The sequence below is a fragment of the Dama dama genome, chromosome 18, assembly GCF_033118175.1.
Source record: "Dama dama isolate Ldn47 chromosome 18, ASM3311817v1, whole genome shotgun sequence".
Lineage (NCBI taxonomy): Eukaryota > Metazoa > Chordata > Mammalia > Artiodactyla > Cervidae > Dama > Dama dama.
In genome coordinates, this window is record NC_083698.1 from 63,366,367 (window position 1) to 63,510,545 (window position 144,179).

The 144,179-nt window shown below is 43.1% G+C and overlaps 1 protein-coding gene across 1 annotated transcript; it reads right to left on the reverse strand.

Annotated features, from left to right (window-relative positions):
- Nucleotides 1-3,117: 3,117 nt before the first annotated feature.
- Nucleotides 3,118-79,907, reverse strand: WIPF3 (WAS/WASL interacting protein family member 3). The gene is made up of 9 exons (XM_061165451.1): nt 79,712-79,907; nt 57,678-57,836; nt 27,197-27,329; nt 22,840-22,971; nt 19,262-19,996; nt 15,331-15,480; nt 14,294-14,395; nt 5,343-5,419; nt 3,118-3,328 (listed from the first exon to the last, which is right to left on the reverse strand). The coding sequence occupies exons 2-9, from the start codon at nt 57,777-57,779 to the stop codon at nt 3,305-3,307; spliced, it is 1,455 nt and encodes a 484-aa protein (XP_061021434.1). The 5' UTR covers nt 57,780-57,836; nt 79,712-79,907; the 3' UTR covers nt 3,118-3,304.
- Nucleotides 79,908-144,179: the final 64,272 nt, after the last annotated feature.

The following is a 144,179-nucleotide window of genomic DNA, read 5'->3' on the forward strand; positions in this document are numbered from 1 at the left end:
CACCTACCTCCACAGTCAATGGTTAAAGTTCATCATCCATTTTGTCAGTTATCTTGGGCCATTGCTTTTCTTCTCCAGTCAGATGGGCCCTTTTGGTCATGTGAGAGCTTATCTGTGCCTCTACTAATAAAGACAGCAGATAAAACAAGTCAGGTCCTTAACTAATTCAGATGCAAAGTGTGTAGCAGCTAACTTTGAAATTAGTTTCTAGATGAGATTTATTTCAGGAGCATCTATGAATTGTAATTACTGCTGTCTCCTTGTTATCCAGCAGCAGAGCTAGGGATCTGAGCAGCTCAGTGAACATCTGAATGGAATGCGTGAGACACAGCCAGTGAGAGCTGAGTGTGAGACTGAATGTGTAATAAGCAAACTGCTTGTACCCTGCAGTGTGTGTGTCTGTGCAAACTGATACCTGGGTCTGCTGTGACCTGAGGGTTAAAGGCTTGCCCAGGTGTTATGTTACTCCATCTTCACCGCTACACACTTAAGGACATATTTATGCCCCTATATTACAGATGAGGAAACTGAGGCATAGATTGATTAAACTTGTTACTTCCTGAACTTGTAAGATGCAGAATCAAGATTCAGATCCATGTTTTCCCTGAAGCCAACATACCTATCAGGTAAACCTTATCTCCCCTGTACCAGGTTCCAAAGAGGGCACCTGAAGACACTATAATGCAGACCGTGATGAAGCTGCTCCACACAGGAGATTTTTTAAGGCATCTGCTAAGCTGAGGGGGTGGTGCTAAGTACACTTCAAGTTGAAAGCTGCTCCATTTCAACACAAGTTAGCAGAGTTTGTAAGCATGTTTGATATTAATAAAAGTGAATAAGTATAGTGTTATCTACTTGTTACAAAATACATTTGAATTTTTCCCTTGCTTGGTTTTCTCAAATACCTATTTAATTAGCTACAAAAGTCAGGAAAACATTCTGTAGTTTAGTTTAGCTGTAGTTTAGCTCCAAAGAGAAAGGCCCCATTTCTAACACAGAATGTTACAGCAAGTGCTGGGTCCTGTGTCAGTATCCTGTGTGAGCCCTTCTAATCCTTAAAGATGGTTGGCTTAGATTGGTGCTGGTGACCTTCAGTCGGCTTTAACAAGTAAACAACTGGAAGCATTCCCACTTATTAAAGTTTATTAATAAAAGAAATGAATCTGCAGAGGGAAGATCAATAAATATAAAATGCATGGGAAACACTGGGAGAGTCACAGACCACAGCGCTGGGGAGATTACTCAAGGATGGGAGGAGCACTCTGTTTGAGTTTGTGGTCCAGAGGTGAAGTATTTGTCCTGCCGCAAGAGTTCAAAGGGCAGGAATTCAGTGCTGGGTCTGGAGTAGAGATGTGATGCTAGATTCCTGAGATTTTTCCCTAATTGCAATTTTTGGTTTCTGCACGTTTCTTCCCTCTGACCTTGAATAGTTTTATTTTGAATTTCTATCCCAGTGGTACAGAACATCAGTGTGTAAACACCTCATCGGGGCAGGCAGTCTACTCCGAAGGTGGAATGGTTTTGGTCTAGCGCCTTCTTAATCATGATTGTTAAAAAACCCTTGTAATTATTTTGTACAACTGAGAGAGAGGTGGAGTGGATAGTGTTATATAAAAAAAGTTCTGACCTTTTGGAAACCTTGCAGAACCAGTAAGACAGATCAGCTATACGCACAGCTGATGACCTGCAAAAGCTTCTTTTTCATTGATTTAGCTGTTACAGTTTGGCGTGATTTATTCCCCAGGGAAGGGAACTTGACATTGCTCAGTGGCTTCTGTTGGGAATGAGAAAGTACGCAATGATGATGGACACCACGTCAGGGTCAGTCTCCATTCCAGACAGGAGGTGGTGGATGCAGTCACATGTTTGCCAAAACCCCACTAACGGTCTGCCTTCTGTGCGTGGCATGTTCTGGGCATTACATCCTCAAGGTGTGAGAGCATGAGTGGGCTGTTTCAAAGGAAACATTTTTCACTGTTTTCTTTCCACCTCTCCTGGATTTCCTTTAATCTGCAGCTATTTTGAGCACAGATGAGGGGTCAGTTTGCTTCTTTCTATTTTTCTCTCCAGTCACAGCTTTCCCTCCAAGGATGAGGTCAGGCAGCAAGCAAAAACACACTTTCGTTCCCTTGCCAGCCCCAGGAAGAGGGCATGAGAGGAGCGGCCACAGGTCACGGCCAGTCCTGACCCATCCACATTCAGGGCTAGCTGAGCTCCTGCACTTCTCCCCTCCAGAGGGGTGCTGCCACAGGGACTGGGGAACTCTCAGACCAGCTCAGAAGGGCGCTAAGGTGTGCCTGATGGGTGGATCCAGGTTCCCTAAGGGTGGGCGGGGGACACGGGATTTGAGGCAGGTATTTCAGAATATGTTTTAGTCTATACTTTTTCATGTCATGCTTTCTATGATAAACCCTGCACTCGGCGGGGGGGGGGGGGGGGGGCGGGGGGGAGGAAAAAGAAAAGCTCTCTGAGACAAAATTAATGATGACTTATGCAGGTTTCTAATTTGCAGGGAACATACTGAAATCTCCTTCAGCTCACCTCACCCTGGCTGCCAGGATGAGGGCTCAGAGGGACAGGAAGGACCATTGCAGAAACATGCGCACGAGGGGCAGTGTAAACAGTAAGAGCGTTGGCTACTTGCAGGACTGTTCAGTTACACAAGGGGCCCTGTGGTCAGCCTTGGAGGGACTGAGGCCACTCTTGCTTTTGATCTGTGTTATATTTACATGAGGCAGCAAAAGAATCCTTGTACTGCAGGACGGGAGCGGGACGTGGCGTCTCGTCCACCGGGGGCCGTGTGGCGACATCTGTGTGAGGGACACGCTACTCTCGGGGAGCCGCGTCGTTCATAAGGCATTACCTGGTTTGATTTTGCAGTTTGTGTGATGAGACTAGAAAAATCATGCCAATAAAAAGCCGTTGTGGATACTATGACTTTGGGAAGCTAAGGAATCTTCTAAAAACTGTTCCGAGTCTAGGGAGGGCCAGCCTGCAGACATATTTACAGTCATGGAATGGACACTATGCGGTGGGACAACGCTGTCACCTGTGCCAAGGTGCACTTTAAGAAATGGAGAAATAATGTCTGTGTGTTTTAAATTATTCAGATAATAGTCAACTATAATACTGATTTAAAGCCTGTGCAAAACACGTATTTACAATAAATAAACGCTCCATTCAGAGCCCGTGTGTCAGCTGAACTACGACTTGAGAGTGGTGAGGCCTGAGGTCCTCCTGGGGATGCCCACCCTGCCATGTGGACTTCCAGATGGCCCACGGGACGCTGGCTTCATCCGTCTTCTCACCGGAGCGTCTTAAGGGCTAACTGTGGAAAGACAACAGTGTTACCAGGTGGGGTCAAAGGTCAACGAACCATCCCCAGGGCTGGCTATCCCTCATGCCTGCAAAGTTGCCAGGGTCTGATGGTTCCATCATGTGCAAGGTGCTGGTCTTCACCCAGCGGGTCATGGGTGGAGAAGGAATGAAGTGTAGCTTGTTTCAGGTGGGGACCGAATGTCATAAAAAACGTTTTAGGGACCAAGTACCAGCAGACCACTTGACAGCAAGCTCAAGAAAAGCTAAGAACTTGTCGCGATCTCAAGACAAGGCAATGAAAGAGAGAAAGGACCCTGGGCTTTCAGATTTCCAGTTTAGGGCTCCCAGCCTTGCATGGATCAAGGGCTCTGGCCCATAAAAGAAGAACACCCCCGGGGCACTGTTCACCATGTCTGAAACCCAGTGATTTCTCTGGTCAATTTCTTTTTGCCTCACTGGAGTGAAAAATGAATTAACATGGTGTCCACCTAGACATAAAGATCTTCTTGACTATGGGATGCCCAAGATAGACTACAGTCCATCCTTGACTAGACTTTATGGGCTCAGGGGATTCAGATGTGTGCCTGCCATGAGGTTAGGGACCGGACAGTATGGAATGTTCCATCATGCTTATAACATCTGAAGGTGAGGGTGACTCCTGTCCTGGCAACTCTGACGTGCCAGGGAAAGAGGCAGTGAGGTCCAGTGGAAGGAGCACTGGACAAGGAGTCAGAGGTCTGTAAGTGTGACCTCAGGTGAGTTCCTTAACCCCTCAGAGCTCGGTTTTTTCATATGGAGAAAAGGCATTAAAGATAAATCTCTCCAGCTTATATCACAGAGTTGCTAAAAAGGATCCAATGAAATAGCATATGTAAGTTCTCTAAACTATAAAAAGTTGTATAATGTAGGGACTATTATTTTGATTATTACCATATTTTTCTGATCACGGGAGTAATGCATTTATTGTAGAAAATTCAGAAATTGCATAAATGCACTAATAAGTCAAATTCAGTCATAAGCTGGCAGAGTGAATGCCTGTTAACAACTTTGTGTATATTCTTCCTATCTTTTTTTTTTTTCCTCTGTATATATCCTTCTTCTCTGAACTACAATCATACACCCACCCAGTTTTAAACCTACAATCATCCGAGAATGTTTATTACAGTTCTCAAAATTGGATCAGCGGTGGTTGGAAGGGGAGGAGGGAGCTTGTCCTCCTTCAAGGAACCTTCACCTCCCCCAGCTTCCAGGAACCTAGTTCATTCCTTCTCACATCCTTTTCCTTCAGGGTCCAACCTAACCTGTGGGTCCTGCCCTTTTGCCATATAGTTTTGAAACTGGAGGCAAGGAGGGGAGAGAATCCCTGTTTTCAAAGAAACAAAGGGCCTTTAAAGATGAGACCCTGTCCTGTGCCCTGAGAAACGTCATCTCCGCCCAGGTTAGAAAACACACTGTGTTCAAGTTGCCTTGTGCGAGCATGAGGGTGTTTCTTCAAAGCCTGTCTTACACGGGCAGCTCTCTGCTCCCCCCTCCCCCCAGCTTTCCCCTAGCCACCAGCACTTGAATTTTGAGGCTAAATTGGTCAAGTTAAATGACAATGTTGATGGTGGAAACCCGCGCCCCCACCCCCCGGGGGGTGGTGGTGGTAAGAAACCAGGTACTCTATAGATGACAGAGGATACTGAATTATGTTTTATGCATGTTTCAGAGTTTTTCTCTCAGGCTTCTCAGACCAGGGTAATGAGGGAAGAATGATGGCAGTGAACGGGGTGATGGTTGCAGAGGGATTCCCAGGGGCCCCACTTGCCAAAGCAGCTCCTGATGATTCCAGAGAAGCCCTCTTTCACTCAAGTTTTGAAATTACGAGCATTTCACCCCAGCTGGAAACACAGGTGCCTGTGTGGCTTCTTCCCCCAGGTAAAACATGAAGCTATTCATGTGCAGGGGAAAGCAAACCTCAACAACTGTGTGCTTCTTGAGGAGGCTTCCCGGTTTTACACTCAGGGACCAGAGAGCTCTGTTACCTGAGCGTTTCTGCCTTTGATGTCATCAGAGCTCTGCCCGCCCGCCTCGGCGTGGAGCCAGGGACCAGGTGTGTGGCCTGAAAGACACAGGAACCATCTCGCCATCTGTTGGCCGCGGGCCGGCTGTGCGCTTCACAGTCTGGCTGCGCCGGCACCCAGGGCAGAGGCGCAGGAACCCAGGGTAACGTGAGCCCGTCAACCCAAACCCCCCGGGCTCCTGGCCCTAGACTGTGTTTCCACCCACTGCTTCTCTGTCACAGACCATGGATACATGGTCCACCGTGCTGAAGGAGAAGAAGTTATGAAGGACTCTCATCTAAATGCAGGTGAGCCTCTCAGCTCTGAACACCCCACCTGCTACAGACTCGCTCGTGCGTCCTGACTCCAAATGAGCTGGCGCTGTGCTAGCGATGTTTAAAAAAGGAGTAAAAAGTATGTGCTGACACAGCTCAGGCCCTGCCTGTGAGGATCCAGCTCATTCTCTACAACATGCTAGGTTTAAATATTACACAAGTTATATATATATGAACATATATTCTCATAATTAAGAATTTAAATTTGAATTTGCCCTTCTCTCTAATCCCAATTATTTATCCCAGAGTCACCTCTGCTAAAAGTTTGGCGTTTATCCCTCCAGCTTGGTTTTTCTTTTTGGCATTTACTTACACAGATATGTATGTATATAGGCAGATATGTGGTTTGGTTGATCTAGCCAAGTTTTAAATCCATATTCCCAGGAACTCCAGAACTTTTTCTGTGAGCCAGGTAATCCGAATGGTGTCCCTGTGTCTCATTCTCTGCTGCATTTGGTACAAGACTTTCCTGTCTACTTCTATCACAGTCTAGGAATTAAATATCCATGTCCCAAAGCCCTTAAAACAATTCATGCTGCTGTGCAACTTACAAATTAACATGAAAAGCAGAAATACCCATCACAGATTATGATAGTAAAAAATACTGATAATAACCTGTATTCAAAAATAGTGTTTAGGAAATCTAGGGTTTGTTATCATAAGATGGAGCACCAAACAGCCATCTGAGTGTCTACAAAGGCTCAAATAATTTGGGTTGATGTTTGAAATGTAGGAGAAAAAAGCAGGCTAGAAATCGTATAAATAGCAACACCTCAACTATTTAAAGGGCTTCCCTGATAGCTCAGTTGGTAAAGAATATGCCTGCAGTTCTGGAGACCCTGGTTCAATCCCTGGGTTGGGAAGATCCCCTGAAGAAGGGAAATGCTACCCACTCCAGTATTCTGGCCTGGAGAATTCCATGGACTGTACAGTCCATGAGGTTGCAAAGAGTCAGACACAGCTGAGCGACTTTCACTTTCTTTCAACTATTTAAAAATCTATTTAAAAATGTAAATAATATACTGAATTGATTCCTTTTGGATTTATTGCTCTTTAAAAATCTCTTAAAAACACTTTTCAAGTTTTCTACAAAATGAACATTTAAATCATCTTAAGAATCTGTTATGGTACGATATAGTTTTTTAAATGAACTACCACATAGAAGGGTCTCTACAACTAAGAAAACATTAATCCAATGGGCCCTGTAATTTTCATTACAAGACTTTTAAAATGAACGAATGCATCTGTTCTAGGATAAAGATTTTTGGGGGGCAAATGGCATAGGAAGCACTAGATTTTTAGCCAAATATGCATGGTCAGCTGCTGCAGTCGTGTCCAGCTCTTTGGGAACCCACGGACCAGGCTCTTCTGTCCACAGGAATTTTCCTAGCAAGAATACTGGAGTGGGTATATACTCCTCCAGGGTATCCTCTCGACCCAGGGATTGAACATGTGCCTCCTGTGTCTCCTGTATTGCAGGCAGATTCTTTACTGCTGAGCCTGCAGGGAAGCCCCTGTAAAAAGTAGAGACACTGATATGCTGAATTCCATGCAGCAGTATGGCCCTGAAACTACTGTTCTTAGACTTGCTCCAGTCTGCTACAGAAAAGCCTTCCTTTAGACCAAGGTTTCTTAACTTGGCTCTACTGACATTTGGAGCTGGATAATTCTTTGTTTGGGGGGTATTGGCTCTACTGACATTTGGAGCTGGATAATTCTTTTTTGGGGGGTGCTGCCTGTAGGTTGTAGGTGATCTCACAGCCTTCTTAGTCGCTACCCACTAGACACCAACAGTACATCCTCCACGCCCCAGAGACCATTTGTGTCAACAAAACAATGTCTCCAGACTGTGCCAAATGTCCCCTGGGAGGCAAAATCCCCTCTTCAAGAACAACTGGGCAACGAAACAAGCTTCTCCATAGGTAAACAGTGCCCACTAGTTTTTATAAATATGATGGGAAACAGCAGCAGAGCTAAAGGATAACCAATTTCTTCATAAAACAGAAAAGAAAACTCTACATCTTGTAAAAGAAATTTCACTGTTGCTAGAAAAGGGTGGCTGAGAGTGGCCAGGGTTACCTAAGATTCTTTTAATTCAAATATCTCCTTGGGGGGTGGCATCTCAAATATTTCCTTATGAGATGCCACTAGGATCTCTTAGAATTCAACAAACTTGAGCCCTTCTGCCTGAAATAGTCCTTCACATGGGCTGTTTTCCTACAGGAAAGTATTTCAGATTCACTAAAATACTGGCTTTCAAACTTTTGGTACCACAATGTGCAGTAAGAGAGACTTTTTCCATTTCTATCCAATCACATGTGTCTGCTGCACACAGAACAGCCTGAGTGACCATTGTTGCTGCCTCCTGGTAACCAGATGACACCTCTTTTTCCAGTTATTAACACGGCTGTGTGTCTGGAGCTGGTGACTACAGAGCAGCTGACTATGAAAGACTTCTCTGAACAGCGGGGCTTAAACAAGAAAGTCTACTCCTGGGTGGAAGGAGCAGTGGCCTGAGGGCCATGCTGGCTTCCAACTTTATTTTTTGTCATTTGTAAATCAGGCCAGCCTTATACCTTTCCCCAGACACAGAGATATTTTCATGTGTTAAAAAAAAGTTTTGTTCTGTAGCCAACCAGCACGAGGCTGAATACTGCAGGGCTTGGAAAGTATCCAGAAAGGATTTACAAACTTGGCTGGCCATCAAAGCTGGGTCTCTTGGAGGGTCTCCCAGAATGCCTCCCAGTCTTGGAGTGCAATTCCAGAGGCTGGGTGAAGAGAAAACAGACTCCTTGGAGAGGCAGATCTAACTGTCAGCTCTGGGCCAACTCGATCTCTCTGAGGTAGGGTCCACATGGCATCAGGTGGAAAGTAGCAGTTATGGCGCAGAGAATCACATTGTGTATCTGAAACAAATGCGATGCTGCATGTACTAGCCTCGTGTGCAGAGAAGGAATACTGATTGGACCATGACACAAGAGGCAGATGGTTACATGCAATCAAAAGCACAACTCTTTGTGACTGGAAACGTTCCACTGGCAACGCTAGCCAACTCTTTGCAACTCCATGGACTGTAGCCCGCCAGGCTCCTCTGTCCATGGGATTCTCCGGGCAAGAGTACTAGAGTGGGATCTCTAGGGGATCTTCCTGACTGAATGTGGGTCTCCTGTACTGCAGGCAGATTCTTTACTGGCTGAGCCACTGGGGAAGCCTGTCTGTATGACACAGGTGTTAAATGGAATGGTAGTTTCCCTTCCTATCTCAAAGCAGCTCAACAAATATGAAGTGAGATGCAAAACAGAAGAGGATGCTCTTTTTAGATGATTCCAGTGCAGCCTGTGAGGATGAATACATGGGATGGGCCAGAGATAGGGTGCCCTCAGATGTATTTCCCAGGGGCCTGTATGTTCTGTGACCTGTATGTTGTATGATTACTTAGAGGAGGGTTAGCCAAAATAAGTGGGTTTCCCTGGGAGTAGTTGTTTTTCTATCTTTTAAAAACAAGAAAAAGATGCTGTTAAAAATATATTTATCCAGAAAGATGTTGGTTTGAACTCTAAAAAGCAACCTGGAGTCATCATTTTCCCTTTTGAATACAGAGCCACTGAGTCTGTAGCTTCCTTTCTAATGTCAGGTGCATCCTTTCCTCTCAAGTGAGCTGAGGGCACATGCGGGGGGTTCTCCCTAGGCCTCTGCATGGAGACCCCTCACCTGAGAAGGCACGGAACCCACCCTTGGTTTGGTTCTATGCTGTTCCGGTATGTCAGGCAGCCCACCCGTGTCAAGAAGCAGCCTCAGGCTCTCCTAGATGATGTGGAACAAAGAACCACACCTTGAGCCCTGGTTTTGCCACCAGCTGTGACCATGAGCAGGTCACCCTACTTCTGCTTGGTTCCTTCTGCTCACCTGGAAGGAACTGGGCCGGAAAACTTCACAAGGCTTCCCTTGCTCTAAGGCTGGAAGCCTCTCATAGCCTCTGACTAAGGACATGATGCATTTCACTGGACATGATAATTCTAGTATCTGCCAGAGCTAAGCCTTAGAAACTGCACATCTGGCCTCTCCTCTCCTCCTTGGCTGTCTCTGCCACAGGTGACGTTGGTCTGAGGGACCCACCACCCCACCTAGAGAACTTACAGAGTCACCCTACACACCACAGGGCCTCACTTCCCTCCTCGGGCACTCAGCCCAGGGGTGGGCTTAATCATCAACACTCCCCCCATAATTTGGAATTTTAAAATTAGTTTTAATGATTTTTAAAAGTAATGTATATTTATTTTAGAACACTTGGACAAAATAGTGAAGCATGAGGAAAATAAAAATCACCCAACATTCTGGGACTAAGGGATAACCAGTCCTAACACTGTAGTGGATGTATTTCTAGCTTCTTCTCTTTTCTTTCTTTCTTCCACTTCTCCCTCTCCACATAAGTTCATGAAATTTCTTTTTAAAATTAATTTAGGTTTTCTTAAAAGTTTTTGTTTTGATGTGGACTATGTTTTAAAGCCTTCATTGAATTTGTGACAGTACTGCTTCTGTTGTTTATATTCTGGTTTGGGTTTTTTTTGTTTTTTTTTGGTGTGAGGCCTGTGGGATCTTAGCTCACTGACCAGGGATCAAACCTGCACTCCCTGCATTGGAAGGTGAATTCTTAACCACTGGATCACCAGGGAAGCCCCTAGGTTTTACTTAATGTAATTTTAGTATACTGGGTTGTTTTGTTTTTCTTCTCAAGGTTGCATTGACATTTTCCCATGTCACTAAATATTCAATAGCACTACTATAATAGATGCAGAACATTCCACCCGGTGGCTCTGCCCTAATTTATTTCACCTCGTTGCTGGAAATTGGTGTTGTTTTCAAATTTCTTCTGTAAATGGTTCAGCAATATATTAAAATATATGTGTGTGGATTTTTTAATTGATTAATTCAACAAGTATTTCTCGAGTGTGAGTGCCTGGCCCTCGTGGCTCAGTGGTAAAGAACTCCCCCGCCAATGCAAGAGATGTGGGTCCGATCCCTGGGTCAGGAAGATCCCCTGGAGAAGGAAATGGCAACCCACTCCAATATTATTGCCTGGAAAATCCCATGGACAAAGAAGCCTGGTGGGCTACAGTCGATGGGGTTGCAAAGAGTCAGACAAGACTTAGCGACTAAACAAAAATAAGTGCCTGCCCCCATGCTGGGAGCTGACAATAGAGCAGTGAATAAAAATCGATATTATCCTAGCCCTCCAGAGCCTTACATTGTACTTGGGAGACAGACAGGAGACAGGTAAATATATAACATGTCAGGAGGTGATGCATGCTTTGAAGAGATGATAAGGCAGCATAAAGAGAATGCAGGAAGGGCTGCTATTTTATCTGCAGTGATCATCAGGGAAGACCACATGAAGGGATGTGGTCACCAGTAATAATCAGGCATGGCTAAGACAAACACACTAGGCCAGAGGTCCTTACTACCTAACCGCCCTCCGTAAAAGCTGAAAGAAATACCTTGGCACAGGCATTGTCTTCTGATTCTCTTAGTATTGGGACATCTAATTCTTTGATTTTATGGTGTGAACCACATCTAGTTGTTAGTTACTAAGTGTCTGGTGGAGAAGTTTCTCTGCTAATGGATATAATGGTAGACAGTTTTACTCTATAAAGTAAATGTATTTTAGAAAATGAGTTGGGCCACAGTGAGATACAGCTTCATACCCATAAAGATGGTTACAAACAAAACAAAATACCAAGACCAGAAAATAACAAGTGTGGGTGACGATGTGGAGAAACTGAAACTTTATGTATGCTAATAGGAACATAAAAGGAAAAACAGTATGATAGTTCCTCAAAAAATTAAAAATAGAATTACCACGTCATCCAATTCCATTTCTGAGTATATACACCAAAGAACTGAAAGCAAGGTTTCAAAGAATTATTGGTACACTTGTGTACATAGCAGCATTGTTCACAACAGCCAAAAGATGAAAGTAACCCAAGTGTCTATTGATAGATAAACAGATAAACAAAATGTGATATATACATACAATGCAATATTATTCAGTCTGAAAAAGGAAGGAAATTGTGACATGTTACAGCATGGATGAACCTTGAGGACATTATGCTAAATGAAATAAGCCACTCTCAAAAAGTCAAATATAGCATGATTCTACTTATATGAGGTGCCAAAAGTAGTCAAACTCATAGAACCAGAGAACCAGAAAGTACAACAGTGGTTGCCAAGGACCTAGAGGAGGGGAGAATGGGGAATTGTTTAATGGGTATAGAGTTTCAGTTTTGCAAGATGAAAAGAGCTCTGGAAATTGGTTGTACAACAGTGTAAATGCATTTCACACTACTGGACTGTATACACAAAAATGGTTAGGATGGTAGATTTCATGTTATCTATTTTTTAAACCACAATTAAACGTAAAGAAAAAAGGAGTTGGGATGCAGTCAATCAGCCACTTTCCCAGTGAACTGACCATGATGAGGACAGTCTGGCTGGGAACACCAGAGTGAAATTTTATATTTCAGTGTCTGTCTGTACTCTCTTCCTTCACCAACACGTGACTCTCTCAAGGATAGGTCAAGGGAATCGTTTATCTAAATCTCTCTAGTGCTAAGGGCCTTAATAAGTATCTGTCCATATGATGATGACTTCACCCTTACTATTGTCATTAAAGTTAATGAGTATTTGTGAGCTATGCATTTTTCCAAAGATTCCCAAATCTTTGATAGGGTTTTGCACATTCTTTTTATTGTGGTAAAATACACATAATATAAAATTTTCCATTAACAACATTAACAGTCACTCCCCATTCTCTATACCCTCCTGCCCTTGGCAACTGCTAAATCCACTTTCTGTGTCTTTGGATTTGTCTATTTTAGGTATTTCGTATCAGTGGAATCCCACAATATGTGGCCTTTATGTCTGCTTCTTTCACTTAGCATAATGTTATCAGGGTTCATCCATGTAGTAGCATGTATCATTGCTTCATTCCTTCTTACTGTCCAATAATATTTCACTGCATGGCTCCACCACATTTGGTTTATCTATTTACCGTTTGATGGGCATTCAGGTACTTTTAACCTTTTGGCTATTGTGAATAGTTATGAATATCTGTCAGATATCTTGTTTGAACACCTGCTTTCAATTCTTTGGAGTGGAATTGCTAGGTCACATGGTAATTCTATTTAGTGGATTGAAGAACCTAATGCATTTTAAAAAACTGGACAAAGTCATCTACTAAAGAAAGAAACGGCTCATACTTGCAGTGTGGAGACATGGAGGACAGCCCTGAAAGCACTAAGCCTGAGGGTGTTTGTGTGCTGTGCGTCAGAAGGACAGAGAGAAAGCAGGCAAGCAGGCGGAGACAGAGCTCCAGAAATGTCACAAAAGAGCAGGGAAATAGCCTCATCTGATGGAACCAAAGTCATCTCCCAGACCATGAAGACCTCTAATCTGGGGTTACAGGTCAATGGCAGAAATACAAGAGGAAAACGGTAAGAAGAAATGTAATCAGATAAGCATGAACTGTATCAGGCTCACACTCACATAATTAACAAGGTTCTCTTCGCAGCTCCCAGGAATGGCAGGGACACGCTCGTTTAATTGTGCTAGGAGGCTCCTAGCATTTTTTAATGCTAGGAGTATTTAATGCTCACCAATGCCACATCAATCCCAAAGCATATCTTCTTTTTGAAATGGCAAATGCCCTTTCTGGTCTGTAAGATATCCATTCATGAGTAGGTTGGGTTTATATTTTAACTACTACTACTTCTTGATCACCAGGAGATTATTCTGGTGTGGGCATTGATTTGAACATTTCTCTGAAAGGAGAGGATCACAGCACAGACTGCCACCTGTCTACCCTGGTGAGCTGTGTGGGGTAAAGCTTTTCTTCTATTCTCCGGGATAAGACTAGTTACCATGGGCTCCAAATGTAGCCAACTTGGATTAGAATTTACTAGAGTCTGAAGGTTGAAGAACTACACAGCACTTCCTGAGAAAGGCTATGTAACAGAAAGATTTTTAAAACTCTTCTTTTGCAGTAATTTAGGGCATAGATTAGCAAAATACAGCCAGCAGACCAAATGCAGCCAGTGCCTGCCTTCCCAAATAAAGTTTTTACTGGCAGACAGCAATGCCCATTTCTTTATGTGTTGTCTATGGCTGCTTTCATGTCAAAACATCAGAGCTGAATTGTTGTGATAGTGACCAGATGGTCAGCAGAACCTCAGACATGTCCTCTCTGGCCCTTTAAAGAAAATATTTGCTAATCCCTTGCTTAGGATAAGGCTCTGATGACCTGCAAAGCTAGTTCCCACTCTTGACCTTACCCCTCAGCCTCAGACCTGAGTACTCCCTGCTCAACCTGGCCCAGGTCACCTCTACCTTGCCGCCCTACAGGCACGTCCGCTTGCCCTGACTGATAACCTTGTCTCTGCCTGAAACCAGCTCCTTTCCTGCTCCTTCTTCTTGGTGCCACATCATCCACCCAGGCCCAGGTAGATACTCAGAGTTCCTTTGTATAGCCTGTGGCCCATTAGTGCACACAAGCACCTTCTGGAGGGCCAGGGAAAACCAGGAGTCTTAGCGCGGGGTACTCACTTCTGGGGATCTTGCTGGGGTAAATCTTCTGGCATGCTTTATACTCATCCGGAGGAGGAAAATCTTCCATGGAGTGGAACGTGAATTTAGATTCAAAGTCATCTGCACACAAGGGAAATCACAAAATCACTCCCATTACTATGATGATCCGAGTTTTAATAATTTCCAGGAGCAAACAGGTTTCCCTGCTCAGTGCAAGGTTTTAATGGCAGGGCTGTTCCCTTCTAAGACATCCATTCACCTCTTAACTTTTACTATTACTACTTATCTGGGACAAGCGGGAATCGGGACAAGTGAAGTCACAGACTCTCCCCATCATCCACCCAACTTCCTTCAACCAATGTCTTAAGGAAGCTTCCAAAGGGAGCAGAAGTGCCACAGGCCTATCCAGGGCCCAGAGTCAGAGGTGGGGAACCTGGCAGCAACCAAGTCCCTGTGGCCTGCGGTCCTTCCTGTGCTCCTGAGGAGGACTCTAGGTGAGGTGGGAGGGCTGGACAGAGCAGGAGTCCTCAGCCTGGCTGGTGGGAAGGAGCCCAGCCTGTGTCTAGTTGGGGACCAGGGCTTCCCAAAGCAAACGAGTTCTGCCATGAGCCCCGATGGCAAGAGGAGCAGGGTCCTGTGGCTCTTTTATGAGTTGAGTCCCTGCTTTGTGATCTAGGTTTTGGGTGTGACAGTAGCTCAGCCCACAAAGGGGTCCAAAGATTTTTGGTCACACCTGACCCCAGAGGACTTTCCTTCCTAGTTCCACAGCTTTACCTTAATTGTTCCTCTGCTGGTGGACCTTCCATCCATCCTCGCACCTTGTGCAAATCAGTCTATCAGGCTTACGTCTGATTTCTCCATGGAGACAGGTGTGTGCACGTGCATGTGCGTGCACGCGCACACACACACACACATAGAACTTAAGTGCTGGTTTTCTTCTCTCTCTGTAGTCTCAATCAGAAGGTTGGGGAGTAGATTCTGGAACCCTTCCCCCATAAAGCCTCAAAAGAAACTCTATTTAACACAACCTGTAGGCTGTTCTTCACCCTACTCACCAATGATGTTCAGGTTTCCATTCCGCAGCTGACCTCCAGGCTGCTGGGTCGGGGTCCAGGCTGGGGCCTGCTGGCTCCTGCTGGAAAGCTCAGTGGTGGGTGACCTCGCAGGGGGTGCTGGGGGTGGGTTGAGTTTTCCCCCACCGGTTCCTGGCAGAGAAGATGATGGTGTATTCAGATACAGGACTTTCAGATAGAAGATGCTAGGATGGTAGATGCTATAACCTTCTGGGAGAGGTGAGGTATTGAGATCTTTGGGTGTAAGATGATAAATGATGAAAAGGCAGCCTCTTGAGCCAACCTTCTTGGGACTGAAGCCCAGTCCTCCTGCTGGAGTGATAACACCACCTCTTTGTGCCTCAGTTTCCTCATCCATAAAATGGGAATAATAATATATATACACATTCTTGGGCTTCCCTGGTAGCTCAGATGGTAAAGAATCCACCTGCAATGTAGGAGACCCAGGTTCGATTCCTGGGTTGGCAAGATCTGCTGGAGAAAGGATAGGCTACCCACTCCAGTGTTCTTGGACTTCCTTGGTGGCTCAGCTGATAAAGAATCCACCTGCAATGTGGGAGACCTGGGTTCAATCCCTGGGTTGGGAAGATCCCCTGGTGAAGGGAAAGGCTACTCACTTCAGTATTCTGGCCTGGATTCCATGGACTGTATTAAGCGAGTTGATTCGAGTTGATTTAACTAAAGTGGCATGTAGTAGGGGCTCAATGAATATTAGCTGCTATGACAGTATCAACCCTTGTCATCAGATGGTACAGCCCAAAGAAGTGAAGATACTGCACGATCCTATGCAAGGGAAGGACCCTCTACAGGTGAGGCTCGGGGTGGGGCTGGGTGAGCAGGCTGTCGGGGGCTTGCTCCTTCCCCTGTGTTTCTGCTCACACTGATTCTCCTGCACTTTAGTCCTATGTTTCTCCTTCCAGTGAATTTAAAACCTAGCTGGCCCCCAGGGCCCAACTCAAATCCCATCTACCTCATCAGTTCTTCCCTGATGATTTTCTTTGCCAAGACTTCTTCGCATGACTCATTTGGCAGTTAATAACCTGCTGCCTTGGCACATCAACTCGGTACTCCACTCTTCACTTTGCTCTTGACGTGATGACAACTGCACCATTAGTATCTGTGTCAAGATGTTCACAAGTACAACCTCCTACTCTTCCCTGTGGTTGGCCTGAAGCAGAAATCGCCCTCATGTTGTTCATGGAAAGCCAAGTTTCACGTCCAAAATCAGAGTGGAAGAGGCCAGACAAGCGCCCATTCCTGGAGTCAGATTTGCAGCTCTGGGGCCTGTGCAGGCCCAGCGCGGAAGCTGGCCTCCCCACGGCCGTCAGCGCACCCCACCCCTCAGCTCCGCCCTCGGCCTTTCCCTTTCTCAGTCTCCCTCCTCCTCCTTGCTGGTCTTCCCTTCCTCTGTACCAGGATCCACTAGGATTTACTTGTTCCCACAAGGGGACTAAAGAGGATAAGGGGCTGTGGACCCCTCTTCTGTGTGAGGACCTGCCTCTCCACTTGGTCAGAGAGAAGGAAGTCAGGCCGCTGAGCCCCTAGCTACCCCTCTCCCCAGGCAAAGCACTCCAGGCGTACTTCCTCACTTGGAGTGGAACAATCCATTGTAAAAGGTGTTACTGTCACTATTTCCATTTGTCAAATTAAAAAAAGCAAGGTTCAAGGACATTAAAAACAGAAGTGGGTGGGAAGGCAGGATTTGAACTGAACTCAGATCTCTCTGAATCTAAAGCACTGATTTTTTTTCACCCCATCTTAAACATTTAGGAATCATGAGCCTCAGAAGGGGCTCACTAATACTAATGCTGGACATTATGATCAGTCAGTTGAGAAGAGAATGATTAAAATCTTATCTCTTGTGATCAAAAGCCTTAAAAATATCCTTGCTTTTTGTACCAGGCACTCCCTTTCAGGGACTTATCCTTTTAAAAAAATTTTTTAAATATAGACTACAATTGCTATAAATGTATCTCCTGCAATATTATTTGTTAAAAAAAATTATTTGTAATAAAAAATCAACTTAAATATCTAACACTAGAAATATGGTACATATCAATTATATTAATATACTTACAGATATATTTTAACAATTTCACAAATATCAAATTACATCAAAATTGCTTTTAATATTATATTAAATGAAAACAGAATAGAAAATAGTATATACAAAATCGTATTAACCATGTAAATATGTAGGTATGTTAAGAAAAAAAAAGAAACACATCCAAATATGACAGTTTTTACTTCTGGGTGATGTTATGGGTGATTTCATTTTTTTCTATTTGCTCTACAATGAACTTGTATTATTTTTAATTCAAGGATATATATTTAAGAAACTTTCTGCATCAAGAGATGTTCTGCAGATTCAAAAATACAGAGAACAAACTGGTGGTTACTAGTAGGGAGGGGTGGGGGCAGGGCAAGATAGGGGAAGGGGATTAAGAGGTACACACTGCAAGGTATAAAATAAATAAGACACAAGGATGTAATGTACAGCTCAGGGAACATAGCCAATATCTCATAGTAACTTTAAATGAAGTATTCTCTATAAAAATATAGAATCACTATGCTGTATACCTGGAACTAATATAACATTGTAAATCAATTATACTTCAATTAATAAAAAGAATGTCTTCTCAAAAAAATTTTTTTTCTGAAAAATCAAGGAATATGAGCCTGTGTGTATAATTATGGATATATGTTGGCCTATGTGTGTGGATATGGGCTTTGATGAGTGTGTGCATATATTTATGAGAGAGAGAGAGAGAGAGAGAGAGAGAGAGAGAGAGAGAGAGAGAGAGAGAGAGAGAGAGTGTGTGTGTGTGTGTGTGTGTGTGTGTGTGTGTGTGTGTGTGGTGGAGGGTGCTTACCCTATGGCTCAGCGGTAAAGAATCTGCCTGCAATGCAGGAGCTGCGAGAGACATGAGTTCAATCCCTGGGTCGGGAAGATCCTCTGGAGGAGGGCATGGCAATCCACTCCAGTATTCTTGCCTAGAGAATTCCCATGCACAGAGGAGCCTGGTGGGCTATAGTGTTGCAAAGACTCAGCATGCGTGCGTGTGAGTGTGTGTGCGCCCGTGTGTGTGTGTGCATGTGTGTGTGTGTGAATGTGTAGTGTGCTTTCCATTTAGAAGCACACCAAAGGTGACTGAAGGCTAATCACTTCATGGAAATCATAGTCATGGAGCATGTATGTTCAGTCCAGATCATCTCTGCTGGAAACATGAAGGGATTATTTTTTAAAGTTTGGCTGAAAATATGGACCCTCAGTTTTCCTGAGTCAGCTGGAGAACCTGCCAAAGATATGGCAGAATACTAAACTAATCTATCCAGGATCAATGAAAATCCTGGCTGGGAGCCAGACTATAATAACTCAGACAAAAATTACACCAGAGAGCTGGTTCTGGAAACAATTGCACTTATAGCTGTCCCACCCTGGGGAATGGTGATAGTAAAAACAAATAGACTTTTCTAGATCTCACTGTTCTGACAACTGCATGAGGGGAGAATTATTGCTATGCCCATTTCACAGATGAAAAGGAAGCACAAAGAGGCTGAGGAACAGCCCTGGGTCACGCAGCTAGTCACGGCAAGGTGATTAAGGCCAGAATCCCTAGCTTGTGGTCTGCACCATCTTGGACAAGTCTTCCGGCCTCCCTCACCCCAGTTTCCTGTCTCTAACCTTAATACCTCAGCATAAAGTCACATAAAACAAGTTTTTCTTGTGCTCCACAGGGCAATGAACAGGTCTGATCTAAAACAAAATTCAGAGTTAAGACGTCCTGAGGTTTTCCCATGTGGGCCACAGGTGCAGGCCTCTGGGGGTTTCCCTAGCACCTCCAGAGCTGCTGCCAACGGTCAAAAAAAATTATCCTCCGACACGACCACCCTGGAGAACAGCAGTGCTTACCGGGGCCTCGGCCCGGCCTCTTCTTCTGCAGGAACGGCTGAGATCCCGGAGGGGCGGGCGGCGCCGGCAAGGCCTGCCCGCTGGGCTTGGGTGGCTGGGCCTGGAAGCTAGGGGACTTGGGGGGCAGCGGGGGTGGGACTTCACAGCTGCTGTTAGCACTTGGCAAAGGGGGCGCAGGCAAAGAGGATCTGGGGGTGCATGAGGCGTAAAGGGGGGGTGGAGGAGGCGGGGGCGGCGGGGCGGGAGGCTCCCGCACATCTTGGGCCGGGCTGGCAGCATCCGCGTTGAGCCCGGGGTGCCCACAGGGAGGGAGGAGCGGGAGCGGGGGCGGGATGGGCGGTAGGTGCAAGGGGGCTAGCTGAGGCTTCGCTGCCTTGTCACTGGGACCCAAGGCCGGGGGCGGCGGGGGCGGCGGGGGCGGCGGGGGCGGCGTGCAGAGCAGAGGCGGTGGAACCACCGGGGGGCTCCCTTTGGTCGGTGGGCCGGGTGGGGACACCAGCGGAGCTTTGACGGGGGAGGACGGGGGCAGGGGCGGGGGCGGGGGCGGCGGGGGCGGCGTGGGGGGAGGTGGGGCGGGCATGCTGGGGCGAGGAGGGACCGCCCTGGCCGCGCCGTGCCCCTCAGAGGCGTTGCCTAGCCTGGGAGACGCTGGGGGGTTGAACGGGCCGCTGAGAATCTTGGTGGGAAGCCGTGGGGAAGGCGCTCGGGAGCCAGGGCCCTGGCCCGCCTTGCCACCTGGAAGTGAAAGAATTCTGGGTTAGCTCAGCGGGCAGAACTGGGAGAAACCGCAGGGCGTGCGCCGTCGTGAGGGGCTCTGTCCAGCACGACCTCAGGGAACCGCATGGTGCGCCTTCTCTTCCCGAGTGGCCACTGGAGGCTGCAGGTGTAGCAGCTGTCACACAAGAGGGCCGCGCAAGGGCCTTGCCTGAAGAAACACACTGTCCTCCGGTGAGATGAGCCCGGCTCCAGCTGCCAGACTGCTGTGTGGCACCAGCTCCGTGTCCTAGCCCACCTCCACCCTCTGACCAGGATGTGGGGCTGCCCTGACCTCCTTCACCCTCTCTCCTCTCAAGGCCACCCTCACACTCATCCTGTTATTCTCTAGGCCAGTCAGCCCGCATCTGCGGGTGTACCAACCAGAAGCTCCTGACGGAGGTTTTTCTCACTCCAGCATTTCGTGAACATGGACTTTGTTTCTGTATTGAGAGGAGGAGATTCAAGATTCCCTGAATATACTAGGTGATTGGAAAGTCAGTGGCAATACACCCTGCCTTGGGGATCCAGGTCCAATGACCTTGAACCTCCTAGTTACATGCCATCTGGAAACTCAAAGATCCCTTTCCCAAGGGCTTTTGCCCATTTCTAAGCGGCTTGCTGTCTCCTGATCTCCTGGCTTTCTTACCCTGTAGATCCTTCACCACATCAACCCCAACTTGAAATCCAGTGCCTCTTAAATCCAATGCCAATAGCAACAACAACTTGCTCACAGTAAGCATTTGTGTTTGGTGGATGTCATGGAAGACTCGGGTGGAGGGTGCTCCCAGGTTGGGGCCTCCTCACTCTTTGCACACCCTTTCACCCTACTTGCCACTTCTCACCCTTTTTTGCCTATGTCATTCCAAAGAGAAAAAAGTCCCTCTCCTTGTTTAATGCACAAAAGTTCTGCACTTAAATATGTCCTTGGAGTATCACTCTCCACTTAGGAGGCATATTAAGACATTTCTTCCAAATAAATATACGGCTTTCCCTAAAAGGAATTTTTGGGAATATAATTCTCCTATTCCAGCACCTGTATATTTTATAATCTCCATGAAAATATTTGGAAACCACTAGAAAACATGTTTGCTTCTCACACCTCCAGCTTCCTGGTGCTACAGAATAGGAAACACAGGTTTCATGTCAAATTATAATGCCAGCAGCTGTTGGTGGTTGTGAGCTTTTCAGTTCCTGAGTCACCAGTATGTTTACTGAACCAGGTGCTAAAAGTATTTGGTGCCAAAAGTCAGGCCAGTCATGGAAGGGCATGGAAGAGGTGACTCTGGGGCTGAAACCAAGTGAGCAGGATCACAGTAACTGGCTTTCCAAATGGATGACCCTACTCTGGCTATGATGCGACAGCTACCTGGACACATGACTCATGACACGAGTCTCAACTGTGGAATGCTCTTCTGGAGGCAGGGGGGAGCTGTCAGTATTCCTCTGCTGAAATTTTCTTTTAGATGGCTGTGGAAGAAAGAAGATCTTTGCACATATGCATCCACCCTGGCAGACTTGGTTCCACCAGGGTGCTAAGGCAAGCATTGCCAGAATGGCTGACTGTCCATGACCAGGAGCAGGAGGCCCCCACCTGGCCTTTTCGGGGTCAGGATCTACCACCTGCGATTCCAGCGTGAGGCATTTTCTATGAGGTCCAGGGTAGGTGTCAGCCTCAGAGATTCCTGCCTCCAAGTGCTCCAGCCTGTTTTCAGTAGTCCACGGGGATGAAGATGGAGGACCTAGGCAGCTCTCCAGACAAGGCAAGGCCTCCCTCTGTACCCACTGGCCAGATGACTTTAAAGAGGTAACAAGTTTGAGTAGCAGAATCAATCCCTGAATAACTAATCTTAAGTTTTTAAGTGTCTGAGAGCACCATGTATCTGAGATTCCAAAACCCTTAATGTGGGTCAGTTAAAGTACATGAGCTTCTACTTACTAAATGGCCAACCTAATGAGAGATGGGCAAACCCGTTTGTATCATCATGTGAGCAGCAGAAGCAAGGATAGCACAAATCCTTGCCCAGCTTATGTGCGTGCCCATTCTGGGATGAAGCAGAGAGCTGAGCAGTGTGATTTCAAGAGGAGACCCACAGGAGTCAGAGTCAGCTCTGGCGAGGAAACCAGGCAGCAGAGAGGGCTCCGAGAGTGAGCACCAAGGGAAGGTTTTCCTTCATCACATGAATGCAAGCTCTAGAAATCCAACTAGAAACACAAGAGCAGACCATGAAGTGGTAGCGAAAGGCCAGTTCGAGAGCATCAAGGGGGCTTTGTTGACATGAAAGGAATTAGCTTTTGAGCCTGGATGTTTATCAAAAGATGAAATATGTCTTTCTCCTTCCATTTGTGTATGTTTCCAGGAGACCTCGTATTGCATGGAAGTCTCATTACACGTTCTATACAAGCCAGTGATGTTTAGGGTTTGTTACATAGCAACACCTAACAGACATGATGCTAGAGACCCATCACAACTCACCACTGCCAGTGAGTCCACAGTGATGTCACGAAGACCTTCTACTGTGATTTACATCCATACTTTGCAGTGTGGGCCACAATCACACCATTGCTAAACACTCCACACTATGGCAACTCCTTCTTCAGTGATTACAATGGGATGATTTAAAGAGGATGAGGATTTCAAAGATCCCTTAGAAACAAGTCTGTGTTTTGAAAACTTCCAGTATTTATGCTTCCAAAGAGGTGATCTCCTACGACATGACTATTCACTCTAAACATGGCACTTATGGGCAGGTGAGGACTGCCCTGTTGGTTCTGCAAGGCAAGGAGATAAGAGTCAAAGGTAGCCAATTTGAACTCTTCCTTACCTGCTGCATCCCTCTGGCCTGCCGGTCGTAAAACTGGAAAGCCACCAGCAAACAGATCTCCCAGGGCTGGAGGTGTGCTCCCACCTCGAGAATTTGCAGGACCTCCTCCCTCTTTGTTGGTTCCTTTAGAACCTGTAGAGAGAAGAGGCAAGTAGATGTGGACCTGTAAGCAGAGCTGAGCGGCCAGCTCTCACCCTAGCCATGGTCTAACACTGCCCTTGGCAGCCTTCCCTTCTCCCCCCACCAGTGTTACCCTTCTCCTACTCAACCTCTTTCTCAAGAGCCCCTGCCTTGTGCCCCGGCCTGTCTGCTACCCTCTCCAGGCTACTAAAGACCCATCAGTAGTAACCACTCTGAAAAAGGATCAAAACAAAAGCATCTCTACACTGCCATTTAGTAGGCATGTGTGTGCACACTCAGTCTGTGGACTCTAACTGTAGCCCGCCAGGCTCCTCTGCCATGGGCTTTTTTCAGGCAAGAATATTGGAGTGGGTTGCCATTTCCTCTTCCAGGCAATCTTCCCAACCCAGGGACTGAACCTGCGTCTCCGGCACTAGCAGGCAGATTCTTTACCACTGAGCCACCTGGGAAGACCATTTAGTAGATGTCATCTTTTAAATTAGAAAACCCAAACACTGTAGGTAAAGAGCTGACCCCATTTTCACTTGACTGTTGTGGGAGGACTAGACGAAGAAAACCCAAAGATTTAATTTAGGCAATAATTTTAACTTCTGGTCCACAGAGCCAGGACCAGGATTTGCAAGCAGGAAGTAAAGGTCTGCAGTGATTTCTTCTTTGGTGTTTTCATTGTCTGTCTCCCCAGCTCCCACTCCCTGGGCCTAGTGCTCTTCCCTGCACCACTTTTTTTTTTTTCCTATGAAAAAGAAAGCTCATGAGCTCGTGAGAGATGTCACTAATTCCAGCCTTCCAGGTGTGTGTGATTAGCAACTACATAAAATGAGAAGACATTGAGCTTACAAGAATTTTTGGCAGACAGTGTTCACAGCCTGAAGCTAATATGCACAGAGAAATCAGGGCACAGTGCCTACTGGTGGAGGAATGTGGCCAGATTATTCCTAGTATTAACATTAAACATTACTTCTTCACTAGAATGATAAAGAAATGAGTGTCCCAATAAAATGAATTGATCTGTTAACTTGTTTGTTGTTGTTCAGTCACTAAGTCATGTCCAATTCTTTGTGATCCCATGGACTGCAGCATGCCAGGCTCCTCTGTCCTCCACTGGCTCCCAGAGTTTGCTCAAATTCATGTCCACTGAGTCAGGCTTAACTAATTAGATGGTGGGTCGAGCCAGAACTAATTTTTATTGTAACCAATGCTGAAAATGTTTCTTAAAATAATTTTCCTCTTCATGCACATTAACATATATAATTATAGATATTAGATACAATTATATTTTAGGACAATCTTTGAGAATTACCATCATGTATCATTGCAAAATATATGGAGCCATAATAATACCTTATATTTAAATATATTTCTTTTTTTACTTTTGTTTTCTTTTTTTAATATTTTAATTGGCAGCTAATTACTTTACAATATTGTACTGGTTTGTGCCATACTTTGTATATACTGGGCTTCCCTTGTGGCTCAGCTGGTAAAGAATCTGCTTGCAATGTGGAAGACCTGGGTTCGATCCCTGGGTTGGGAAGATCCCCTTGAGAAGGGAAAGGCTACCCACTCCAGTATTCAGGCCTAGAGAATTCCATGGAGTCCATGGGGTCACAAAGAGTTGGACATAACTGAGTGACTTTCATGTTCACTTTCTTTCACTGTATAGATTATTTCAGCCTTCAACAATCTTGACCAAAAAAGAGCAGGTATCATTATCTCCCCCCATTTTGCAGATGAGCAAACTGAGTCTCAGAGAGGTTCCCTGATGTGCAGAGTGGCAGAATCAGAACTCAACATGGGTCATCTGATGGCAGGAACAAGGCTCCTTTTACTCCATCATACTCTAGAAGACATAGAAACTTACAGTCATGTGATCCTGGGAGAGAATTCGGCAGAAATATTTTTCCTTATGGAAAATAAAATCTTTGCATTTGTTAGGGTTGAGACTTGAATTTTTTGCTCATTCAATTTGAGGATTATGTTGACACAGCATAAGTGATCTTTAAATGTTACTTCACAATGGATAAATACATTGTGGAACATCCATGCGATCAAATCTTCAGTTCAGTTCAGTTCAGTTGCTCAGTCATGTCTGACTCTTTGCGACTCCATGGACTATAGCACGCCAGGCCTCCCTGTCCATCACCAACTCCTGGAGCTTGCTCAAATTCATGTCCATTGAGTCAGTGATGCCATCCAACCATCTCATCCTCTGTTGTCCCCTTCTCCTCCTACCTTCAATCTTTCCCAGCATCAGGGTCTTTTCCAGTGAGTCAGTTCTTCTCATCAGGTGACCAAGGTATCAGAGTTTCAGCTTCAGCATCAGTCCTTCCAATGAATATTCAGTGTTGATTTCCTTTAGGATTGACTGGTTTGATTACCATGCAGTCCAAGGGACTCTCAAGAGTCTTCTCCAATACCACAGTTCAAAAGCGTCAATTCTTCAGTGCTCAGACTTCTTTATGGTCCAGCGCTCACATCCATACATGACTACTGGGGAAACCATAGCTTTGACTATATAGACCTTTGCTGGCAAAGTAATGTCTCTGCTTTTTAATATGCTGTCTAGGATGGTCATAGTGTTTTTTCCAAGGAGTAAGCATCTTTTAATTTCATGGCTGCAGTCACCATCTGCAGTGATTTTGGAGCCCAAGAAAATAGTCTCTCACTATTTCCATTGTTTCCCCGTCTATTTGCCATGAAGTGATGGGACCGGGTGCCATGATCTTCGTTTTTTGAATGTTGGGTTTTAAGCCAGTTTTTTCACTCTCCTCTTTCATTTTCAACAAGAGGCTCTTTAGTTCCTCTTCACTTTCTGCCATAAGGGTGGTGACTTCTGCATATTGGAGAAGGCAATGGCACCCCACTCCATACTTTTGCCTGGAAAATCCCATGGACGGAGGAGCCTGGTGGGCTGCAGTCCATGGGGTGGCTAAGAGTCAGACACAACGGAGCAACTTCACTTTCACTTTTCACTTTCATGCATTGGAGAAGGAAATGGCAACCCACTCCAGTGTTCTTGCCTGGTGAATCCCAGGGACGGGGAACCTGGTGGGCTGCCGTCTATGGGGTCACACAGAGTCGGACACGGCTGAAGCAACTTAGCAACAGCAGCAGCATCTGCCTATCTGAGGTTATTGATATTCCTCCTGGCAATCTTGATTCTAGTTTGTGCTTCATCCTGCCCAGCATTTCACATGATACACTCTGCATAGAAGTTAAATAAGCAGAGTGACAATATACAGCTTTGACATACTCCTTTCCCAATTTGGAAACAGTCCATTGTTCCATGTCCGGTTCTAAGTGTTGTTTCTTAACCTGCACACAGATTTCTCAGGAGGCTGGTAAGGTGGTCTGGAATTCCCATCTCTTTAAGAATTTTCCACAGTTTGTTGTGATCTAGTCACAGTCAAAGGCTTTGGCATAGTTGATAAAGCAGAAGTAGATGTTTTTCTGGAATTCTCTTGCTTTTTCTGTGATCCAACAGATGTAGGCAATTTGATCTCTGGTTCCTCTGCCTTTTCTAAATCCAGCTTAAACACCTGGAACTTCTTGGTTCACCTACTGTTGAAGCCTCGCTTGGAGAATTTTCAGCATTACTTTGCTAGCATGTAAGAGTGCAATTGTGCAGTAGTTTGAACATTCTTTGGCACTGCCTTTCTTTGGGATTGGAATGAAAGCTGACCTTTTCCATTCCTGTGGCCACTGCTGAGTTTTCCAAATTTGCTGCCATATTGAGTGCAGCACTTTAACAGCATCATCTTTTAGGATTTGAAATAGCTCAACTGGAATTCCATCACCTCCACCAGCTAATGGGTATAGGTTTCCTATTGGTGTGATGGAAATGGTCTCGAACTAGACAGGGTGATGGTTGCAACAACAATGAAATATATAAATGCCACTGAATTGGACACTTTAAAAATGGTCAAAATGGTGAGTTTTATATTGTGTGTATTTTAAAACAATTAAAATAATTACTTTACCATGAAGTTTCATTTTAAAGCATTTGAAAGTTGATGGTAGATATGCTAAACATCATCCGCAGACCCGGAAAGGTAGCTCTGATTCTCTCACCCATGTAGACTGTACACTGAGCAGGTTTGAGATGGCCAGATGTGTGTCCTGATTAGCACTTGTGGCCCTGTCCTGAGCAAGCCAGGAGTGTCTGGCTGAGCCTCACATGGCCTGCCCTTGGCTCTTAGCAGGCCGGATGCTCACTTACCCTCAATCTGCGGGGCACTGCGGTCATTGATCTGTGTGACTTTTCGGAGGCGAGTCCCTTGCTGGATATCAGCCAACAGTGCACTCCGACCTTTGGGATCTGCCTTTCTCAAGCTGGAAGCATCTGCACTTACCTGTAAGGGAATACGAGGGATTTAATTATAATTACATATAACATTTGCAGGTAAGCCATATGTCCTGTCTGAGGTGAGTTTCCCCTCCCATACTTTTCTGCCCTCCCTGTTTGCTCTCCCCTGCATCACTCTCACCAGTGCAGTCATCTAGGGGTCACAGGTCTTGCGGGAGGCTTAACTCCTGCCCTGCTCACATCCTTCTCCCTGGGGACCCAGAACAGATTCTTTCGTGAGCTGAAACTCCCATAATCTTAAAGAGCCCTAATTCATGGCCCCTTTTCCTCCTCATAGGTGAGCCCCATCCACTTATCTGAGCTTCTGGCTGTGTGTTTCTGACTCTGGCTCTCAGGTTCTGAATAATTGCCCTGCCCGGTGTCCCCAGGTCCCCTCCTGGACCAAATTCAGAAAGAAAGAAGTGCAGGAGACGGCAATGAAAGTTCAGTGATTGCTTTCTTCTCCGTGTCTGAGTGTGTTACTTTAATTCTCACAAAACCTTGTGAGTTTCAAGTGAGTTTACCCTCATCTTACAGGTGAGAAAGGACCATGAAATCTCTTCCCGGTCACAGGGCTAGGTCCTAACCCAGATCTGCTGAATTCCAAAGGCCACGTGCTTCTTATTTTGAAGCACTACAGAGATCAAGGGCATGGTGCTGTAGTTAGGGCAAGTATTCTCTGGACTACGAAAATGCTTTGTAAACATGTTCACGAGAATAACCTCTGCCAGTAACACTGAGGTCCTCTGTTTCACTTCCACTAGAGCTTGTGCTGATACAGTGGGGTTTCCATGGGCTGTCAGAACCAGGGAACAGCAGAAAGAACACACAGAGGTTGGTGGCAAATAAGGGAGGGTGGGTCACACTAGAAGACATAGCCAGGAGGACCCTCTACAGCTAGAAGGTTTATGTTACATGACCTAAGATCTGGCTAAACATTTCTCAAGGTGAGAAATACTTTCTAGCGCCTGTTGTATGGGAATACCATGTCTTTGGTTTTCAGCTTAAACATCACTTTGGAGGTCTTTTCTGGCCCCTAACCTAAATAAGGCTACCCAGGGTTCTCTCTTAGGGCACCATATTCCTTTTATCCCCTGCAAGTTTGCCACAGTGTATGCATTTATACTCGCCATTCCTTGTGGAAAATTTCCAATTGTGGTTATGAGCTGCACATTCACCACCCCCACAAGACACTCTTAGGAAAGAGATCTTGTCCATTTTGTTCACTAATACCTCTCCAGAGAGTAAAACTTGGCCCTAGATAGGCTCAAAAACTGTTTGCTGGATGAATGAATGAATGAGTATGAATGAACTAAACCCAGGATGCATAACACACTGGTCTTGCTCTCAAGGGCATAAGCAGGTACCAGGGAGACAGTACACTCATGCACAGCATATGACTGAGTGTCCACGTGAGTCGCACAGAGAGGAAGACTCCAAGAGTTCAGAAAGGATATATTTATCAGGCTCAGCAGGCTTTGAGGAAGACAGGAGACCTTAGATGGTCCTTGAGGGACAGACAGAACTTATACGAGCTCTTGCAATAGCCGTTTTCTCCACATGGCCATTTGCCAAAAAGAACCACCAGAGACTCTCCAGTGTCACAGACTGGAAATGAAGGCAATTGTGGTTTTAGTTAAAAGGTGCTGAGTCCACATTTTCACCAGCTGACTCCATGGCCCAGGTGATGCATCTTACACAGGCTTTGAAGGACACAGCTTCAAAGTCAGTTTCTTGTTGCCTGAAAACATGCTTTTGACCTCTTGAGAAGGGCTCACTGATGATGGTCAACAACTGAGCTATGAGCCAGAGGTCCCAATCCTAATGATATACATTTTTTATGAATATATGTACAAATGCACATGTACAGCAGGATATTTCCCACACAAGGCAATCTTTAAACCCTTTCTCTATAAACCATTAGCCCATAAGTCATTTTAAACTTCAAAATTTTAAGATTTATAAAGTTTACTCTTGTATTTAGAAACAATTAGTAACAGGAATAAAAGGCAAACAGAAATATCATGACCCTAGCCAAGAGAAGTATGAACATTTTTTTTAAAATCTAGCATTACAGTTGCAGGATTAGGGGGTGAAAGTATTTTGTAATTTCTTCCTAGTTATGAGATAAACAACACAATGAATTGCATTCTTCTGTTAAAAGAAGCAACTGGAACCATATCTCTAACAATTCCTGGGTGGGGGTGTGGGTGTTCATCTTACCATCTTTAAATGCCATTTTTAAATTGATTACCCAAATGCACCCCCCATTCCTTGACCTCGCCCATCCTAAGCTTTAAAGGTGAGTGCCATGAAGAACATGGTACATCTTGGGAATATGATTTTGGGGGGACTGTACTAGGTCTTAATTGCTTCTCAGGCTTTCCTCTAGTTGCAGAGAGTGGGGGCTACTCTCTAGTTGTGGTGTGCAGGCTTCTCATTGCAGTGGCTTCCCTTGTTAAAGAGCAGGGGCTCTAGGGCTTGTGGGCTTCAGTAGTTGCAGCATGTGAGCTCAGTAGTTGCGGCTCCTGGGCTCTAGAGCACAAGTTCAATATTTGTGGCACAGTTGATCTACAGGCATGTGGGATCTTCCTGGATCAGGGATTGAACCTGTGTTTCCTGAATTGGCAGGTGGATTCCCCACCACTGAGCTGGCCACCAGGGAAGCCCTGGAATAATGATGTGAAATTGTGTTTCTACTGAGCACAAGCCTCAGTACATTCTTGTCAATTCCACATGATAGACTTGTTGATAAACATCTTCCAAATCAGCTGGAGGGTATGGCAGGTCCCATCATGTTTCAGCATCCTTCTGTGTGTGTATGTGTGTGTGTATGTGCTCAGTCGTGTCCGACTCTGTGACCCCATGGACTGTAGCCCACAGGCTCCTCTGTCCATGGGATTCTCCAGGCAAGAATACTGGAGTGGGTTGCCATTTCCTCCTCCAGGGGATCTTCCTGATCCAGGGATCCAACTCACGTCTCCTGGGCCTCCTGCATTGGCAGGTGAATTCTTTACCACTAGTGCCACCTGCGAAGCCCCACATTCTTCTTTGCTGCCTTTTTTCCCTGTGCCACTGTCTGCCAACAAAGATCCATTTAGTCAAAGCTATGGTTTTCCCAGTAGTCATGTATGGATGTAAGAGTTGGACTATAAAAAAAGCTGAGCACCAAAGAATTGATGCTTTTGAACTGTGGTGAGGGAGAAGACTCTTTGAGAGTCCCTTGAACTGCAAGGAGATCCAACCAGTCCATCCTAAAGGAAATCAGTCCTGGATATTCATTGGAAGGACTGATGCTGAAGCTGAAACTCCAAATTGGCCACCTGATGCGAAGAACTGACTCACTGGAAAAGACCCTGATGCTGGGAAAGATTGAAGGCGGAAGGAGAAGGGGACGACAGAGGATGAGATGGTTGGATGGCATCACTAGCTCAATGGACATGGGTTTGAGTAAACTCTGGGAGGTGGTGATGGACAGGGAGGCCTGGCGTGCTGCAGTCCATGGGGTCGCAAAGACATGACTGAGAGACTGAAAGGAACTGAACTGACTGTCTGCCCTGATGATCCTCCACTAGAGGGCACTCCCTCACCTGGTATTAGTAAAGTTATCCTCAGTCTTTTGTGAGGTAGGAGAGAGGGAATAACTTCATAGCTAAGGGGACCACAGCTCAATTGGTTTTGTACAAAAGGGCATCTAAGGACATATTCATCTGCACATTGAAGACCATATTTTGCCGTGGTGGGTGTTTCTACTCCACCTTCAATATTTATTAACAGTTCATTTATAACTTGCTTTCTTAAAAATCAAGCCTAAGAGGTCTGGTTACTGTGGTTACTGGATACAGAAATAAAAGTGATTACTGGATACAGAAATAGGAAAGAGAAGATTTTCATATATTCACTGGGTCTTTTACTCTATGTAAATCCCGCTTATTGGTAACTTCACTAAAAAATTGAGTGAGAGAGTCACTCCTGAAAACTTTTTCTATGGCAAATATATCCACCCAACAGGCTTGCCTGCCCCCGCTACGTACAAAACAAGGAACTGAACTATCATTCCAATGTTTGCTCCTGTTCTTTCTTAACATTGTTATTGAGTGTGACAATTTGTGAGTTCCACACAAAGCTTTTGTCGACTCAGTTTTTCTAAAGCAAGCTTACCATGGAATAGCCCAGGTCCTAAAAAGATGCAAAGTGGTAGAAGAGTAATGCAAATTAGACCATGGCCCTTCCAAATACAGGCTGAAAAACTGAAGTAATCCAGGAAGATTAGAACAGCACTAAGTGGGCCAAGGACAATGAGGTGTCTGTCCTCCTGTCTTGATAAATTATAAGAGCTTTTGCATATCATTTGTCATTCCAGCAAATGAGTTGATCAGGGTTCAGTATAGTTTGAGAGAGGAGGATGGCGGTCCAGCCCAAATAGAATGAAATGCATGTTGACCTGCTACTTGTGACCCTGCTGCCCTATGTCATTACTACATCTATTTGATTGATATCGGTTTCTGTCAGAAACACTAATCAAAATTGAGCAGGTTGTTTGTCTCAAAGATGATCTTAACCCAATCAATGCAGTATGATTCCAGCCTTGCAGTCTCCTAAAGGTGACTTCTCCAGTGGGGCTGTTAAACTCAAATTAGCACTCAGCCTTCCAGTGCACAGCTTGTTTCTCCCCAGCTCTCAGCCGCCCCCTGCCACAGGGATCAGTAGCCTGCGTACTTGCATTTTTTCACTAAATCTGAATTCCAAGAACAGCCAGAACTGGCATTCGTTTCCTCCTGCTGCTACCGTCTTTATGTAGAAGAGAGAGCCTGGGATCCAACAGAGACACAGGAAATAATTTCAGAGAACGTGAACTCTCCCCTGTCAGGCCTGACACAATGTTCCCTGCACCCCGAATGTGCACAAGGCAGGCTGTTACATAATGAGGCATTTTGAGATCTAACAGTTTTCTTATTTTCAGAAGTTCAAATACTGTATACAATTAAAAATGGACTTCCTATCCTCCTTTTTTATTTATTTATTTATTTTTCCATTTATTTTTATTAGTTGGAGGCTAATTACTTTACAATATTGTAGTGGTTTTTGCCATACATTGACATGAATCAGCCATGGATTTACATGTGTTCCCCATCCCGATCCTCCCTCCCGCCTCCCTCTCCATCCCATCCCTCTGGCTACCCTCCTTTTTTATAAGCTTCGTTTCTTAAACAACTGTCTGCAGACCCAGGACTGTTACCTGGAGTACAGAGCTGCTTCCCACAGCATCACATCCTTATCAGGAGGTGCAGCAGAGTTTGGACCCATTCATTGTGGCTATAGGTGATAGGGGAGTCTGGAACTATTCTCTACGTCCCCAAGAAACTCCATTTGTCAAAGTCATCTCATCCAGGGGCATCAATTTGGTCACCATATGCTGGCAGCTATCTCCATGCCCAAGAACCTGGAGGCCATCTCAGACCCTTCTCGCTTCCTCATTCTCAAAAGCCACTGCATCACAAACTCCTGGTGACTTCTCCTTGGTGATGACTCTAGAAACTGGCTCCTTTTCTCCACTGATGCTGACTTAATGCAGACCACCAGTATTAATGCAGGCACTTCCAGATTCCCTCAGCTGGTCTTCCTGCCTCCTGCCTTGCCCTCCTCTACACAGCCACCTGAGTGGTCTGTATAAGGGACATGTAATTTACCATGTCCATAAAAACTTTTGCTGGCTCCCCACTGCCCTCAGGATCAAGTTCAAATCCCTTCACATTGCACAAGGCCCAACCAAGTGACCAGCCCCAACCTTTCCTTCCATGCTGGAGCTCACCTCTGGACCTTAGCTTGAGCTAATCTCTCTGCTCTTTTCACACTTGTCTCTTGGCTATTTTCCAGGAAGCCTCCTGATCCTGGAAGGCCAGATAAAGAGCTCTGTTTTGTTCCTAGAACAACATGCTTACCCTTAGCAGTGCTCCTGCCAGGTCAGGTGACTCTGCTCAAAACCTGCAAGGGTTTTCCATTTCCCTTGGAGTAAAAAAAGTCAAAGTCCTCATTAATATCACCCACTGGGCTTGACTGCATTTCATATGCTGTTTACCTGCAAATGCCAACATTTTCCTACCCACACTGGTGTTATAAAGCAGTTCCACTGTATGGCAATCCCTCCCTATCTACGAACTATACTTCCAAGCCTGTGTTCAAGCTTCTGCCTCTTATGGGAATGCTCCCATTGTCCCAGCACTCTGTGCCTGCCCCAACTTTTACTTCTCCCTTAAGTGAAAAGTGAAAGTGTTAGTTACTGAGTCGTGTCTGACTCATTGTGACCCATGAACTGTAGCTCACCATGCTCCTCTGTCCATGGCATTCTCCAGGCAAGAATATTGGAGTGGTAGCCATGCCCTTCTCCAGGGGATCTTCCTGACCCAGGGATGGAACCCTCGTCTCCTGCACTGCAGGCAGATTATTTACTGTCTGAGCCACAGGGAAGCCCAATTGGCCCCACATCAAAAACTGTTTCCTTTACAAGATCTTTTATTCAAAACCTCTTCAGCTAGTCTTTTCCTTATAAGATCCACACCCCCTCCAAAGCACATCATTTGTAATTCTTGCCAAATACTATAGCTTTTATATTATGCATTGTTTTTCCTCTTATTTTTTGAGTGGAAACTCTTAGCATGCAGAAAATAAGTGTTCCTCTTTTAGTACCAGCATATCCAATTAAAAAAAAAAAAAACTGAGAGCAAATTATCAGTATTTTGTTGAAATGAACTCTGTATAAACTTTAAGCCCCTGGGTTTTTAATTTTTTTTATTTTTTTATTAGTTGGAGGCTAATTACTTCACAACATTTCAGTGGGTTTTGTCATACATTGACATGAATTAGCCATGGAGTTACACGTATTCCCCATCCAGATCCCCCCTCCCACCTCCCTCTCCACCCGATTCCTCTGGGTCTTCCCAGTGCACCAGGCCCGAGCACTTGTCTCATGCATCCCACCTGGGCTGGTGATCTGTTTCACCATAGATAGTATACATGCTGTTCTTTCGAAACATCCCACCCTCACCTTCTCCCACAGAGTTCAAAAGTCTGTTCTGTACTTCTGTGTCTCTTTTTCCGTTTTGCATATAGGGTTATCATTACCGTCTTTCTAAATTCCATATATATGTGTTAGTATGCTGTAATGTTCTTTATCTTTCTGGCTTACTTCACTCTGTATAATGGGCTCTAGTTTCATCCATCTCATTAGAACTGATTCAAATGAATTCTTTTTAATGGCTGAGTAATATTCCATTGTGTATATGTACCACAGCTTCCTTATCCATTCGTCTGCTGATGGGCATCTAGGTTGCTTCCATGTCCTGACTATTATAAACAGTGCTGCGATGAACATTGGGGTGCACGTGTCTCTTTCAGATCTGGTTTCCTCAGTGTGTATGCCCAGAAGTGGGGTTGCTGGGTCATATGGCAGTTCTACTTCCAGTTTTTTAAGAAATCTCCACACTGTTTTCCATAGTAAGCCCCTGGGTTTTTGACATTTGTCTGCTCCAACAAAACATGCAGGTATGGTAAGAGAAGTCACTGCCTTTGAGGTTATGAGTTATGCCTTTGAGGTTAAGGATAAAGGTTTCATACCTTTATCCTTTGGTCACTTTGTCCCAAGAAATGGGGATTCATTCAGCACCATTCTCTCTTATTTGATGATGCCGATATTCCCTGGCTTTTAAGACTAAAATTTAAATTATGAGAAAGCCTGATTTTAAAACCTATGGTGGAAGAACAACCTTGTAAACTCAAAAAAGAGCCCAGCATTGGTTGTCTAGGGCCTGACACTAGGAATTGCTAAGAAATACATAATACCTAGTTGGAACAATGTCTCAAAAACTGGTTGAGGTTTCATATCTTCTATTTACTTTAGTCAAAAATTATTACCAAAAAGAAACATGTTCCCATCCCAGCAGATTAATTTGCAAGCTAGTGAGATAATGATGTTGTTGTTCAGTCACTCGGTTGCATTTGATTCTTTGCAAACCCATGGACTGCAGCACGCCAGGCTTTCCTGTCATTCCCTATCTCCTGGAATTTGCTCAAACTCATGTCCATTGGGTCGGTGATGCCATCCAACCATCTCATCCTGTGTCATCCCCTTCTCCTCCTGCCTTCAGTCTTTCCCAGTATCAGGGTCTTTTCCAATGAGTCGGTTCTTCATATCAGGTAGCCAAAGAAATAACACTATTGTGGGCAATTCCAGCTCATCCCTCCCAGCACTTCAGTCTCTGTTAAAGGTTTTCTCCCATTCCTCAAAGCTTTAAACCTGTGACTCCTTCCTCTCTTTCATTTGAAATAATCAGTTTCCACTGAGATCCAGTTCCTACCCTTTACTATGCACACAGAAGTGACTTTGCAGTCTGGGTAAAGAAACTGCAGCATGCAAAGGGTGACAGCAACAGCAATAACTCAAAGAAAATGGGAAGGCATATGTGTGCTGGGCACCATTCCAAGTACTGTGCTGTGCTTAGTCACTCAGTCGTGTCCGACTCTTTGAGACCCCATGGACTGTAGCCTGCCAGGCTCCTCGTTCATGGGATACTCCAGGCAAGAATACTGGAGTGGGCTGCCATGCCCTCCTCCAGGGGATTTTTCCCAACCCAGGGATCAAACTCAAGTCTCCCACATTGCAGGTAGATTCTTCACTGTCTGAGCCACCAGGGAAACCCAAGAATACTGGAGTGGGTAGCCTATCTCTTCTCCAGGGGATCTTCCCAACCCAGAAATTGAACCCGGGTCTCTCCTGCATTGCACGTAGATTCTTTACCAGCTGAGCTACTAGGGAAGTCCTCCAAGTACTGTAGGTATATTAATTCATTTACAGGGCATTTGGACAATCCCATAATGGAGGTACTAGTTATGAGTATTATATCCAGTTTACAGATGAGGCTCGGAGAGGAAGCAGGCTATCTGCCACTAGTAAGAGGAGAGCTGAGAGGTGAGCCCAGGCAAGTCAGGGTCTCTCATCCACCATGCTGCGTCTTAGTAATGACATCACTCAGGAAAATTGTGAAGGGTGAACACCCAGGAGACACATGGAAAGCCTGCAGCTGGGTGGGGGCAGTGGGCCCCCTGCCTTCTGGCTGGGGACCACAGCAGATGTTGCGTCAAACAGAGTGTGACAGCCAGAGTAGAAAGCAAGGGGCAGGGAAGGGCATCAGAAAGAAAAGGAAGGGAGGAGGGAGAGAAAAGAGAGGGGCTGGGGCCCAAGGAGCTAAGTGCCAGGCCTTTGCCAGGGCCAGAAAGGACAGCCAAGGCCGAATGATGGAGCCTGAGAACAGTCTGATTACTGCATTAAACGTGATCCAGCAGCCGTCTTGGCAGGGGGAGGGCGGAGAGCACTTAAAATGGAAACTGCTTAGGGTAACTCTACGCTGTGAGGCTGATACCCTCCGCTGCAAAGAGCCTGTACCTGAAACTCCCTCTTCAGGTAACACAGAAGCCTGTGTGGGCCAACCCTGCTGGTCCACCTCTTTCTTTCCCAGTGTAGGCCCCCTACTCTCCTTTCGTACCTTCCTGCTGGTTGCAGGGGAAAATGCAGGGTTTTCAGCACATGGCCTCCCTTATTGACTCCGAAATAAAGATTATGAGCACTGAGTACAGTCCATGCTTCAACCTTCTACCCCACACATTCTACATCCCACCCACCTGGCCCAGTTCTCCGTCCCCTGTATTGGTCACGTACTTGGTATCTCAAGTTCAAGACTTGTGCACTCCCTCTGGATGATATGTCCCTTTCTTCCAACTCTGTCAGTCAAAATCACATTCATCTTGGGACTTCCCTGGTGCTGCAGTAGATAAGAATCTGCCTGTCAATGCAGGGGATGGTTTGATCCCTGGTCCAGGAAGATTCCACATGCCACGGAGTAGCTAAGCCCATGCATCACAACTACTGAAGCCTGAGTGCCTAGAGCCTGTGCTCTGTAACAAGAGAAGCCACTGCAATCAGAGGGCTGATCACCACAACGAAGAGTAACCCCCACTCATCACAACTAGAAAAAGCCCATGCAAAGCAACAAAGACCCAGCACAGCCAAAAAATATATAAAATGAATAAATTAATTAAAAGGGAAGGCTTTCTTTTAAAAAAATCACTTTCATCTATCTTTCAAGGCATAGCTGCTTCTAGAGACGCCTAAATTAAACCAAGTCAGAACTAATTCTTGCATTTACCTACTGTATAATAGCCATACATTTTAGAAGTTTAACCCAGATATGCAAATATTGGCTGAGGTTCCCTGAGCCCTGGAGATCTAGAGGAGACTGGCTCAGAGCCATTCTTGAAGCCCTTGGGACTCTCAAAGCCTCCCAAGGAGTTCTACAGTTTCAAGGCCATGTATGCCTCATGGGCACGCTTGCTTCCAGATTCCAGGCAGCAACTCTGCATTGAGCACTGGACACCCCTGGGCCTCATATGGTCGCTCATCATTCCAATACAGGAGGATTCACTGGCTCAGAATCCCCCACTCAAATCAGTGTTCTGGTTCCTCTCTCTCACTGTCTTCTTAACTGTATCTTCGCTCTGCTCAGCCTCTTAGAACAAAGCAAATTCTTCTCCTTGTTTTGTGTAGTGCTGTTTAGTCACTCTAGTCATTCTTATTCAGCTTCATTCCTGCCCTCAAGTTCCACACCCCATCCCACCTCTTTATAGACTATAAAGATATGTCTCCAAAGACAGGTCTCTCCTTAAGAAAAATTCTGATGCCAGTTGCTGAGATCATATGTTTCATATCATTTAAAAAAATATTTATTCATTTGGCTGTGCTGGGTCTTAGTTGCAACATGTGAACTCTTAGTTATGGCATGCGGGATCTAGTTCCCTGGCCAGGGATTGAACCCAGGCCCCCTGCATCAGGAGCTCCGAGTCTTAGCCACTGAACCATCAGGGAAGTCCCATGTTTCACATGTTGATGTGCTTCTGTCCTACCCATCTAAGTCCCTTTCGGCAGAAATTACATCTTAATCAACCCTGCCGGGGTTCAGCACAATGCCTTGTATGATAAACACTCCCCCAAATTCTCTAAAATAAAATTTGTTATTTAATCTGAAAATGCAGTGTGAATTTAAAATAAAACACCTATTTTTGCCGTGAGAATCACAAAAGGGGCCTGCCAGGGCACCCAAGTGTGACTCATACAATATACTCATTAATGACACTCCTTGTATATTTTTAATAAAATGGGGCCACTTCAAACCCTCCCTTAAAAATACTGTAGCATCTGTTTCACTGAATGCCAGCAATTCTTGAGGAGAACGGAAATAGACAGAAGGTCATGACAGCTGCAATGAATCAAGAGGAAATGTAGACTTTCATTGTTCTTAATAATCATCAAAACATCTTTAGGACAATTATGACAGGGAAAGAATTCTGCTTAAATGGATCAGGCCCATCATCTGAGGAAGTGAATTATAACAGAATAAAGTAGGGGGCTATTTTTAGTTCACTTCGTTCAACTGCATTTTGGTCTTACATCTCCTAAAATTAGGCCTGTGGATTGAGGTTCTATGTAATCAGAGTAGTGCAACCATTGCTTTTGTGAACTGAGATATCTTCCTGTCTACTGTCCTTCCTTTGCACTGATGGATTGCTGCCTGCTTAGCATCCCAGTGAAGTCAACTCCTCGCCCTAAGGAAGAGGCTCCAGTCCTGCTTAGGGAAAGGCCATTGAAAGACCCCCAGGCTACTGGTAGCAGAGATAGCAACTGTTCTTCTTCCAGGCTGAAGTCTGTTCAGATGATGAAGCATCTGGAAGTCACAAGACTCTTTCAGGCATAGAGTATCAATAGGATCAACAAACATGAACTGCCTTTAGATGCACTTAATAGATGTGCCAGCTACTTCTCTGATCTCTAGGACATTTTATTCCATTTTAAGAACCAATAATACTTGTACTGGCAGAAAATATGACTACATTATATGAATGTAAGACAGTAAAAAATTAATACATAAATTATTTTTAATTTGGAGTAGGAAATGGCAACCCACTCCAGTATTCTTGCTTGGAGAAATCCATGGACAGGCTATAGTCCATGGATTTGCAAAGAGTCAGACATGACTGAGCGACTAACACACATTTTTAATTACAGTTTTAAAATTCCACTAGTCTTTAGTACTTATGCTGTTCATTTTGAGTAACAACATTATCAGAGGGATGGTTTTAAAGACAAGGAACCTTTAATAAAACACAGAGTTTAAACCTTGATGAAAAATCTTATGTTGAAAGAGGAGGAGGCTGAGCTTCTGTAGGGGCAGGAAGGACAAGGGAATTCTCTGTATTTTCTGTGAACCTAAAACCACTTAAAAAAAACAGCCTATTAAAAAATCAAGTCACGGCCTCCCCTGGTGGCTCAGTGGTAAAGAATCTTCCTGCTAATACAGGAGACATGGGTTCAATCCCTGGTTCAGGAAGATGCCACATGCTGGGAAGCAACACAGAGCCTGTGTCCCACAACTACTGAGCCTGTGCCCTAGCGCCTGGGAGCCGCAACTACTGAGCCCATGTGCCGCAATTACTGAAGCCTGCAAGGCCTGGAGTCAACAAGAGCAGCTACGGCAATGAGAAGCCTGCACACCGCAACTAGAGAGTAGCCCCCTCTTACCGCAGCTAGAGAATAGCACACGCAACGGTGAAGGCACAGCACAGCAAAAAGTGAAAGACCCACACACAAAGAGAAAAAACCAAGCCGCATGAATACACACACAGACACACTCTGGTGCTTATACAGAAATATTCTAAAGAAAATCGTAATATTAAAGCAATCTAGTCATCAAAGTCATAGGCTGGAGGGGGTCAGGGAATAGTGGATAATCCAGATGACACCAATGGTCAATAGGAATGAGAGACTTGAAAGGTGGGTTTTATCATTGAATTGGTGGATGCCTGTACAGAGCTTTTTGATTTGTTTAACAAATGAATTAGATACCTCATAAATCAGAAGAAAAAAATCTTAGAACCCAAGTACTGTGGGAAGGGTTTAAAAAAACGTCAGTGAAAGCAGAATTTTGAACAATGGCTGTGTCAACTTTTTGTGGAATGAGGTAGAACATGATGAAATAAGAATCAAGAAGAAGAAATTCATTTATGTTTTTCTCAAATAATGGGGGAAAATGGTGTCACAATTCTTTTTAAAACAGAAACAACTTGATTTAGCTTCTGAAATGCTGGGTTATGAGGAAGTGAAGTTTAATTGCACTCTGTCATGGAGCAAGGACAAGGGTGAAGCAAGGGAGGCTCCCAGGATGCAAAACTGAGGGGTGTGGAAGTACCTGGAGTGAGTGCCTGGGCATCGCCTGCGCTGTTTTCCACTCTGATGAGAAAGGCAGCTATTTTAACCCAATCTCTTAATGATTATGGTCTGTTATCACTCAGTTCTGGTTAACCTACACTCTTTTGTCCTTGCTGCAGTGAAACAAATTACTTTGTGTTCTTATCTTTTCATGTGTTTTATCTGAAGGTAGAGACCAAAGGACTCTACTGATTTGGGGGATCTCACAGCCTAGCACAATGATCTGCAAAAAACAAAAACACATCCCAGACAGAGTAATTTATGCCTACTGACTGGTAGATTTTTTTTTTTTTTTTTTACCGGTAGATTTTAAGATTTACTAATGAAATGTAACTAAAGTTAAAAAAAAAAAAAAAGCATTTCTCAAACTTATAACACTGACTATGAGATTCTTACATGGTATGAATCCCACTTCATCTATCTTCTGTCCAAGGGGACAAACCCATTTTCTATTAAGAGCTGGCAGGGCTTACCCTGGGTCTACCCATCCACTCCAGCCATAACTGAGCCCCATTATTCCAGCAAGAATCAGTAACAACAAGGTCCCAAGAAGGGAGTCAACAGCTGCTGTGTGGCCTTCGAACAGAGCGATTTGCTTTATGATGGTTGAAATACAGTCCTATAATGGATTGCTAAAACAATCTAAAGCGGTAAGGGCTAGATACCACTCTCCATATAAGCTTCTACAAATAGAAGTTATCTGCTCATTGATTCTGAAATGCATTACTCCTGCAGTCCACTCAGCAGTTTAATGTCATTAGGTGCAAAGGTCTTTAAACAAGGTCTTAGAAGCAGAAGGCCCCTGCTAATCAGAAATTTTGCATTTTCTAAATAGTAGACAAAACAAGACAAAACAGAAAAAGTTAGAACAAAATTGACCAAAAATAAGCGCAAAACCTTGGGGGAAAGGATGTGCCTACACCGCATGGAGTGAAGATGCAAGATGCAGCCCTCTGTCTGGGGAGGGCTGACTCAGAAACTATATTTGCCCTAAATGACCTTTCCTCCTAGCATGGTGGAGGAGCGGAGAGGATAGAGGTTGGGCGTCCCTGAGCTGAGGGAGCCAGTGAGCAGTTTCTGTCCCTTCCTATTAACACAAACCATGTGTACTTGTTTCCTGGGGCTGCCATAACAAAGAACCACAGCCCGGGCAACTTAAACAATAGAAATTTACTTTCTCACAGTCCTGGAGGCTAGAATTCAAGGTCAAGGTGTGGGCAGGCTTGATTTCTTCTGCTTGCAGATGAGCATGTCCTCCTGTATCTTCACGTGGTCTCCCCATGTTTGTGTCTGTGTCCTAACCTCTTCTTACAAAGACATCATGTTGGATTAAGACCACCTTAATCACCTTTTTAACCTTGCATGCATGCCTGCTAAGTTGCTTCAGTCATGTCCGACTCTTTGTGACTGTATGGACTGTAGCCCGCCAGGCTCCCCTGTCCATGGGAGTCTCCAGGCAAGAATACTGGAAGAATCCCTTCTCCAGAGGATCTTCCCCACCCAGGGATCGAACTTGGGTCTCCTGCATTGGTAGGCGGGTTCTTTACCACTAGCGCCACCTGAGAAGCCCACCCATCAGTCACATGTGAGTTTGGAGGGGGACACAATTCAGCCCATAACATGTTGGGTATGACTTGATGTCGAGGCTGTTTAATCATCAACCACTTCCTACTACTGAGTGTCTCTGACATTTACCAAAAAGAACTTTGTAAGTGTGAACGAGCAACACAGCTTAGTTGCTTCATCTGCTTCGAGGTCTTCTGCACATCTTAGAGGGCCTGAGCTTGTTTGTAAAACAGGACACCGGATTTACCCTGACTCATGATAACAGTGTGACAAGGTCAAACAGGTATTAAAATTAGCCCACTTGTTGTCACACAGTATTATCTATAATGAAACATTCATACTGATAATTATTGGTAAATGTTAATAATGCACATGGGAATGCCACACTGCATATTTTAGCTTCTAATTTCATCTCACTGAGGACCAAAGAACTGAGCCACAGCTGAGAATTCTTTTGAGGGCCTCAAAATAGTGTTCTATAAATACAGAGAAATTTCTGGGAAAAGCACATCTCTGGTGCAACCTTGAAAATTCCTCTTATGTAGATGTCACCACCAGCAGGTGGCCTGGCTGTTTAATATGAGCTTTGGTGTCACCAGCAAGCACCAGAGAGGGTGCACTCTCATTCACGGAACATGAATTTCTGAAGCAGCGCCCAAGCCCAGGCATCACACAGGCACTGATTATTCCATGAGGGAATAAACAGGGCAAGGCTGGCATGTTTTCTCTCCAGGAGGCAGCCCAATTTCCCACACACTCTCCACAGTTTTCTTCCTTCCACTACCTCGCTTCCTACTCCCATGCCAGAGCTTCCGGGAATCACCTTCTAAATAAACTACTTGAGACCCAAACCTTTGTCTCCAAGTCTGCTTTTAGGGAAACCTCAAATTAGACTGTGATCTTCTCTTTCTCACAGAGGGTATGGAAAGAGTGACTCCACGGGAAGGTGTTCATTCAACTGTCAACCTGTTTGCAGTAGTATGTTAGAGGATCACTGTTTTGGATAATAATACACAAGCACTATTTTAATTTCCTTGTGGAGACCTGGGTTTGATCCCTGGGTTGGGAAGATCCCCTGGAGAAGGGAAAGGCTACCCTCTCCAGTATTCTGGCCTGGAGAATTCCATGGACTGTATATAGTCCATGGGGGTCGCAAAGAGTCAGACACGACTGAGTGACTTTCACTTTCACTGTTTTAATTGGGCTTCCCTGGTGGCTCAGCGGTGAAGATCGAGCGCAGTGGCAGGAGACACAGGAAATGTGGGTTCAGTCCTTTAGTTGGGAAGATCCCCTGAGGGCACACTCTAGTATTCTTGCCTGAAGAATGCCATGAACAGAGGAGTCCAGTGGGCTATAGTCAATAGGGTCGCAAAGAGTCACGACAGAAGCGACTGAGCACGCACACCCAATTTTAATTGCAATTGGGAAAGCGTCCATGCCAAAAAGTGAGTTTGAACGTACTCTTTTTTTTCCAGGCCTATCCTCCTAACCTTAAGGCAGAAACCCCAAGTATGTGATAATGGACAACTACATTTGGCAGGAAAGAGAACCAGAGGTTTGGTGAAATGCACTGATTCCTGAAATCAAGAAGGTAAGGGACCCATCACCTAGAAAGTGACAACACCCAAAAAGTTACAGCAGGTGGTGGGTGGGGCGAGGGTTAGTACTCTGGACGTCAAACAGAGGGTTGGGGAACTGGGTGCTTGGGTGATCCTTGCTGGTCTTGGTTCTCCTGGCCTTAAAGTGACACGTTCCAGAACAATGTATCCAAACACAGCTGCCATATGTCCATTCATTCCACCTAAGAGCCAAACAAGGATGCATGCGCTGTTGTGGTGTGCTTCGAGTTTTCATATGTGATCTCAATGGTTCCTCATATTCTCCCTAGAGCCTGTGTTCTAACCCCCACCTGGAATCATCACTGTTATTGCTGGTGACTTTCCACTTTTCCCCAACTCCACCCTAGCTGTCTGCAGTGATTCTCCAGGTGGGGAAGGAGGGTAATGTGCTCCCAGGGGTGGGTCCAGATCTCCATGATAGCCTTTGAAGAAGTGAGCAAAGACAGAGCATGTTTCCAGTGAGTCTTTCTCCCTTAATAGCCAGCTTCTTTTTTTTAAAATCCTTACTATTGTATACAACAATGTACTTTTGGTGAGCATTTTTAGCGGTAGTTGTGAGTTAGTGGTCAAAAAGCACAACTCATTTACCAGCCCTCAGTCGTCTTTGCGGGAGGGCCCCTGAGCTACAGGAGTGGGTTGTGCCCTGTGTGCTGAGCCTTCCTCCCTGTTACAGATCTGAGTCCCAGCATTATTGCACTTTCCCCCCTTCCAGTCAAACCAATAATATCTGCCAGAAAATCTGACAGTCTGCAATGCCAAAAGGGTAAAAAAGAGAATCTGTATTTCACAGTTGTAAGGTTTAAGATAGTCCCTGAGTGCCTAGGATCTGATCTCTTGAGAATAGCTGGTCACCTACTCAGGAACCCACAAGGTTTGTGTTTTTTTTTTTTTTAAACCATAACATACTTTCCAAGCTGTCTCCAAGGCCAAAGGTTTTGCCTCAGAGTGGGTTTTAAAGGTCATTTTCCCTCACCATCCTCTGCAATCCTTCTGCAGACAACCATTGCGTTAGAGCGAAGAGAATGCTGAAGGTGAACATTTTTCCCTATCTGGGTGACCTCCGTGTTAGGAAGAGTTGCCACCTGGGAAAGTTTTGCTTCAGTAATTCCCACCACATCCTCTGTGCTTTGTCTGAGGAGGAAACAGCAGCTGAATACTGGGTGTCCTTGCACCCGGGCAGAGGACAGTACATGCAATAGTTTTACAAACCATTGTTAGTTATCTGGTGTTTGAGTTAGGTCTCAAGGCTTATTTCAATAAAAAGTAGCAAGGGAGATAGTAGCTGCCAGCCTCACAGCTTCCCTGACATTCCAATTCAAAGTTACATGTTGGGGTGGGATGGGGAGGGAGGTTCAAGAGGGAGGGAGCATATGTATAGCTATGGCTGATTCATGATGATGTGTGGCAGAAACCAAGCAATATTGCAATTATCCTCCAATTAAAAATAAATACAAAATAAAAGTAATTTGAAAAAAGATTTTTTTTAAAAAGTCACCTGTTGCAATTCTAAATCTCAGAAGGAAAAAAAATTCCATAAATCAACTCAATGATTAGAGGTGACACCTCTGCTGGTAGTGGTGCTAAAAGCCTTAACATGAATCTCTAGAAAACCAGGAACCAGATTATATGGCAGAAGGAGGCAACATAGGTAATTTTAAGCAGATTCTATGCCTTCATAAGTCTTACCTTTTAAAAATTAAACAGCTGGGACTTGCCAGTGGTTGGGAATCTGCCTTGCAATGCAAGGGATGCAGGTTCGATCACTGGTTAGGGAACCAGGATCCCACACACCCTGGAGCAGCAGGGTGCCACAACTAGAGGTCATGTGCCCCAACAAAAGATCCCACATGATGCAACAAAGACCTGATGCGGCCAAATAAATAAATGAATAAATATTTTTTAAAAACCATGTACTATTTGGTCTCAAACATCCAATGGAATTAGTGAAAGCATGCTACATAATTCCCTCCTTGGTTCTGTTAAATCATCTCTACTTTGCATATTTTAAGGTTGCTGATGTTCATTAAAATTTTTTTTTATTATGGAACATTAGCATATACAAAATCTAAGTCATAGAATGAGTCCCCATGTACCATCATCCAGCTTCAACAGTTATCAACTCACAGCCAGTCTTGTTCTATCTGTATCCTAACCTGCTTTTCCCCTCCAAATCCCCACTTGTTAAAAAAACATACATTCTAAATAAATTTTAAAAATATATATCCAACATTGTATGATATCAAAGAAAAATGCTCTTTAAAATGCAACAATATTATTAAATAAAATTAATTATAATTTCTTCATATCAAACAATATCCCACCAGTATTCAAATTCTCCTGGTCTAACAGTAGAGTTTTATAAAGATAAAAGATTTATATGATCTGAAGAGAAACCAGAATAGAGTTTTTTTTTTAATTTACTTATTTTTAAAAAGTGAAACAAAGATGAATATTTTTAATGATAAAAGGTTCAATTCACAAAGAAGATAGACATCATAAACCATTAGACACCTTAACAACAAAGAAACAAAGATACATAAAGCAAAAATCAGAAGATATAAAAGGGAAAATAAAAAATATATAATCATAGTGAGACATATTAATACTTCAATATTGTTTTAAATGAAAGTTTGGGCCACAAAGAGAAAGGCCAAGCCATAGCATTTGAATCTCAGCATCCCTGAGGCGCCCCAAAGCCCAAAGAACATCTTTGCTTTAGCTAGGTGCTCAGAGCCAGGGCATCTAGAATTCCTGCACAAGCATCACCATTAAACCTTCCAGGGAAACGTGTGCCCTACCCTTAGGCAGCCTCTTGGCCTGCTACTATGAAGGCTGCTAATAAAATGACAAACCAAACAGCAGCTGAGAAAACAGAGCCTCCTCTAAATGTTTAAAATATTTGAATCAGGCTGCCATTTATTTCACTAGAGTGGCTCCTATAAGACACATCCTCCACCGCTCAGGTCTCCACACACACCTGATCACAACGAATGCTGTGATCAGAGCTGCAATCCCATAGTCAAGGGCTCACTGCTCTAATCTGTGGGTGAGTCCAGGTGCCTCACGCTGGTACCCTATGGACTCAGGCCACTCAATGCAGTGTGAGCCCGTGAGAGGAAAGAAGGCAGATCACTGAGCTAGCTCTTCCGATCATGCTATAAGGGTAGGTACCAGGCACCGTGGACTTAGAACCTCTGAAACCTAGAAGCAGTAACCTTGGCCTTCCAATTTGGGGACTTTTTTCAGACTCCTGGCCTGACTCCTCACTTTGAAAAGCTCAGGCTTCCAGCCTTGATCTTGACGGCTGGTCTCTGACCTCCTGCAGCACTAACCACAGGAGCCTCTGCCCTCAACTTTGTCCCAGATTTGATTACTTACCCAGCTGTTTCCTGGTCCCTGAGATAAGAGTAGATGCCGTTTACTAAGCAGGTAAACAACAGCTTCTCTTGTTATCTCATTAGAACCTCACAACAACCCCAGATTTGTGCATTCAACACATACATGATGACTGCCTACTACATGCAGGCATTGCTCAGGGGTTAACGATATACTGAGCAAAACAGACAAAAATCCCTCCCTTTCTGAAGCTTCCACTCTAGGGGCTGTTCCCTAGGAAGTAGCAGTTATTATTCCATTTGCAGATGAGGAAACTGAGGTTCTGAGTTGCTTGATAATTTGCTAGACACCACAGAACTAATAAATGACACAGCACAGATTCAGTTTCCAAGCTGTAGGACTCTACGGCCCACAGGCCTTTGTTTCTGTGCTTGAAGGAACACACCACACTGCACCATCGTGTGATCCCTATTGAAACTGACAGCCTGGCACACTAGAGGCTCAACGGATGATGACACAGGAATTGACATGCTTTTCACCTTTGTGTTTTAAATGCCGGCTGTGGTACAGGTGGAGTCCTGCTTTCACCAGCTTGAAAACACATTCACACTCCTGCACTGGGAACAGACCTTATTCAAATAGGAATCTATTATTATCATGTACAAGATTGGGTACACTGTGTTGCTTTCCCTGGGTTTTTAAAAAAGTCTTTATGTAAAGCCAAGGTCCAAAGTCTATTCTTCTAGAAACAATAACAAATTAGAATGGGGCGGATTGTGCCAAAGGACATTTAATGACTTTAGAAATAAAACCCAGGTGTTAACTTGTGCTAGCCCTGAATGTGTTACTTCTGATCTAACTGAGTTTGCTTTACAAAATATTCTTGGTAACATGTGAATGTGTTGATAGTGTTCTGACAGGACACAACATAGAATGCATCTGGCTCTGAAGGCTTACACAGGTGGAAGATGTCAAGTGTTGGGTGGTTAGTTCACAGTGAGTTTGCTTTGTAAATTACAGTATCTTCACTCAACTCACTAGTTCAGGAAGTTAGGATAGATATTGAGTGCTTACTATGTGCCTTGAACTGACCATGGCACAGACTCCCTGTCTCAGAGTTCACTCACTAATTGCTCACTGGCTCCTTTCATCCCTAGACTCATCTGTTCAGGAGAGATCCCAAAGCATTAGCAAAACCCATCCAGTGCCCGATGCTCAGAGAAGTAAGCTTAGGAAAATGGTGACTAATGCAGAGGGCACAAGGGCTCTTTAAAGATGAGACGTCAAGGACCTCATATGCAGGAAATACACAGTGAAGAATCAATGCAAGGGACAAAGTTTTGGTCTGGGAATAACCCACTGTACTTTCAGCACTTCTGTGACATGTTATTGTTGTTTAGTTGCTAAGTCGTGTCTGATTCTTTGAGACACCTTGGACGGTAGCCCACCAGGTTCCTCTCTCCATGGGATTTCCCAGGCAAGAATACTGGAGTGGGTAGCCATTCCTGTCTCCAGGGGATCTTCCCCACCCAGGGATCGAACCCATGTCTCTTGCATTGCAGGCAGATTCTTTACCACTGAGTCACCAAGGAAGCCCTAAAAGCCTAGTCATCTCCGGATTCAGGTTCTAAACTCTTCAGAAGCAGACACAGTTAATTCTGTGCAGCAAAAGCTCCGTAAATTTGCATGACAGCTTGGTCAAGGTGAAGGACAGTCTTGGGTCACTGAACTCAGAGTGCCCACTGTGTGCCTAGCAGCATTAGCAGAGACCCCACTTTCCCGAGCCCATCAAGAGCCTAGCTGCAAACTAATGACAAGATCAAGATCAAACTGAGTTCCTTTGCATTGCACCTGCCTCTTTAAAGTTGATTCTCTGCTTTTAAACCATGGGCTTTACTCAGAGGACACCTTGCAATATGCTTTTTCCATTAAAAAAAGAAAAAAAACCAACAAGCAAGTGAGAGGAAATGATGGAACCATAAAGAAAAGAAAAGGCAAGAAAAAAATAAAAGAGCAATCTAAGGAGGAGGCTTCAGCATACAGGGAGAAACATGAGAGCTCTGTCTCAGGTGTGAGAATGGGAGACCATGGACTTCCTGGCTCTTAGATTCAAGAGGTGGTGGTACCCCTGAGAAGGTCTACATCACAGGCAGCTGGTTTCATGGCTCAGAACAGGGATTCTGGTGCCATTTTGCCGGTGTGCAAACCATGGCTCTGCCAGTGACTGGCTGTGTGATCCAGGCTAAGTCACTTCCCCTCCGTGCCTTAGTTAACTCTGAGAATGACACCAGTACCTGCCTCAAAGTGTTACTGTGAGGCTTAACTCGATTATGTGCTAAGCACCTTAGAACAACACAAGGCATACAGTAAAGACCACGTAAGTGTTGGAGGCTATAGTCATCAGGGCTGCTCATTCCACCTGTATACACATTTGGAAGTAGCAGAGCACGGAGCAGCAAGGCATTCAGAGAGCCTGGGGAAGAAGCCAGCCTCTGCCCCGTGCTGGCTATATGACACTGGGCACCTTGGAGATCTCTCTGTGCCTCAGTTTTCCCATCTGCAAAACAGCGCTATCATCCCATCTCATCGGATTGCTGTAAACATGTGTGTGCTCAGTCGTGTCAAACACTTTGCAACCCCATGGACTGTAGCCTACCAGGCTCCTCTGTCCATGGAATTCTCCAGGAGAATATTGGAGTGGGTTGCCAATTGCTTCTCCAAAGCATCTTCCCCACCCAGGGATGGAACCCAAATCTCTTGCATCTCCAGCACTGGCAGGCAGATTCTTTACCACTGCGCCACCTAGAAAGCCCCCCAACGTAGACAATCCACGTTAAGTGAGTGCTTGGCCATTTGCTGGGAGGGTCCCAACATCCCTTGCCACTGGCTTATAGCTTTCTCAACCAGGTCAGGGCTGGATATCCGATTGCCAGCAACAGCCTGCAATTGGTCGTTTTTTCCCTTTTATGACAAGAAAGGAAAGAGCAGTTTGGGGAAAGAGGTACATGGCTCCCAAGGGCCCAGGTACACCAAATCGTAGTGGCTCTCCTCCATACAACAATGCACGTATGAAAAGACACCCCCGGGTAGGGGGAGTGATTCACTGGCAGTTTTTCTAGGAATGGTTACACTGTAATTGTAGAAGATTTCAAAGGCAAAGAGCCAGCAGCTTCAGGTATAAAACGAAGCTCCGGTTTGTAGGCTAGTGATTGCTGCTACTGAGATGGTGGAGGGTTTTGAGGGCCACCTTCTGGCCTAACAGCCCATGGCTGCTTTTTGCCGTGTACCCTGGCTCAGATGCTGCGTGACAGTGGCTGAGGCTCCTGGGCACCTGTGACATTTGATAAAGGCCTCTGACGAACCCTCGCAGGCTTTTCTCGCCAAGGCATTCTGCATGGACAATCGCTGCCTCTAGAACCCCACTGCGGGCTTCTCCTTTTTCTCTTGTCACCCCTCCCACCTGACAGTTGTGAAAAAGAAACATATTTAAATACTGTCCTGAATGGCCCTTTGGAAGTATGAGTGACGGGTCCTGACACACCTCTCTCGCAGACCATGTAAATCTGCTGCAGACGGCCTCCGTTTTTCACTGAAGCTGTGCTACTGCTTAAGGGTGCAAACAGAGAGGAGAAAGAGAAAATCATGTCCTTAAAATAACTTGGAGACAAACGTGCACTTTTGCAAACTGTTAAGCAGGGACCGAATATCAACTGAATCTTATCCTAATAGTTTGGCCTCATGCACGAGCCTTTTCCTCATCCCAGTGGCGACTGTCTACCCTGGGTAAACCAACGTTCTCAATCCCTTATTAATGACAGTAATCAAAGTGCCAGAGTGTCAGGAGAATCTGAGTGACAGTATTTAAGATTTTTAAGCCTCTCAGTATTCTAAATGCACCAGTCAACATGCAAATTACCTTTTCCAGAATATAGGGTATGCAATTCTACTGAGCCTGTTTCCACCTAGGGCCCCCGACCTCTGCTTTTTTCTTAAACCACAGCAAACAAAACTCCAAAAGAGCCTCCCTTGGGGCTTCAGATATCGCTCCATTTTCCACATTTCCTTTCACAGACTGACATGTTTTTTATACCACATGAGCTCCTGCATCCTAGAGACGGTGGGAAAACCTCCCAATATTAGCCTCAGCTGGTATTTTCTGACACTGGGAAGTCTACTGCACCCATGAATCATGCAATCCTCGCACTACAAGGAGCAAAATTGTCTCACTGAGTCTCCTGAATGCAAATAAAGACTTTGGCACAGAGTAACGAGGGGACAGAACAATGAGGGGCCACAATATGTTTCTCCTTGTATATAATTTCCCTCCAGCACTGTATTAAATGTTACCCCCTGGAACGCAGGCAGAGGAGTACCTGGCACCATGATGTGTTTCTACTTAGAGTTTTGGTTTTCATAGAAAATAAATTATTATCAAGCCAGTTTCCCTTTTGATTTTAAATAAGAAGACACAGGTCCCCCCTATGATTACTGTTTCTTCCTTGCAATGTTTAAGTTGGAACAACAACATTAAAAACAATGCTACAAAAATTTGCAAATTTTCTTTTAAAATAAATACAACTGCTGTGGCCATGACCCCACTGTCAGGCTTTGTCTCGGCAACCCCATGCCAAAGAATTTATCAGCTGGTCAGAAACAGGTATAGTCCTTTTCTCTCTTGTAGACAATGTTATACAATTGTGACCAAAAAAAAAAAAAGAAATTACAGGCCCTCAAGGAGTTCATTCTTACCTCTTGGACACTACTAAGTGGCCAAAGTAGATCTGAATACAAAAGCTCACTAAAAATTCTGCTGCATTTCAAAAATCAAATCCATTGTATTTTCTTTAGCTCTTTTAAAAAGTTACATCCTCTAACTAACACAACAATAATTCCATTGTAAGTGGACCAAGGTATCAAGCGAGCAATTTTTATATTGTTACTGGATTAGCATATGGTCCCATCACTTCATGGCAAATAGATGGGGAAAAAGTGGAAACAGTGACAGATCTTATTTTCGTGGGCTTCAAAATCACTGCGGACAGTGACTGCAACCATGAAATTAAAAGATGCCTGCTCCTTGGAAGAAAAACTATGATAAACCTAGACAGCATCTTAAAAAGCAGAGACATCACTTTGCCAACAAAGGTCCATTTACTCAAAGCTATGGTTTTTCCAGTTGTCATGTATGGATGTGAAGTGAAGTGAAGTGAAGTGAAGTAAAAGTCACTCAGTTCTATCCAACTCTTTGCGACCCCATGGACTATATAGTCCATGGAATTCTCTAGGCCAGAATACTGGAGTGGGTAGCCTTTCCCTTCTCCAGGTGATCTTCCCAACCCAGGGATCGAACCCAGATCTCCCACATTGCAGGTGGATTCTTTACCAGCTGAGCCACAAGGGAAGCCCACAGATGTGAGAACTGGACCATAAAGAAGGCTGAGCACCAAAGAATGGATGCTTTCGAATTGTGGTGCTGGAGAAAACTCCTGAGAGTCCTTTGGACAGCAAGGAGATCAAACCAGTCAATCGTAAAAGAAATCAACCCTGAATATTCATTGGAAGGACTGATGCTGAAGCTGAAGCTCCAATACTTAGGCCACCTGATGCAAAGAGTCGACTCACTGGAAAAGATTCTGATGCTGGGAAAGAATGAGGGCAGAAGGAGAAGGGGACAACAGAGGATGGTATGGTTGGGTGGCATCACGACTCAATGGATATGAGCTTGAGCAAACTCCAGAAGATAGTGAAGGACAGGGAAGCCTGGCATGCTTCAGTCCATGGGTTTGCAAAGAGTCAGACATGACTTAGCAACTAAACAACAACAACTGGATTTCAGTGGGATGAGACAAAGGAATGGAGCTCGAAAGACAGGGAAGTCAGGGCAAGAAAAGATGGGAAAACAGATGATGAGGGCTAGTTTTTAGTTAGAGCCTGCTCCAGACTTCAGAAAGCCCCATCAGCCCTTTTCTCATTTCCAATAGATGCACATCCAGGGGAGGAGGTGAAGGGGAAAGATGAGAAGTTGGGAGAGAAAAAATTAAATGTTTAGCCTTGGTCTAATCCCTGGGTCTTCCAGAGCTAAGGTGAAGTCTGATCATACATATTACACAAAATGCCTCCTCCTTGCAAAGATGACATATAATAAAATCTGCCATGCGGGTCCATGAGCATAGATGTTTCAAAGTCCTGAACACTGCCTACAAAGAGTTTAACTTCATTTCCTAACCCTGCTTAGTCGCTAACTTGTGTCTGACTCTGCAGCCCCATTGGCTGTAGCCTGCAAGGCTTCTCGGTCCATGGAATTCTCCAGGCAAGAATACTAGAGTGGGTTGCCATTCCCTTCTCTAGGGGATCTTCCCAACCCAGGGATTGAAACTGTGTCTCCTGCATCCCCTGCTTGGCAGGCAGATTATCTACCACTGTGCCACCTGGGAAGCCTATTCTGTAAGTATTAAAACAAAAAACTCCACACATTTCCACTAAATTTTTATTGATGGAATTCAAAATATAATAACTGTATATAATTTTAAAAACACAGGTCAACTAGGGAAAAGGGAAATCTTTTTTTTTTTAAGGGAAATCACAAATTGTTTAATTGGTGCTCTGTCACTGTAGCATAGAAACAGCCGGAGACAATATGTAACTTAATAAGCATGGCTGTGGTCTAATAAAATTTTATTTATTGACTGAAATTTGAATTTCATATATTTTTCATGTGTCATGAAACATTATTTTTCTTTTCATTTTTTCCCAATCACTGGAAAATGCAAACACCATTCTTAGCTCGAGGGCTGTACTAAAACTTGACCACGGGCTCTGCTCTAGATGGCAGCCTCTATTGTAGAAGGTCCCACATTCTGGATGTGTCTAGTTGCCTGCTCAAAGAACACTCATTTTTGGCAGGTTACTGCAGGGTATTGCTGTGAATTTCTTCATCACAGCAAAAGGCTTGTGATAATGACAGGTGATACGAAGTTTGATCCATATCAAAGGTACATTTTCCGCTTTGTAATGAGAAGTAGTCTGTGAGTTATACTTGGGATCCTCCGTTTATTCTGTTCCCCAAATCTTCCACTATGTGGTTTTAGGTTTGATGCATGATCCTTGCCTGAGTCAATCATTATATTGGAAGTCACAAAATAAATTTGATATGATTTTCAATGGGTACCTAGAATACTGTTTTGTGGATTATATAATCATTTTTTATTGAACCTTCTGGTTTTAAATATTTAGATTGTTTCTATTTTTTTTGGTTGCTATCATAAGTACTGCTTTCATTAATATGCTATAGATAAATATTTCTGTATACTATGATGAGTTACTTAAAGGAAATTAGTTGAAGTGAAACTTGGTCATCCACTTTTTAAAGGGATTTGATCCATATTAACAAATTGTGTTTTAGGGAATTATACCAATTTTTGCTCCTATTAAGAGTAATAAGTGCCTGATATATAAGTGCCTTTGTGGCTTACCTGGAAAACAAGCATTAGAACCAAAAGAACCTAAAGCCCATTCATCATGTCACAGGCTTCTTAAGTCATCCAGCCTTGTGTGTGATGGGGGTGAATAAGTGGGAAGGGGGTCAGTAAATAAATAAACCACTAAAAAAAAAGTGAGAAGTGCCTGATTCCTAACACTCAGGCAACATTTAAAAAGTTCCATCACCAAACTGATAGATGAAATGGTTTCTAATTATTTTGACTTGTGTTTATTCAATTGTAGTGAGGTTGAAACATTTGTATTTATCCTACCTGGTCACATCCTGGGCTCATTTTTCTACTCATCTTTCCATATTGATCTATAAGATCCATTATATGCTAACGCTGTTAATTCTTTGCCTAATATATGCGTTATAAATATTTTTCCCAGATTGTAAAAAGATGTGTTTTAAAAATATTTAAGTTTACTTGGCTAGTTTCCTCTTAAATTGATTAGTTCCTCCATAAGAGGCATAACAAAAACAATTTAGAAATGAGAGAGGAAATGCAAAAAATTATCCAAATGTGGAATTATTTTTGTTTATAAGAACCTAACCATCTTAAAAGAAAAAGAATTCCCTAATGAAAAGTAAAATTTTACTATCAACATTCAAAATTCTCTTGATCTTTTCTATTTACTACATATATAGCTGATTCATGGTGCACAACATATGCATTGCCTTTAATTCATCATTCTATATCTACTTTCTATAATCAGCATAGTTACAAATGTAATTTTTAATTAACAATATGGCATAATGTAATTTTTAATTAACAGCTTGACAATGTAGTTCATTTAGTTCTCACAAATCATTTATGATTTAATTTTTCACTAGAATAAATAGCTTTGCTGTGCACATCCTTTGTATAAATTCTTTCTTGGTTCCTTCAGGGTTAAATTCTTGAGTCAGTTTCAAAAATGAAACTACTTGATTGTCAGGGGAGAAAGGGGTACATTCAGGTTTGGTGTTTTTTTGTCAGAACACTCCAGAAGGACTCATTTAACATTTGAGTCCCGTATTTGAATGTCACCAGCACAGAATCTGCCTGCAGTGCAGGAGACACAGGAGACATGGGTTTGATCCCTGGATTGGGTAGATCCCCTGGAGATGGAAATGGGAACTCACTCCAGTATTCTTGCCTGGGAAATCCCATGGACAGAGAAGCCTGGAGGGCTACAGTCCATGGGGCTGCACAGGGTTGGACGCAACTGAGCAACTAACACTTTCACTTTTCAGCCATGTTTAAGAGGGCTTATTTTCCCAAATCCCCAACAATATAGGTTTTGGTAAGTTTATTTATTCTAGCTAAGTCTATGGGTATATCATGGTACTTGAAGTTATTTTAAGTTGTGCTTCTTCAGGACCAGCAGGTCTGTGTAAGACCCATATTATAGTTTTACGTTATGTTTCTTTCACTTATAAACTGTCCATTCCATGCTTTCCTTGTGTCCAATTCAGCAGTGGAACATCAGTACTCATTCTTATTCTTTCTATGTATTGGTCAGAGAGCTTTCAGATACAACTCACAGTATGTTCGTGCTTTCTTTCCGCTGTCTTCAAGGGCAAGGGCCAAGTTTCCGGCAGGTCTATGCCCCTGCACTTCAGATACGGTCAAGGTGCCAGGCGAACGTCATGGGGTGACCTGTGACCTCAGGCACACCCTTGCTCTCACCATGGCCAGTATCTGTGGCAGCAGGGTCTCAGGCCCTCCCTTCATAACCTATACTGCCAAGGTCATGTCATCTGCGGATCTGAGGGGAGGAGTGCACCTGGGTGGGGGAAGAGAATGGCAGGTAAGGCTGTATTCCTGGCTGTTGCTGACTTGGCTCACATCACCCCTGGGCAGCCCTGCCTCTGCACGCCTTATCGCCATGGCATCTGTATCTTTCATCTTCCACTGAAAACAGGAGCGGCGGTTCTTGTGCCAGACCTGGCTCTGAGTTGGAGGATGAGGACATGAGAAGTGCTCTGGGGTTTCCTCTGAGGAAGGGCTTGCGATGAGCATTAAGCATGAACATTCTTCTAAAAGCAAGGGAAGTGAGAAGATTTTGCCCTCAAGGGAGCATTTGGCGATGTTTAGGGACATTTTCGATGGTCATAATTGGGGGTGCAACTAGTGGGTAGAGGCCAGGGATGCTGCTAAACAACCTGCAATGCACAGGACCCCCCCCCCCCCAAAAAAAAAAAACGACCTGGCCACAAGTGTCCACAGTGCTAAGGGTGAGACGGCCTGTTCTAAAACACAATAACCACTTCCTGTGCCTCTCCTTCTAAACTCAAAGCAAACTATTACACCAAGAGAGAGTATCAGCAACACACACTGAAACAGACCGAATTCAGTCTTGTGCAGGAGGGGAGATTTCATTTAGAGATGCTGGTGGCACTAGTGGTAAAGAACCTGCCTACCAGCGCAGGAGACATAAGAGACAAGGGTTCGATTCCAGGTTCGGATCGATTCCAGGTTTGGGAGGATCCTCTGGAGAAGGGGATCCACTCCAGTATCCTTGCCTGGAGGATCCCATGGACAGAGGAGCCTGGTGGGCAAAGTCCATGGGGTTGCAAAGAGTTGGAGACAACTGAAATGACTTAGCACATTTTGTTGTGGCATTTCATATGCCACTTCTCTTACTTGGTCCCAGAACCGGGCGGCTGAAGCCCAAGCTACTGTTATCAACATCCAGATCATAACCGGGAACTTGATGTGAGCAGGCCTCCTTGACTCATTGCAGACTCTCAACTGAGGTTTCCCGTGAGATGGAAGAGTTGATTAGGGAGACTCAGGAAGATTATATTGAGCAGCGTGAATTAAAAATCACGTAGACATCTGTAGAGGACGCTAGGGTAGAGGGTGGGGGCTGCCAAAGAACTGGGAGGGAAATACGTAGCCAGACTGGTTTGGAGTTAGACCCTGGCACCATAGAGCTAGCTACCTAAGATGGCACCTGCCCTAGAGGAGCTGGGTGATGGCTGATTTTGAACATTTAAAACCTGCTCAAGCGTATTCCAGTAAAACAGACAGAAAAAAACCCAAACAGGTCTTACCGGGGGTGCTGACGGTGGGGGAGGGGGAGGAGCCCCCAGAGGTGGGGGAGGTGGAGGCAGCGGAGGAGGAGGAGGAGGAGGAGGAGGCGGCGGCACTGGCATATGTCACGGCGTAGGCGTCTCTTTCTTATGAATGGTCCCAAGACAACGGTCTCCGCTCTGGAAAGGAGAAAAGGCAGAGCTTTAAACTTGGATGTCTTTATTCATGCACACGTCACACAAACATACAGATTTTATGGGTAGTTTGATTCACTTGCCATTCATTCACTCTTCTTTCAATAAATACAGAATAACCACTGTGAGGCAGGCATTGTGTCTACTGCTAGAGACTGAAAGAAATAGCCAGATTTTAGAGAGAATTAGGTAACAAAACTGATAAAAATTTAGCTATTTATGTCTCAATATAATAGAACATGTGAATACATAAATAGCAACACTTCATTCCATAACAACTATTTCAAGTAACAGAGTCTACCTCTTTAAGCATTAAACATCTATCATTTTGGATGCAATTTAAAAGTATTCTGCACATACTCCCATTTTCCTAAGCAGAGCAAATGGAATGAAATTCAACCTTTTCTGAATGTTGCAGGCTCAATGGTCACTCAGGTTGCCAGCCCGCAGCCAGGCTTACATGGGCATTAGTTATTTTCCTGCTTCTTTCTGTTGTCACTCTTACTTTTCCTGCTGTTCTTCTGTTGTTAGCTCTACACTATCATCTGGGTGGGAGCCTGACACTTCTCCCCAAAGGCTTTATATCCAGTATTTGCTGCATGGAGGGCTTTGGGGTATGATTCTGCAAATATGGTTATGTTTCCAAGAGTTAATATTGGAGGATGTCTGATCTCCAGATAAATATGGCATTGCTCTGTAGAATGTGTTTGCATGCATATGTCTGTGAATGTTTTAAAATCTAGAAATAGAAATAAACCTCAGACGTAAGCAAGCGTAATTTTGTTTTTCTGTCCTTCTAGTCACTGGAAGACTGGAACAAGGCCTGTGCCTCTGTTTCTTCAATGTAAAATCCCAATTCATTTATAGTATTCTAGCTTTTATTTTTGATTTACCAACAGCCTTTACCGTTTGCATCATGATCTTTATTAGTTATCTATTTTACATATATTAATAGTAGTATGTTTATGTCAATCCCAACCTTCCTATTGACCTCTCCTTCTTCACCCTCCTCCCATAACCATGTTTAGAGCTGATTTTCATTCATTATTCATGGTATAGTTGCCATGAAGACTGAGTTAGCAAATACCTGAACCACCACTCCTAGAAAAGATACAGGATTAGGCTTATGAGAGCCTCTGGTAACAAGATTTTTGTCAGCTGATAAACATATAGCTTTGTTTTATATACTTGTGTTTCTCATTAAAGATACCTTGTTTCATATAGACTGTTTTATAATTCTTGCCTCTGTATGTGTGTGTGTGTGTGTGTGTGTGTGTGTTCAATTGCTCAGTCATGTCTGACTCTTTGCGGCCATAGACTGTAGCCTGTCAGGCTCCTCTGCCGGTGGAATTTCCCAGGCAAGAATACTGGAGTGGGTTGCCATTTCCTCCTCCAGGGGATCTTCCCAACCCAGGGATCAAACTCATGCCCTGTGTGTCTCCTGTATTGGCAGGTAGATTACTTTTCACTACCACCACCTGGGAAGCTCTTTATATTTTTCTCCATAAGGCACGTCATAGCCTTCCTGCATTCAGGAGCACTAAGCATCACTTCACTACAACTGGGGGGCCACGGAAACGAAATCACCAACAACATGCACAACATTTTGAAAAACATGGTGGTAAGTAGAACGCGAACAGGACACTTGTTTACGGGGTGAGAGTTGTAACCAGAAGGCAGAGTGCTGCCTTGTTCAACTTCAGTTGGGAACCTGGATATGATGAAGCAGGAAGGATAAGTGTACGGAATAGGTAATTAGCAAACTGTGGAATCCATGAATAATGAGGATTGACCCCTTTTGGTTGTGACTTTTTTAATCTCCTATACGTACTCAGGACTGCATTAGGTACCTAGGTATGCTGTTTTAATTAATCCTTTCAACAATTCTGTGGTAGACATTGACATTTCCATAAAGAACCAAATTTCGTCTCAGAGAGTTCATGTAGTTTCTACTAAGTTTCAGAAAGAGTATCAGAGCTTCATAAGAGCCCTGTCCTTTCTGATTCAAAACTGCATTTGTTTTATTAACTTGGTATAATTCAGATCATATTACTTCTCTGCTTCCATCTTGCAAAGATCTTGAAGTATTTCTGAGACCCTCGGGTGAGAAGGACCTTCTTCAGGAAAGTATAACTCTTCCATGTGCTTCCCCTCTAACCTTAGCATCCTTTATTTTCCATCTAGGTTTACCTTTACAAATCTGAGGGTGACCAGGTGTCACTGGGCTTCTGTCTCGCTGAAATCAAAGGAATGATTTTTCAAGCTCTAACATGAAAGCATATTTTTTACATCTAGCACTTGATGGTGGTAAAGGCTTTTTCTTGACAGATATAATAATTAAGCAATTATCTAGAGCATAATTTGTTAAAATCTGACAGTTAAGAATGCAGAGCTCCAGGAAGTCACAGGCTGTACCCTGAGCTCTCTGATGCTTTGCGCTCTCCCAATACCTTAAAAAATGTCATTTTGCTCTGTAGTGTATTAAAAGTGATTAGGATAAAAAAGATTCTCAAAGGCTTTCATATTTTCTCCCAACTCATGAAATAATCCTGAAAGTCAGCATCAAGATGTAGGTAAGATAGTCAAACACCGTTAGAGGAGAGGGTGGCAAATGGAATATAGAGCACTGTCAACACATGAGACTCTGACTATGGGGGACAGTGCTGGTCTTACAATCAGACTTGGGTTCTACTTCTGCCACTGCTTTTTCCCAGTTGTGTGGCTTCAGTCAAGTTACTGACTTGCTCAAAAAGTTCATTCGGGTTTTTCCCATTGAATGGTATGAAAAACCCAAATGGACCTTTTGGCCAACCCCATACTTAACCCGTCTCACTTTATTTGTAAAATAGTTACCATGCTTAATTCTTAGTCTGTTATCACAATTAAAACAAAGACTATAATACAGGTCCTGACACAAAGCAGACACTTAACTGAAGCTGCATTTATCTTATCACACCCCCTCCTTCACTGCCACAATAACTATAATAGAAGGTGGAGGAGAATAAATGCTCCAAGAGAGGTGTGGAGTGCCAAGGAATGTTATCATCAATTCAAACACAAGGAAGGGGGACAATAAATAAACATTTCATAGAAACTATTGCATTTTTCAACAGGTAGAAAGGTGGCTGTAAGAGTCGGTTCCTGTTGAAGAAGGAGCACATCAGCAGAGATAACAGAAGTAGAACAATGCAAGCAGCTGTGAGACTTTACATGTTTGGAAGAGAATAAGAAAAGGCTGGAACCACAGAGGGGCTTCGAGACACTATTCTGCAAGTGTCTCCTTCCTTGGGTCGAGGTGGGACATCTGGCGTGTGGCCGTTTACCATCTTTTGAACACTTTTCCTAAGCCTGAGGAATTTCTTCTATTGTGAGTCCTGGCTCCCTCAGCCAGAAGCCATGAATTCCTGTTGCTAGCACCGCTTGCAGGCAGAGAACTGACCACTGTGACCATGGACTCAGAGGTGAGGAAACAGTGGAAGGTAAGGTGTGGAGAAGCCAGGCCAATGGGAGAGAAGACCTGGGCCTGAAGCAGAAGCGCTCCCTCAACTCTGGCTGCTTGATATGCAATGGTTATGCAAGTCCAGTATTGACCAGATCTTCCCATTTTTTTCCCCCCAAAGTCTCCATATCCAGACTTTCGTGTGAAACCCAATTTTAAAGTAAAACCAAATAAAAGCATTTTTGAAAACCAGTGGGTCAACAGAACATGTCTGCAGGTCATCCAAGGACACACAAGATGCCAGAAGCCAACTGCTTTACAGAGAGCCAGTGAGGGGTGGGGCTGGGGCAGAAGAACTGATGCCTGCTTGTACAGGTGATGAACTTCCTCATCTACCCCTCCCCTCCTCTCCCCTTCATTCCCTACTTGATCAATCTGTCCTCATTCAGAGACAGAGATGGACTGAACTTGCCTATGTTTTTATATTAAAAAGTTAAATATATATGTATACCAGCTGAGCTTTTTGAGTTATTTCAGAGAGAAATAACTCATGGTTGATAATTTTACACACTAGTTGCCCTTGTCATCATCACTTTTCTCCCCGAGAATAGTTTGTCAGATCACAGCTGTTCACAAATAGAAAATGTGCCTATTTTTTAATATATAAGCAAGGATTACTGCTACTATTTGACAAAAGTGTCTTTTGCTGGTTCTAAAAATATATTAGAATAGGAATCTGAAAATAAGGTTCTCTGGGCACTCATGACTTTTTATGTTTTGACACTGTCCAACTTAATTCCTTGTTTCTTTGGTTATGAAGTCGGGAAAAGAGAAGAGAGATTTGTCACCTCTGAACTAATGCAGGTGGGAGAACACTGTGAGACCATTCATCTCTCACATCAAGGTTTCAGCATGGTCCTGACACTCTATCAATCAGTCATTTATTTATCAAAGGTGCTTCGTGGCCAGGAAATCACAACCCAAGAGTGCATGAGCATACAAGGCACACACAAAGAGGTTCTCTAAAAATATGTGGTAAAACTGCCAAAGCTATAAGTAAAAGAATAAAGAACTTTAAAAAATCTTCTCTCCAGGTAATGGCGAAAATGATTTACAAGTGGTCACTTTCTGTTGTCACTTCCTCATTGTTTCAGAGCGAATTCTCTGGGCAGAGTCCTCTCCTGGGACTTCCCACCTGGAAGCTCTCATGCCCCACCCTCCACCTTGCTCAGTGAAGACTGCCCACTTATTGGGCAAGTGGAAGTTGGTGCTCTCACCCTCAATAGTACAAAATTCCTAGAATATTTAGCCTTTTGGGGGTAGTGGGGCATGTTGATCTGAGTAGGAAAGGAAGCAGGGGATAGGGCAGGGAGAAATAAAAAGCACAGGATAAAATAAATTCTTGAACATTGGTGTTCTAGATGATAGTAAGATAAGTTAGTCCTGACACAACCCTTGCTATGTGCCAGGCCCTATCCTTAACACTTTTCATATATAAACCCGTTTAAGCCCCAGAGTATCCTAATCAGATGGATAATACCATTACTGCTATCTTTCAGATGAGGAAATTGAGGCCCAGAGAGGTTAAGAAACCTGCTTAAAGTAACAGAGTGAATTACTGGAAGAGCTGGCATTCAAATCTGAGGTGTCAGGCTCCAGAGTCCACGTTCTTAAGCATCATATTAACTTAAAACACTTGTAAACCTATGACTTTTATAGTTTTTAACCACATCCACACACCACCTGAATTAACTTTCAGTTAATTGTTACTTTGCAAAAGAAACTAAATTATTACCATAAATGGAAGTCAATACCACTTGCCATCAATAGATAGTGATAATAAAAATCAACTTAATGATTATTAAAATAAAATGTTCACCTGTATACCATCCAAACTCATTTCAGGCTTCCTTAGTGAAACCTAAACCTTGGTCCTCTGGGGAACAGTGGTCTGGAGCAGTGTTTCCCAACTGTGATGGAGGATAAATTGCCCAAGGGGTCCTGTTAAAATGTGATTCTGATTCAGTAGGTCTAGGGTGGGGCCTGAAATTCTGCATTTCTAACAAATTTCCAGGTGGGGCCTGAAGTGCTGATCTGGGAACCACACCTTGAGTAGCTCTAGAATGTTGTAAGAGTGCGTGGTCTCCACCTCAGACCTACTAAATTGGAATTTTCGAGTCTCTTGCCAACAAGAGATTTTGTGCTCACTAAAGTCTGAATAGCCCTGTTCTTTAACAACCAGGATGATGAAATGCCCTGCCCCACATAGATGAGAGTTGTGTCCTCTACTGAGAAGGCTCTTTCTTCTGTAGACCCAGTTCATCTCAGCAGGCTGAAAATGGCACTCTACTTAGGACTGGAGTTGACACACGAAGGAGACAGAAATGGAGCTGCGCGCCATTCACCTTTCACACAGGTGACATGAAGGGCTTCCCACACCTGAGATACACACGTGCCAACCACACCTCCTGAAGCTGAATCTGTTCAGGTCTGACTGGATGTGACAGTTAATTATCTGCTGAAATGCTTCCCAGGTGGCACTAGTGGTAGAAGAACCTGCCTGCCAATGCAGGAGACGTAAGAGACTCTGGTTCGATCCCTGGGTTGCGAAGATCCCCCAGAGGAGGGCACGACAGCCCATTCCAGTATTGCCTGGAGAATCCCATGGGCAGAGGAGCCTGGTGGGCTACAGACCATAGGGTCGCAAAGAGTCAGACGCGACTGAAGTGACTTAGCAGGCACACACATGAAATGCTTAAAGGGTGAATGCATATGGTCCATGAGTGTTGTAAAACCAAGATAAACTTTAACCACAACCTAATATGAAAGGTACTAAGTCATATCTACAATGAGCTCAGAAATTGGTTTCCTTCTATAAGACTCTTCCTGAATCACAAGTTTGTTCCCAAATCACTGAATTCATTATAATAACTGAACAGTATTAGGTGAAAGGATATAAGTAAAGATATTGGTAATATTTATCATTGATTCAGGCATTTAAATTATCACTAAATACCACAAAAATCATTGTCTGCGTGGTTCCCAAGAGTGAAAGGAGAAAATGTTGATTTCGTGTTTTCTTTTTGCTTTTTTCTGTCTTGAATTAGCTAAAAGAAGAATGAGGCTAATTAAAAATACATGATATTAATCACACATTTATAAGCAAGCCTCATTTTATATAACAGCTATGCTTCTGAAAAATGGCATCTCTAATTTTGGAAGAATCAAGCTATGCTTTAAGGATACAAAAGGAGGTTATTATTCAGTGGAAATCCATAATCAATGTTATAAAATAACGAGTCATTTTATAAAATAAACTACCACCTCTCGAATCTATTATATCATCACTGGAAAAGACCTTGATGCTGGGAAAGATTGAAGGCAAAAGGAGAAGGGGGCGGCAGAGGATGAGATGTCTAGATAGTATCACCAACTCAGTGGACATGAATTTGAGCAAATTCTAAGAGATAGTGAAGGACAGAGGAACCCAGCTTGCTGCAGTCCACTGGATGGCAAAAAGTCAGATATGACTTAGTGACTGAACAACAACAAACAACAAGAGATTTTTATAAGGAAGATGTTTTTTACTTTCTAAGGCTGAGGTGGTCACTCTTCCCCTGGGACTGTGAATACTCTTAAAATGCTGTTCTGAGACTCACTGAGGAAATAATGTACCGACTAGAGAGGGCCACAGGGAACAAGTCTACAAGACACATCCTTTCTGATCTAGTTTTACTTCTAAGACTTCAGAAGAGTTAAAGGATTTTCACAGTAGGAATAACTGCTGCAACTTGGGTCAGATAAGGATGCCTGGTTCAAGTTCTGGTGCCTCTAGTTCCCTGTCCAGCTTGAAGTTCTGCTCGAACCTCAAACAACCTGCAGCCAGGAGGCATCATCAGCTCTGTCACCTGGCACATTCTGTCCCACGGCAGCGAGCACACTTCACTGACAGCCAAGCCTGATACACTCACTGGAAGTCTCACCTCTCAGACGACACGGCATCACTCCCTGATTCACACAGGCTCCTTTCCTAAAGGCTCTTTGCTATGGAGTCCAGTTCTCCATCTCATCCTCCAATCAGTTCTACGAATCCTACCCTTTGCTCACACTGCATTTGTGACATTGTTACATATCCTTTATATCTCTGTGTGTTTGCCCATGCTATGCAGGCTGCATATGATGGCTTTCACCACCTGGAAAATTCCCACCAATCCTTTAAAACACACTCAGGCGCCAACTTCTCTGTACAGATTTTCTTCTCCCTTTGTCAGAGCTAACTGCTCCAATAGTACTTTGTTCGCAATTTTATTACAGCACTGGGGACTCGCAATTTTCTTTCACATGTCGATGTGTCTCCCTTCACTGGACCATGGGCTCCTTGAAGTTTCAAAGATAGGAACTACGTCTTAGGTATCTTGGTATTGCCAAGGCCAAAGGTAATGCTGAATACCATTGTTTTGGTGTTGCTATGGGGAGGAAATAGAAAACATACATATCAGGGGTCATGCCAACTACTCAAGCAAAAGATGGAGACATGGCTTGGCAGCAGCACATTTATTGTGTCTACGGATGAAATCATTATCTTGACACTTTGAGAAAAATATTACCAACTAAAATAGGAAGGGAAGAAAATGGCAGGAGAAATTTCTGTCCAACTGTTACTGGAGTGGGTAGCCTTTCCCTTCTCCAGGGGATCTTCCCAACCCAGGAATCGAACCCAGGTCTCCTGCATTACTGGTGGATTCTTTACCAGCTGAGCCTCAAGAGAAGTTCAGGCCTTATTATGGTATGGGAATAAAATATCTTCTGGATGTGGGATTCTCAAAGTTTACAGTGCTCACTGGAAAAGCTTCACCTGGCATGTTAGAAATGCTGTCATCAGAGAAGAATAGTTTAACAGTTGGGAGAACAGGTCTCTAGTTCTGGTTTTAATGGTCATCCATTTCTCCTTCTATAAAAATGTAAAACATATTCCTTCTTCCCTGATTTGCATAAGTGTAAGGACCAAATAAGTACTTTGAGATAAGCATTAAACAAGTAAAAAATAGTCTATAGTCCTCTCTAAAAAGCAATGTTCTTTCAAATGTAATTTTTAAATTAAGGATATGGTGGCTTCTTGGCAAAGGAGACACTTGGCCTACAGGGCAGCAGCGATGAGACTTTAATCTTTTAAATTAGAAAACACTTTTCAACCCAGCAATCCCACTTCTGGGCATACACACTGAGGAAACCAGATCTGAAAGAGACACGTGCACCCCAATGTTCATCGCAGCACTGTTTATAATAGCCAGGACATGGAAGCAACCTAGATGCCCATCAGCAGATGAATGGATAAGGAAGCTGTGGTACATATACACCATGGAATATTACTCAGCCATTAAAAAGAATTCATTTGAACCAGTCCTAATGAGATGGATGAAACTGGAGCCCATTATACAGAGTGAAGTAAGCCAGAAAGATAAAGAACATTACAGCATACTAACACATATATATGGAATTTAGAAAGATGGTAATGATAACCCTATATGCAAAACAGAAAAAGAGACACAGAAATACAGAACAGACTTTTGAACTCTGTGGGAGAAGGTGAGGGTGGGATATTTCAAAAGAACAGCATGTATACTATCTATAGTGAAACAGATCACCAGCCCAGGTGGGATGCATGAGACAAGTGCTCAGGCCTGGTGCACTGGGAAGACCCAGAGGAATCGGGTGGGGAGGGAGGTGGGAGGGGAGATCGGGATGGGGAATACGTGTAACTCTATGGCTGATTCATATCAATGTATGACAAAACCCACTGAAATGTTGTGAAGTAATTAGCCTCCAACTAATAAAAAAAAAAAAAAAAAGAAAACACTTTTCAAAACAACATTGAGTTCAAGGAGGTCTTCTGGTTTTCAGATCCTAGAGTGAAAACATCTCTGTTCCTTCCTTTTCTTGGAAACTGTTTCAAAATAGGAAGGAAGGGGAATCTCAGAAATATAATCTTGATTGTGGGGAGGAAAAACTAGATTTCTGTCACCCTGAATTTCAGTAAATGAGACAGAGCTGCCTGATGCTCAGAACAGCCAAATACAGAGTACAGGTAAGGTGGTGTAGCCTACAATGTAGAGGGCAGGCCCGTGGCTGCGGGCCTCACAGTGTCATTCTCCAAAATGAGAAGCGCTGGCTCCTACAAGGAAGCTGGTGAGGAAGTCACAGCAACACTTGTTTAGAACAATGGAAAAGGGTGTGTAGGACAGCACAGGGGTGATCTTGGACCCTAGACACACCGGGGAACATGGAAGGAGGCAAGGACAAGCCATTCCAGCAGGTGCACTGCTAGAAATGAGGGAGGGTGAGGGACAGAGTAAGTCACGAGCTGTCTAAAGCCTCTCTCTCTCTTTCTTCTGCTCTCTCCCTGCCCTCATGCTCTGTCATAAGGAGCGCTTCTCTGACCCAAAGAGAACTCTCCCTGGTCTAGAACCTGCCCTGGTCTCCTCCTCGCATAATTATCCTGCAAATAGTTGGTCCAGACTTCCCTGGTGACTCAGATGGTAAAGAATCTGCTGCAATACAGGAGACCTGGGTTCAATCCCTGGGCTGAGAAGATCCCCTGGCGAAAGGAATAGTGACCCACTCTAGTATTCTTGCCTGGAGAGTTCCATGGACAGAGGAGCCTGGCAGGCTATAGTCCACAGGGTCTCAAAGAGTCGGACATGACTGAGTGACTAACACAAACACAAAAAGCATACAATTTATTCTACAATGAATACTCAACAAGGAACCATTAGAGAACCAGCACAAGATCTACAGAAAAAAAACTAGAAAGAAAAAGTCGGGAAAGGAATAGGACAAAGGATAGATGATAGATGAAAAACACAAGAAAACACACTGCTGTGAACAGATGAAAACACTGACGAGGCGTAAAACAATCAACTGGAAGAATTTTATGAGACTAGCTGTGAGAAAGACTCAATTTATACTGTATATTGTTTTTAGATTTTTATACTTTTTGAAGTATGTATCTTGGGCATTGCTTCCCAGGTGGCGCAATGGTAAAGAATCCACCTGCCAATGCAGGAGACACAGGAGACACAGGTTTGATTCCTGGGTCAAAAAGATCCGTTGGAGGAGGGCACGGCAACCCACTCCAGTATTCCTGTCTGGAAAATTCCATAGACAGAGATGTCTGTCAGGCTACAGGCCATCAGGTTGCAAAAGAGTCAGACACGACTGAGCACACACATGCCCACATCTTGGGCATTACTACCCACTGCAAAAACTAATTTAAAAAAGAAAGTTTTGGATTGCTTTCTTTACTTGGGACAATTGTGGAGAAGTATTTTTTTTTAAATGTTTTGCATTATCTTAAGAGACCCCTCTACATCTAAAAGGTAAATACAAATGAATAAATGAGTAAAGAAAAACATAAATTTGTCTTGACCATTTGATCTAAGTAAGCTGGATCCACAAAGAACAATACTGTGAGCTGACTGTGGGCTTTGCTGGCCAGGTCCTGCATGCAGACCTCCACAAAAGCTGTAACCACTCCTATAGCCAGTCACTAACGTCAAAGTGACTGACCAAGTGGGCTCAGAAGACAATCAAGAATAGAGTAAAATAATTTTCCTCAAACTAATCCATAACCCCTAAGGTTTAATTCTTCTGTTAACACATGGTTATTATACAATGAGGAAGAGTTCTAAAACATGATTGCCCATTAGGCATGAATCATTTGTGAGTTGGTTCCATTTGTAACTAGTCATTTGTGTAACTAGTCATTCATTACATGGGAGTAAACAAGAGAGCACCATAATTGGGAGGGGGGCACAGGTCTGAAAAGACAGTAGGTGGCTTTCTTTATCCAGTCCCCAAATAATGCACTCCTAGATCTTACAGACAGGTATCTGGACCCATCATTCTTCAGGATTCATAGTTTAAGGCATTCGTAATTTACATAGACAACATCAAAATGACTACAGGTCAACCACCATTACTTAAAACCATTACTCAAAACTCACTGACCATCCATGACCACCAGGAATGCACAACATCAGACATAAACCCAGACTTGATTTAGCCTTCTTCCTTCTACGAGTCTGCAGGTGAATTTCTAAAACCTTAGGACATACACATTTGGGTGAAAACCAGAAAAAAAGTCACGCACAAGCTGTTAAAATGCAGGGAAAAACGTTCACTTGCTCATCCTGTTTTAGGCAGTTATCTCACCTGTTTGTGAAGCTTCTTTATTCTTCCTCTGAAATACTGGGGAGCAACATGATGAACAAAAATGTTTCATTCAAAAGTTTAGAAGAATATTAGAACAAAAAACAGCTCTAAGGAATACAGCAGACTTAAAATCTATCTCTACATCATTGAAAGGAAATACAACTACATCTCTGGTCTTTTTTCTTGGTTCTACCATATGAGAAGAAAAAAATGTCTCCTCTTCTACTAGGGTCATAATTATTTATGTCAGACACATAGCAAAGGGGCCAGAGTCTTTTTTTTTTTACTATGTTTATTCACCGGGCAGATATGGTTGATGATTTCATACTGATGTACCTGGCTGGGACAGCTCTTTGTTAAACAATTCATTAAAAAACAATAGCTCACATGTACGAAGCAGATTTCTTGTGTTAACAATTCTGATTGTTATTTACATAATTATCTTTCATCCCCCCCCCCGCCCCCAATTAGCTCTGTATGACAGATACTAATCCCCATTTCACAGATAAGGAAACAAAGGCTCAAAGATGTAAAGTCATGGCCCGAGATCAAATAGTTGGAACTTGACAAAGCCACATTCACCCCAAGTGAACTGCTCCTAAGCGTGTGCACTCTCCACTACTTCACCCAGCTTCTGACAAGCATCTCGGCCTTTGCACAGTCAATGCAGAAAGTATTTACTGAGCTTCTTCCATATGTTAGGCACTATGATAGCCACTGAGTGAAACTATAAACATGAATATCAGGTAATTAATGAATACTTGACAAAAAAATAAATCTATAGATACATGGCTCCCATCCAGGAATGATAGCTCATAACACTTGCAGCTGCTGTTTAGTTGCTAAGTCATGTGCAACTCTTTTATGACCCCATGGACTGTAGCCCACCAGGCTTCTCTGTCCATGGGATTTCCCAGGTAAGAATACTGGAGTGAGTTGCCATTTCCTTCTCCAGGGGATCTTCCCAACCCAGGGATCAAATCAGGTCTCCTGCATTGGCAGGGAGATTCTTTACCACTGAGCCACCTGGGAAGCCCTATAATATTTACGTATTGAAAGCTACTATGTGCCAGGCACTTCGCTAGAAAGGCGGAAAAAAAGAGGTAACAATAAAGCATATGGTATATAAAAGGCACAAAATAAATTCCAATATATCAGTAATCATAATAACTATAAACAGATTATTAGCTTCTCCTACTAAAGGACAAAGATATTCAAATTGATTTAAAAATTAACTGTATTTCCTTTACAAGGAACACAGCTAAAACAAAGTGATGTTTAAAACTTTGAAAATAAAACTATGAAAACAATACTCAAGTAGACACTAAAAATTGGTACAGAACCCTCATACTTTGCTGGTGAAAATGTAAAATGGAGCAGCCACTTTGGAAGTGTCTGTAAGTTCCTCACAACATTAAACAGAATTACCATAAGATCAGCAACTGCACTCCAACATATCTCCAAGAGAAATGAAAACATTTGCCTACACAAAAACTTATACATGAAAGTTTATAATAGCATTGCTTAATATAGCCAAAGTGTAGAAACAGCCCAAACATCAATCAACTTATGAGTGGATAAACAAAATGTAGTATGGCTGTGCTATTATTTAGCAATAAAAAGGAATGAAGTACTGATACATGCTATAGCATGGATAAATGCAAAAGACAGTATGCTAAGAAGTCAATCATATACTGTATGATTCCATTCATATGAAATTTCAGAATGGATAAATAAAAAAAAAAAGTAGATTAGTAGTTGTCAGGGCTGAGGAGAGGGGTATGGGAAGGGACGTCTAATGGGTTTCTTTTGGGGATGATAAAAATGTTCTGGAATTAAGATGATGGTGTTAGTTGTGTGACTGTGTGAATATTTTAACAACCACTGAATTGAATACTTTAAAAGAGTGAATTTTATGGTATGTGAATTATATTATAATAAGGCTGCTTTTTTTTTTTTTTTTTAAGTCGTTCAGCATGATTAATATCAGGCAAAGCAGAATCCAGGGCAAAAACATATACATAGAAATAGCAAGTGTTCTGGAAATATAAATGAAAAGATAATTAATTGCTTCCATGGCTTATGGACCATGAAAAGCATAAGAAACCTCTGAGTCAGGTCTTTGGTGATTGAAGGGAGTGGGGAGGGGATGAGCAAAGCTTTGCCATGTAGGCATGTATGGGGTGTGTGGCAAACAGTCCCAGGGAGCATGGTGCTCACAGAGCTAGGTTGTTCAGGAGTCTGAGCTTTATTTTAATTTTTTTAAAAAAAGGAGACATGTTAGATGCAGCATGTTTTACATACAGCACTCTAGGGGCCATTGGGGAAAAAGAATTATAGGGAGAAGAAGTAGCAAGTAGGTATATCAATCTGGGGATTCACACAAGCAAGGATGGATATTTATTTGAGTTAGAGTAACTGCAGTGGGGTAGAGCCAAGGAGGATAAAAATTTGGATGTTGGAGATGGGTGGGGAGAGAAGATCCTAGGATAACCCCACGGCTCCTTGCCAAGACAATCTAGTATTAATTAAGAAAGGCAGGAACAAATGTGTGGGTGTAGGGGGTGGTGCATAGGTGGGGAGAAGTGAGTTTAATTTGAAGCATATGAGGTCCTTTTGGCAAATGGAAATTTGGATCTGAAATTTAGAAAAGAAGCAAGGCTGGTAACAGAGATTTAGGAATCTACATAAGACAGCTGGGTGTGTTTCATTTCCTAATGTTAATTGCATGAAAAACTAAAAAAGTGTAACACTTTAAATTACTGAGTCAGGTTTTGTAGTTTCTAATTAAGTCAAGGACATAATTAGACAGGCTAATAATGGAGGTTATGTCAAGTGGTTGATAATTTTAGTTGCCTACTCAATAACCATTTCCTCTTCTTCCTTAGAGCAACTTCCCTAGCTGGAGGGGGGTGGGGTGGGGGTAGCAGTTGCAGTTTACCTAGCTAAAACTATTTGATTTTTCAGATTTTACAGTTTAGAGCAGCACTGTGACACCATTTTGGCCAATGAGATGTAGCCAGAAGTAGCTGGGGAGGCCAGCACTTTCTATATAAAAAGGCAAAGCCTCCCTAAAAGAAGGGCCCTCATTCTTTAGGTATTTATACCTTTCTTTTCTTCTCACCTGGGGCTTCCCTGGTGGCTCAGACGGTTAAGAATCTGCCTGTAATACAGGAGACCCAGGTTCAATCCCTGGGTCGGGAAGTCCCCCTGGAGAAGGAAATGGCCACCCACTACAGTATTCATGCCTGGAGAATTCTATGGACAGAGGAATCTGGTGGGCTAGAGTCCATGGGACCGCAAAGAGTTGGACACGACTGAGCGACTAACACACACTTTCTTCTTGCCTAAAGATGTAAGCCTAGAGATACGGCAGCCATATTGCGACCACGAAGCAACTAGATTTCAGATGATGTACTACATGGTGAGGATAGTGAAGCAGGAAGATGGAAAGAGGCTGATTCTCTGATAGCACTGTTTGAGCTCCTTCTTCAGCCAAGACTGCAGCCATGAAATTAAAAGACACTTGCTCCTTGGAAGAAAAGTTATGACCAACCTAGACAGCATATTAAAAAGCAGAGACATTATTTTGCCAACCAAGGTCCATCTAGTCAAAGCTATGGTTTTCCCAGTAGTCATGTATGGATGTGAGAGTTGGGCTATAAAGAAAGCTGAGCACTGAAGAATTGATGCTTTTGAACTGTGGTGTTGGAGAAGACTCTTGAGAGTCCCTTGGACAGCAGGGAGATCCAACCAGTCCATCCTAAAGAAAATCAGTCCTGAATATTCATTGGAAGGACTGATGCAGAAGCTGAAACTCCAATACTTTGGTCATCTGATGTGAAGAACTGACTGGTTTGAAAAGACCCTGACACTGAGAACGATTGAAGGTGGGAGGAGAAGGGGATGACAGAGGATGAGATGGTTGGATTGGCATCACGGGCTCAGTGGACATGAGTTTGAGTAAACTCTGAGAGTTAGTGATGGACAGGGAGGCTTAGCGTGCTGCAGTCCATGGGGTTGCAAAAAGTCGGATACGACTGAGCAACTGAACTGAACTGATCAGCCCTGGACTTTCTTTCTTGGGAGTCTATTTCTACAAGACACACTTCTATCTGTTTAAGCCAGATTCTCATGTGTGCATTGCTTTTTGTTTTGTTTGTTTTGGCTGCTGAATGTAATCCTAACTGATACAAATCATATTTGGGCTAATATATACATTAATATATACATTATATATATAATAATACATTGTATATATATAAAACATGAGACTAAAAAGACATGTCCATTATTTCAAGTACTAAAAAAAAAAGTTTAAAAATCAAATATCACTTATTCTTACTACCAAGAGGTAATAAATGCCTTAAGGGGCCTAAAAGATAGTACAGAGCACTGGATATTTATTTTTCCAAACAGTAGCTAAAGGGAGATTATGGGATTACCAGTATTAAGAAAATTCATGAACACATCTATTAATGAGTATACATGCATGATGACACCTTTGGACTTTTTCTGGATAAAGTAAACTGATCTGGCTCATTTATATAGGTTCTATCAGAACCAATGTTCTTAAAGATAGGACTGTTCACCTGATTCTTACAAGAACTATAATGTTTGGGAGAAAGAATCTTTCTACTCTCCCAGGAACTCAGTAAGCACAGCTAAGGAAACAGTACATCCCCCAACCACTGTGTTCTGGCCCTTCACAGAAGAGCTTCTATAGGGTTGTGCTCTGGGAGTATGTCTCCAGAACTGCAGTCAGTAACGTTCTAGGAAACACTTATTATTATTACCTTCTACCACAAAATTTCCATTGTCTTCATGGCAGGAACCATGTTGAAGACTTTGGTCTCTATGGCAACAGAGACTTTGAGGACTCGCCAGGAGAAAGCCATCCCAGGTTCCAGGACCAGGAAAAGCTGTGTAACTGATCTCTTTTTATCTCATGGTCACTGTGGATCAGGTAACTATTCGTGTTTCCCTCTTTGTTTTGGCTACTGGGAAGCTCTGACAAATTTTTAATCCCATCTCCAGAAACTACACCAAACCTTAAACTCATCTCTAGAAATTACCTGCACCTTATAACATAATCTTGTTCACTAAACTACCTCTAATTTTACCTTTTTCAAAATAATTGTATTTATTTAGTTTTGGCTGTGCTGGGTCTTCCTTGTTGCAGCGCAAGGACTTCTCATTGCAGTGGCTTCTTCATGAGCTCTAGGGCACGTGGGCTCAGTAGTTGTGGCTCCTGGGCTCCAGAGCACAGGCTCAGTAGTTGTGGCACATGGAATTAGTTGCTCTATGGCATGTGGAATCTTCCCAGATCAGGGATTGAACCCATGTGTCCTGAATTCTGGGGTGGATTCTTTCCCACTGAGCCACCAGGGAAGCCCCCTTCTAATTTTATGTTGCTTTTTAATCTGTGTGTTCTCTTTACTGCTGTTTCATTATCTATTAATCTGATGTTGTTAACTCCTTTAATGCTTTATGGAACGAAGAGCATTTCAGGCAAAATTTTTTTAAAAACATCAGATGATAACGACAATAATAATAATAGCTAATTTATTGACATTGCTATGAACCAAGCACTGTCTTAGGCTTAACTTAGGTTATTTACCCTAAATAGGCGATAAGTAGTATTATTACTAGGTCCACCCTACAGATGAAAAAACTGAGACACAGAAAGGTGAAGTAATTTGTCCAATGTCATACAACCAAGTGATGAATGCAAGATTCAAACCCAGGTATTTTGAATTACAAACATTTTACAAAAGAAGAAATAATTATATTTAATTTCTAAAAGAAGCAGAGACATTCTGATCTTATAGGCTGAGCTTAACATTCTTCAGCTTTAAAGGAGATGTCAATTGTACAATCATGCCTGATGATCCATATTTATAGAGAGGAATAAGACGTTAAAAGTCAAAAGGACGGTTAATCCAAACTGGCTTTTGGTCTTTAAATATGAATATATCCATTCATTCACTCACTCATTCACTATTCATCACCTGTCACCAACAATGCAGGTGCTGGGAAGAGGTGAAGCAGACATAGTCCCTGCCCTCCAGGAGCGCAGGTGCAATAAAGGAGAGTCAGACAGGTAAAGGGCATCTTGGACTTATGAGCTGGCTGACAGAACCAGAGCAGGGCGTGGCATGATCATTCCCAGAGCAGTTTAGCTCTTGGCCCCTGTGTCCATCTGATAACGGGAGTGCTCAGTCGCTCAGTTGTGTCCAACTCTTTGCGACGCCGTAGATTGTAGCTCACCAGGCTCCTCTGTCCATGGGATTTTCCAGGCAAGAATACTGGAGTGGGTTTCCATTTCCTCCTTCAGGGGATTGTCCTGACTCAGGGATTGAACCAGTGTCTCCTAGTTTCCTTAATTTCCTGCATTGGCAGGTGGATTCTTTACCACTGCAAAGCCTGATAATGGGAGTAGGAAGAATCAGCTCCCTTACAGGACTGTTGGATTGATTTCATATGTAGAAAGCTCTTAGCCTAGCCACGCACAAAAGCCTCCAGGACAAGGCAGCCTTTGGCTCTTAAGGCATAGTGGATGGCAGCCTGGGCATCTTGTTCTGACACACACCTGCACTCATTTGGACACAAGTTCTCACAAGCTCTCTACTTAGCTACTCCGCAGCACCGAAGGCTTACAGTCCATGGACAGGCCTGGAGCTTCCTTTCTGCATGCGGCCATCTCACGTTCAGTGTCTCGCTGAAGTACATCGCCCACACAGGATGAATATTTCTTCAAGATGCACTCGAAAATCTTTCACAGTGTCTGGCCCACAAAATGCTCCCCAGGCATTTTTGGCATATTTGCTCTGCATCACTTATCTCTTTGGCACTTCAGCAAGGCAGTTCACCACATGATTCCCCTGCTGCAAAATGGATCGGGTTCCTGCTTGGGCAGGTCGAAGGAAAGACCCAACTAGAATTGCAAAGGGGAAGTTTCAAGTGCAGGCTTGGCTGAAGTCAGTGAGAAAACATATGTGCTGCACCTGCTCGGCATCAGCTGGGAATCGTCTGTCTCTTCGGTTTTGCGCTATGGCTAAATAAGAAGCAATTAATCATTTTCTCACCAACCCTAACTCATATTTAATAGTTCCCTCTCAAAGTCTGTTTTGTCATGCTCTCAGCAGAGTCAGTCAAACACTACGATTCCTTTCTAAATATTCCCGCAGCCAGATGGCAGGAACACTAACTGTGACGTGGCAAAACTCGCCTAAAGATAACTTGGTGATGCATAATCACGCTGGATGGCACTCGGCAAAGCAGATCCATCCAGATACCTCTTTAGCTGCCCGACTTAATCCAGCTTCTTCAAACCAAAACTTTCCAGTTCCAAAAGCAAGACACATTCAACTCTGCAATGTGGTATTGGCTGGTAAGACGAACACGATTCTACTCCTCTGGGTTCTGCATTTTAGGCAGAAGTATAAAATCACTAGAAGAACACATTTGAGGACAGTTTCTCAAAATCATTCTCTAGATAAAATGTTCCTGTACCCTCAAGGTTCAAATATTTCCACACCAAGTGTAAGTATGTTTATAACACGTTTGCTGGAAAACAAATTTCTGTCCTTCTGCTGAGTTATTTTTGTAGGTTTTTTTTAAACTTAAGCATTAATAAACATATATCTATAAATTCTAGACTGTAGGGAAGTTGGCTATTCTTCCCTAGTGAAAATCCTACATGTTTTTTTCTAGAGTGAATTATGTTTTGGTTTTCAGATCTTTTCTAGGTTGTATTGTTTATTCTTTGTGTGTATTTAACTCACTTTCAAAATCACAACCTGTACTTTATGATTTCTGAACAATAAATCCTGAAAACAGTGTTGCCAGGCTAGCCCAGCTGGCTTTCTCCTATTCCTAAAACTGTACGTTCTTAGATACACACACACTTCCTTCATCCCGTCTGCCGCTGGCTAGCTTCAGTTGGTGACATGGTCTCACACTCACAATTATATGAAAACAACAGCAACTCCTGGAAAGGAACCAAAAGGGGGAACGGCGGGAAGCCAGCCTTCAAGTATCTGTCACCCTGATAGTTCTGCCCCGATTCTAGTGGCTGAAAATTGCCTATCTATGGTTGCATGTACAGAATTTGAGATCTGTGTACCCAAGTTCTCGACCCTCCACTCCCCTGAGCAAGGTATTTAACCTCTGTGACCTTTTATTTTCTCCTCCATAAAAAAGGCACAATAACAATATTGCCCTTAAAGAACTGTGAGTCATATGAGGTCGTTCATGTAAAGGCATTTGGTAAGGCATTCTGCAGTCTGTATTTCACTTCTCATTATGGCTAAACTTTCTTTGCTCCCTGTCCCTTTTATATTATTATTATTCGTTAATTTTTCTGATTTAGTTTTTGTGGTTTTTAAATGTATCTCTAAAATGCATTAGATGTAGAAAACTATACCAGTCTGTGTGCTACCACAGTGAGTGGATTTTCAGCATTAAATTCTTATTTATTTTTTATTGAGGTAAAACATAAGTCAAGTGTGTAAGTCAAGAGCTTCCCTGATAGCTCAGATGGTAAAGAATCTGCCTGCAATGTAGGAGACCCAGGTTCGATTCCTGTCTTGGGAAGATCCCCTGAAGAAGGGCATGGCAGCCCACTCCAGTATTCTTGCCCGGAGAATTTCAGGACAGAAGAGCCTGGTGGGCTGCAGTCCACGGGATTGCAGAGTCCAACACAACCAAGTGACTTTCACTTTTCATAAGTGCATAAATCACACAGAAATAACTTTACAAATATCTAAATGTGTGCCCCTGTGTTATCACTACGTAGGTCAAGGTGGGGAGCATTTCCAGCATCTCTGAAGCCTCCATCCCTTTCTGTCCAGGCCATTTATCAGGCCCAAAGGCAGCCACTCATCTATGCTTCATCTCCATGGATAGCTTTGCTAAAGTTTACAGAAAAAGTTTTTTTTTTTTTTTCAGGGAAGGCTGGAGTCCCTGTGATAATGACTATTGTTGACCACAAGAAATGTACGACCAATCTTTCCTCTAAAGAGATAAAGATTCTGGAAAGGAGGAGAGAGGCACCAACTTTCTAAATCACACAGATCATGCAAAACAAAGCCCTCATTTTGCAGCCAGTGACCCCCAAGCTCGGAGAGGTGAAGTGATAGCCCATCTTCCTACTACAGAGAAACTTTCCTTCCAAATAGAGCCCATTACAAAGCACTCCGAGCTTCAGGGATGGGGATGCTTTGCGCGCGTCCCAGAGCGTCAGGACGGCTCCCCCAGCCTCTCCCTACAGAACTTCTTACCAGGGAGCAGAGCGTACTGGGGCCCCACGCGGCCCCCGCTCCCGTCGCGGGCACACCCACGCGGCTGGCAAGCCATGCTCAGAAGGCTCTGTTCCTGAGAGACTGTGCCCGCTGCCCACGGGGACAGGGCTGGGCTCCCCGTGCTCCACCTCCCGCCCGGAGATCCGGAGTGGCCTCTTCTCCAACCCTGCTCCCCCATCCCCGCTCCTTCTCGCCTCCGGTGTGTATTGAGGGAGGGTGCCATAGACTCTGCCACCTTCTCCCTGGTTCCTCCAAAGGAGATTTAAAAACCCATGTGTGGACAAACCGAAGTCGCTGGAGCACACACGACTGGCTTCAGGGGCGTGGAGATGAGCACTGGGAAGGGAGTCCGGGGACTAAGGGAGTCACCACGAGCTGAGTGACCTTGCGCGAGTCACTTCCCATCTCCGAGATTGGCCTCCTCATCCGGGGCGTCTATCAATATATCCCCCAAGCCACCTTCAGTTCGGCAGTTTCCTGGTTGCTCTTTACTCATCCCGGCTCATCCCGCGATAGCCCCTTCCCCGACGAGACCCCAGCCTTTTGTTCCGGGGGTGAGGCGGGGAAGGGAGAGCTTGGCGACCAGGCCGGGGCGGCCTTGGCGCCTGGGGCCGCTCCCTCGAGAGTCGGGTCGGGGGAAGACAACCAGGCAACCCCGGGGTGACCTCCTTCTCTCCGCGGTCCCGTGACAGCCGGGCCCGGGAGGCACCGCGCGGCGGGCAGCGAGCGAGGGGCTCCAGGGCAGCGCCGCGCCGCGGGCGGGGAGCCCCGGACACGAGCATGCGCGCAGCACCCCTGGCCCCGCCGGGGGTTCACTCAGCCCCGGGACTGGCCCGAGCGCCCGCCGCGACAGCTTATCCCCTGTCCCTCCGGCGCCGACCCGGGCACGCGCGCGGAGCCGCTACCTGCCGCCAGCCGTGCGAAGGACAGGACAGGACAGGGCTCGTCTCTGGCCGGCTTCCCCGCCGCCGCCGCCTCTAGGCTCCGGGCTCCGTCCCGCAGCACCGGTGCTTCAGGCGGCGCTGCTGCGGCCGCGCTGCGCCGGGTGCTGAGCTCGGCGAGCGTAGCTCCCTCCCGGCCGCCAGCTCTGGGGCTGCCGGGACGCGGAGGCGGGGCCGCCGCCCCCACCTGCTCCGCCGGCTCCTGCCCTGAAGTCGCCGCCGCCCAGCGCGCAGGGACGCGGCCCGGGCGGGCGGGGTCGCTCTGGAACCTGGGAGGCGGGTCCCAGCCACCGGGCGCGCCTCTCCCAGAGGGAGTTCCAAGTCTAAGCTGGGGAGAGAGTGGGCCCTAAGGCTGGAGTTCCCCAGATTCAAGCGACATCCGGCCCAGTACCGCCAGGCTACGGACATTCCACTCCTTTATCAGTTTATTCCAAAATATTTGGAACCCCTCCTGCGGTCCAGGCGGCGTCATAAGCAGTGAGGACAAAAGAGAGAACAGGATCATCTTGTTCCCGGAGCTCACGGTCTAGAAAGGGAAACGACTAATGGACAGATATACTGCAGAACCGAGAGGGAGTGGTCTCAGAGGGGGCCCTGAGCCAGACTTGGGGAGGTCAGGGGAAGTCCCCTCGAGATGCCGATGGCTAAGAGAATTGAAGGATGGGCATGAAGTAGCCGGTTGAAGTGACCTGGGGAGATAGATTGTCCCAAGTGGAGCCGACTGTGTTTGCAAACTGAAATGTTTGAGGAGCCGAAGGAACTTGGGATGACAAGTAAAACCCTTGTCACACTTGACTTCAGGCCCCTGGGAAGACGCAGAAAGTTTGTGTCTGAGGTGGGATGCTTGATTGGTTGGTGAGCACTTAAAGTCTCCCACATCCTGTGCTTTTCTGCTAGTGGAGGAACTAAGAGACTCATGGACCATTCACTGCGCTGCCTCTGAACATCTATGAACCAGGCACTCTGCCGGGTCCTTAGGATGTGCTGCTGAAGGAGGCAGAAAGGAGCTACTAGTCTGGAGTGGAGGAGAGACCTGTATTCAGCGCTGTGTCAACACTTGGATCAGGTGCATGGGAACACAGGTGAGACAGCAGTTAATGCTGGGAGGGAGGAGGATCTCACACAGGGATGGCAGCCTGTCTATAGGTTCAGATTCTGTAGCAGCTGCTGTCAAAGTATGTTCCCCAAGCAGTCCTTAACTGGTTTCTTAATTACTAGCGTTTACAGGCTGACAATGTGTAGGCTTATATTTAGAGTAAGGATAAATAATTCACTTCTCATGCCTTCCCTGTGTTGTCAAGAACAACTTCCCTGTGTTTGATTTAAGTGAAGAAGATGTAGTGAGTGGAAGCCAATAAGGTACTTGCTTCCCACCTGTTTGTCTTGTGTGACTCCTATCCTTCCTGCTTTAGAACCACAATAAATGGGCAAGAAGACATTTCCATGAGCTCAGAATTCCTACCAGGTCTTCTGCTGAGTGGTCCAAGCAGGAGCTAGTCAAATGCAAAGGCTGTTATCTTAAAGGGATAGGTATGGCTTGGATCAAATAATTATTGGAAAATTATTGAAAAGGGTGGGGAAATTGTGAGTGAGGAAAATATTTGGAAAGTGGGGACATTTGGGCTGAAAGCTTCAGGTACCCAAGGCTTCCTATCCATGCAAACTGACTGTGCCATTGGTGTCTTGTTTTAATGGACATTAGAGAAAGATCCATTCCCCCCTGGTTCCACCTTAGCTACAGTCATAACTACAGCACATACCTACAGGACAGGACTAGCTATGCCAGATGGATGAAGCAAGCATACGTCAGAGATATTGCAAGTTCAGTTCACGACCACTGCAGTAAAGCCAGTATTGCGATAAAATGAGTCACGTGAACTTATGGTTTCCAACATATAAAAATTATGTTTACATTATACTATACTTGGAGAAGGCAATGGCACCCCACTCCAGTACTCTTGCCTGGAGAATCCCATGGATGGAGGAGCCTGGTAGGCTGCAGTCCATGGGGTTGCGAAGAGTCGGACTCGACTGGGCGACCTCACTTTCACTTTTCACTTTCATGCATTGGAGAAGGAAATGGTAACACACTCCAGTGTTCTTGCCTGGAGAATCCCAGGGATGGGGGAGCATGGTGGGCTGCCATCCATGGGGTCGCACAGAGTCGTACACAACTGAAGTGACTTAGCGGCAGCAGCGTACTATATTTTATTAAGTATGCAATAGCATTATATCTAAAAAAGCACACAGCTTACTTTAAAAAAACATTATTGCAAAAGAATTGCTAAGCATCATCTGATAATGCAAGGTTGCCAAACCATAAATCTGTAAAAAATGCAATATCTTCTAAGTGAGTCACCTGCCCAGTAGCCAAACCACTCTCCCTTTCCTTCCTATTAACATTACTGAGGATTATGATTGTGGTCCAAGACTACTGGGACAGTCCCATTCCTGATTTTCCAGTCTTTCTTGCAGCTAAGGAGGTCATTGACCAAGTTCTGGCAAATGAGTTGAAAGAGGGTGTTGACAGGGTCGTTGAGAAATCTTTTGCTGACTCTGACCTTCTGTCCCCCATGCTCCCAATGCCTTGAATGCAAATGAGATGGCTAGTGATGCCGCAACTAGAATACAACATAGGCATGTTGTAATCAAGAGAATGAACATGAGGCCAAAAAAGCCAATATAATCAGGATGTCACAGGATGACAGAGTGGAAATAGGGTCAGTGTGTATGGTACTGCTGGGCATTCAAATGAAATCCAGCAACAGCCCATCTCTGAGCATTTATAGTCCCTGAGACTAAGTTTTCTATTCCTTGTGGCCAAATATATTTCTGACTGATACTGTGGCCTGGTAAAGGACAGCCATCTCTTTTCCTGCTCACCAAATGCCTGCAGTAACTCACCTTTCACACCTTCTGCTTGTAAACTTATATTTATGTCTGCCATGACTTACTGAGCTCTTTAGGAGAACAGCATTATAGAAATCGTAAATGTTTTGTACCCGTATCCATATCATTTCGTCAAGTATTTATACAGCAGCTATTAGATGGTGATCATGTACTGGTTCTGGGGGTGCTAAAATGGATTCACAGCTCTTCCTCCAGGGAGCTAACAGCTTAGTAGAGGATATAAGCTCGTAAATTGACTTTTACAGTTCCCTGGATAGAGGTATTACAGAAGAAAATGATGAATACTGCCTGATGGGAGGGAAAGGGAGATAGTAACACCTGAGCTGGGCTTCCATGAATGAACTGGAGTGTCACATCAGAAACTGGGGAAAGGAAACCATTTCAGGAAAGAGAAAGTCTGAAAGAGCTTAGTGGACCAGGAGCCTCAAATTCCACATGTCTGAAATTGAATGCATGGTTTTCCTACTAAACCTGACCCATTCTTGGTTTTGCCCATCACCCCATCCATCCAGCCCAACCACCTGGCAACTCTTTAGCTCGCTTTCGCTCGTAGTACATCCCCTTGCTGAATCTCAGCTCTTGGCCCCATCTGGTTCTACCCTTTCGCACCAGTACCACCTGATATCAGAGCCTACTGCCTCTCTCCACGACCTCCACAGTAGCCTCTTAGCTGGTCGTTCTTCAACGTCCTTCTTCTCTCTGCCAAACCACTCTTTATAGTGGCCAGAGATGGTCTTGAAACTCGAAGCTGATCTTCTTGCTATCTGTAATTTAGTGATTTTGCTTTGCTCTGATGATAACTGAACACCTAAGCACAGTACTGATGATAACAGAGATCCTGAGCTTTCTCTAAAGGCACTCACACTCTCCAACACAATTTGCTTAGCCCTCTCCCTCCATCTCTTTACTCCAGTCATGTTAGCCTGCTTTCAGATCCTTGAATCGGTAATGTTCTTTATTGTCACAAGCCCTTTGCACATGCTTTTCCCTCTTTGAAGAAAACATTCCCCAAATGAACTTCTCCTCATTTTTCAGATCTCATCTAAACTCAGCCATCACCTACCTGGAACTTGACAAGGTCAACTTCCACGTAAGAACTCATAATCCCATGTAACTTTCTGTTGCATCATTTATGTAGATGTGATGGTGCCATTATTGATTCAATGATTTGATTAACATCTGTCTCCCAGGCCAGACCATGGTATCTGTGACCTCAGGAACTATCTCATTTCCCACTGTATCCTTATTTCACAGCACCGAGACTAGAACATAGTAAGCATGTATTTGTTGAGTTATGAAAGAAATGAACCAATGAGGGTTGAACTGTGTATTTGAGAGTCTACATATTTTAAAACTTTTAATATCAACTTTCAGTTCAGTTCAGTTCAGTCGCTCAGTCATGTCTGACTCTTTGCGAGCCCATGGACTGCAGCACGCCAGGCTTCCCTGTCCATCACCAACTCCCGGAGTTCACCCAAACCCATGTCCATCGAGTCAGTGATGCCATCCAACCATCTTATCCTCTGTCGTCCCCTTCTCCTCCTGCCCTCAATCTTTCCCAGCATCAGGGTCTTTTCCAATGAGTCAGCTCTTCGCATCAGGTGGCCAAAGTATTGGAGTTTCAGCTTCAACATCAGTCCTTCCAATGAACACCCAGGACTGATCTCCTTTAGGATGGACTGGTTGGATCTCCTTGCAACCCAAGGGACGCTCAAGAGTCTTCTCCAACACCACAGTTCAAAAGCATCAATTCTTCGGCGCTCAGCTTTCTTTATAGCCCAACTCTCACATCCATACATGATCACTGGAAAAACCATAGCCTTGAGTAGACGGACTTTTGTTGGCAAAGTAATGTCTCTGCTTTTTAATATGTTCTCTAGGTTGGTCATAACTTTCCTTCCAAGGAGTAAGTGTCTTTTAATTTCATGGCTGCAATCACCATCTGCAGTGATTTTGGAGCCCAGAAAAATAAAGTCAGCCACTGTTTCCACTGTTTCCCCATCTATTTGCCATGAAGTGATGGGACCAGATGCCATGATCTTAGTTTTCTGAATGTCGAGCTTTAAGCCAACTTTTTCACTCTCCTCTTTCACTTTCATCAAGAGGCTCTTTAGCTCTTCTTCACTTTCTGCCATAAGGGTGGTGTCATCTGCATATCTGAGGTTATTGATATTTCTTCCGGCAATCTTGATTCCAGCTTGTGCTTCCTCCAGCCCAGCGTTTCTAATGATGTACTCTGCATATAAGTTAAATAAGCAGGGTGACAATATACAGCCTTGATGTATATTTGGATATATATATATATTTCCTTTTCCTATTTGGAACCAGTCTGTTGTTCCATGTCCAGTTCCACCTGTTGTTTCCTGACCTGCATACAGATTTCTCAAGAGGAAGGTCAGGTGGTCTGGTATTCCCATCTCTTTCAGAATTTTCCACAGTTTATTGTGATCCACACAGTCGAAGGCTTTGGCATAGTCAATAAAGCAGAAATAGATGTTTTTCTGGAACTCTCTTGCTTTTTCAATGATCCAGTGAATGTTGGCAATTTGATCTCTGGTTCCTCTGCCTTTTCTAAAACCAGCTTGAACATCTAGAAGTTCATGGTTCAATATAAACTTTACTGAGAAGTAATTTATATATCCTAAAATACACTCATTTTAAAAGCCAACAAATATGTTCCCTGATGTAACCACTACCCGTATCAACATATAGACTATTTCAAATACCTGAAAAAGTTCCCTTAGGCCCCCTTTGCAGCCAGTCCCTACCCCCAGTCCCAGGAAACCACAGAACTATTAATATTGATTAGTTTTGTCTTTCTTTTCTAGAGCTTTGTATATTGAACATACATGATGTATTCTTTTGTGTCTGACTTTTTTCTTTGCTCAGCATAATGTATTTGACCTTCATTTGTGTGTGATCTGTTCCTATTTATTGCTGGCTAGATTTCACTGTACTATGGGTATGCCAGTATTTGTTTATCCATTCACCTGTGGGTGGACATTTGTGTCAATTCCAGTTTTAGAATGTTACAAATAAGTTGGCTTTGAATGCTTATAAGTCTTTTGTAGATAAATGTTTTTTATTTCTTTTGGGTAAATAATTAAGAGTATAGTTTTAAGAATCATAAACATTTAAAGATAAAACCTTTGAACCACAATGAAAAACTACTTCACACCCGATACCATAATTTGTAAAAAAGTAAAACAGCAAGATGTGAAGAAGTTGGAACCCTCATACACTGGTGGTGGGAATGTCAAATGGTGCAGGTGCTGTGGAAAACAGTTTGATGTTTCCTCAAAAAGTTAAGCATGGAATTACCACATGATCAAGAAATTCCACTTTTAGGCATACACTGAAAAGAGTGGAACACAGGAGTTCAAATAAAACTTGTACCTGAATGTTCATAGCAGCGCTATCCACAATAGCCAAAGGGTGTAAACAACCTGAATGTCCATCAACAGATGAATGGGTAAACAAAATGCCATATATCCATATAATGGAATATTATCTGACAGTGAAAAGAAATGAAATACTGATAGATACTACAACATAAATGAGCCTTGAAAATATTAGGCTAAGTGAAAGAAGCAGATACAGAAGACCACATACTGTTTAATTCCATTTATGTGAAATATCCAGAATAGGCAAATCCATGGAGACAGAAAGCAGGTTAGTGGTTTCCAGGGTTTGATGAGAGGGGTGAACAGGGTATAACTGCTTACTGTGACCAGGGTTTCTATCTAGGGGATAAAAATGTCCTGGAATCAAATAGTTGTAATGATAGTACAATTATGAATGTACTTAATGTACTTAATGCCACTGGATGTTATACTTTAACATGGTTAAAAGAGTAAATTTTATGCTATGTATATTTTACCACAATAATAATGATGATGATGATGATAAGATACAACTTTAGAGAGTGTGAAGGTCTTGGGCAGTGGTTCCCATCTCTGTAAAGCCTGCTTTACCACTCCATGCATCACAAGCTCTGTCTGGCTGAGAGAGGGTCTACCTGTCAGGTAGAATTCAGCCAAGAGTCTTCCGTGCAAGTTTCTGCACAGGGTGAAGCCTCCACTTTGGTGAGAGTAAGAGTTGAAAGGCATCACATTCCATTGCTTAACATCAGGCTGGGGCCGACTCCTGCAGGTTCCTGGATGGCTGAGAAACGACTTCAGGAGCGCAGCACATGAAAGAGAGCAGGCATTTCTATTTAAACAGAAACACTGTTCCGAAGGGTGACCAAGGGAAAATAGTTCACTACCTGTAGCTGCAGTTTAATCCCTTCCCTTTAATTTGCCTCCCCAAATTCCACTGTTCTTCCAGAATGTACTACTAACACCAAAAGGTTGAAGTCTACCTTCTTTGCTTCTGGAGTAAGAAGAGAGGAAGGTAGAGTCCCATGGTGGACTGAACCGACAGAGAAAGAGGAGCCAGCCTATGAAGGTGGAGGGAGAGAAGGGGAAGAGAGAGAGGAAAGAGCCTGGAATGAAGGGGGTGCCGAAGTCAAGGAGAGCCAAGACAGGGCTGAGAGACGTGCTGCACAGAGGTCCCACACAAGGGCCAAGAAGTGTGACGATGGGAGGTCGTCAGTTACCCTAACAATTGCAAGTTCAGTGAAGTAGGACAAGCAGAGCCTGAGTTAGTGGGTGGAAGGATAAGAAGTGGCTGAGGGAGTGTGGACCGTACACTCCCTTGAGTGTACACTGTTTTTTCAAAAACTTTGACCAACAAGAGGAGAGAGAAATAATTAAATCTTGAAGAGAAGAAAGAATTCAGGGAGAGTAGAGACTCTATCATGTTGTAGGTTAAGAGAAAAGACCCAACAGAGAAAAGGGTTTCAAGATTTTAGGAAAGCGTGGGAGTTGAAAATGGAAAACGTATTTTTCTGAAATACTTTTGTAGACCCATTCTTTAAGAAACTGAGAAAGGATTTGCTGTACAATAATTTCACAAAGTTTTCAAAACCTTTCACTCCTCTAAGTAAATAATATAAAGCAGTATTAAAAAACTTTGATCTCGGAGACAAAAGATGTGGATTCAAGCTATTATCAACTAGCTGTGTGGTGTTCACTAGTTCAATAGCTTGTTAGATCTTCAAAATCTTAATTCTTTCATCTACTAAAGGGGGCAGTAGTTTCTGCCATGTCTCAGAGTTGTTATCTAATACCAAGTGGTGAATTCCATGAAATTCACAAAATTGAAAGCATTTTGTTGTACTGCTAGGACCACAGAAAGGTGAAGGACTTTACCTGTTTTACTGTACTATATTTTAAATTAATCTGCAGTCACTGGAAATACCAACTAAAAGATAATTATTTAAAATGAGAAATGTTACTGATAACAGTTCTCAGCTTTACAAACTTCCTTATGCTATTTCAAATTATTTCCCTTTATCCACAAAAAAGTCACCTTCTTTTACACTTTGGGTAAAAAGGACAGTCAGTGTGGTAAAGGAAGAAAAGGGTAAAAGACCTTGTGGATCCCCTCCTCACTTCTGTCCTGGTCTGTCACACTTCTGTGAAGATTAGTTTTCTTTATCTGGCTTTTATTCGCTCTTTTGTAGCCAATATGGTCCATTATCCTAAAGGAAAACTGTTTTCAACTTCTTTGTTGAAATTAGCATCTGGGTTATAGTAATGACAATTTACTAAGGACTTTCCTCAGTGTTATTATAATGATCACCCTAACAAGCTGAGAGTTTGGTCACCATATTTTAGTTGATAAATGGAAGCTCAGAAGTTAGTGGGCTTATGAAAGTCTCAGGGCTGGTAAGGAGTACAACTGTGAGTGGAAACCAATACGAGGCCACAGGATCTCAGGTCACTGCCCCACACAGTGCCTGGTGTAGAACACATTCCCCGAAGGCATGACTAGATGAATGGCTCATTCCTATTCCAGCTTAGTTCTGCATTATGCAACTACCTGCTTCATGGTAAGAGCCATCATGCCATCCTGGAAGCCTGTTAAAATATATTTTATCCTCTTCTGGAATTACTTCTTCTTCTTTAGGCTGCATTGCGCAGCATGCAGAACTTCCCTGACCGGGGTCTGAACCCATGTCCCCTGCAGTAGAAGCAGAGTCCTAACCACTAGACCACCAGGGAGGTCCGTGGGATTACTTACTTCTGTTAATGGCACTAACACTCACCGATTCTTTGAGGCCAGAAACCTGGGTCATTCTTCCTGTCTCCCTAACCACCACCACCACCACCTGATCCATCCCAAAACCATGTCCATTCTGCTTTCCCGACACCTTTACCTGGTCATTCCCTTCTATCGCCGCTCGAGTTCAGAGCTGGCCCACTGCCATCATCTCCAAACTGGTGTCTCTGGCTCCAGTGTTCTTCCAGCTCCTCCCAACTGTTTCTCCTCTGTATCCACAGAGATCTTCAGAAAGTGAAAATTTAATTATCTAATTTGCCTCCTTAAAATCCTTCAATTGTTCTTGTTTGCTTTGGAGGTAAAGTCTAAATAACTTAGTATTACATATGAAGTGCTGCAAAATTTACCGCCCCCCCCCCCCCCACATCATCTCCCATCTCTCACCTTCCCTCTCCATATTACCTGGTGTGCCAGCTCTCCCAAAGGACTTGGAACCCCTCGGATTCACCCTGTGCTCTTCTGACTCTGCCCTCCCCCAAGCCTTTTTCTTGTCTTGGAATACGTTTTTCCTCCTTGTTACCTGGAGAACTCCTCCTTATCCTTCATGTGAATGCTTCCTTACTCTAGGGAAGCTTCCTGAATCCTCTGGGTAGACCAGGGGCCCCTCTTCTGAGAATTTAACGCTCTCTTCCTCTACTTGAACTGTAGCACTTACAGAATGTTGTCGTAGTTATTGATTTATTTGCCAATACCCTTAAGGGCAGAAGTGGTGTCACTGTCCCAAGACCACCAACACCTCGCACATTAGGTGTCATATAACAAGTCAGTACTCAGTAAATGTTTAATTGAGTAATTAATTAGCAAAAAAATCTAGCCCTCTTTTTTCATCTGTCCAGGAAAGATTCTGTAACCAAAGGACAACAACTTAGAAGTGACAAGTCTGCTAAAGTAGATGTTTTCTTTCTTTTTTTGGTGATAAAGAACTCTGGCTAAACCTGCCATGGTGTGAAACTGTGAGGCAGTTTGGAACAAAATGATGGAATAAGAAAGATAGTTCTGAACAATTGCTGGGTCAGACCTCAACTTTATGGCTTTGTTATTCTGTTTCAAATGGTGCAAACTTTTGAACAAGAGCCACATGCATTTCAAGTGTTAAAAAAAGGTAGCCCCAGGTTAAATAAATGCACTGTAACAATTTCTGCCATTTTGGGTAGGCTGTGTTTGTCCTGCCATAACAGAGACAAGGGTGAGCAAGAGTAGTTTGTTCTTGAAAGTCCTGGGTCTCTGCATGCTAAGATGATAGTGGGGGCTGGTATGTGACATGGTGTTAAATTGCTACTTAACGGCCACAAAGGAGAGTGACGGCTTCTCTGTCTGAAAGGTCAGTCAGTCAGGAAGGTGACAGACACAGCCCAGCCTTCCTTGGTTAATTCTTAGAAAGAGAAACCTTAGTATTCCTCTTTTCACATCTTAGGATAACAAGTTCAAATATAAGATTAGCTCTGTTTCCCTGCCATCGAAGACTGGTATTTCTTTTTTTCCCCCCAGTGCTGGTATATCTTAATCAGAGACAACATAAGGTTGAAGGAAGATACTGACTCGTGTAGAAAAAAAAGAATAGCATACTTGTCTAATAGCATTGCCTACCAAGTCTCTATAGCTTAATAAGAATAAAAAGACTGAGTCCTGAAATCACTTGGAAAGAGGTGATCATGAATCAAAGTACATCTTAATCAGCTGAAAGAGTTTATCCTTCTTGGCTATTCAAGCGAATAGTAAGAAAGCACTTAATGAAGATGGGAGAGGAATGATGCTGGAAAAGTCTGCTGAGGAGTAAAACCCCGCAGGGAGGCCCAATTATGATACCAAAAGCCATGTGATACAGCTCAGGGGAAAAAATGCACAGGAATAGGAGTTTCAGAATGTAACTCCATGCACCCAGAATTCACATTACAACACAGAAGATGTGAACAGGTGGGAGATAGGCTGGAAATTCCTCCAGGGTCATAAATAACTGTTCATTGTCTTGAGAAAAGGAACTGGAGGGGTGATGGGGAAGCCAAATTCTCTGAGGGAAAAAAAAATAACTAACATTGGTTAAACAAGCACCATTCTAAGTGCTTTACTGTGTCTGAGTGTCAGTTCACTCATCCTCACAAGAAAGATGGGTTCTACCCTGTGACCTCTGCTCTAGCCACCGCCCTACATAGGCTCTGAGATCAGAGCTCACTGGGCTGTCAGACATGTGGGCAAAGACCATTAGTCTCCTCGCCTTCCTCCCTCTCTCCCAGGCAGGCAGGAGATATACTTCTTTTGCTTTAAATAGGGAAAAAAAAGTTCTATTTGAATTTTTTTTAATTTTGCTTTTAATGATAAAATATTTTCTTGGTTCCCTGTAGATAGAATTCAGAAAACACAGAAAATTACAAAGAAGAAAATTTGCAAATAACCTGTAATTATTCTACAATACAAATAAGCACAGATGATGTTTTAATGCACTTTCCTGAAACACACACACACCCATCCATATACATAACATGTATATACAACACATGTTCTGTTTTTTTTTCACCTAACACTACATCATGAGCAAATTTCTTTGTCATTACATACTCCAGTGGTAAAATGGAGGGACCCAGGCAACTGAAATTTTGCTGTGATTCACTCCTTATTTTAAAAGTCAACCTGTGAGTGACATTACTCTTAAGGGCAACTGAGTCTCAAAGTCTAGCTTTTGTTTGGAAGAAGATTGAGGACTAGCAGCCACTCATGTGTGGAAAATATGTATCTGTACAATGAAGGGACATTTCACTAGGTGTCAAATCACAGCTGAGCAAAGAGAAGAGAAGGAAGGAGCTCAGGTCCGGCAGAATGTAAGCCCACTTATTCTTTCTCCTTCTTGGGAGTCATCACAGAACTCTGACTTAGCCAGTGAAATGAAGGAGAAGGACGATGTGGCTCTTTTTTTGCTCACCTCTGTCACACACATGGGGCTTCCCAGGTGGTGCTAGTGGTAAAGAATCTGCCTGCCAATGCAGGAGACGTAAAAAATGCGGGTTCGATCCCTGGGTTGGAAAGATCCCCCAGAGAAGGAAATGGGAACCCACTCCAGTATTCTTGCCTGGAGAATCCCATGGACAGAGGAGGCTGGCGGTCTACAGTCCATGGGATCTCAAAGAGTCAGCCATGACTGAAGCAACAGCAAGCACACACGTCACACACATACTTTAAACACCCTTTAACTGTTGTCCAGTTGTTATCCACAAAGAAAAAACTTTCTGGGCTTCCTCAATCAACTCTTTCAGAGAGGAAGAACATAAAGGAAAGTCTGGGTACTTTGGCACATGTAAAATAACACAGTATATACACACTCCGCTCTCTTTATCAGCCCAGGAAAATACATCAGTAGCTGGATTTCTTAGTGACAAACTTGCACAGTGAGTTTTCAAATACTCCTTACCTTTGGAGAGATGTTCTGTTAATTGTCTCCTTCTCTGATTCAGTTTGACAGATTCTTTCCCTTCATAATTTATCTCATTAATGGCTTTTGGCTGCTTTTTGTTTTTTTCATGAACAGTTAAGCTGGGTTTCTAAGGACCCAGGAATTTAATAGTTTGGTACTTAATAAACCATTCCAGTGAAACTTTTGTTCTAAGGCCTTCAAACTGAATCAGTGAAACAGGGACAGCAATGTCGTGTGTGTGTGTGTGTGTGTGTGTGTGTGTGTGTGTCTTCTCTCTGGTATCCATCTTCCTGAGTTAAAATGACATTTCTTGTTGGTGCTGAGATTGAGAGAGTCTTTGAAAATAAAAACTTTGATTTCTGGAAGCCACAGAATCAGTTGATAGCAGTATTCAATTCCTAATAAGGATAAAATTAATCCAAATTAATCTGTTAGTTTATTTCATTTATTAATTTATCTCTCAATAATTTCATTGTCGGACATGACTAAGGTAGTTTGGATAATTCAGTGAAAGGACAACAACATGTTATTTGTTTTCATATTTTAAAAATTGATTTTTTAAATCAAAGTGATAATGTGGATAAGTTTAGAATTAGTGCTAAAAAGCTTATATGAAAAAATGGAATTGCCTTACTCCAACTCCCACTTTCCTCTTCTGCAGAAGCAACCACTCTCAAATATTTTAGCTTTTTTTTTTTTTACTACTTCCATATTTTAAATAATATACATAAAATATCATTGCTTGATTTATTATTTTAGACATTTTCTTCTAACTTCTGTCAAGGTAGATGAGGATTTAGCTTTTGCATTGCTTATATTTTAATTCATTTATTTGTGTTTATTGTTAAATCATATGCCCTTCTCTAGTTTCTCAGTACAAATTTCAGATAATCTGTGCATTCCATCCTCCTACTCCAAACTGGGCTGGTTGCTTCCTGGGCCTGCTAAGCAACTGCCATCTTGGGAAATCTCTCACCCTTCCTCCCATACTGGATTTCCTGTTTCCCGGGATCCACATTTTCTTCCTTCTTTCTTCCTAGCGGATTCTTCAGTAGTTGAGACTTTACGTACTTAGTTGTTAGTTTTGCCAATATGGATCTCTAGGATGTGTTCTTTAAAATGTTGACAGTACTGACTCACTGTCTTCCAGCTAACAATCGTGCCATAGGCCAATTCATTGCTGCTCATAGCCCTGGTTCTTTCTGGGGAACTTCCCTCAAGTCTTCTTTTTTTTTGGCCATGCTGCCTTTTGGGGATCTTAGTTCCCTGACCAGCGATCAAACCCGGGCCCCCTGCAGTAGAAGCCCAGAGTCCTAGCAACTGGACAGCTAGGGAATTCCTTCAGATCTTCTCTTTGTATTGAGTAATCTGAAATCTTTTAAGGTGGGCTTTGGAGGGATCCTTTCTCATTCATTATTATTGATAATTGACAGTTCATCAGTGGATAGATATGATTTCTTTGTACCGAATTCTGTAACTTCTTCATATCCTTTTTTTCAATTCATCCTTCATTTGTGTTGTTCACTTACTGAGTCATTGTCTGACTCTTTGCAGCACTGAGGACTGGACTGCAGCACATCAGGGTTCCCTGTCCTCCACACCCTCCTAGAGTTTGTTCAAATTCTGTCCATTGTGTCAGTAATGCCATCCAACCGTCACATCCTCTGCTGTGTCCCCTTCTCCTTTTGCCTTCAATGTTTCCCAGCATCAGGGTCTTTTCCAATGCATCAATTGTCATGATTGATAATTGACAGTTCATCAGTGGATAGATATGATTCGTACTGATTCGGTAATTTCTTCCTATCTTTTTTCTCTATTAACCTTTCATAGAATTCCCATTAGTCGGAAGTAGGACCCTGCAATAAAGACTGCTAGTGCCTACCTAAATATTTACATCCTCCCCTTTTTCCTTAGTAGGAAAGTACTTATTTGCTGCTTGTGATAAATTTCCTAGAGGAAAGAACACATTTTCCAAACTCATTTGTAGCTAGATGGTATATTACTAAGTTCTAGCCAATGAGATGTAAGTGGAAATTGGTATAGGATTTCTTGGAAAATGGCTCTTGGAGCTGACTTAGCTGGAAAAAGTGCTCTCTGTCCTTCCTGGATTCCTCTTTCCTGATACTGGAATGCAGACATGATGGCCAGAGCTTTAGCAGTTAGCTTGGACCACGATATGAATTTGAGGATAAGAAGCCACATGATCAAAAAAGACAGAGTGAAAAGACAGGCGTCTCTCTGGAGCTGCCATACCAACCTCACCATGCCTATATACATTTGAAACTGAAAGTGAAAGTCATTCAGTCCTGTCCGACTCTTTACGACTCCGTGGGCTACACAGCCCATGGAATTCTCCAGGCCAGAATACTGGAGTGGGTAGCCTTTCCCTTCTCCAGGGGATCTTCCCAACCCAGGGATCGAACTCAGTTTTCCTGCATTGTGGGCGGATTCTTTACCAACTGAGCTATCAGGTAATAAACCCTTGCATATTGAAGCCATTATTATTTTAGATTTTTTGTTATATGGAGTCAAACTTAATCTGATATAGACCTTCTAGATTGATACTTTAATTTTCATATTGTTTTCTCTTATTTGTTTTAGTTAAAATTTCTTGGAGTCTTTCTTGAAATTTTAATTTTAGTTTTGACATTCATTTTTATAATTTCCAAGAGTTCTTTCTCATTCTGTGGTTGTTCTTATTTCATGGATATGATATCATCTCTATACCTTTGAGGGGAAAGTTTTCTTCTGTGTCTGACGCTGTTTCTCTTGTCTTCAACATCCTAGGCAATATATATATTATATATATACATATACACACATTATCCAATTTAATCATTCAGTTCAGTTCAGTTCAGTCACTCAGTCGTGTCCAACTCTTTGTGACCCCATGAATCGCAGCACGCCAGGCTTCCCTGTCCATCACCAACTCTCGGAGTTTACTCAAACCCATGTCCATCGAGTCGGTGATGCCATCCAACCATCTCATCCTCTGTCGTTCCTTTCTCCTCCTGCCCCCTATCCCTCCCAACATCAGGGTCTTTTCCAATGAGTCAGCTCTTTGCATGAGGTGGCCAAAGTATTGGCGTTTCAGCTTCAGCATCAATCCTTCCAATGAACACCCAGAACTGATCTCCTTTAGGATGGACTGGTTGGATCTCCTTGAAGTCCAAGGGACTCCCAAGAGTCTTCTCCAACACCACAGTTCAAAAGCATCAACTCTTGGGCGCTCAGCTTTCTTTATAGCCCAACTCTCACATCCATACATGACCACTGGAAAAACCATAGCCTTGACTAGACAGACCTTTGTTGGCAAAGTAATGTCTCTGTTTTTTAATATGCTCTCTAGGTTGGTCATAATCCTTCCAAGGAGTAAACGTCTTTTAATTTCATGGCTGCATTCACCATCTGCAGTGATTTTGGAGCCCAAAAAAATAGTCTGACACTGTTTGCACTGTCTCCCCATCTATTTCCCGTGAAGTGATGGGACCAGATGCCATAATCTTAGTTTTCTGAATGTTGAGCTTTAAGCCAAATTTTCACTCTCCTCTTTCACTTTCATCAAGAGGCTTTTTAGTTCCTCTTCACTTTCTGCCATAAGGGTGGTATCATCTGCATATCTGAGGTTATTGATATTTCTCCCAGCAATCTTGATTCCAGCTTGTGCTTCCTCCAGCCCAGTGTTTCTCATGATGTACTCTGCATATAAGTTAAATAAGCAGGGTGACAATGTGTATCATTACAGCAATATAATGAAGTGCACATATTATTAACCCTATTTGTCAAATGGGAAAAAGAAGATACAGTGGGGTTAAGCAACCTGCTCAAAATCCTACCATGGACAGTAAAGGGTCTGGAGTTTATAAATAGGTCTATTTGATTCCACTGCTAAGTGTAGCACAAGTATGCTATACGTATATAATTTTTCATTAATTTTCTTTTTAAGTCATGTTGTGTCAGACATTAAACATTTGGTATATGTTTTTTCTGGATTATTTTCCTTATGCATATGCTAATATTGACATTTTTGAAATTGATATATAATTTTATCCCAACTATGTTTTAAAATAAATTAACTGTATTCTGTAGTAACTGTCCAGAGATTCATGCATTGATTAATTCTTGATAGATCACCTACTCTCTGCAGGGAACTGTTCTGTCTCTGGGTAGGGCAGACTCCACAGGACTTCCTCTCTTAACCTTTAAGTATTTAATGGTTTATGGATATGCAATCAGAGGATTCTACCTATTAAAGGATAAAACTAACCATCATGCTATTAGTGTGAACTTTTAAAAAGAGGCTTAAAAACATCTGTCATTAAGGAATTCTAAGACAACTTTAAGACCGTATCTGGCTGATCTCATGTAATGGATAAGCACATGGGGAATTTAACACCAAAGCCAAATATCTGGTCTGTGTCTTAGTTTGCAGTACCTCCTTGAATCCTGTCTTCTCCATCTAGAAAAGAAGGGTAATCATACAGCTAGCTCACATACAATTATGATAAAGAAATGAGAGAATATATGTGAAAATCGAAACAATCCAGTCTTTGTGTTGATGAAGTAATTGAATTAGTGGAATGAGAGAATTCTAAGCAGGTTAGCAAGCAACAGCTAATTAACTGGTCAAACCAACGATCCCACTTTCCCTTTCTGAAGCACAAGTGCTCATTTAGGATTGACACTGCTAGGCTTTGATTTTAATTATGCATTATGGTTAGTTTTTTTAGGGGGTGTAGATTTACAAAGAATAGTTCAAACCCCAAATATGCTTAGCTGCTTCAGAAAGTTAAAATCAACTAGTCCTGAAATCTCTATTTCTCACTCACTCTCCCTCCAGTAGAAAGTCTTCTGTGGTTGAGTGGCAAGTGAATATTTGTAAATCTGCTTGACTTCCTAGATTTTGAATTTGCTGGCGGTGAAGTATAGCATGCAACCCAGTGAATAGTCAGGATAGGCTTTTATCTCTCTTAAGTAAATAGGGCGGAGAAGAGAACAGATTGACAGAGCAATGTCTTCAAGATTGTCCAGTGGGCCAGATTTTGATGACTCCAGCACAAATGAATCAGACACATTATTGAAATTGTCCACAAATTGCACCAAGTTTAAAACTCAGTCAGTGCAAAAGCTCTTGGATAATGTCAGGTTTAATATAACTCAAAAGATAAGATAGAGGAGGGAGAAAAAAGCAAAACAAGCATTATTCAAGCTTAGAACATCCACTCATTGCATTCTCTTGGAGGAGCCAGATTTTTCTGTCTCAAATTATCTGGGAGAAAAATGGAGAAAGAAGATGAAAATCTGTTTTTTTGTTTTTTAAATTGAAGTATAGTTGATTTACAATGTTGTGTTAATTACTGCTGTAAAGCAAAGTGATTCAGTTTATATATATATATATATATATATATATATATATATATATACACATACATATATATATGACTTCCCTGGTGGCTCAAAGGGTAAAGAGTCTGCCTGCAATGCGGGAGACCTGGGTTTGATTCCTGGGTCTGGAAGATCCCCTGGAGAAGGAAATGGCAACCCACTCCAGTACCCTTGCCTAGAAAATCCCATGGATGGAGAAGCCTGGTAGGCTATAGTCCATGGGGTCGCAAAGAGTCGGACATGACTGAGCAACTTCACTTTCACTTTCATATATATATATATATATATATATATATACATATATATACATACATACAAGTATGTACTTTTCCCCATTATGTTCTACCATGCATGTGTGCATGCATGCTCAGTTGTGTCCAGCTCTTTGCAATCCCATGGACTACAGACTGCCAAACTCCTCTGTCCATGGGATTTTCCTGGCAAGAATACTGGAGCGGGTTGCTATTTTCTCCTCTAGGGGATTTTCTTGACCCAGGGATTGAATCTGCATATCCTGGGTCTCCTACATTCACAGGCGAATTCTTTACCACTGAGCCACCTGGGAAGTCCCATGTTTTATCATAGGCTATTGCATACAGTTGAACAAGGTCCTATATAGTAGGACCTTGTTGTTTATTCATTCTATATATAAAAGCTTACATCTGCTAACCCCAACTTCCCACTCCATCCTTCCCCCAACTCCTTCTTTTTTGGCAACCACCAATCTGTCCTCTATATCTATGATTCTGTTTCTGTTTCATAAATAGGTTCATTTATGTCATAGTTTAGATCCCACATATAAGTGGTATCATATGGTATTTGTCTTTCTCTTTCTGACTTATTTCATTTAATCCAATAATCTCTGGTTGCATTCATGTTGCTGCAAATGACATCATTTCATTCTTTTTTATGGCTGAGTAGTATGCCATTATATATATGTACCACATCTTCTTTATCCATTCAAAAATTTGTCAGTGAACATGAAGGCTGCTTCCATGTTTTGGCTGTTGTAAATAGTTCTGGGTAGTGATCACTGGGGTGCATGTATCTTTTTAAATTATGGTTTTCTCCATATATATGTCCAGGAGTGGGATTGCTGGATCATATAGTAATTATATTTTTAGCTTTCTGAGGTACCTCTGTACTGTTTTTCACAGTGGTTGCATCAACTTACCTTCCCACCAACAGTGTAGGAGTGTTCCCTTTTCCCCACACCAAGAGGATGAAAATCTATTATGTCCCCGAATAGATTTGGAAAAGAAAATGTCCTTTAGAGACGAGCTTCGAGTGTTACCCAGTTTGGTGTCTGCCATTCTTCATATTGGAATATCCACTGGACACTATAAAGTGTGTCCTGGTGTCCTTTTGTGGACTTCCAAGATCACGTGGACTCACTCACACCATCTTATGTGAGGAAACAAGAAAACAGTCTGTCCTTCCTCTTTCTTCTTGGGTGTCATCTTATTTCTCCCTCTGAGGACCTTGGCAGAGGCTCCCTGCTCTGACATCCATCTTTATTTTGCTGATGCTATTGCTTGGCTTCCCCCAGAAGATGGAATCATGGTTGGTTTTCAGTTCGAGTAATAACAGGATCTGCCATTTTCAACCACACAGGTTTCCAGGAGCTTTTAAAGAAATCGTTAAGGTTAAATAACCAGAGACAGGAACTTTAATGCACTCTCATTGACAGTTGCTCTTTCTCCAGCCCAGAAATTGAACAGTTCTCTCTCCCCTTCACAACAATTGCATCTGAGAATATTTTCTATGTGGTCAAGTAATGTCAAATTTTTTAAAAGCCCTGAGCGGGGTGATGGGAAGCCATCAGTCTTTTGACTAAAACTGAGAGCTTTTTAGATTTAATAAACCTAGATAGAAGGTGGAAAATCTCATTGGTCCATGAAAAATCTCTTCCCTGTCTCTTTAAGAGTGGGGGATTGAGGTTGCCAAGGGAATGGGCCCTAAGGAAGCTTAGTAGCCCAGCCTAAAGAAGTCCCACACCATCCCTGGGGCAAAGCAGGTCCCACTTCCCAGGATGTACACAGTAGCTTCAGAAAGGGTTTCAAAAGCCCTCCTCAGGGATTCTCTCACTGAGTGGGCTCAGGGGACAGAACCTGGGCTTTGGACTCACAAGCCCTGAGTTCATGCCTTGGCTGCCATATTCTCTTGTGGAATTTGGGGAAAGTTGCCTGACCTTTAGGAAAGTCTCTTTTTCCTTATCTGGATTTCTGGGGTTAATGGCTGTTTCATAAGACTGGCTGTGAAGTATGCTGACATTTATGGAAATTCTTGTGGATAGCAGATACCTAATAAATGGCCATAGTTATTATTATAATTGTTACTGTATTATCTACCTGCCCACTCAGCAACTTGATTTGTGTGTTTGATAAGCATTTCAAATGTAACATGTCCAAAATGAAACTCTTGGGTCCCTCTACTAGCCCTTCCCATTTTGGGAGTGTCCTCCCCAAAATGACCTAGCATAGCCTTCTCTATCTCAGCAAAAAAATGCCACAATCCCATAAGAGGCTTGGAAATTGTGTTTGACTCCTCTTTCTTTTAATTCCCACAACAAACTCAAATCAAGCCTTGTTCTGCCTTTAAAATGCACCCCAAATCTCACCGCTTTTTCTACCTCCACGACTACCATCCCAATCTGACCCACCATCATCTCTCACCTGTGTTACTGTAGCAACCTTCCAGCTGGTCTCCCTGCCTCCACTCTTGGCCCCACTAAAGTCCATTCTTCACAGAGCTGCAAAGTGGCCTTTTCAAAAGGTAAACCAGATCAGTTCACCCTCCTATATAAAATCCTTCAGTGCCTTCCAAACTTTTCCATGGCCCACAAAACCCTATACGACCTGGCCTCTCTGCCTCTCCAACTTCATCTCCTACCTCCTGGCTCATTATGCTCAGTCATCATCCCACATCAGGTTTATTTGCATCTCAGGGCCTTTGCACATGCTGTTTGCACATGCTCTTTGGAACATTGTCACCCACTTCCCATCTTTGCATGGAGGACTCATTTTTATCATTGAGGATTCTGCTCAAATATTACCCTCTCAAAGAAGCCTTTCTGAGTCCCCCATCTGAAGTCACTGGAGTCATTCTCCAGTTACTCTCTGTCTGTAAACTTTGAATATTTTTCAGTGTTTATTACTCTCTGAGATAATAAAAACCATATTGATAAAGTAAATTACCTATGTTTTCTTCATGTTTCTCTCTATTCTAGCAGCAAGCTCTGAGAGGACTTAGATCCTCTCTGTCATAGTCACAGCTCTATACTCAGCACTTAGAGTAGTGCCTGAAAATATTTGTTGAATGAATGAATGAAAGCATTATTAATGGTGCCATGTTTTAATTTCATCTCTTATCTTTCTTCCACAGCTCTGGGTATATGTGCCTTGGCTTACTGTGACACATTCTTATTCCCTACCCACTCTCTCATTCTTTTAGGGCTCCTGACTATGAACTGAATAATTATTGGCAAAAGGTTAAGGTAGTGGGGGAATTTTTATAATAATATATGCTTCTTCTAGTTGGAGTTTTTGTTGTCTTGCCAGTTTTTAGCTTTAATGGTGAACATTTGAGACTATGTCAGGCTTTAGGGAAGGTCTCTGGGCTATGCCTTCCTAAATCCCACCTTCTACCACATGGAGTGGATTGGAAAGGAGGGCTATCTCTAATCCTATTTAATAAACTGGACTCTTCCTTTCTTCCATCAGAATTCTTTGAGATAATTGAAAGTGACACTAAATTGTGTTATTTTTCTTTAGTGGAAAGTCTATGGCTTTGCCTATTTTTATAGCATACATTCCTTTATTTGACTTTTGAACATAAAACCAAGAGAGAGGCAGGATAGCAAAAATCCTTTTAGACCAGCACTTTGTTTATTGATTACTGTCCTAAGAGTATTAACTAAAAAGATATAAACAAACAGTTGCCCCTACTCCAGACTACCAAAAGGCTCATATTTTAGCTAAAACAGGGAAGGCTTCCATCTGCTCTTTCCAACAGTTGGAAGTGTTGGGATGACAATGCTTGGACACTGGAGTTAGGCCTAGGTTTCATCTTAGATCTGCCTTTTCCTCAATCTCTTTGAACTCAGTGTCCTCATCTGTAGACAGAGATGCTAAGAGCTACTTCATGAGGTTATAACCAGGGGCTAAGGAGCTAGCACATTTAAAACAACCCAACTCCTGGTGTCTAGAAACTACTCAAAACCTATTACTTCTGCTTGACCTCACTAAGATTAAAAAAAAGTGTGTCTGGGCTAAGAGTGCCTTTGGCTGTAGGTAACAGAAACAAACTAGAGAGGCTTAAACTGTTAGAGGCTTATTTTTCTCAGATAAAAAGAAGCTGGAGGTGGGCTGCTGCTTGATGCTGATTCAACAGTTCGACAATATTAAGGCCAATGTCTACATTTCTATTGGCCATTTCCTTTTGACCACAGATGGCTACTGCCATTCTACTGTCGTGTTTGTGTTATAGGCAGGAGAAAGGAGGGAAGAAGACAGTAAAAGCAAAGGGGCAAAGAGCTAAGAGAAACAAGCCTATACCGTTTTATCAGGAAGGCAGCCACTTCTCTGGAAGCTCCACCCAAAACAGGTGTTTCCTTACAGCTCATTGGCAGAATTGGGTCACACGGCCATCTCTAGACCAATCACAGGCCCGGCTGGAGGGGATGAGGTTACCTTCCCTGGTATAGACCCACTGCTCAGTCTTTCCTGGAGCAAAATCAGGGTTCTGCATTCAGGAAAGGAGTGGGGTGTGGAAGAGGGAAAGGAATATTGAGTAGAGAGTATGTTGTGTCTGCCACAGAGGGAAAGCTCACTCATGTAATTCTAGGTAGAAACAAAACAAAAGAAACTTCCATTTTGTACTGCAAGTTCCAACTGTTGTTGGAGATCCGCAGGGTTTATGACACTGAAAAAAAATTAGTGAGTGCCTCAGGCCTAAATTTCCTAGAAATGATCTTGCATGCAAATCTGTCCTCCCTTTGGCCACTCGGATTAAACACATGGAAGCACTTAGTGGCCCAAATATCAGGTTACACCCAGGAAAATAACTTGCATGAACTTCAGTGCACTATGCAGTACGTCTAAGGAAAATTGAGATTAGGCTGGAGTTAAACATTGACTTTATAAAACTATATCTCTAACTTCAAGCATAGAAATGTGCACAGACTGTGAAAGGAGGCTATGTTCCAATATTCCCAAATTGTTCTTGGCAAATGACAGCACTGGCTGGATGAGAAATTCACAGAACTGTGAGCATTGTTCAATTGTAAAGGCCACAGCAGGAGGGCTGGGTGTCAGGAGGGGTAGGAGGAATCAGGCACCAGAAGCACACAGAATAACCAAGAAGTGGGTGTGAAGAAATATCAAGGGTGATTTACTAAATAAGATGATAATCACATGCATTCATGCTCAATAAAGAATAATTGCAGTGAAGGACTGTATTTCAATCTATATTAATACTAAGCCTGAGAATCTTATGACAAATAAAACTGTTACCAGCATGAGAAAGGGATGCTTAATGCATTTTGCAGTGATAGGGAGTAAATCTATTAGCTTGCTATTTCTTCATTTATCCCCTGAAATTAATAATAAAAAAAAAATTGTTGGAACTGGGTGTGGTGGTGGGCAATGGTGGAATGAGATAAATGGTCTCAGACCTAGAGATCTAAACCCCAAAGGAAGAAAGAAATGTGAACAAGGAGAGAACTGTGTAAAGGCCAACTGGATTCCTGCAGGGCACCAACCAATAGCAAAGGGCTTCCTCGTGTGGATCAAGTATAAGAAAGACTCAATACCTCCCCAGTGGGAGTTCTCTTTATTTTTATTTCTACCACTAGGTGTCTCCTTCTGTCTCAGGACTCAGCATCTTCACAAGGGTCACCCATGAAGACGTTTGAACCAATGTACATTCCCACCAGTAGGATATAGGAGTTCAGATGCTCCATATCCTCTCCCTCCCTTGGTACAGTCCTTTGTTGTAACTGTTCTGATGGAAGAGTAGGCGTCTGGCACTGTGGTTTTTTTAAAGATATTTATTGGCTGTGCTAGGTCCTCATTGCTGTGTGTGGCTTTTTCTCTAGTTGCGAGGAGCAGGGGCTGCTCTTCTCCATGGTGTGCGGGCTTCTCACTGTGGCGGCTTCTCACTGTGGCGGCTTCTCTTGTTGGGACTCACAGGCCCTACAGCAAGCGGGCTCTAGTAGTTGTGGCGTTTGAGCTTGGTGGCCCCATGGCATGTGGGATATTCTTGGACCAGGGATGGAACCCTCGTTCCCCTGCATTGGCAGGTAGATTCTTCACCACTGAGCCACTTAGGAAGTCCTTGCCACTGTGATTTTTAACTTCTGTTTGTGTGATGACTAATGAAGTCCAATACCTATTTATGCACACATGGGCCATTTGGGTTTCTTTCTCTGTGAAGTGCCTGCTCAAGCCTTTTGATCACTTAAAATTTTGGTTTTGTCTTTTAAAACTTGATCTGTAAAAGTCTTTTATCACCGTGGGATCCTTGGATATAGGTATTGCAAATATCTTGTCTCACTTCATAGGTTGTCTTGTAACTCTCTTCATGGTGTCTTTTGATAGACAGAAATGTTGTAATATCAAAGGGAAATGTTTTTATCATTTTTTCTTTTGTGAGTAGTCCTCTTTGTGTTCTGCTTAAGAAATCTTTTCTTATCCCAAGGTCATGAAGAATTTCTTCTAGAAGCTTGATTTTGCTTTCATATTTAAGGCTATGATTTGCCTAAATAAACTTTTCTCATTTAGTTGTCACAACCTCTTTTTCTAGTAATACCTGTCAAATAATTTAAAACATCCTGAAATTTTTTAATTCAAAACTGACAGTGTCATTTTCAAGTGAAAGGAGGCTATGTGCTATTTATTTCATCTTGGCAAAGCCTCAGAAGCACTCTGGGCAAGATTCAAGGCTCACACTAATGCACAGACAGCATCCTTCCTGCATTCCCACCCACAGTTTGAGGTCAGAACATGTTCACAAAAGTACCAGAAGCAGAGGGGAATGGAGGTAAACAACCAATCACTGTGCTCTTTAAAGCCCTGGCCTTCAAATTTAATTTTTAAAAAACCCCTTAATGTAGATATACAATTGCCCTTAGATTGCACTTTTACCAAGGACTTCAAATAGTGCTTATAAGCAAACCACTCTGGTTGCTTGGTTTTCTTCAGTTTCTTGATGCTCCCGAGGACAGTCTTATGACAAGTGTATTTTTCTGGGGTGTCGTGGAATACCCCAGCCCCTGTTCAGTAAGGCAGACAGCACCTCTCATCAACTGGCCAGAGGCCATGGGAGCAGGCAAAGGCAAGGACTCTCTTATTGGGACCCAGAGACATAAATCTCTCTTGTTCTGAGAAATAATCATTCCTTCTAGAAACCCTTGCTGCATTCCAAGGCAGAGTGATACATCTTTCAGAGAGGTTAAGTAAGGTGCCCAAATTTACAGTCCTAGTGATGGCAGAGATGGCATGTGAATCCATAGCTAACTCCATATTGAATGTCCTTTGTACTAAGCAAGTCTCTCATTTCTATGTAATTTCATAATCCCTGATCTTTTTTAACATGCTGCTTTTAGATGGTGTCTTAGTCATCTCACACTGCTATAACACAATACCATCGAATGAGTAAAGAACAATTTACTTCCCCCAGTCTGGAGGCTGAAATCCCATGATCAGGGTGCTGGTATGGTTGGGTTCTGCTGTTGCAGACAGCTGACTTCCTGTTGTATCCTTACATGGGGGAAAGGGAGGGAACTCTGGTCCCTTTATCCCTTTATAAGGGCACCAGTCCCATCATGGGGGCTCCACTCCCATGACCTCATCTGAACCTAAGTACACAAAGGCCCCACTTCCAAATACCATTGCATTGGGGGTTAAAGCCTCAGCATATGAATTGAGGGGTGACACCAACATGTAGTCAATAACATATGGGAAAATTTTAATCTAGTGTCCCCTTCTCATGTCTATGGGAAATCTGTGAACGCCTGAAATTTTAGGAAGATGGTATTTGCTTGTGTGATTATGCACACAGAGGCCTCCCACTCATCAGATTCCATTTATCAAAAGGTTCCATGAAATTAAAAAAAAAACCATAAAGCGGAGTCCCAGTGCTGGATGGTGATGAAGGAACACTCCTGAGGTGGCTTATTGTCTGCTGGGCACCGGCAGTCTCCTTGGAGGCTGTGGCGGCGTTTGGTCCAATTCTAAACTTCTGGTTGTCCTGTTTGTGCTGTTTGCGAACTCCTGGAGGCCTCCCAGCATTCTCTTAATATCCCTCAACTTCAGCAATATGCTTTCTTTTCTCTTGTGATTACAGGAAGAATAATAATGCTCATTATAAATAATCAAGCCCCCTTGTAAATAAAATATAGAGTACAGAATGTCCTTCCAAGCCTTTTCCCTAATTCTCTTCCCACGTTTCTCCTCTTTTGTGTTGTACACACATCCCACAGTAGTGAGCAGCCTTCAGACTGGTTCAAAGTTGTGTGTGGACTTTATTATTATAATTACAGAACCTCTGGGTAGCAAGAAACAGAAGCTGCATTTCTTTCGTGAGAAGACCAATAATAAAGACGGCAGTGAAGGTTGTTCAACAAAGCTGTTAAAAGTCAGCGAAAAGAAACACAGAAAGGGAAGGGAGAGCGGTTGGGGAGAGGCAGAGAGAGAGGGGATAAGCAGTGGAAGAAGAAGGCACAGGATGGCAACTGAGATTGTGGGGTTTTGCAAATGAGGACATTTCCATAGGCATGTTGGGGAGATCCAGGAGGGATCCTGTCTTGGAGGCAGTCCTGCAGTGTTCACCACTGTCAGAGGGAGAAACAGGGCTGGTATCTGTTATACAGAATCAGGTGTTACCTTGAGTTTGCACATCAAAACTTGGCCCATGGACTGACAGCATTGGTATCACCCAGAAACTTGTTAGAAAGGCAGGATCATAGACCCCTGACTTACTGACTCAGAATCTTTGTGTCAACAAGATACCCCAGTGATCCATATCCATATTTAATGTTGAGAAACCCTGACCAACGGAACCCTCAGGCAGGTGGCAGAGGGGCTGGTAATGTGGGCCACAGTGAGACAGCAAGAACTGTTCCTGGAAGAAGCCAGAAACCAAAATGATTGGGGAGATTCTGCTGACAGACAAAGCAGTACAGCAGAATGGTTAGGGATGGTTCAAATCCCATCCTGCCACTCACCAGCTGGGGAACTTTGGGCAATGACAAACTTTTCGAGCTTCAAGATCGCCATCTGTAAAACAGTGCCAACCACAGCACCTCCATCAGAGAGGGCTTGTAAGGAAAACTGAGTTTACATATGTAAAGCCTGAGAACTGTTTCTGAAAAGCTGGTGAAGATAGTTGTTTTGTTTTTAAAGAATTTGTTACAATATTGCTTCTGGTTTTTTGTGTTTTGGTTTTTTGGCCCTGAGGCGTGTGGGATCATAGCTCCCTGATCAGGGATTAAACTATTGGAAGGCAAAATCTCAAGCACTGGACAGCTGGGGAAGTCCCATTTGTTGTTATTGTTGTAATGATGATGTATCTGGCTTCAGCAAGTTCACTGAAGTTACAGAAACGAGAAGTAGGGGAAGCAGGGGACATGGTTTCCCCGTTTCAGAGAGTCAGATCAGGTTGGGAAGAGAGCAGAGGTGTCTTTGGAACTTGCCCCAGTACAGAAGCAGCTGATTTCATCCCTGTGTAAGCAGCTCTCCTGTTTACCATGGGCACTAATAATAACCAGCCCTTGCATCTGTTCTACACATTACCCCACCTCCCCTCTCCAGCTAACTGTCCCAGGCAGTTTCCCTTCCCCTTCCTCCTTCCTGGCCGTGGGCATGGGCTCAGGTAGCCATGTACCCTGAACAGGTGGCCTGTAGGATAAACAGGAAAGTCCATGACCCAAATCCAGGGCTCAAAGGAAGTCCTGGCTCTGGATGAAAATGAGGAGAACCTGCCAATGTCAAGATGACCTTATCTTTACTCCTTTGACACAGGGGTACCTAAAAGTTAGGGGCTTCCTTGGTGGCTCAGATGGTAAAGAATCTGCCTGCCATGTGGAAGGCCCAGGTTCAATCTGTGGGTTGGGAAGATCCCTTGGAGAAGGGAATGGCTACCCACTCCAGTACTCTTGCCTGGAGAATCTCATGGATAGAGGAGCCTGGCAGGCTACAGTTCATGGGGTTGCAAAGAGTCAGACTCGACTGACACTAACACTTTCAACAAAGGTTACAGCAATATTTTTCAGAAATGTATGTCCCATTTTAAAATGGAATATAGAAATAAGAGGCCTCAAAAGGCAGTGTATTTGTTTGTTTTTTACACTATGACAGTGAATAAAGAGACAGAGATACTCTGCTTCTGCCTTTGTTACTGCCTTCTGAGGTTGCATTCAAGTTCCAGAGAGTCCCTGGGTACAGATTTAGTCCTGTTCAGACTAAAAGAAGAATAGGTCTAGACCTCATCTCCCAATAGCTTTAGAAACATCTCAAGGCTTAAGTCATGGTAAATAAACCCCTCTGTCAGGATTCAGGGCAAATATGACTTTTAGTTGAAAATCTTGCCTCACCATTTACGTGTGTGTGACCTTTTGGATCTGACTATACTTGATATTTGTTTGTCAAATTCCTTAATTGAAATGTACATTCTTAAACATCAGCCCCATGAAGGGGCACTGACTCTAGAAGAGCATCCACATTTTAAGCTTTGCTGGAACCCCTGCGATTCTTTTTATTCCTCAGAGCTCCCTGCACTTCCTGGATGGTTCTATTGAAGTAGAATTAATTACCAGAAAGATATAAAAGAATCATTCTCCTCATGTAAGTGCAAACGCAGACAAAGATTAAATGTCCACAACCTACCAGCTCAATAGTCCAGTCTGGATGGTCAAAAAGTCTGGGGGTGCTGGTGGGATTGGATTTGATTCTTGACAGTGGATCACAAAGACTAAATAAAGATGTGGTCACGACAGTTGTTGAACTGATGGGAGCTGCTGTCTTCTCTTGGTGTGTGGCTCTAGAAAATGCTATTACCTCTTCAAGTTTCTCTAGGAAGCAGACCAAGCACAGTTTCTTTTGCTGAACAGGGCACATAGTATATCTTTATCACTCTGTTGTAAGGCTATCTGAGCTCCCTAGAAATAGGATCTAGATTCCTAGCACGATATGAATAGCTCACTGGGATTCAAGTGGTCTGTTAAATTTATATCATGGTCATGGTTCCACCAAGAAGGCTGCTTTCACTGTACTGCATGCTAACCAGACAAAGGCGTCCACGGACAGCTGGGCTCTGAATCGGAAGAGAACCCAAGACTCCCCCTCCTGGGTGTCTCTCTTGAGGGATACTTGGGCAGCAGCCGGAAGAGAGATTCCACAACTGTCAAGGATGCATCACTAACCTCACAGCTATAAGATGCAGAAATAGAGACTTAACACCTGGCTTGCCTTTTTGGACACAGCACATCACACACAGACAGGGAGGCAGATGGAAGTGTGCTCTCTGCCTCTTGAAGCCCTGGACGCTATACAGGTGGCAGTGAAACAGTCTCTGCACTTAAGACCTTTATCCCCTTCAGACCCGAGAAGAAGTTCCTGTGTCTGTGACAGATCTCACAGATAATAGCAATGTTTGGCAATAAGATTCTGGGAGCATTTTATGGTCTTTAAACATTTGCACACTGAGCCTTCCCACTGCTGAAAGCTTCATCCCTGTTTCTGAGCTCTGGTAGGGACAGAGGGTCTCACTAAAGAAAAAAAATACAATTTCCTGACCTGATATCCCACCCCGTTCTCTCCAAGCCAAACACCCATGAGGGGGGAAAATGCAAAGAAAATTCCATTATGATATAGATAGTGAGAGTGTTAGTCACTCAGTCATATCTGACTCTCTGTGACCTTATGGACTGTAGCCTGCCAGGCTCTTCTGTCCATGGAGATCTCCAGGAAAGAATACTGGAGTGGGTAGCCATTCCCTTCTCCAAGGAATATTCCCAGCCCAGGGACTGAACCCAGGTCTCCCGCATTTCAGGCTGATTCTTTACTGTTTGGGCCACCAGGCAAGCCCAGAATCTCTATACCTAGTCACTTTCCTCCCTTTTCATGCCCACCTGGACGCCTGTAGGGGACTGGGCAGGTGGGGTTATATAGTTTGGAAAGAGCTTCATGGATGTAAATTTTATGCTCCTGTGAGATCATCTCCATACTATTGCCACAAGGCAGGCCAGTCTGACACTTTTTGTGTTGAGTTTGTTGTGTTTCTACCATTTTCTTCCTCTGTGATGTGGACATACCTCTGACATAAAGCTTATGTAGCAAGTGCCCTCTTCTCTGTGGTGACCCTCCTTGATCCAAGAAGGTAGCCTGGTTTTAGAATCACCTTTCCATGCAATTCTTATTGCGGGGGGAAAGTTTGGATGGTCTGAATCAACTCAGAGTAGGGTTACAAATGAACATGTCTGAGCAGGAAGATGGTGGAACCAGAGGAGTGAATTGTTTTACTCCGGTCCCATAGGTAAAGAATGGAGAAGAGCCTTCTGTGGGTGTCACGGGCAACGGTCTTTTGTGTATGCCATTCTTGGCTTGAATTGGACATAAGAAATTTTATCAATATTCTACTGCCTCAAATAATGGCATAGGAGCAGATTCCATGTAGCAGTAATACAACTGCTTATCTTGGCCCTACGCAACTGTGCTCTTGCCCCCTGGGCAGATGATGTCAGTGCTAAACTGATCCAGAGGGTCACCTTGAACCAGACTCAGGTTAGCACTGTGTGATCCCAAGACTGGTTTCACTTTCTCTCTGAGGTGGACAGGCCCATCTCTGCCTTTTTCCTAAACCTAATACTGCTTGTTCCTTGGGAGTTACATATGACCCTTCACAATGACCCAAGCCTTGATGGCAGCAGCCACATCCTCAGCCTCTGGTTCCAATGTCAAGAATTCCCTGGGAAGAACATGGACAAATTGTTAACCATTTTACCCAGATTTTCTTCCCAAGTGCATGAGGAAACATCTTATAATAACCATAGGGAGATACTGCCAATAAGACTGCCATTCTTTGTTCTGGATTATCTGTTTTAGAAACCTGTCAGATAAATATATAGTCCTAAATTCAGGGAAGAAAATTTATAGCAAATCTTAGAGCTAGAAGAGATTCAATTCTTTACCCCAGTCTTCTGATAAATTTTTACTATAACCAGCCAAACAATAAAAACATTCCCTAGATTATACACACTACTATATGTAAGACAGATAATGAGAAAGAACCTACCAAATATCACAGGGACCTATATTCAACATTCTGTGATAACCTATATGAGAAAGGAATTTGAGAAAGAGTGAATGTATGTATATGTACAGCTGAGTCATTCGTTGTATACCTGAAATTAACACAACATTGTAAATCAACTATACTCCAGTAAAATTTTTTAAACTGATACATTTCTTACAAAACCCCTAGAGGAATCTGATTTTCTCCTATTTTTTCTATATAAATTTTAATTTTAACATTGCATTATTATAATTTGCATAATGATGTCCTGCTCCCCAAGACCCTGAAAATATTCTCATCATTGATTTCCCTAACTATGCAACTCCACAATTTGAAAGATTCTTGTTCTAAGAACTTCCATGGACCAACTACCCCAGGGTGAAAGAATTTTATTTTATTTATTTTATCCATTTATTTTACTGTGACTCAATTGAACATCGTGTAGGATTATGTTCTGTTTAGGCAGCTCATTTAAACTTTTTAAAAACTTTTTTGAGAACTAGCTTAACTTCTGTCCCTTAATCAGGAGTAGCTCTATATGAAGCTCTTTTCAATGTTGGTTGTTCTTGAGCTGTCAGAAAAATAGACATTTTGTGGTCTAAAAATAAATGTAATAAGTTCCCTTATTTTAAAATGGCAGAACAGATTTTATACAACTGTTTCACCAAATTTACTGCATGACACTGGGTTTGGAAAGTTTCAATACCCAGAATAATACCATGGAAACTTTCGGGCTTGAAAAAAAGAGCTGGAATGGAAAGTACTTCCTTTCCTTCCCTGTGTGTAGAGAGATAACATTGTGTGTTGGCAAAGAGGCGTGCAAACATACACAGTTTCTGGATTCCACAGAGGACCCCAAACAAACAAACAAGCAAACAAAATTCCTTAAGAACACAAAAACAGTTAGTTTACCAAGTTTTTCTGGCCATTCTCTAAGTTTATTAAGAAGGGTTCTGTCCACTATTCAAATCATTAGACCATTCTTTCTTTTTTAAAGTACTTATTTATTATTTTTGTTTTTGGCTGTGCTGAGTCATCGTTGCTGTGTACAGACTCTCTGTTGTTGCGGAGAGCAGGGACTACTCTCTAGTTGCAGCGCTTCTCATGGTGGTGGTTTCTCTAGTTGTGGAACACAGGCTCTAGGGCACTTGGGCTTCAGTACTTGTGGCACATGGGCTTAGTAGCACCATGACATGTGGGGTCTTCCCAGACCAGGAACTGAACCTGTGTCCCCTGCCTTGGCAGGTGGATTCTTAACCACTGGACCACCAGGGAAGTCCTAGACCACTTTTTCTTGAAGAGTGTCCCAGGACTTACTAGTTATAAAGGGTAGGTATTATTATTATTATTTGTTAACATTTACTTACTTATTTATTTGGCTGCTCCGGGTCTTAGTGGGAGGCATGTGGGCTTTTCGATCTTTGTTGCGGCATCGTTAGCTGTGGCATACAAGATCAAGCTCCCTGATCAGGTTATCGAACCCCAGCTCCCTGCATTGGGAGCTTGAAGTCTTAACCATTGGGCCACCAGAGAAGTCCCAGATAGGTATTATTTGAACCAAGGGTTTCATCATCAAGAAACACTGATTCAAACACTGATGCTTCATGGGTATGTTTATTTCATGACCTCAAAATGTGCTGATTGATACATAGTGTGGATTGAGAGTGAATAGAGAGTGCAGTTTGGGAATGCATTTTTCCAGTAACATGGTGAGCCAGACACCCTAAAGAATCTTTTCTTCATAAAACACATAGAAGTTCTAGATAAAGTGTGTAATTTAAAATGCACAGCTAAGCACTATTAGGGAAATCCCTATGGGCAAAAATAAAAAGGAGGAAACCAGACCAGTAAGCAAGTGCTGAAGCCACATCTGAACTGGAAACATTTTCCAAAACTGGAACCCAACAATGGGAGGCTTAATAGTTGCAGGGGCTAGAACTGAGACACCTGCAGTCAGCTTGGATTCTCAAATGTCTACACTTCTAGATAAAAGGAGAAACTAGAAAAAAACCCATTAAAGAAAAGGGAGATGACAAGGAGTATTTCTGTCTTGAGTCATGTTATTTTTGTGAAAAGAGTCACATTGTATTTCATAATAGCATGCTACCTTCATCATCTGAGAAACCACTAAGTAAGAAGTTAACTTACTGTAGCCTCAGACTATGATGCTCTAATGTGCCTGGAACAAGAAATCAAAATCCTTTCTGGAGGAATTCATTTTCCACGCAAGCCTTTGAACACAAGTTTAAAATTCAAAACAACTGCCATTGTTGAGTGACATTGTGTAATGTCATGCCTCGGTTTCTTCAGTAAAAGCAAAATGGATATTAATAGTACTTCTTTCGGGTTGATGTGAAGATTCACTGAGGTCATATATGCAAATATCCTAGAACAATGATTAGCTTACAATTAGTACTCAGTAGTTTTTTAAGCTATGATCATACCATGTGTTTGGCCCTAAGACTACAATGATGAAGAATACAGTGCCTGAAACTACCAGAAGTTCATAGTCTAGTATGGAGATGGACAAATTAATCATTAATTAATGTGTGTGGTGGGCAAGAGTATGATAGGGTGGAATGGAAGCCTGCAGCAGGTACATCTAACCCACCCTAGGTGTGCGTGTAGTGGCCTCAATCAGCATAGGTTTCCTAGAGACATTTCTGTCTGGGCTAAGTCTTTGTTTTCAATCACTCAGTCATGTCTGACTCTTTGCGACCCCATGGACTGCAGCACGCCAGGCCTCCCTGTCCTTCACTATCTCCTGGAGTTTGCTCAGACTCATGTCCATTGAGTTGATGATGCCATCCTCTGTTGCCCCCTTCTCCTCCTGCCCTCAATCTTTCCCAGAATCAGGGTCTTTTCCAGTGAGTCAGCTCTTTGCTTCAGGTGGCCAAAGTATTGGAGCTTCAGCTTCAGCATCAGTCCTTCCAATGAATATTCAGTGTTGATTTCTTTTAAGGTTGACTGGTTTGATCTCCTTGATGTTCAAGGGACTCTCAAGAGTCTTCTCCAATACCGCAATTCAAAAGCATCAATTCTTAGGTGCTCAGCCTTCTTTATGGTCCAACTCTCACATGACTACTGGAAAAACTATAGCTTTGGCTATGTGGACTGTTGTTGGCAAAGTGATGTCTCTGCTTTTTTAATATGCTGTCTAGGTTTGTCATAATTTTTCTTCCAAGGAGCAAATGTCTTTTGATTTCATGGCTGCAGTCACTATCCACAATGATTTTGGAGCCCATGAAAATAAAGTCTGTCACTGTTTCCATCATTTCCCCATCTATATACCATGAAGTGATGGGAATGGATGGCATGATCTTAGTTTTTTGAATGTTGAGTTTTAAGGCAGTTTTTTCACTTTCCTCTTTCACCTTCATCAAGAAGTTCTTTAGTTCCTCTTCACTTTCTGCTATTAGGGTGGTGTCAGCTAAGTCTTACAGGACAGTAAGTCAGCAAGGGAATCTACAGTGATCCAGGCAGGAGGGGGGTAGGAACAGGAACTGAGAGAGGTCATTTCACGTCTGTAGAGTCGACAGATTCAGCAACCAAGAATACAGAATGCCCCATTTAATTTGAATTTCAGATAAACAAAAAAGAACTTTTGGGGATAAGTATATACCATGTAGTATTTTTAGTATCAGTAGGTCCCAAATATTGTGCAATAGTAACAATCATTCATTGTTTATATAAATTTCATATTTAACTGGGCATCTCATATTTTAACTGTCAATTTTATTTATCCACATTTAGGAAAATTAAAGGTTTTTTGGTGTCACTGGAGATATGGGGAAGGAAAGAGAGGGCAAGCTGAGTGAAGCCAGGAGGCATGCAGGAGCCAGATCATGAAAGACCTCCTGCTGGTGACGGCATCTGATTATGTCCTGAAATTATTTATTTATTTTTTTGCTCTTGTTCACTTTATTTTTTTTTTCCATTTATTTTTATTAGTTGGAGGCTAATTACTTTACAATATTGTAGTGGTTTTTGCCATACATTGACATGAATATGTCCTGAAATTAATGTTGAGCTTTTGGAGAGCTTTAGCCACAAGGATATGGAACCACACACAGCCTGGTTAAACATGTCATCAGGCATAATGAGGGGAGTGTTAGTTTCTGCATAACAAATTACCCCAAACCTCATGTCTTAAAACAGTAAGCCTGTAATATCTCACAGTTCCTGTGGTTCAGGAATTCAGAAACAACTTAGTTGGGTGGTTCTGGCTCAGGGTGTCTTTTGGAGCTGTTGTCAAGATGATCACCAGGGTTGCAGTCATCTACACTTGCGCTTAGCCAAAAGGCTGAGAAGGGATAAGGTCGCAGTCATTTGAAGGCTGTGTTGGAGCTGGAGGCCTTGCTTCCCAAGTGGCTCCCTCTCATGGTTGAAAAGGCACTGCTGGCTATTGGCAGGCCAGCTCTGTTCTTTGAAACATGGACCCTCCCTAGGACGGCTTGAGCCATCTCACAACGTGGCAGCTGGCTCAGTGATCCAAGACAGAGCACGGTTAGAGCCACGCGTCTTTTATGACCTTAACTTTGCAAGTCACACGATGCCATTCCCACAGTATGTTACACAGACCAGCCCTGCCTGATGCAAGGGTATATATACAAGTAGGCAGGGATCACTGCTGGCTACCATAGTGGGAAGCTTAGTGATTGGGAGAGGGAGAAGAATGACAGAAAGGCTTGGAGAAGTAAAGACACAGGAGAGGAGGAGAGACAAAGAAAAGAGAAGGGGAAGGAGTGTTGGAGGAGTCTGCAGTCTGACCACATCAGAGAACATGACCAAAGCCTGTACAAGAGGAGGTAAATCTACCTCCTTTTCTGGACATACTCCAAACATGGCTTGGGGGCCTGTCTGGAGGACAGGAGAAAACACATAAACTGGAGAATAGAAGGCAGTACCCAGAGCCCCAGCTTTCTGACCTCAAGACTGAAAGTTTCTGTGATGACACAGGAAGTTGACATGCTTAAGGAGAAAATGGTGATTATTCACAGGAATGTGATCACATGAGGTTTCAGGTTTCAGTGTTAATGGACAGGAGAGAAACCATAAAAGAAATCAGTATGCATATATATTTGTGTATATTTACAAGTTTATGTAAATATATAGAATTTGCATATATAAATTGATATGTGTATATAAAATACATATATTTATATAAATTAAATATTATATAATGTGGCAGAAATATATTTATGCATACTATTTATATAAGTAAATACACTACTATATTTATTTATACACTATAAATAAATATACTACTATATTTATTTATACACACTAGTATAAATAAATATATAAAATAGATGTATGTATTCAGGAGAAGTTATAAGCTTGTTAACATACCCAAAAGTATTTTAACAACTGTTTTCCTTTGAGACGGAAAGTTCTGGTAGAAACGAATCTGTGAGAAGAGCGCCCTCTGCTGTCACTTGTGCAAAATACATTTTCTGTTTATTAACAGCCTTGTGGCTGAGCTGGTACAGAATCCGCCTGCAACGCGTGAGACCTGGGTTCGATCCCTAGGTTGGGAAGATCCCCTGGAGAAGAGAAAGACTACCCATTCCAGTATTCTGGCCTGGAGAATTCCATGGACTATATAGAGTCAGACATCACTGAGTGACTTTCACTTTCACTTTCTTTCATGGGAAAAAACCACTTTCTTTCATGGGGGGAAAAACATGTTAAAAGGCTCTTAGGCTTATCTGGCTGCCAGCTATAACAAAAAATAAAATTATATTAAAAATAGCTTTACGTTTAAATAAGTAATGCCTCTGCCTCTTCAAATGCGCTTAAGGTTTTTTTTTCTGTCTTGTAGAAAGCCATGTTGCTACATCTTTCAATCTGATTTTATTCTTTCAGCGGTAACTGTAATGCAAATAAAACTGAGGAAACAGGAGCATTGTATAACCACATGGTATATGATTAGGAGCATTTCTTCCAAACTCTTAACAAAATAAAGTAAATCCTTCTCCTGGTGCACAAATCTGTAGGGGAGAGGTCACAGTTTTCCCATCAGGAATAGCTCATTGTGGTGGGCAGGAGGAGATGGCTTTATTCATTACCGAGCTCGTAGGAAAGGTAAAGGCACTGACTTTTACCCCCAGCTCTGCTTATTCCTAGAGATAGTAGTAAGAGGTGGGAGAGGGCAGACCGATGAACGCTCTTTTTCTCCACAGTAGCAATGACCCAAAGAAATATAGAGTGCGTTTGTTTGGCATTCTGCACTAAACCATGCACTGAAATGGACTGGTCTCAGATCCTGACTTCCCAGCCATACTTGCCCCATCTAGGCAAACTAAATAAAGGCATGGGTGGTACCACTGTCCCAGATGTTAGCCTAGAAATGTCCATCTTTTCCATGAATTCCTTCTTGCTTTCATTTCCATAGCCTGCAGGTTCCCTGGCTCTGTGTTATGGCTTCTGGACTTACCCTTGAGTTCTCACCATTCTCTATCGCTGTTGGCTCACTGCAGAACTCAGGACTTTGTAGGTTTCTGGCACTTTGTTACAGCAGCCCTGAGAGAGGAGTTCAGACATTCCCAGCTTTGGAAGTACTGCCTTTCTGTGGCATGTGATGTGTTTGCTCTCCTGAGCTGCCTGCTCCAACTAGGGCTCTCAACAGTCCAACTAACATAGACTCCTGCAACTGGGACCCTCACCCCGGTGGACAGGACTCAAAGAGTCTCTGTCCTACATGGCTGTTCTGGCACCAAGATGCCCTCACCCTTACTCCCTCCTGTTGACAGAGGAGAGTTTCTCAAGGCCTTAGCACTCTTCAGCTCCCACAGACAGCACTTAATCAGCCATAGTCCACCCATTAGATCTCCTTAGTGGAACTCAAACCCCACCCATTCAGTCCCCCATCCTCAACATCAGAAACCGTGCACCAGGCTTTCCACTGGAACCCCTTTCCTTGGACCTGAGTAGAAAGTAACAAGGATTCTCCCCTCCCCTGGAAATCTCACCCAAAGAAATCTTATGAATTATCTTCTCATTGCTCTGACCTCTTTTTATATCCTTCATCTGCCTGAGGGGATCAAAAGCCTAGGAATTGGTGCTGACCATTTCCTTTGTACATTTCCATATGAAGTTTTTTCACAATCACTCTAGTTGCTGAATTATCTACCCATACAACTTTGTTAATTGTTTTATGGTTGCTCTCCTTTCTGTGTGTAAATAGCATCATACCACATACACTAAAACTAACAATTTTTTTTAAACCCTACAGTGTGTCCTGGAGATCCTTCAACAACAGGGCATATCAACTTATCTTGTACTTCTGTAACTGCCACTGAATTGGTGATGCTATCTAATTATCTCATCTTCTGCCTCCCCCTTCTCCTTTCGCCTTTAATCTTTCCCAGCATCAGAATCTTTTCCAGTGAGTCAACTCTCCACATCAGGTGGCCAAAATATTGGAGCTTCAGCTTCAGCAGTCCTTCCAGTGAATATTCAGGGTTGATTTCCTTTAGGTTTGATCCCCTTGCTGTCCAAGGGACTCTCAAGAGTCTTCTCCAGTACCACATTTCAAGAGCATCAATTCTTTGACATTCAGCCTTCTTTATGGTCCAACTGCCATATCTGTACACGACTACTGGAAACACCATCACTTTGACTATATGGACCTTTGTTGGCAAAGTGATGTCTCTGCTTTTTAATGTGCTGTATAGGTTTGTCATAGCTTTCCTTCCAAGGAGCAAGTGTCTTTTAAGTTTATGGCTGCAGTCACTGTCCATAGTGATTTTGGAGCCCAAGAAAATAAAATCTGTCATTTCCGCATTTATTTGCCATGAAGTGATGGGACTGGATGCCATGATCTTAGTTTTTTGAATGTTGAGGTCTAAGCCAGTTTTTTCACTCTCCTCTTTCACCCTCATCAAGAGGCTCTTTAGTTTCTCTTCACTTTCTTCCATTAGAGTGGTATCATCTGCATATTTGAGGTTGTTGATATTTCTCCTGGCAGTCTTGATTCCAGCTTGTGATTCATCCAGCTTGGCATTTCACATGATGTGCTCTGCATACAGGGCTTCCCAGATGGCTCAGTGGTAAAGAATCTGCCTGCAATGCAGGAGACCTAGGAGACTCCGGTTCGATCCCTGGATCAGGAAGATTCCCTAGAGGAGGAAATATCAACCAGCTCCAGTAGTCTTGCCTGGAGAATCCCATGGACAGAGGAGCCTGGTGGGCTACGGTCCTTGGGATCACAAAGAGTCGGACATGACTGAGTGACTGAGCATGCATGCCCTCTGCATGTAAGTTAAATAAGCGGGTACAGCCTTGTACTGCTTCCCCAATTTTGAAGCAGTCAGTGTTCCATGTTCTATCCTATAATTTTCACACAAGATGAGCAGGAATCATAACACAAAAGAGATCAGATCATAACAGAGATAGTACCAGGCGGTGTATACAAAGAGCCCCCAAGCTTCAAGTCTAACCTGCGCCTTAGTCTTGGCTCTGCACCTTATCAGCTCAGTGACTTTAATTAAATCGCTTACCTTTTCTGGAATCAAGTTTCTTAGACTTTAAAATAAAAGGTGCCAGATGGCTTTCAAGGCCATTTTAACTCAAAGAGTTTATAGTCCTATGAAATCATTACCTGAAGCTAAGCATGAAATGGTTAACTGTTAAATAACATCATAGCCCACTAAGCATTAAAAACCTCGCAAATGGCATGTTTACTTCCCATCCTCCTTGTTCTGCTTGTCAGTCTTGGGTGTTAAGGTTTCTCTTTTCTGTCTGGTTTCTTTTGCTTTGTCTTCCGTTAATAGTAAATTGACATAAAATTGCAGTTCCAGAGAATTAGAGGTGTTGCTATGGAAACAGCCTTGATTCATTGATGTAAACATTAAACTGTTGATGCTATTCTTTGAGGTGCTAGGAAAAAGGAAAACGGAAAATATATGTTAAAGTAAGAATGACATTTTGTTTTCAGGGGAAGTGGCCCACACTCTCAAGGCTGGATCTGAAGATACACACAACGTATTATTGCAGAGATTTGACCCTAGGTCTAGTGATGCTTCTGACTCAGCAGCTGACATGATACAACATGACCGAAAGATGAGTGTTGGTCCTATCTGCCTGCCCCAGGTTACAGAGGACTCTCAGAACTCACTGAGATTAACATAAAATAAGAAATACTCCACCTTAGGCTTATTAGTTGTAACCCAAAGTGTCTCCCTCTTGGGATCCAATGAAATCTTTCTTCCCTTTCAAACCACTACAATACAATTCACTCACTTTAACTGTGTATTTGGTGACTCTGTATGACTGTTTACAGTCATGTAATTTCCACTGAATTCATATAGAACAATTCCATCATTCTAAAGTGTTCCCTCTAGTCCATCTTCGGTAGATTCCCTTCACTCTGATCCCCAGACAACCATGAATCTGCTTTCCATCAGTATAGTTTTACCTTTAGTAGAACTTCACATAAATGGAATCATAAAGTACATCTCCTTTAGTGTCTGACTTCTTTCACCTAAAATAATGTTCTTGAAACTCATCCATGTGGTTGTGTATCCTACTTCATTCATTTTTTTCTTGGTGTATAATAGTCTGTAATATGAATATATCACAATTTGTTTATTCACTTACTTGCTGAAATTTGGGTTGTCTCCAGTTTCTGGCTGTTGTAAATAATGCTGCTACATACTAGTCTTTGTACGGACATAGATGATATTTCTCTTGAGCAACTACCTCAGAGTAGGACTGTTGGGTGTTATGGTAAGGGTACAAAGTGTCTCAACTTTATAAGCAAACATTGAACTATTTCTAATGTGTCCAGACCATTTTGCACTCTGAGCAGCAATGTCTGAGAGTCTCACAGCCTTGCCAGAAGTGGACATCGCCCACAATTTCTGTACATGTCTTGTCATGGAGAAGCCTCAATTTGTGGACCATCCTTTGAGCAGGACTGCTCCAAGCCTTTCATAGGAAAATGTCCATGATTTCAAATAGAATCTGAAAAATTGTCACTAACCAGAACAACAGGATTTAATTCAAAACTCCCCTTGGATCAAAAAAAATGAAAATTTTGCAAGTCTACTTCTATGGCATTTTGTGGATTTTACTTTTAATGCCAACATTGGAGTCTGCTGTATGTTTCAGAAGCACTTTGAATTTCCTTTCTTTCCTAAATAATGGAAAATAAACATAGTATCTACTTTTAAAAAAGAACTCCTAATTGGGCTCCAATGTGCCCAATGATCTTGAAATCACATATGTCTGTTAGCTTCATCTCTGGCCTCTCAAGTGATTGGATTGACCTTGGTTGAACTAAGCAATCATGTGTGGATGAACAACCAGACTCAGAAACAGAAGTGATACTTATGCAGGTGGGGGTGGTTGGAGCCACAGTGATGCACTTCAAGCCAAAGTAGGAAAAAAAATCAACTGAACCCTAATTAAGAGCCATGGAGGATGGAACATACTGCCAGAGGGAGCAGTGAAAGTGATTTTCCTGACTTAGCTAAGTTTCTAAACATTTGGTGGAAGGAAGAAGGAAATATAGCATTGATCTGTCAGGACAGCCTGTTAAATGTTTTATTTTCTGCCCCTTGCTAAGGCAGATTTGAGTCATAGTGCAGTCAGGTACAGACTTCCCTGGTGGCTCAGACAAGAATCCACCTGCAATGTGGGAGATCTGGGTTCGACCTCTGGGTCAGGAAGATCCCCTGGAGAAGGGAATGGCTACCCATTCCAGTATGCTTGCCTGGAGAATCCTATGGACAGAGGAACCTGGCAGGCTACAATCCACGGGGTCACAAAGAGTCAGACACAACTGAGCAACTAACACGTTCACAATCGTGTAAATCAAGGGCTACACTATTATGTGTGCAGACCCAGACTCAACAGCGCAAAGGGCATGTCGCTTCAGAGGCTTGCTTGTGACTAAAGAGCATATTAGAGTAGACTTTCCAGAAATGCCTTAAAACATATTTTTCTCTATTTTCTCATAGAGCTTAGTAGGACTAGTTAGCTAAGTAGTGCAGAAGAAATTCCGTTGAAAGATTAATTCACTAAGGAATCCAAATAGCCACAATGCACAGGAGATCTTGGGGAGAGGATGCTGCCCCTGCTGCCAATGGGTTATTTTTGGCTACATGTTCTAGAATGTACAACTATTGAAGACATACAACAAATTAGAGCTGCATTAAAACAGAGCTCACATTTTTTTCCACAGAAAGTAAAGTGTTAGGAAAGTTTATGGTGAAGAGTTTTGGGGGGATGATAAGAGAGGGCCATGGGAAATAAAGCATATTATTTTGATTTATAAACCTTCTCTTTTTTCCCCTTTGCTACAATTAACCTTAAGTTACCACAGTTGGAAGAATTAAAATGTACTTATCTTTTCTGCAAAAATACCAGGGTTAAAAAAGAAAACGCAAACCCAAGCTTATGAATCGTGAAGCAAAACACTGTAAGATGCTTTATATGTATTACAAACATTACAAATTCATTAGCATAATCAATGGGTCAGCAAGTATGAAGTCCGTCTCTAAAGGGTTGATTCAAATGAAGTAAATGATAAGCATGAAAATAATTACTGAGCTTTTGAGTTAAGAAGGCTGCTGGGCAGCGAGATACCCCTGTCCTCAACATAACAACACTTAAAAAAAATTATTTATTTATTCCCTTGCTGCGTTTTGGCTGCTGTCTAGTTGTGATGTGTGGGCTTTTCATTGTGGCGGCTTCTGGTACTGTGGAGCAGACTCTAGGTACATGGGCTCAGTGGTTGTGGCGCAGGGGCTTAGCTGTCCCTCGGCATGTGGGATCTTCCCAGACCAGGGATTCAGTCAGTGTCCCTTACACTCCAAGAAAGATTCTTAACCAGTGGACCATCAGAGAAAGCCCGTAAGATATCAAGACTTTCTATTGTATCATATTTACTTGACATGTCTCCTTAGTTCCCGCCAATCTGTGAAAATCTCTGTTTTCCAGGATCTTCACACTGTTCAGGTGTTTGGTACAATGTCTCACTGGTTGTCCGATGTTTTCTCATGACTGAACTGGTGTTACGGGTTTTACTGGGGTGGGATAGGGGGGCGGGTGTAGAAAACCATGGAGGCTAAGTGCCTTCTGTTGCTTTGTATCTAGGGACATGTGATAATGACAGGACTAATTTCTGGTGATGTTAACCTTCATCTGTTGGTCAGGGGGTGTCTGCTAGGTTTCTCTACTGAAAAGCTACTGTTTTTCTTGATTCACAGTGTTGAACTGAAACAGTCTGCCAGGTATTTTTCCAGCAAATATGGGATGCTTCAGCATCAGCGGAGCATCACAATTTTGGGTCTGCATCATGTGAAAGTTCCTGCCCGGCAAAGGAAGGAGAATGATTTTATAGGGAGCAAGAGAAAACTGGGACAGTAAAGAGTCCATGGCTTTTCACTGGCCCAGGCCTTGGCAGGGAAGTGTTTCTTCTTCCTACTGGGCTCTGCAATCCCTGCAGGGTGTGAGAGCTCCCCCTACTGGTCTCCCTGCTCTATTTGACTGAGTTTCTGCTCTTTTTCTTTTATACTCGGCATTAGTTAAGTCACAATGGGAAAGACTAGAGATCTCTTCAAGAAAATTAGAGATACCAAGGGAACATTTCATGCAAAGATGGGCTCGATCAAGGACAGAAATGGTATGGACCTAACAGAAGCAGAAGATATTAAGAAGAGGTGGCAAGAATACACAGAAGAACTGTACAAAAAAGATCTTCACGACCCAGATAATCACAATGGTGTGATCACTCACCTAGAGCCAGACATCCTGGAATGTGAAATCAAATAGACCTTAGAAAGCATCACTATGAACAAAGCAAGTGGATGTGACGGAATTCCAGTTGATCTATTTCAAATCTTGAAAGATGATGCTGTCAAAGTGCTTCACCCAATATGCCAGCAAATTTGGAAAACTCAGCAGTGGCCACAGGACTGGAAAAGGTCAGTTTTCATTCCAATCCCTAAGAAAGGCAATGCCAAAGAATGCTCAAACTACTGCACAATTGCACTCATCTCACACGCTAGCAAAGTAATGCTCAAAATTCTCCAAGCCAGCCTTCAGCAATACGTGAACTGTGAACTTCCAGATGTTCAAGCTGGTTTTAGAAAAGGCAGAGGAACTAGAGATCAAATTGCCAATATCTGCTGGATCATGGAAAAAGCAAGAGAGTTCCAGAAAAACATCTATTTCTGCTTTATTGACTACGCCAAAGCCTTTGACTGTCTGGATCACAATAAACTGTGGAAAATTCTGAAAGAGATGGAAATACCAGACCGCCTGACCTGCCTCTTGAGAAACCTGTATGCAGGTCAGGAAGCAACAGTTAGAACTGGACATGGAACAACAGACTGGTTCCAAATAGGAAAAGGAGTGCGTCAAGGCTGTATATTGTCACCCTGCTTATTTAACTTATATGCAGAGTACATCATGTGAAACGCTGGGCTGGAAGAAGCACAAGCTGGAATCAAGATTGCTGGGAGAAATATCAATAACCTCAGATGTGCAGATGACACCACCCTTACGGCAGAAAGTGAAGAGGAACTAAAAAGCCTCTTGATGAAAGTGAAAGAGGAGAGTGAAAAAGTTGGCTTAAAGCTCAACATTCAGAAAACTAAGATCATGGCATCTGGTTCCATCACTTCATGGGAAATATATGGGAAGACAGTGGAAACAGTGTCAGACTTTAATTTTTTGGGCTCCAAAATCACTGCAGATGGTGATTGCAGCCATGAAATTAAAAGACGCTTACTCCTTGGAAGGAAAGTTATGACCAACCTAGACAGCATATTAAAAAGCAGAGACATTACTTTGCCAACAAAGGTTCGTCTGGTCAAGGCTATGGTTTTTCTGGTGGTCATGTATGGATGTGAGAGTTGGACTATAAAGAAAGCTGAGCACCAAAGAATTGATGCGTCTGAACTATGGTGTTGGAGAAGCCTCTTGAGAGTTCCTTTGGACTGCAAGGAGATCCAACCAGTCCATCCTAAAGGAGATCAATCCTGGATGTTCATTAGAAGGACTGATGTTGAAGCTGAAACTCCAATACTTTGGCTACCTCATGCGAAGAGTTGACTCATTGGAAAAGACCCTGATGCTGGGAGGGATAAGGGGCAGGATGAAAAGGGGACGACAGAGGATGAGATGGCTGGATGGTATCACCAACTCGATGGACGTGGATTTGAGTAAACTCCGAGAGTTGGTGATGGACAGGGAGGCCTGGTGTGCTGTGATTCATGGGGTCGTAAAGAGTCGGACACGACTGAGCGACTGAACTGAGCTGAACTGAAGCTCAGTCCACACTCCAAAGGAAGAGCATTAACTTCATCTTGTAGAGGGAGAAGCGTGTTTTTTTTTAAATGTGAACATACATGAAATAAATATTTTGAAGGAGACACTTTGGAGTTATGCAAGTATCTTATTTTTCCTTAAATTTTTGCCTGCTGATTTTGACATTTATCTGTGGATGTTGCTTACAGCAACTATTACTGGTGGTGTTCTACAGGTGCTCTTCTATTTCTTGTATTTCTTCTACATCTTTTATTTGGAAAATTTTTTGTAAGGAAGATTCTACCCTGCCCCTCATTTATTTAATTATTTAGTTGTTTAATTGTTATTTATCAGTGTGAACTCAGGGATAATTATGTTATGCTTTGCTTTATAGTCCAGTAACTACCCTTGTTTATTTTGTTGCTCAAATTTTTCCAATTTTGGCCTCTGGTAGTTTTTTCAGGCTAGCTCCTATGTCCTTGTGATTTCCCCCACACCCATCTTTCTTTTAAACAACTCTTCCTTATTTTCTGACACTACAAAGATGTTCCAAGATTGTTTTATATTTTCCCTGCTCAGGCCTGAGAAAATGTCCTTTCAGCAGGGAGCCCTGTTTCTTTTCACTGAAGACTGACGTCTAGAAACTAAGACCTGGAGTTAAGTGTGTTCATTATTACGAGGGTGTCTTTGTCTCTAAGCCCTCTCACTGGACAGAACTAGGAAATATTTTCATACCAACCAAAGAATACATACATATTTATATTCAATTATTTGTTTGTTTATCTGTATATATATTAAAGTAAACATAAATTCATACTAATATCTCCAGCACTAATCCAGCACCACATTTTAACCTTTCCTGGGGAACATTTTTTAAATGTCGTTGTCTGGGACTCAATTCAGGCCAATTAAATCAGAAACTTGGGACATCTAGCTTCTATCGTTTTTTTTTTTTTTCCCCCAAACTCCCCAGAAGGTTTTAATGGTTCATCCAGCATCTAGAACTACAATCTGGGGTGACTTTTTCCATTTATCATTTTGAATGAGGGCCATTCAATGACCTGACCACTCTAGTCAGTCTTCCAGAGGCCCCCAGACCTTTATCTCCTTCCCTCTTAATCTCCCATCATTGCTTTGTTCCAGATGTGGTATAACCCTTAGCACATGGACTGCACTTATCTCTTTAGATGTTAGTCTCAGTCGACAGACAATGAGCCCTTTGAGGACAGCTGATTGTACCATTATCTGCTCCCCTTTGTAGTTACCAGAACAGAACAAATATGGGTGCCACCAGCCTAGAAAGGAAATCTTCACTAGTGAGACACCCGTGAACAGGGTCACCTCCCTCTGGACCCTTCTCAGAGAAAAGATGGATTTAGGGAGAAGAGCTGGAGTGCTAGTGATTCTGTTGGGGACAGGGAGGAGAGAATCTCAAATCAGAGATATGGTTGTTCCTATTGTAAGAGTAGGTCACACCCTCTCAATTGTCCACCTGGACCTGTGCGCCCTGGGACACTCAGGTTACAGAAGTAAAATCTAGTACATAACTGAGGATCAGAAAGACCATAGAGAAGCATAGGGTTGTTATATAAAGGAGAAAGCCAAATATTTTTTCAACTCTTATGGTTGTTGAGGTTATATAACTCTTTTGATGCGAAATATTCTTTTTCCATTTGTTGGTAAAAGTTTCAACCTCTCCTCCCAAGGTGATGAATATGTAATAAAACTTCCAGAAGTGGGATCAGCACATTTTATTTCACCTCCAGGAGTCCAAGAAAGAGAAAAAAGACTAATTTTTAAGTGAGTGGTTGATATATTAAAGTTACTACCGCAAAAGGGATCACATTGGAGGACTGCAACCCAGAGAGGTTAACTGGCTTGTTTGAAACTTGTTGGAAAATCAGTGCTAGAACTGGGAACTGGATACATACTTCCCTACTCCTGGTTGTTCACTTAGGAAACGACTGGCCTGATTTGCCTTTCTGGCAGGCTCGGGTCACATCCATGACTGACTGTTCCATTAGTCACAGTGCCTAGGTGTCGTGACACTTAAAACCCCACAAGAAACCTTTTTAAAAGTCATGTCAACACAGTCATAAAATATCATCTTCAAGACTGTTTTTAAATGGAGAAAGGGGCTCACAAAGTCTTCATGCTGCCATGAGCATGGCTGCCTCCTGTGCTGTGCGCTGAGTCACTTCAGCTGTGTCCAACTCTGGGCAACCCTATGGGCTGTAGCCTGCCAGGCTCCTCTGTCCATGAGATTCTCCAGATAGGAATACTAGAGTGGGTTGCCATTTCCTTCTCCAGGGTATCTTCCTGACCCAGGGATCAAACCTGCATCTCTCATATCTACCTGCATTGGCAGACGGGTTCTTTACCACTAGCGACACCTGGGAAGCCCTCCTATATCTACTTCCTACCACATAAGTAAGGAAACAGACTGGTGTATCCCTCTCCAGGACAACAGACACCACCATCAGTGTTAGGAGCCAGTGTTAAAAAATAACTCCTTTCAAGCATAGTTTATTCCATCCCTCAAGTACCCCCTTTTTAAAATCTTTCTCTTTCTTTTTTTTTTTTTTTCCAAGCAGCTTGTGGGATTTTTAGTTCCCCAGCTAGGAATTGAACCTGGGCTCTCAGCAGTGAAAGTGCAGAGACCAAACCACTAGACCACCAAGGAATTCTCCCAAATGCCCCATTTTTAAATTCAAGCTTATTGAGATCTACTTTTCATACAGTAAAACTCACTCTTTTTATTCTTCAGCTTTATGAATTTTGACAAATAAATTGTTGATGTAAAACAGATAGGCTGCCAGTTATTTCTGCAGCAAAAATGGGTTTATTTGGAATTCACAAAGAATTGCAATTTGGGGTCTGCCACCCTGACTAGCCATGAGAAAGTTCACAGCAAAAAATGGAGAGGAGAACTCTATTACAGAGGGGGAAAGGAGGTTGGGAGAGGGTGGAGTAATCAAAGCCCATGCCTTTTCTTTGACTGAGCTATGCAGTCCCTCACTGGTTGAGCTCTTTCCAGGCAAGAAGAGGAAGTCTTTCTCTTTCCCCTTGGCTGGACTTGCTTTGTAGGGCATGAGAGCTCTCCCTTCTGGTCTCTTGATTCTACTTAATTTAGGTTTCTGTTCATGAATTTTTATTTTTTTTTTTACCACATGTACTTGTAAACCTATTACCACTCTCGAGATACAGAATAAATGACTCAGTGGTTAAGGATCTGCCTGCAATGCAGGAGACGCAGTAGATGTGGGTTCGATCCTTGGATAGGGAAGATCCCCTGGAGGAGGAAATGGCAACCCACTCCAGTATTCTTGCCTGGAAAATCCAATGGACAGAGGAACCCGGCAGGTTATAGACCATGGGGTCATAAAGAGTCAAACACAGCTGAGTGCACTTCCCATTTTATTTTTTGTTGTAAGCCAAATTTTCCTGTGAGGAAACACTAAAAACAGAATACTAGTTATATTCAAATTCACTAAAAGCAAACAATCGAATGCAATTGGTAATGATTTGGCTTTAGGAATTTAAAATTTTATTAATTCTTAGGAGTTCTCTGGTGGTCCAGTGGTTGAGACTCTGTGCTTCTAGTATAGGCAGTGCAGGTTCGATCCCTGGTCAGGGAGTGCCAAAAAAAAAAAAAAAAAGAAGAAGAATTCATCCTTTCATTCAACAAGCCTATTCCTATATCACAGGAATTAAAAACAGGCATTACAACACTGATAAAAGTGATGACATCAAGAGAAAATGTTTAGTACTTAGGTAACAAATATAATGCCCTGTCTTGGATAAATGTCAATTTAAAGAGGTAATGCCCACGTAGGAATTCCAATGGCCTCATTTTACAAATAAGGAAACTGAGGCTAGAAATGTTGGCAGCTTTCCCAAGGTCAGATGATGGAGAAAGTGGTTCTAGTGTCTTCTCTTTCACCGAGGGGGTCTACAAACCACGGGACGCTGCCTCTTTCCTTTTTGTACCTCTGTTGGCACTGGCTACAGTGCTGTGTAAAATAATATGATTCTATTAAAACAGTGCAGGCAGATTCCCATGATGTTCTGCCATTCAGTGAAAGGGCTGCTGGTGAAAAGCCCATCCCCTCCCTTCTTCCCTTTGCCTGTATCAAAATGCAGAAAGTGGTCTCTTTAGGAGTTCAAGTCCATTGTCACTGCCACACTGAGCCATTCAGCTGTGGATCGGTGCAACTCAAGGAGTGTCCCATTGAACTGTGGGCATCATGGAAAAGCTGCCCAGCCTGGGACAAGGGATTCAATTCACTGGCTTCATTTTTTTGTTGTTATTATATCCTGAAACTGAAAGATTCAAAGAGATGATCTCTGATATCTCTTCTTGTTTGGAAATATTAAGATTCTGATGGAAGAGCTGCTTGGGATTTAGTGCACAAAGGAGACACAGGTGGAATAAAATGTGCCCCCTTATTCTTGTTTTATTTTCTATGTGGCTAAAGCCAGTACTGAAATGTAAATAATCCATGTCTTCTGACCTTTGGAAAAAAACTCTCTCTCTATTTAACTTCTCTTGTCTTTTGTCTTCTCTGACTCACAGTCAACTTTGGGTTTCTATGACCCTTGACAAGGCTTGAAGCCACCCTTTCTTGTCTATTGTTGGGGGGCGTGGGAAGAAAAGAAGAGAAAAGAAAAGTTCTTATTTCCAGGTGCACCATTTCGGGGCAGCATCTGTCCTCAATTTGGACAAAGGGAATGAAAGGCGAAAGGAATTCTTATTGATGGGAAGGAAACAGAGATGGCAAAGCACAGAAGCTTCTCTTCGGCCAGCTTCAGGACTGTGTTCTCCCCTCTTCGCTGTCCTTCACGGGCTATACTCCACACTCCCACCAAGGTTCTCAGGGCATTGACAGTTTAGCTGGAAACCTACGTCCCGCTCCTGGGAGAATTTCTCGTGGCCTTCCCACGGGCTGTCCATCCTGCAGCCGGAGAGGAGCGTCGGCGCACTCAGAGAACAGAGCAAGGCCAGGACAGCAGGCACCGGATTACACGCCTGCTTCCCATGTCCCCAGCGGCTGGGCTGGGCCGGTCAGCCTGTGAAACCAGAGACAGCCTAGTCCCCACCAAGACTCTGGGCCAGCCCGACTCTTTACTGTGTAACCAGGGTGCTGGGGCCCCTCTGGGGGCTGCTGCAAACGTGCCTGCTTACGGGAACCTTCTCTTCCTCAAGTGGCGCTGGAAGGATGCATGCTGTGGACTTTTGTTCTCCCCTTGCTTCTTTTCCTCTCTTTCTGCCACTTCTGAACGTCGAGGGAGTGGCGCAAGGGCTCCCCTCCAACTGCTGGTATCCAGGTAGACACACCTGTCTCAATGATGCCTCAAGACAAACACTCAACGCACATTGCCTAGGGGATTGGAGGAGGTGTGAGACATTTTCTCTATTCTCATTCCCGCAAAGACTTCTTTGGGGACTTCATGTGTCAGTTGCATTATTGTGTTTGCATTCTCTCTCTTGCTTTCTGTTTGATACCCTACTGAGGTACTACATTGCTTTGTTTCAAATCTCATACTTAGTCTGAAGTGAGGCATTGTGGGATTATTATTAAATCAGGACTGAATTTCACACAGATTTAGAAAAAACAAAAAAAAACCTAAACTACTCAATAACCTCCATTGAGTGACACACCAAAGTTCTCTCTAAGACCCTTCTCCTCACTCAGGTAGGGAGTCCCCCCAAACTTGGAGCCACAAAGAAGTTCATCTACAAGATTTTTTTCACATAAACAACAGCAAATCTGTCTTCCAAGTAAAGCAGTGAGCTCTAATGCTGCACTTTCTGGATGCAAGTACAATGAAGAAGACTCCTCTTCCCTGTTGGTGGGAGAAGGTATAGTGGTGAATATGTCTTGGGGCCCTGCAGGGCTTGCCTCAGTGGTGGGGGGAAGAAGCAACAATTTCTGCTGTCTCCCCAGGGCTCGGTCTGTGAGCATCACTCTTTTTGGCAGCTGCACAGAACTCGGCTTCTCCAGGCAGCTCTGGAGAGACAGACCCTGGGAGGCAAAGGCCATGGAGAGACCATGACAGCAACTAGAGAGTGCCTTATGGTCAGACTGGTCCCCAGGAGCGTGTCTCGGTTTAGTTTAGTGACCACTGTGACCCTGGACTCCGTAGGCTCAGGGGTGAGTGGTCTTCTGAGGTGGCCTCTAGTTTTGTTTCTGTGGATTTACGTGAGAGAGATATTTTGCTGTTTCAATATGATAAGCTTAATGAGATTTCTTCAAAAACCACCAACTTTTTTTCTGTAGCAGAGAAAATTGGTTCTTTTGTGGTCAAAGCTGAGATTTAATTGAACATGATGGTGGAGATGGTACATTCTTTTCACCATTTATGAAAAAAAATAAATGAACTTAACACAATTCTGAGAACAGAAATGTAAACACTCCTCTGTCTTGAAAAGTAAAGAATTAGGTGAGGTATGTCTTTATTATAAACAGAAGTGGGTCTTATAAATTCTATCAGTTCTATGGAAATGGAAAGCCACATATCTAAAATGTGCCTACTGTTCATCCTTAAATTTATGAAATCTTCCTTTTCCAAATTAAAAATCTACTAAATCTGAAAATCTAAAGTCTAAATGGAAAAAAATCTTTAAGCTAAAAAGTCTACTTAAAATCATGAAAAAACCATATTGCCCCTACTAAATTCTGGTGTGCAAATCTTGCAATTGCCTTGGTGTGTTACAGAAAAGGTGTTGGCTTTGGTTTCCGGATCCCAGCCCCATGTAGCACTTGATCGCTTGGTGCCTCACTCAGAGAGATTGTAACACCTATGGCACAAGGTGGTTGTGAGGATTAAACAAAAGAATGACAAATAGCATTTTGCTTGGCAGAGTACCTGCTGCACAGTGAGTGAAGACTTTTACTTTCCCTTCCCTGCTTGGCGTTTGACACCGGGAAGAACTCTGGGTTGCAGATCTTACTCCAACCGACCACTAGATGGCACTATTTGGAGACGTCGTCATCCACCACCTATTAAAAAAAGCCTCAGAACTGACCCCCATCCCATCTCCTCTCCTGGGCTTCCTTCTGCAATGCAGGAGACATGGGTTCAGTTCCTGGGTCGGGAAAATCCCCTAGAGAAGGGACTGGTTACCGACTCCAGTATTGGGCTTTCCCAGTGGCTCAGATGGTAAAGAATCTGCCTGCAGTGCAGGAGACTTGGGTTCAGTCCCTTGATCGGGAAGATCTCCTGGAGAAGGGAAAGGCAACCCACTCCAGTATTCTTGCCTGGAGAATTCCATGGACAGAGGAGCCTGGTGGGCTACAGTCCAGGGGGGTCGCAAAGAGTCAGACACTACTGAGCAACTAACACTTCTTTACATCTCCCCAATGGGTACTTAATTGTTGGTGATCCCATCACCAGGTTCTGCTCTTCCTGTTCTAAACCCAGTCATTGAGGGATTAAATTATTTGGACTGATACTACTCTATTAACCATAAGCAAACTAAACCTAGATCTGTAGTATGGAGTCTAGTCCATAGAAAGAGAGAGGTAGAAAGAAGAGGAAAGAGAGACAAGGAGAATGAAAGAAAAGTGTAAAAGGAAAGATTGAGAGAGAGATGTAGAGAGAGAGAGAGAGAGGCAAAGGACAGAACAAGAGCCTGGGAGAAGGAAAGGGGAAGTGAGTTCAGTTCAGTTCAGTCGCTCAGTCGTGTCTGACTCTTTGCGACCCCATGAACCGCAGCATTCCAGGCCAGCCTGTCCATCACCAACCCCCAGAATCTACCCAAACCCATGTCCATTGAGTTGGTGATGCCATCCAACCATCTCATCCTCTGTCGTCCCCTTCTCCTCCTGCCCTCAATCTCTCCCAGCATCAGAGTCTTTTCCAATGAGTCAGCTCTTTGCATCAGGTGGCCAAAGTATTGGAGTTTCAGCTTCAGCATCAGTCCTTCCAATGAACACCCAGGACTGATCTACTTTAGGATGGACTGGTTGGATCTCCTTGCAATCCAAGGGATGCTCAAGAGTCTTCTTCAACACCACAGGTCAAAAGCATCAATTCTTCGGTGCTCAGCTCTCTTTATAGTCCAAGTCTCACATTGACACATGACCACTGGAAAAACCATAGCCTTGACTAGACAGACCTTTGTTGGCAAAGTAATGTCTCTGCTTTTTAATATGCTGTCTACGTTCTGGGAGGGATTAGGGGCAGGAGGATAAGGGGACGACAGAGGATGAGACGGCTGGATGGCATCACCGACTCGATGGGCATGAGTTTGAGTAAACTCCGGGAGTTGGTGATGGACAGGGAGGCCTGGCGTGCTGCGATTCATGGGGTCGTAAAGAGTCGGACACGACTGAGCGACTGAACTGAACTGAACTGAGGTTGGTTTGACTAGAAAAGGGAGGGCTTATTTTAATTTCTCATGCTGTGAAGCCAAAAGAGATGCCTCCTTTCCTTTGAAAACCGAGAAGCTTTGAAGGCTGTGTCCAGGGAACAGACTGAAGTACTTGTTCAGCCCTGAACACTGAGCTCTATGCCTCTGGGCCGACTGACTCCACGCCCAGTTACTCTTCAACTCTCAGAGATATCTCCTCCTCCCTGAGTTGCAGAGGTGGGATAAGTGAGAACACAGATTAAAGTTACTAGGAGGTTTGGAGTGTGAGGGCAGATATGCATCCATTGTTGTTTTTACTCTGCCAGTTCTGAAGGAGAAGCTATTCGTAGGGCAAGAGATGTTTTGGGCTTAAGGTTAATTCTTCAAGACAATGAGCTGTCTGTCACTGGGAGGAGGTAGGCTGGGGTTAAATGATCCCTTTTAGGATGCTGGGGGTGGGGGAATCGTGCACTGAGCAAGAGGGCCTCTCAGATGACTCTTAAGAGTCCTGTTTCTCAAAAACGTGAATCACACAGGACTACAGTGGTGGGACACCGCCTGGTCTTCTTTGCCCATACCCCATCCATCGGGTCTCAATCAGGTGCTGCAGTTGGGTATGGAAGAAAGAGACAGCAACCATTCAAGCCAAGATATAAGCCTCTGAGACCACTTTTGCTGATTTCACCTTCTCTGTGCTGGAGGAGGGAGTAGGGGGAGGAGGGGTTGAGCATGTGCTGTGTGGTCCCCAAGATGGGAAAAACAAAAAAGGAGTCAAGCTGTGAACTTGCCACTTTAAGAGTGTGATGCCATTACAGCCATCTCATTAATATAACTGACCCAGTCTAAGAGCGTGAAGCACAAATTCCCCTGAGACTGGGGGGAAACACACCCCCCTGTGCCAGTGATTAATCAACATGCTTCGTTTCTTCGCCTTTATCCTCCCTTCAATACTATTGTTTTAGTGCATGTGTATTGTTGCTAAAACCTGCTTAGTTGTTAATAAAGCATTTTCTAAAATGTTTGTTAAGGAACTGTAAGGCAAACTGTTTGGGTTGAATTTGGTCCAGTGACCTTGGATAATTGACTTGATCTCTACAGACGTCAATTTCTTCATCTAAGTGGAGCCAAGTTATCTTCATGCCTCATAGAGCAGGTGTAGAAGGAGATGAGATAATGTAAAAGACAGCCACTCCAGTGCTTGACACAGACCTATGAGTGTTACAATGATTATAACATAGACAACTACTTTGCATTTCTGCAATATTACAAAAGGAGCCTTGATGAATATACCAGCCCATGAACATGTGAATTCATTTGCATGCTTTCTTGTAGAGTTCAATTTACCATTGATTTTGAAAGGCAATTTGCAAAGCAGATACAAGAAATTATACACTGTGATAAAAACTGACTCAAGAACTGCAAAAACACTGAGTTAGTGGAAGCTGGCACACACACCAGAAGAGGAAGAACTGCTGCCTCGTGGCAAGAGTACCCAGCAAAGTCCCAGACAGAAGCAGAATTGCTTCACAACTGCTATGTGCTAAGTAGCCGTGCTTCCCACAAAAAATATGCGTTTAGCAGGCACGTGGATACCACAATGCCTCAGTCAGTTGGAGCCATCTCTTTCCCTGGACCGTTTAAGTGAGACAGTAACTTTCCATGTATGAATCCAGCTTGAGTTGGAGTTTCTCTCACTTGCCACCAAGAAATCAATGCTTATCACACAGGATGGTTGTGTAGATTAACGAGACAATCCAGGAGGAAGCACTCAGCACAGTGCCTGGCGTGGGGAGCTCATCCATCTTCACCGGTCACCACAGCCCCAGGAGCCACTAACATGGTGTACTAGGATGCTCAAGGAAAGCCCCTCCTCATAAAGATTTAGGAAGGGCAGGGAAACCAGGAGGGGAAGAGATGAGAATTTTAGGCAAAGGGAGTGAAAGTAAGAATGGATAATGCGTACGTGGGGGCCCACTGAGATAGCCAAACAATAGAATGAGGATTTGTGGAGAGGAAAACAGATCAGCCAGCCAGGCTGAGGTCTGGATGACTGCAGGGCTTAGGTGCTGGCTAAGGAGCTTGGACTTTGCCCTGTAAGATGTAGGGAGATCCTGACCACCGACAAATCCCTGCCTGCGGTTGCTGCAGTGATGAAGGGGAGGAAGCCCAGCCGTTCTCAGCACTGGGCTCTGAGCTCTTCTGTTCCTGACCTCTTCCTTACATAGGATGAAATACCAGCCTCCAAGCACCAGATGCCTATTAGCCTTTGTCCCTGAGCAAGAAGAATGGAGATTCTGTGGTGTTCCTTTTGGCTGGCTGGCTGGGTGATTATCAGTTTTCTGTTTCTGCTTTCTCGCCGCGCCCTCTGACTCACCCTGAGTGCTGCTCTAGGCCCACGTTCCTTTTCAGAGCTTTGTACCAAATTTCTTTTTCTTCTACCCATATCTCACTTTAAATAGTGCATGCAATTTATATTGCTTTCCACAGACTTTTCCTGAGGTTGGAAGGCAGTCCTGGTAGAATCTGTCTCACTAAAGCAAAGAGGAAGTAAGTTATTAGTTGTTAGTTTGACACAAAGATTTTATGAAAATGTCAAAGGTAGAACAAAGCAAAAGTTTCCTTTTTATATGTGAACGTGGTGCTGTGGGATAAGCCCTGGTGAGGGTCAGGAGGCCTGACTTCTTGTCTTAACTCTTTGGCTAACCGTCTTGTGGCCTTGAACAAGCTCCTTAATATTTCTGTCCCTGAGTTTTCTCATCTATAAAAAGAAATGGCTCTGAGACACTGTGAATTTGCTCCCAGTTCCATAATTCTAAGCATCTGTCTTGTGAGTCAGCACTTGGATGCAGTTTGTGAAGGCTTTTGCTCTGTGTCTGATGGAGCCCCTCAGGTCTGGTCTTTACTGGGAGTTATCCTTTTTAGTTCTGTCAGTCCATTGAAAAATAGTCTGATTGGGACCAGCTTTACTCTTAGGAAGCACTACATTCTTATTCAACTGTTACTGGGCCGAGATGTAAAATGGAGTCCCCGTTACAGATTTGCACCCCCCCCCATAATTAAGTAGGATATGCTCAGTCGCTGAGTCGTTCCTGACTCTTTGCAACCCTATGGTTTAATAACATAGGGTTGTCTGTCCCTATGGCAGACAACAAAGCCCCAGGGGGATGTGACTTGTAGACAAAGATACTTATGCAGGTGCCTTTTTTTTTTTTTTTTTATTGGTTCATCATGTTTCCTTTACATATTATCTTAGCATACTTCATATCATTGGCTATTTCAACTAGCATTAAATTTTTCTTTCTTACTTAATAAGTTTTTTCCTCTCCACAAAGAAATACAGTTTTAAAAAATGATTTCAGCAGTGGTGCCATTATACATTAGCAAGTAGCAGACAACAAACCCCCAGGGGGATGTGAGTGCTGGGGAGTGACCCAGTTGTTCCGTAGCTGTGTTCCTCACTCCCCCACACCAGGTTGGCAGCCAACGATTCAAATATGGGCCCCCGGTAAATGAAGGTTTCTGTGTGTCAGGCAGTATTGAGATAATTGAAGAAAAGCTGAAGAAAACGAATATTTAATCTGTGACTGCCAACTCCATGGATGGCAAGGCATTCTTAAAGTGCTGGAAGGGTCCAGGACAGACATAATAAAATCAGATAACAGTCCTCTCTCAAAACAAAGGAAAAGAGATATTGATTTAAAAATGCCTGAAAGTTCATGATGCACTCTTGCTCCATTACCCATTAAAACCTAGAAAACAACTCAAATTAAGCCTCCTAATCTCAGTATTGCCAGAATGGCTAAAATATGGACTAACTACAAGGCTTTGGAGCTGTGTTATCTGAAGCGGCAAACCAGCCATGAAAAATGAATCAGGAAAGCACTTCAAGTCAGATCCCTACTCTTTGCCCTTCAACTCAGAAAACCACTCTTTACCAGGGGGAAACTCAGGCAGCCATCGCTCAGTCAGATAGGTTTTAATTACCTTGTAAGATGAATGGTTAAGAGTCAGGACAGTGCCAGGTAGCCCGAGATCCGGAAGTGTTACGCAAGATAAATGTGTATAATACAAAGTGTGAGAAATTGGGCAGGAGCTGTGGCTGTCATCCTGTATCCACAGAGCAAGGCCAGTGTTAATCCCCACACTGACCCCTGGTAAAGAACGGACTTGAATAGATCTCTTATAGTTCAAGGATAAACGAGTGTGAAAAAGGGGCCTATGGAAGCACAGTGCAGCAAGAAGAAAGGGGGCAAGTTTTTGATGAATCTTTGAATCAGACTTGCTTTGAAAATAATAAACAACAAGAAACAGGAGAAAATTCCAGAAAACTACTTGACAGGGACCCTGTGAAAGAGATGTGGGAAGGCATGGAACAAGATAAAAGGATAGTGAGGCATGGGAGAGATAAAAGGCTCTCAATTGGTTAGGATTGAAAAAAGATTATGTTTAAACAAAATTTTTTTTTAAAAAATTAAAAATCTCTTTAAGGCAGCAAAGAGCAGAATTCAAAGATAGGAAATCAAACCAGTAACTGAAAGAGAAAGCTTTAAACAGTAAGAATGAAGAGAAAAAGTAAAAGTGATATGAAAACTTTGAGGTAAAAATGATAAATACAAAGATTAGTGTGAAGAAATCTAATTAAGGAGTTATGGGTGTTTCTAAGTGAGAAAGAAAGATCAGTGAGAATGGAAGCAATAACTCATAATTGAGAAAACAATCTTCTGATGTGAAAAATTCTCCATATATGCAGAGAAGAAGGGTTTATTTTTGAAAAGAAGTCCAAATCCACAATGGCAGTGTTTTGAATTATAGAGACCTTGATGGTTAGTCTTATGTGTCAATTTAGCTAGGCCATGACGTCCATATATTGGTCAAATTTCATAGATGTTTCTGTGGAGGTTTTTTTTTTTTTTTTTTGATGGAATTATTATTTAAATCCATATACTCTAAGTAAAGAAGATTGCTCTTCATAATATAAATGGGCCTCATCCAATCAGTTGAAGGCCTAAAGATAAAGACTCCCTTTCCCCATTTCTGGTGCTAATAGTAAAGAACCCACATGCCAATGAAGGAAACGTGGGTTTGATCCTTGGGTCGCGAAGATCCCCTGGAGGAGGGCATGGCAACCCACTCCAGTATTCCTGTCTGGAGAATCCCATGGACAGAGGAGCCTGGTGGGCTATAGTTCATAGGGTTGAAAAGAGTCAGACACAACTGAAGTGGCTTAGCATGCACACCCAATCTCTTTCACCAGTGAGCTCTCACAACACCCTTACTTTCCTTCAAACCTTTATCACAGCTTATAGATCCATTTGATTAACACCTTTGGATACTGTGATTTATAATAAGAAATATCTATATATATAGTCTTCATTGTGATTCCTGTCACAGAGTTTCTAAAGCCCCTGACATTTCCTAAGTGAGGAGAGTGAGCAAGATGTCTTGGTTATGTTAAGGAGGCCACTTTTGGAAAGCCCTTAGGTAGCCTAAGCACTGAGGCTGGTTACCAAAGGGATCAGTCACAGGATTAGAGTGTTGGAGCTTTCACTCCCTGTCCCCCACCCTCTACCTTCAACCTCCAGAAAAGGGAAAGGGACTGGAGATTGAACCCACTAACTAATGGCTAATGATTTCAACAATCACGCCTATGTAGTGAAGCTTCCATAAGAACCCAAAAGGACGGATTTGGAGAGCTTCTGGGTTGGTGGATGGGGGGAGATCTAGAGAGACTAGCACTCTTGGAGAAAGCATGTTGTCTCCGGGCCCTGTCTCCATACCTTGCTCTGTGTATCTCTTCTATCTGGTTGTTCCTGAATTCCTTTTATAGTAAACCAGTAATCTAGTAAGCAAAATGCTTCTCTGAGTTCTGGAAGCCACTCTAGCTAATTAATCAAACCCAAAGATGGGGCCTTGGAACCTCTGACATTGCCAGTTGGTCAGAAGCAGATAAATTGGACCTGTAATTGGCATCTGAAGAGGGGAGGGGCCATCTTATAGGACTGAGCCTTTCACCTGTGGGATCTGATGCTGCCTCCAGGGAGGGAGTATTGAATGGTAGGACACTCAGTAGGTGTGAGAAAACCCCACATTTTATTTATTTATTTATTTATTAGTTGGAGGCTAATTACTTCACAACATTTCAGTGGGTTTTGTCATACATTGATATGAATCAGCCATAGAGTTACACGTATTCCCCATCCCGATCCCCGCTCCCACCTCCCTCTCCACCCGATTCCTCTGGGTCTTCCCAGTGCGCCAGGCCCGAGCACTTGTCTCATGCATCCCACCTGGGCTGGTGATCTGTTTCACCATAGATAGTATACATGCTGTTCTTTCGAAACATCCCACCCTCACCTTCTCCCACAGAGTTCAAAAGTCTGTTATGTACTTCTGTGTCTCTTTTTCTGTTTTGCATATAGGGTTATCATTACCATCTTTCTAAATTCCATATATATGTGTTAGTATGCTGTAATGTTCTTTATCTTTCTGGCTTACTTCATTCTGTATAATGGGCTCCAGTTTCATCCATCTCATTAGAACTGATTCAAATGAATTCTTTTTAACGGCTGAGTAATATTCCATGGTGTATATGTACCACAGCTTCCTTATCCATTCATCTGCTGATGGGCATCTAGGTTGCTTCCATGTCCTGGCTATTATAAACAGTGCTGCGATGAACATTGGGGTGCATGTGTCTCTTTCAGATCTGGTTTCCTCAGTGTGTATGCCCAGAAGTGGTATTGCTGGGTCATATGGCAGTTCTATTTCCAGTTTTTTAAAGAAATCTCCACACTGTTTTCCATAGTGGCTGTACTAGTTTGCATTCCCACCAACAGTGTAAGAGGGTTCCCTTTTCTCCACACCCTCTCCAGCATTTATTGCTTGTAGACTTTTGGATAGCAGCCATCCTGACTGGCATGTAATGGTACCTCATTGTGGTTTTGATTTGCATTTCTCTAATAATGAGTGATGTTGAGCATCTTTTCATGTGTTTGTTAGCCATCTGTATGTCTTCTTTGGAGAAATGTCTGTTTAGTTCTTTGGCCCATTTTTTGATTGGGTCATTTATTTTTCTGGAATTGAGCTGCAGGAGTTGCTTGTATATTTTTGAGATTAATCCTTTGTCTGTTTCTTCATTTGCTATTATTTTCTCCCAATCTGAGGGCTGTCTTTTCACCTTACTTATAGTTTCCTTTGTAGTGCAAAAGCTTTTAAGTTTCATTAGGTCCCATTTGTTTAGTTTTGCTTTTATTTCCAATATTCTGGGAGGTGAAAACCCCACGTTTTAAATACCTATCTACCTGTGTGGATAGGACCAAGCCTGGATTTCTAACTGTGGTGCCCGTGTGCTGCAGGAAGAATAGAATGCTCAGTGTTGTTGGTTAGCTGCTAAGTTCTGTCCAATTCTTTGCGACCCCACGAACTGTAGCCCTCTAGGCTCCTCCGTCCATGGGATTTCACAGGCAAGAATACTGGAGTGGGCTGCCATTTCTTTCTCCAGGGGAATCTTCCCCACCCAGAGACCGAACCCAAGTTTCTTGCATTGCAGGAGGATTCTTCACCACTGAGCCACCTGGGAAGCCCAAAACCTCAAGGTACTTCCATGGGAACAGTCAAGGAAACAGGGGATAAGGATTAAAGGGCAGTTTGTGATTGTAGGAACTTTTGACATCATGAAGATCATCATAAACAACTTAGACTGGAAGAATGGACCTATGATTATATTCACTGTAGCTGGAATCATTTCAAGGTATGTGAGGAGCAGGAAAAGCAGTTGCCAGGGTAGAACATAAGAGATGGAGCTCCCTTAAGGGCAGGGCTGTAAGGACCTGCATAACCAGCTGACTCAGCTACTTCTCAGAAACTGATTAGTCCCCTACACTATACAGAGTCTATATAGAGAGTACAAAGTATTTTACATTATCCTTTTAAATTTTAACTTTATAATATATCAATATATTCTGGATATCTCTCTGTGTCAGCATGTATATAATCTATCTCATTTTTTCTAAACACGACATAGAATATTTTAATTAATACACTATAATTTTCCTAATTAGTACTCTATTAATGGACATCTGGGTTGTTTTAAATTTTCTATATTATAAACCATACTGCAATTGCCATAATGCCCTTAGAATGTACTACACTATTTTACACTTCTATCTGGTTTTTGAGAATGTTTCTTTCTCTATGACCTCACCAAAATGAGGAATTATCAAGTGTTCTAAATATTTTACAATTTATAGGTGAAAATAATATCTTATTATTGTTTAATTTGCAAAGTCTTTAACAAGTTTGCACAACAGTAATATAGAATGTTAAAACTTAGCAATTGGTAACTCTGGCTGTTAGGGTGGAGACAAATCCTACAGTCCCTTCCTGGGGCAGATTTAACGCTTTAGTCCTGGATCCTGAAGAGATTCAGGGCTCCCAGGGGAAGGGAGCACGTGGTAAGGTGCACGTTGGCTGTTTATCAACAAGTATGGAAATATTTCAATATTTTTAATAGCAAATAGGGCTTTACTAGCTTACTAGATGGGATGCGGTGGGCTACAGGTGCTGCAGGAGCTTGGCGGGCTAGTCTATGGGGTCTCAAAGAGTGAGACACAACTGGGCGACTGAGCACTCACACACCTGCTAAGTCTCAGTACTGAGAGTAAAGATACAGAATCATAGACACTGGCAGTCCCTAATGAAATCCCTAACCCTAATCCTGTCATCTAAGTGATGCCTCCAGGCAATGAGGTCCTCAAAAGCAAAGACCACATGCTTCCCACAGTGACTGCCACACCACAGATGCTCCATGACTGTTGACAGATTCAGTGAGACAGTGAGCCAACACTCACTGCCAGGCACTTGACAAGTTGTCCCTGGTCTTTTCTGATTATCTCAAGTGATAGGAAACTCATTACTGTGCAAGACTGCTGGAAACTTTGTGGACAACCCCCACACTTTTTGCATAGGAAAAATTTTATTTCAAATAATTTTACCCTTCCTTTGTTTTCTGATAAATGTTTAGAGCAAATGTTTGGATTTCTCTTTGTCTTTTATACATATATTAAATATGAAATATCTATTAACATATGTCTAGTATATAGATTTCTCTTCTGATTTTCTCCTCTTTTCAGGCAACCTTATTTTCCTATCATACTCCTTACTCTCAAAATTGTCTATTCTTTATGCTTTAGCAATAGCAGGTAGAATAGCTGAGAGGTGAGGTTGTGGGTGCAAGTGGTAGAGCAAAACCAAAAGGGTGAAGGACAGACAGAAGCGGCATAAAAGAAACCTCACTCGCACTAAACATCCCTCTCCTTGGCCTTAAGCTAAGATCAGCTCTCTTTGGTGGAATCATTTACATGGACCTTGACCACTAGAGCTCTTCAGAGGGTGGTGCAACAACTAATGCTCTTGGAAGAACTGATGGCTTTGATAGCCCGAAATGATTGGCACGCAAGTGTGTTGGAGAAAGTAGTCCTGCCATAGGCTCAAGCTTATCATAACAAGGTTTATAGGAACCTACAATAACCATACGGTGGCTGCGGGAGATGTTTATTTTGTTAAATTGCCTTTGAATCCCTTTTGGAGCTGAATTTGCGATGTTCTCCATGTTTAGTATGGGTACGATTTTTATTGCTCTTGTTAGTGATAATGAGAACAAAATGCAAAGTACTAAACATATCATTTCTATTTTTTACAACACCACCAGGACTTGGACATTATTATTCTCATTTCACAGATGAATACCACACAGGAAATAAATACAGCCAGGAAATAAACAGATCTAGCCTGTAGACCCTTCCCTCTTTTAAATGGATTTATGCTAAGTAACACAAAAGGCCCTGGTAACTCTTGATCGGGGAAAAGCTGTAGACTTGTACTCTTCCCAATTCCAGAAAGAGCAGATTTTAAGTTTCAGATTTTCTTCTACTTTCAAAGAATAGGAACTCTGGTATTATCTTCTTTCAAGCATAGTAAAGAGAAAAAGGCTCAAGTAAAGGTACAGTTCTAAGGAGTAAGAGGCCAGGAGTAAGAGTGGAAACATTGTAACTATCTAAACACCCCCAAACACAGGGGGACCTACATAGTCAACCTGCTGTGAAGGAATCACATGCTCATGTTACATTTTAGAAATGACACTGTGACTGCAAATAGTCACAACTGCCAGCAACACTGGCTCAGACTTATTTGGTCACCAGAGAAACGCCCATGTGAACACATAGACACAGCACGTACGCACATAGGATAAGTGCTTAGTCAGTCCTCATTACTCACAGAATCCATACTTGTGAATTTTCCCACTTGATAAAATTTATTTGTAGCCCTCCAAATTTATACTCAGGGCACCTTAGTGTCACTTGCAGACAGGCACAGAGCAGTAGAAAACCTGAGTTTCCTGATGTGCTCTTTCCCAGCTGAGGTCAAAGTGACTCTTTACCTTCCTGTTTCAGCTCTCATACTATAAGCAAATGTCCTTTACATAGCCTATATCATGTTATTCAAATATTTGTGCTGTTTGTTGGTGATTTCGCCAGTTCAAATGGCCTCCAAATGTATTCTTGAGCATAGAAGGCTATGATGTGCCTTTTGGAGAAAATATGTGTTAGATGTGTATTAAGTCGTTCAGGCATGACTTATAGTGTTGTTGGCCATGA

Excerpts from the sequence above, each read along its gene's own strand:
- WIPF3 (XM_061165451.1), bottom strand. The coding sequence starts at position 57,779 with ATGCCAGTGCCGCCGCCTCCTCCTCCTCCTCCTCCTCCTCCGCTGCCT. Across the intron at positions 14,396-15,330 it reads TGGAAACCTGAACATCATTG|ATGACTTTGAATCTAAATTC; the intron begins GTGAGTAGGGTG and ends CCTTGTGTGCAG. Across the intron at positions 3,329-5,342 it reads TCAAAGGCAGAAACGCTCAG|TTAGCCCTTAAGACGCTCCG; the intron begins GTAACAGAGCTC and ends GTCTTTCCACAG.